The sequence below is a fragment of the Dermacentor andersoni genome, chromosome 2 (genome assembly GCF_023375885.2).
Source record: "Dermacentor andersoni chromosome 2, qqDerAnde1_hic_scaffold, whole genome shotgun sequence".
Lineage (NCBI taxonomy): Eukaryota > Metazoa > Arthropoda > Arachnida > Ixodida > Ixodidae > Dermacentor > Dermacentor andersoni.
In genome coordinates, this window is record NC_092815.1 from 183,439,724 (window position 1) to 183,583,902 (window position 144,179).

A 144,179-nucleotide genomic window follows, 5' to 3' on the forward strand; every position below is an offset into this window, starting at 1 on the left:
CAATGGCGCCACACTCCACTAATTACGAAGCGAGAAATTCTCGCGACACAGCAAAAGTGGTGACCCCTTGCGTCTCCTCTTATCAGCCTCGAGAGGCAAAGAGCGCTGTGAAGGTCACTCCACCACCTGGCGGCAGCTTTTTCTTGCAGGAAAAAAAAATGCGCAGTTCCGCCGGAAAGGCGAAGCACCGATTGTGACAACAAATGAGTAGATAGCTGTACGATTTAAGGATAGTAGTTTTATGGGCCGCATAAACTTGTAAGCAAAGCTTACTAACTAAATTAACAATGATAGAATGCGTAAGCGTGACTCAACGAGGACGTAGAAAGAAACAGACACACGTAGATAGCGCTGTCATTGTGTGTCTGCTTCTTTCTACGTCCTTGTTCAGTCGCGCTTACACATTCTATCATGGATTCAAACCAACTAGCCCATCAGTGTGTTTTAACTAAATTAACCAGCACGATGTCACGCACGCACAGGTAAACATGAACACACATCGCCCCATGATAGCGGAAACTGTCTGTGAAAACGCTGGAGTTAGGAATCGCGGCAGCAGACGCGAATCAATTGACTACGGTGCAAATGTCGCTTCAACGCGTACGAAACGTCGAAAGCACAGTGCATACGAAGCTGCCGGCACTATTCAATATTAAATTATGGAGTTTTACGTGCCACATCCACTTTCTGATTATGAGGCACGCCGTAGTCCACGGAGGACTCCGGAAATTTCGACCACCTGGGGTTCTCTAACGCGCACCTAAGTCTAAGTACACGGGTGTTTTCGCATTTCGCCCCCATCGAAATGCGGCCGCCGTGGCCGGGATTCGATCCCACGACCTCGTGCTGAACAGCCCAACACCATAGCCACTGAGCAACCACGGCGGGTACCGGCACTATGCGTCACTCTGTAACCTCGCAGACCGCTGATGCCCGCGCGGTCGAGATTCGCGTGGCCAACGCCGTAGCGGACGCCGCGGTTGTGTCCACTCTGTACGGGGCGGCGGGAGAGGAGGACATCGAGGCACCGTAGCAGCCGCCGGAGAAGAGCGCCCCTCCTCCCTCGCTTCGCCCCCCTGCCTCGCGCGCCGCAGGAGAGGGCACGCATCCGCGCCGCGTTCCTCGCTCGCGCACGCGAGATTGAACCGCGTTCGCCGGCTCATCCTCACACGCTTTCACCCATACGGAACCTCACGGCGACGCCTACGGCGACGGTGGAAATCCGCCTGGAGTGTCCATACAATTGCTATCGCAATAAAAGGTAAATAAAACACGAGGCGGAACTCGCAACACCTATGAAGTCTTCTCTTTTATTTCACTTCAGAAACTCTCTTCGCACATCACTAACAGAACAAGTAGAGGAGACAAACCAAAAGTGTGGGAAAAAAAAACTAATATCGCGACAGTGAGGCACAGAAAGCTTTGCGCACCCCGATTCAAGTGGCCTCTGGTGGTCAGTATATCATCGAGGTAACTGTAGAAGCACTCTTCGAAAGCGACGTGTGTTGCGCATATAAGTGGTAGCCACTCACTCGGTGGGCGTCATGCGCAGCAGGAACACAGAAGCAAGTTCAAATGCGTGCATTAACGTGCGCTTGAGAAGAAGAAGAACAGAAACAACCAAACAAAACAAGCGATACGTGGATAAACGTCACTCGGTATGCACACATGCGCTTTCTTTGTTTTTATTTACAAAACAAGTAAACGAACCGGGAAAACAACAGGTAAACGACTCTATTAACTAAGTGAGCGTATACAGAACTCGTGTAACAAGGCCCAGCCACACTGCTGATGTAACAAGTACGCTCCCCGCTCGAATCAACCGCTATATATCTTATCTTGAGCGCATCAAGGCTCGAGCTAAGAAGCAGTTGAAATCGAGAAATACTACGAAAGAGTAGAGCGGGATTCTTTTTTGTATGTATATATGAAAATATTTTTGTGATCATACCACTGACGTGTAATTGACAGAAGGAAGAATTGCGGCCAGCAGACTTCTAAATCAGAAACTTTGTTGCGCGCTACACAGGCCACGCATATTTACAGTATATGAACACATTTGTGTGTCGCCTTCGGAAATCGTCGTCGAAGCGTGTATACAATGTGGTCACGTATAACAATGACGGTTTGTGGGCTTTGTAAATGTAAACGTGAACTGCCGAATAAATAGTAATAACTTGTTGCGCGCGCGTCTCGAACGATTGGGAGTGGTGTGTATACAATTAGGCGCCACGCACATTGAGCTTGTCGCGTAGCGCCTACAATTCCAAGCGTGCTGCCAGCTCGCAACAAATGCGGTTTACTGACAGAGACGTCTGAAGCAGCACTGTTATTCTCGTAACATATTTCTTGGCTATGCAGGTTTTTTGTCCTCTACGAACAATAAATAAACGACAATATAGGAAAAACACAAAACGCATTCTGCTATCGTTAACCCTTTCTGGTTCGATTCTTTTTTTGTTTCTGGCGTCACACATGTATATTATGTGTAGAAAGGAAAAAACAAACAAACACATACACACAAACGTAATATTTCCAGTGTAGGTTTTTTTTTTTTTTGTAATATATCGAAACCTCCTCTTGAGAGCTCTGCATACTGTAGGCAGCTGGTAACATTTCAGATTCCTAAAGTCGCGTTACTCAATGTCTGAACTATGGTCGCAAATTATTTGAAGACCATTTGCACTGTGATTTCTCATATTAGTTATCACTTCGACTTTTTTGTCTCGGTGAGACATGTACCTCGAGGCGCGCATTCGCGATTCCTGCAGGAATTAGTGAACCAGAAAGGGTTAACGAAGCTCTGCGTCGGGCTGCGAGACGTTAATCAAGAAACATTTACAGTAACAAAACGAAATCTAAAAACGGACAAACAAGAACTGTGATACGTATAACATGCTACGACTGATAATAATTCACGAATAACATGTCGCTGAAGTTCCGCTATCCACGCTGCTTTATGTTTTGCTTGAGCTGAACATTTTGTTACAAAACGCGCATACCCTTTTGGTTGGTCAATTTTTCTGCTCTCTGTTTTTTGTTCCCGAACGCATGGGGTGGAGAGAACAAGTTCTGATAAAAAATATTAGTGTAACGCAGCATATTCGACGGTCTACATATAGATGTTTTTGGAGATCATTAATCGCATACGATTGAAGAACTCCTAGGATCTGCAAATGCCAGTTCTGGATGTTACACCACCTGGCTGGCTCACGTTGAAGCCATTCGCTGAGTGCTTTATAGCGTCGATCCATTGGTCGAAATGACAATGTGACTTGCCACTTTCCCAGTGTCCTTTCTTCCTTCTGTTGAGTTTGGCTAGAGCCGGGTAATCGAGCGTCGTTTTAGCAGGGGATTACGTTATTTGCTTTAATGTCCACCATTGACAAACGAAACAAAAGGGCCGGACCAGCGCGTGTATGCTGATGAGGTCATAAAGCCCTTCATTTCCCTGCTGAAGCACAACTATACTAACGGTGCCGGTTTCCGATTACATTACGAGTCTGCATGAACTCGCATAAGCATTCTCCGATGCCGAAACCTTTGGTCTAAGCGACTAGAGAGAAAATATAACATGCAGCACGGCGAGCTGTGCACATCACGGCTTGCGACACGCGTGATCTGTACTTTCTTGGCCTCCGCATAACAACCGGTGATGATTACACGTGCACTACACATCGCAAAAGTCCTCAGGCCACCTCGCTCGCGCACTGACTGGCCATAAGTCAGGGCGAATCTGATCTACTTTCTGCTTGCACAAGTCTACAGAGGCACAAACGTCTGTCGCATGCTCCCAACGGCAGTCAGTGCGGTGCCACCATGCAGAGGTATATCCAATCTGGTACACATAGCGAGCGTTTTGACCTATGAGCTTTTGCGGCAGATGGTAGCATCGAGCTCGTCTACGTGATACTCCGTGAGCACGCGATTCGAAACAGTGCCAGTGAGACCACGTTTACCGGGCTCTGTCAAATGCGAGCAATAGTAAAAGTCGTGCCATCGTATCTAACCCTGCGGACACTTCGCCTTTAAATAGCTCCTGGGTAGAGTTGGTAACTGTCTTCCGAAAATTGAGGCGAAGGAGACGAATGGTTCGGTCGGCAGGAGGACTGCTGGTAGAATGAAATCGATAACTTTAGTTTGTATTTGGCTTTGGTGGTTCGATTTCGATTCAGGCGATACCTGGATTAGCTACACGACAAACTATCCTTCTTTATAATGTAATTGTGTTATTAGTCTAACGTTAGACGAAAGTCCTCCTTGACGTTATCCCGACCCCTCTGTCCTCTCTTGGTAACGCGTTTCACAAAGATTTTCGCTGCCTGCCGGCACGGCTTTTGTGACTCTTTTTGTTGCTGTAAAGGCGCTGGCAAGTACCAAAAAATATTAGTATACTTGGGCTCAGGAGGTTCGAGAACTTACGAGTCACACTTTGTTGCCAGTTGCAATATGTGGCAAGCTTACAACACTGCGAGGGCGGCTCCAGCTCCGAGATTCGCAAGGCCTGATTACGGCAGAGACATGTGGTTGTTGCAAGAGGGCGAATTCAGGACTCGGAAGACCCTCTTTATCAATATATACGCGGCACGCTTGCATCAATTCGGGACTGTTAGCAGACATATACTCTCAAGGCATTATAACTTCCTGCGACGATGTGCTGCATTCGGTAAGTAGACAACATTCCTTCTTTGGCAGGGAGTTCCGATGCGCCGTCTTCGCAATGTCCACTGGATGCACGATAAGAGTGCTTCCTTATACGATGTCTAGCAAAGCGTTAAGCGTGGCTGATGCAGTGCACAAAGATTAGCTAATGCAACCGTCGCGGAACGCTCCTGTCGGCCTTGAGATTCGTCAGTCGAAAATTGGGAGCGAGCGGCACATGCACTATAGTATGTCGTCGATTGCCTCATATCCCAAGACTTCCTATCCAGCAGTGGGAACGCTTATAAAGCTTAGAAAGGCCAAAGGCCAAGTTCGCTTCCCACAAACAGTGCATCCGTCATTCGTCGCGTTTTCCAAGGCTCAGACAAATCACCATTTTGAAGAATAGTTGTGCTCGTGGCTTGGACTGGTGCGTACTTTTGGCACTTGAGCGTATATGTATTTACAAAATGCGAATGTTACTGTGACGAGCCTTCGAGCCTTTTCCTGCACATAAAATATAAAGCTGACATCTTCATCAGAGTGCGTCAGACTATTCATTTATATCTCTTTCCTAGCTTACTTTAATAAATGTATTACCCATTTTTAAAGTTCTCCTTATATGTATATATGTATATCTTCACAAGCTTTTATATATTTACCACAACAATAACAATAAATATAGTCGAAACAGATTATTAGTGTCATCCTTTTGTCTACTCTCTTGCAGTTCCCGAAACAAAGGACATATATCAAATATAAGCTTTTCAGAAATAAGTGACCATTTACACGCCCCCAAATATAGCGCGAATTTGCACACAACAAAAGAGAAAGATAGAGGGGAAGAAACGAAGCAAGGGAAACCTAACGGACTTCTCGACAATCTATATGACGGCCAGATATGCTCGGAAGAAATCTGACCCCAACAACTCCTCCACGAGCCGTCACATAAGCTCTATACACAGGTGACGCAACAATAAACGACACGCGTTATCTACAGCTGCTCTGGTACAACTGCGGTTCCAGGCCGCTTGTCAGAGAGTGAGGCGTGAACAAGCGTTCGGTGTCCATCGCTACAACACTTGCGTGGCTGTATAGTTTAACTCAAGACTAATCAGTATACCCTTACACTGACAAAATGTAACCTAACTATCGTTCCACATATGATGCAAATCATAATCCTCGGTTAGCTCTTGTTCTGCTTGCCAGCTTACTCTTCATTCTTGTGAGGTGCCTTGACTCTAAGTGTTTAGCAGGACATATATAGAACAGCACGCACTTCTATCAGAATAAGCAATCACCACTTATAGCACTGAAACCTCGATGCACCACACGCACAACAGTCATCCGTGAACGTCAGATCTTGAAGCACCATGATCAGATGGACTGCGGAGCTGTTCCTATTGACATGCACAGTCACCATGGCACACCCAAAACCTCGAAACTATACGATGCACAATCGTGCCGCGGGTGCCAGGTCTAGATGCATCACAAACAGATCAACTTCGGGGCTGCTCGCCTGGTGTCCGTTCGCACACAAGCAAAAACCATTCAGGTAAAGTGTCGAGAAAAAAAAAGTGCGTCACCGAGCACAAAGAACTGTGTCCCATAGAGGCGGTCGCCGGGCCTTCCTCGACAGGTTAACCAAATCGACACCCCCGCGCGAGCATCACAAGAAGCGTGAGACATCCTCGGCGCCCTGCGCGCACGGCACCGGCGACGGTTGGCGGACTGGCAAAGTATTGCACGACTGTGATTTCGGCTGGTTCCTTTACCGAAGGAAAGTATTCTTTGGCAGCGTATTGTTCTTTGCTCGCATCGAAGCCACAAACAGGACAATCTCGCAGTAGTCAGCCTCCCGATAAGCAAGAGCGTCTTCTTCCGTCGGTTTCGCTTTGAGTCTCGAGACTGCGCGCCTTCCACGTAACGAGTAAATGATTTGGACGGATGTATAAAAAGTGCATCGAACTCCGTAGAATGAGGACGTCCAACAGAACGCATCTACAGAGGACGACCAAGGGAGGCTGGACTTCACGTCCAAAGACAGGCGGTACGACAAGTGCTTTCGCGTGACGTGTCGTCAAATGATTCGCGTTTGGCATTCAAGTTGTCTCCGCAGTGCGCGCACCAGCACGACATTTCTTGCAGCGAGACAATCACAGACAGCGAGTTGATGCATAGTTCCGGTAGCTTCGGAGAACAACAGCTCCCAATGTGGACGCATCGGGGCACGCGTATACGGGAAGAGGCGCACGAGAGTCTGCCTCCAACTGCTGCGCACGTCGGACGCTGGTCTGAGCACGCGGCGGGAGTCTCTCGCCGAAAAAAAAAAAAAGAAAACGCAGCGAGCAGCTCGCGTACACTGCACGCGGACGCCGTTCCACTCCGTCCTTGTCGTTGGAGTCTCAGTAGTGGTAGTCGGTGTCCGACTCTGCGTAGTCGTACTCGTCGTCGTCCAGGCGTCCAGGGCGGCCCGTACGACAGCGCAGCGGGGCCGCCAGCTTCTCCAGGTTTGGAGACAGCTCGTCATCGTCCGGGTCGTAATCACTGTACAGGCTGCGTGCGGGAAGAGAGGAACGAAGTTAGCGCCGAACTTGAGCGACAAGAACAATTTTGGCCGATTGAAAAAAAAAAGGGGGGGGGGGGGGGGGCTGCGACTTAGATAGATAGTGCAATGCACTTGAAACGCAACGGCAAAAGTGTAATTACGCTCACAAGAAAACAGACAAAAATAGTTTTGATTTGGGCTTGTTTTTGTTTCACGCTAAGTGAACAGCAACGGCGAAAGGTGAACGATCACAATAGATACGTACGTAGTACATAGCGTAAAGGATATGTGCGAGTTCTCTGTCTCGTGATCATTTATCCTGTGACATTTCCTCCTAACGCGTTGAAAAATGTAGCACCAGTACGACGCCCCGTTTTGATACCACTTCGCAATACTTAAGGAAAGATAACGCATGGTACACGACGCGCGCGATATGACGTGCGGGAGTGTCTGAAAGATCGCTGCTCCGACTGCTGGAACTGCTCTGAAACGTACTGGGAGCCTCTTGGGTGGCCTTGTTGGCAAGGCTAGCCTGATACGTTTCATCGTCGTAACCGGAAATATAACCCGCGTTTCCTGTTTTGCACGAAAGAGTCAATAGGTATATGCGAGGTGAAATGAAAGCGCGACAAAGCGGTTGCTGGCGGTATTCTTTGCGGTTCTTCGCAGACGTTGCTTCTTTCACTGTTCACATTCAATATGGATTCGCCAACTAGCCCAGTGAGGACACCTTGTCAAGGTACTTACAGTTCGTGATTCTCAAAGTTCCCTTCTTCTGCCACCAGAAGCTCGTACTCGTCGGCGGCGTACCGGTCCCAGTCGGAAATCTCCATTCCGTCTCCGTCGTGGTCCTGCACATAACAACGCCGTGTCTTCACCTGGCCGAGCAAGCATTGTCCACGAACTTTGTAAGTAATGCGCGGATGACGCGAACGCCATGGAAGTGAAGCTGACGTCATTTACCTTGACCGCTCAAGGAGAAGAAGGAAAGGGAGGAGCTTTATTTTTGAATGTGTGGATTACGCCACCAAAAGTCCGCAGTAAACGAAATAATTCACTCCGCAACTCAGCCGACATTGCGATCACGTGTTCCACAAGCTACGCTTGTTCACTAGATGCGTTCTAACCTGCTTATGGCTGTTTTAAAGGGCTGCAAGTTGAACACTGCTACAAACTTTGAGAAAGCCACCCGCCGGATGCCACATTAGATATGTTAAAATTGTGCCCTTCGAGACTTAATTACGAATCCTAGCATTTTACGACACATACTTTGGAGTCTTTACCAGTACCTACGCAAGATCTCACACTAAGTTTCACCCAGATATTTGTTCTTGTCTACTTGTGGCAATCGTTTGAAGGTCACTTCCACGATCCTACTCTACATGCGCGGATGAGCTCTTTAACAGCCCAACTGGAGCTTCGTGTCATGTGTATAGTACCACGTTGTACAAAAGTGGTTGAGCTGGACTGAATTATTCCCGCGTTTTCAGCTGGAAGTGTGCTGCACAGCTGACGTTGTAGTAAAAGGACAGTGGCTACAGCCAGTACGCAAGCAGACTGCTCCGCGACAACCCCAGAGTAAGTCATGCATAAATAAGTTATTGCCTCTATGATGAAGAAAATTTGTGAAGCAGGCTTTCTCCTACAAAAATGTTTAATGCAGAGAAGTCAGTTCTGGCGGACGCTCATGGTTACGTAGCCATTTTTGGTGTTCAAATATTCCAAATTGTGAATACAGATCGAACACACATCGAAGTAAATTTCGTCGCACCTCTTTGAGGACGCGCACCGACGATTTGAACCGCGTTCACCACACTGCAAAGTGTTATTCGGGAGCTTACTCGACATACGTTCTGCCTCTTCGAGGAGCTACGTGCAACCGAGAGCGGTCCGGGGCTGACTATACTACGTCGTATATACGGAGTGATCGTTTTAGAGCGGAACTGTATATGGCCAGGGTACCATAGAATTTTCGTGTCCGCACAGGTTTCCCCCGATGGTCCCCGAGTGGGCCTAACCAGGTGACGTTGAGTTTACTCGCGTCTATAGTGTACCGAATAAAGTTGTTTGACTCATTCACTCACTCCGCGCACAACGACTATCACTATCAATGGCTCACACCCCCGTAAGCAAGCGAAAATGCAATGGCTCATAGCCCCGTAAGACAGAGGCTACAAGCACTCAGCAAAGTGAAGCGAACAGTCCTTACATTCTTTCTAATTACGCGTACGTAACACAGAACAGCATGCCGAAAACTGCCACCATCAATGGCTCATGCCTCCGTAAGTACGTAAAAAAATTGAACCCGTAAGGTTCATGGTTACTAACTTTGCGTGGATTAGTTGCAGTCACACTGCCCCTGTGGTCGTTGTCATTGATTTCAATGTAGATGTGTCGGAAATGAAAAGGGAGTGGTTTACGCGTTTCGCGTTGCAGATATATCACTTGCAGGGCTGCGTCGATCCGACCCAACCGAACACCCCGCGGCGTACGTGCATCGATTTTACGTTATCAAAGAATGTGTTTGCAGTTGCGAGTACGCCCATCAGTGTGTGTGATAGCGACCACAAAGCCATTGTGACCTTCGTTACTTAGTGACAATCAGTGATGCGATGTTTACCTCACTGGTCATAAAGTTTCGCAGGGCGAAATAGCTTTGAATTTTTTAGAGTGTTCCGTATTTTTTAAAAAATCGCCTGTGGCAGGTGGCATAATTCTTGTCCTTGAGCTGGACTATTCAAAGAGGAGGACATTACTATCTCGGAAAATCTAATCACGTATTCAACTAATTCGCAAAGAAATACTAATCATCTTCCATATTAATTACGTTACGGCACGTATTGCGATTTACGACTTGTAGCCGGTGAGCTTGCAAGACGTATCCACTTAAAGTGAATTTCTAGGAGGGCATGAGTATCGCGATATTATTGCCCAAAGTGTGGGACGAAATGCAAGAGCGTTCTAGTTACTTTTGTGCTTCAATTCATAAAACAGTGTTCTGTTAAAAAAGCCAGTGGAAGAACAATACATTTTTACAGCGAGTTTGACGGCACATATCTCCAAACTGGTGTCATTCTTGAAATTCATTCCAAGTGGAGACGCCTTGCAAGCTCACCGGTTACAGTTCGTGAATTGCAATTTGTGCCGTAAAGTAATTGGTTAAGAAGTTAATTCGTGATTTTTTAACTAGCTGAATATGTGTTTTGACTTCTCGCGCAAGTAATGTCCGCTTCTGTGACTAATCGCGTTCAAGGACTAGCATTATGTTATCTGCAACAGGCGACATTCAAAAATTCCGGAAAACTTAAAGATGATCACCCCGTATGGACATACACACATACCCGCTCTTATAACCTCTCCCATCCCCTCTCTACTTCTACCAGGTGACCGGCTTGTTGCACTTCACACACATTTTCCACTTTGCCACTCCTAATCTTAACGCAATAAAAAGTGAAGCCGGCTTTCCCTCACACAACCAGTTACTGCGGAGAAGCCAGCTCCTGCGAACACTCTCAGTTACACATTTGGGGTGCGCGAACATGCGAAATTTGGGGCGCTATAACGTAAAGCTATTATAAATGTTTCTATCCCATATCCCTCCACAATTCATCAAACATTTTTCCGGGTCACCCCCACTTCGCCTGTGTCACGCGACGTCAACAAAACCGCGAGAACTCTTCATCTGCTGTAACGGGTACGCATTCATTATTCTTGATTACACTAAAGAAAAGAAAAAATAATTATTTCCGATAGTGCGCCTTTTTCGCCTTTAGACCTCCGCTACTGGTCAAAAGCTTTTGGGCTGTGCCCACTTCGCCTGTCTGACAAGCCCCGTCACAAAATTGCGAAAACTCACCACGTCAAAGCGACGTGTACACATTTAAGATGCATTATTATGCCGAAAAAAACTTAGCTTTTTTTCGGAATAGCCGAAGACTGCCCCGATGCGAAAGGAATAAAATATGACTGCCCGCCGATCACTCTGGCACTGGCTACTCAGAGCTGCCGGGGAATGGATTTATTTGCGTATAATCAAACATTTTGCGTGACAGTATAACGTTATCGTGCCCTTTCGACACGTATATGACATTGCCCTGCCAACTCTTCTTCCGGATAATCCGTTAATGCGGCATTTTTATCCTTCCGTTGCACGTCGCCGCGATTTTCGACCAGCCACCGCAAGCTAAGCGAGGGGAAGCTGGCCAATCGCAGACACAGGCAACGCCATTTTCATCCGGTTATGTACTTTCACTGCGCTAACTCGGCTAGCGAAACCCTATCCATATTTGCATGTTCCTCGTCTCTTGTCAGCCAATTATATAAGAAGAGCCCGTCGAGGTAGGCAAGGCCATTCGCTTTGAAGGCAAACAAAAGTGACCTCCTCTAAATGAGTAGAGCGTTTGTTTGAGCTGTTCAAACAACGCTGCGGATCCCCGTCCGACGCTTGCGTCTGCAGTTACATAAATTTGACGTGAGGAAATTGGAATAAAAGCGCATTGGAATACGTTTACGTAAGAGGGGCCTTGAAATACAAATCGAGTACACCTACCTCTAAGAAAAAAATAGGTTAGAGGATTCTGTTTGCAATTTCGAATCTGACCGAATATGGACCGCGAATGTGCCTGTCTGCGAACTAGCAAATGCCATGACCTTTCACTTTCTTTTTTTTTACACCAGCTGACTAGTGGAACCGGCTTCCAATTACTAGCATTGCATTTATTGAAGGAAAATGACCAAATGTTTTGCCGTGTTTTTATGTCTATGTGTTCTCGAAGGACAAGAGCTTTCAAATATTTGCATTCTATTCGTTTCATTTTTTTTTTCGCACGCCCCTAGCATGCATGTATACCTCCGAAGCACAGACGAAATAGAGCCGTAGAAGATATGTTCAGTTGCTACAGTAAGAGCAGTGTAGACCAAAAGAAATTATCGTTCGCAAAAAAAAACAAAAAAACAAAAAAAAAACAAGAAAAGTGCTTACCCGCGAGGCGAAGGGGTCACGCTGCTCGTGGTCTAGGTACTTCTCCAGGTTGAAGAAAGTGTCGAAGAAGATGGGCGTCATCTTGCACCGCTTCAGGTCGGCCAGCGACACCTTGCCCTTTTGCTTGGGCTGCACCATGTCCAGCATCTGGGAGCAGCAAGGGCAGACGCATGAGCAAATATATCAGACAAAAAGGAAAGGACTGAAAAAGAAAGAAAAAAGAGAAAGCTCGAAGGTTATTCGGGAAGACACACGTCTACAGTGAAATATATGTAATTAAGAAGTGTGTGGGATTGGGCTTGTGGGTGAAACATGCTTTGAAGTTTGAATAACAGCGCAAGGACAGCAGAGGGGACAGAAGAGAGAACAGAGCGCTAAGTAACCATTGAAAGGGGCCCGTTGTACGAGAAATGTAATTAAGAAGAGTGTAGGATTGGGCATGTTGGTGAAACATGCTTTAAAGTTTGAATAACAGCGCAAGGACAGCAGAGGGGACAGAAGAGAGAACAGAGCGCTAAGTAACCATTGAAAGGGGCCCGTTGTACGAGAAATGTAATTAAGAAGAGTGTAGGATTGGGCATGTTGGTGAAACATGCTTTGAAGTTTGAATAACAGCGCAAGGACAGCAGAGGGGACAGAAGAGAGAACAGAGCGCTAAGTAACCATTGAAAGGGGCCCGTTGTACGAGAAATGTAATTAAGAAGAGTGTAGGATTGGGCATGTTGGTGAAACATGCTTTAAAGTTTGAATAACAGCGCAAGGACAGCAGAGGGCACAGAAAAGAGAACAGAGCGCTAAAACGCTCTGTTCGTAGCGCTCTATTCTCTCTTTTGTCCTCTTTGCTGTCCTTGCGCGGTTATTCAAACTTTAAAGCGAGAAAGGTATACCCGTTCCCATGACGTTTACTATGATCGTTACTGGTACAGAAAGCATTTTCTCAATATTACAGCTCTTGAATAGACAAAAATATAACCTAACTCATACCTTAACAAAAACACTGCTACGAGCGATTTTGTCTCAGAAGAACAAAGGCATTGTTTGCTTTGTCGTTTTCTTTTGTTTCTTCATATTTGTAACGTATCGAGCCGTGCGCTCTACTGTTAGCAACGCTATACACGTCCACAGCGCTCCCGACATGAGATGACTGCAGATTGTTGGGCTGTGGTGTTGCATATTGATCATTGCGCTGAGTGAAAAAATTCTGTTGCTCGTAGGGAAGTTTCACAAAAATTCTCAGTACTTAACGAGCGTCTGTCCTGTTCGTTCGGTCTCTTTTTTCCCGACAATTTCTTCTGCTCAGCACAATGATCAATTTGACACGAGAGCCCTGGGCGTGCCGCGTCAGGGTGCGCTCGAAGGAACGATGACGATTGTTGTTGTGAGATGAGATCATACATACCTTAAAGAGTCTAGGAAATTCAAGACTGCAAGATCAAGTCTGTTGAACACTACCACGGACATACCACGAACAGGCAATGAACAACGTCTCAATTGTTGGCAACAGGGAATGACCAAAACATACCAGACGTTCCCATTGCTTCTAGCACCCCCCGTCTCGTTCCTTGGCATCCCGGTACAGACGGGCGTTTTGGCTATCTGCACCTCTGGCGCTCCGACTTAACTTAAGGAACTCCGCGGTTTTCCTAGCATTCCAGCTCCTTGCGCAACGCGTGACATTTGTGTGTAGACGAGCGATGGCATTGCACTACGCCAAAAGCCTGGCCTTCGAGATTATGGTGTACCGTGCTACCAAAAAGCATTACGTTGCAATCGCTGTGGTCACGCGAAACTGCAGCACGAGCAGAACTTTGTCGCTGTGTTATGAGGTCGGACAGCTGCTATTAAACATACCACTATAGATTATAGTCTTAGATACCACTTCCTGATGCTGTTTAAGCCATGGCGCAACAGTATACTCATTTCCACATTTATTTCTGCTTGGTCCGACTGGTTTCCGTTACTGCGACAGCGCAGTCGTTGGGAAGGAGGGGGAAGGTCCAATGCGGAGACCACGTATCTGGCTACAGTTTTCACAAATTTTCAGTGATAATAACAGTCTATTATGCATGAAGGTGGCGCGCTGGAACAAAACAGAGCATCGCCAGTGCGTAGCGAAAGATAGCGCAGATGATTATCAATGTAAGCGAATAGAACGAACGAACGAACGAAGGAACGAAGGAATGAAATAACGAACGAGCGAGCGAGCGAACGAACGAACGAACGAACGAACGAACGAACGAACGAACGAACGAACGAACGAACGAACGAACGAACGAACGAACGAACGAACGAACGAACGAACGAACGAGTGAGGGAGCGAACTAACAAACGAACAAGCGAATGATTAGACGCACGAGTGAGCGAACGAACAAACGAGCGGCGAGCGAGCGAACGAACATTTCTCTTGCCGAATAAGACCGTCGACCAATCACGAAAACGGGCGAAAGAGGCGAAGAAAGCTATTCGTTTTAATACTGCGGCATGCTGACCCGTGTCGGTATTCGAACTTGGATCCAACATTTTAGCGCTGACCAACAAAAACAGAAGGAAGACGTGGACAGCACGATGCGCGTCGTGCTGTCTACGGCTGCCTTCTGTCCTTGTTCGCCAGCGCTAAAATGTTGTCGTATTGAAAGCTGAGGCATGTATCCGGTAACGGTAAGTCTATAACATCCTCACCTGACAGAGACAGTCGCTGAAAGGCAGGGTCTCGATGCCCAGAGCTTCCATGCGTGTGAGCTGCTCCTCGTAGAAGTACTCCAGCTCGTACATCGACAGGTACCCGTCGCCGTCAATGTCCATGCATCGGAACCAGTACTCTATGCTGCAAGTGTCCCCGCCCAAACAATTAAAAAAATGAACATATTTGCTTCCGCTGCTTTGCAATATACGAACGCCGAGAGCTTCGCGGATGACTCCATGTTAGTACTGGACGCTATGACATATGGCAAAAGAAACGCGTTTTTTTTACCTTCCGGAACGGTTTCAGTGCCGTCATGTTAGTGGGACAAGGCTCTCGCCTTCAGTGGTACCGGCCGTCGTTAAGAACGAACAAGGCGGCGCGTTGTAATGACCCGCTCATTCGCATGCAAGCGGAGGCTGTTCTCACAATTAGCTATCCTTTCTCCTGTGTTGTTTACGGGTTGCTACGAGCGTATATACACGGTGGTTGAAACGTAAGAAAAGATTCTAATTGCTGTCAGCGCAAGCGATCGGATTTCAAAGTGTCACAGAGGCTTTAATCAGAGCAACGAACGCTAGGAACACTCTAGACAAGGTGACCGTACCTCCTCGGATGCCTTTTGTCTTCCTCGGACATGATGAACCAGACGAATTCGCTGTAGCTCATCTTTCCTTCCTTCTGTATAGGACCCCTGGAGAACAAATAAATGAACAAGCCGGCGAAAAGGGTTACACGAAGGCTATCACAATTTACTGCACGGCCACGACGCATCCGTTTATGTGGAACTATAGTAAGGGCACGCCAATATCAGAAACTTTCGAGTAACGAATCGAATAGTCGCTTATTCGTTTGTTCATAATGCTCCACGTGTGCTTTTAATAAGCAACATTTCATAGAGTGCAATGTAATGAGAGGTACTTGCAAAATTTTTGAATACTGGGACGTGAAAATCATTTTATATTAATTGCGAAAACGGATGATCATTAATAAAAAGCTATTGGAAAAGTATTTGATATTCCGTCCGATTCGCTTCGGGCCCTAGTTATTCGATGCGCATTCGATTCGGTCTCAAGAGATTCCTATTCGCACGCCCCCCCCCCCCCCCCCCGAATATAGTAACAGTGTACAAAGGGCCAAGGATAGAGGAACACACAACACGTTTTGCGTCTTTCACCATTATTGTGCACTGTTACTATATCTAGTTTCCTAAAACTTTCGTCCGTCTAGTCCACTTCCGGATCGAGGGCTACAGTTCAGGCGTGCTGTCTGCAGGATGCACTGTTATGGGGCTTGCAAAATCAGCATCTGCCACACAGAACTACTGAAGCATGCGTGCGAGCTATCCTGCTAAAGTCCTGTACAAGCTATCTAAGTCTTTGTATTGAAGGAAGGGCGTGTTAAAAAGAAAAAGAAAAAAAAAACGAAAGAAGAACTGGAAGAACGAAATAAAATAATAATAAACAGATAAATATAAAACTACGCAAGGCAGACAATTGTCATACTTGTTGCTCAACACAGTGTTTATCTGGGCCAGACGGTAAATATTTGGGCGAAGGAACAATGCTTTTGAACGGGAAAAGAGAAGGCGACAGACACGAGTATCTGTCGTTGCCTCTCGTCCGCCTTTTTTTTTTTTTTTTCGGCCAGAAGCTAGTTATTCGTACCGTGTTCATCCAATCTGAGCACAACACGCCCGCCCCGGAAGAATGACGCCAACTAGCCGAACTTCACGTTACCTTACGCAGACATAAAAGCCTCTTTCACGCCCGCGACCGCACCATCTGATAAAGCACGCGGTCAGTGACACATATGTGATGTGTCTCTTATATAGTTCACATTATATCTAGGCTATCGCCTTTTTGAAAATGCCTGGGCGAGGTTATGTAGTTTTCTTGTACCAGCATACTAAGTAATGAGCCCAAATAAGGTCACAAGGCGGACATTAGGAAGTATTCATTTTCTAATGTCAAAAAAATAAAAATAAGGAAGAGTCCGAAGGCAGCTGTCCACGACAAGAAACACTAGATGTTTTTCGGAAAATGACAATGAAGAATTGCAAATCGTCGGCGAGCACATTAAACAGTGAGTAAATTATTAGTGCGAGATCTTAAATATCACTTATAACTCATGTATACGAAACTAATAAGCTCTTACCGCGTGACGGCGCCAGAGAAGATCCTGTCGATCATCCGCATGGAGATAGCTAGAGTGGAAACGGAACGAGAGATGCAAGTTACAGAACAAAACGAACTGAGCGACAATACTTGAGAAGGCCAAGAAGTAAACACAGAGCTGCATTAAAAGAGCGCCGACCCCCTCTGTCGCAGAATTTTCTGCTCGCACCGAGCAGTAAAATCTATAATGTCATTCTTCTGATGATTTACCTGCATATGAGCACAAGGAGCCCAGTTAGCCATATTGATTTTGTGCAATTATAAACCCTTCACTCACGGATTACGGCGCATCGGTGATAAATGTGTCTAAATTACATACACAAAAAAAATTCCAGAGCGCTGCAGACTGCATTGAAAGAAATTCAAGGTGGGAGGATGGTGGGTTGTGCACTTTACAGCGAATTTTCAGAGTAATAAATCTACAATTAGCGCACTGTCGATCCTGCCAGGTCTTTTCCTTGTTTTCATAATTTTTGTGTAATTGAATCATTGGATAAAGGGACGCGCAGACTTTATTTATTAGCTGCAAGCATTACGAGAAAGGAAAGCTTATTCTTTCGCGATTGGTGAAGGAACGCGTCCAGTCGAACATCCGGTCAAACATGGCAGGTGCCCTCAGCAAAGTGGTCGTGTGTAGCAATGCTCAGTCCATTGAAGCGAAATGGGGAAATATTGGGCGTACAGGGGGTTTAATTTATCCGCAGCTTAGTGTCCGTGGTTTCCATCCTCGCCACCACTACAGACTAAAACTGGCAAGAACGGGCCGCGTGCACAAACGTTTACATCGTGAATCAAGAGGCTAACGACGGTTTTATCCGCTGGAACAGGAATTACGAGTAAAGACGCAATAATCTCGGTGACCCGACGACGCACACTATCGATACGCTTTTGGACAGTATGCCTGCATAATTATATATCGCACACGACGGTGTACGGCATGCATGCTTGTGCCGGCAGTGGTGTTTTCTTTTTTTCCGAAGTGCCGCTTCCCATTAAATTTCTTTGCTATACGAAACAGTAATCAACTCTAAACTCCAAGTATTCTTAAGCAATTTGGGATTCTAGCGATTAGTGGATGAACAGGAACGAAAGGTCTACAGTGGACGAACGGGAATACTCGGAACAGTTCGAAAGTAGCTTTCGCGGTGCCTCGATCGCGTCAAAGCCCGCCACGGAATGATGGTTATGGCCTCCGAGATCCACCGCGGCGCGCGGTAAATCTCGGAGGCCATGTCATAGTGCAAGGACTACCGAAAAGCGTCGGAAGATGGCGCTTCGGTCGCGACGTGGCTCGGGTTTTTAACGCATACCGCGACTCGAGGCTATCTTCTAGAAAAGGTGGTCTAAATGAAGACGAAGACAGTTGTAGACGAGGCAGGAAACGAGACAAACGAGCATTTGTCTTGTCCGCGTGTTTCTAACCTTGTCTTCGTCTTCATTTAGCGCTCATTAGTCTATTCTGTGGATACGAACCACCAGCCCAGCAAGGAACGGTTCAACGCCCGAATTAAACCTCGAATGACTAGAACCATCTGCCCATCTATATTGACCAACTGACCGATATAATTGCATTTAAAGCTGCAGTTGAATGTTACTTATACTCTTAGCAACAGCATTATTTTGCTCTTGTTCCCTGTGTACATTGTTCCCCACTCCCTTTTTGAATACCTTCGGGTCTTAGAGGTATTGAAATAAATAAATAAATAAATAAATAAATAAATAAATAAATAAATACTCTCCACAGTACTCCACGTTACTCGGACACGCACCTCCTTCGTTGTGCCTGGACAGATCGTATCGGTCGATGTACAGGTCGTGGTCCTTGTCGAGCTCCCAGAACTTGCAGTAGATGACGTAGAAGTGCTCGTACGAGAAGTACTCAGTGATCTGGTTGATGTCCTCCTCGTCTTCCAGCAGGGACAAAACCTGCGCGTACACGGCCAGAACTTGCGGTCGCTGCTACCATAAGCACAAAAGTGAAGCCGTGTCACGCTGTTCTGAACTGGTCACTGTGCTTCGAGAGCACCCAAACTTGGTTCAAAGCGGCAAGGACGGGGTGAAGCTTCCGTTATGGAGATCATACGACGCGTCACCAGGCCTCTCAACAAATACAAAGAAAGAGAGAGAGAGGAGGAAAAATAACTTATATCAGGTGCAAGAAGCGCGCCAAACACTGGCCGGTCATGTCAAGTTCATCGCGATGGCGCGCTGTATTATATATTAAAGCCTTTCGTACAATGCTAAACGCGCGTCCATGCACACACTCGAACCAACTGGACGTACTTCGCAAGGCAAGCAGACAGCGGAAACTAATGCCGGCAATATTTCGCCCCCTTTCCTCATAGCAACCTGAAGAAAGAAAATGAACAAGCCAACCGCAAACGAACTGAGCAGAACATACGCGACCGGTGCCTGCGGTGAGTTATAACCGTAAGTGGTCGTAACGGCAATCAGAGAGCTTGCTCATGAGACAGGTGCTGACGTTTATGGACGCCTTGCGTCTCTCGCCGTTGGCTCTCATTACTACGCACGCTCCATACGGGCGGAACCCTTCGCCTTGTTTGTCCACGCGTAAGCAGATGCACCGCAAATCACCCGTGTCCCCTGTGGAGCGGTGATTGACTGAAACGAGTACTGCAGGGCGCACGTCGTTCGCCAAAATTGGATGACAAGGGGAGGACAGGTCTCGCTTAGCGTGGCGAGCTCGCCCGGGGAGAGGCTTACATTGAACCCATGATAGGTGAACGAGATTTAGTAATTATTGTTTTTTTTTTACTGCGATATCGTTATACAGATCACAGCTGGCATTTCGACGTTGTGCCCGGAGTCTCCGTGGTAGCTCAGCAGCTATGACGTTGCGCCGCTGAGTACGAGGTCAAGGGTTCGATTGAGGCGGCGGCGGCCGCATTTCGACAGCAGCGGAATCCAGAAAAAAAGAAGAACGAAAGAAAAAAAACGAAAAAATGAAACGTTCATGTACCGTGCGTTCAGTGCACGTCAAAGAACCCCAGATGGTAACAATTAATCTGGGGCCTCCAACTACAGCGTGCCTGATAATCAGATCGTGGTTTTGGCCTGTAGAGACACATAACCTAAATTAATTTTTAACGTGTTGAACGCGGATTCGTAACGCAGGTAAATTCCGGAGGCGCAGCGTAAAATGAAGCGTGAGTAGGCCGGTATTGGCAGTGACAGTGGATCGTGATGTAAAACGACTCACAGATGACCGTGACGTAGGAGAAGAAGACACGCGGATGACGAGAGATTAATATCTCACGATAAGATCTCATAACGCTATCTCATTAGTCATTCAAGTGGAGCATACGAGGACCTGCGAGGTTCTTATACATATTTTTAAAATTATTTTCACGGAAACCGCGAACATAACTGACCGCGATTATTGTATAGTAACGACGACGCATCCACTCTTTCGTCAGGAGATTAAAGGAACGCAGTTCATTTACCTGTAAGAAATTGCTTTTCCTGAGTTCGGGAATGGTGATCCTGCCACTCCACGACCTATTTACACAGTAGAATATCCTAGCGATTACCTGAAAGAGATAAGGTTGACATCAGAAAAAAAGAAAGGATAAAATAAGCGTGCAGTATAAAACATAACGTTGGAAAACCGTGCGCTTTCATGCATTATTTCACGTTGTAAGACAACAGGCCCATCGTAATGTTGCTAAGAGCATACCTCTTAATACAGGCCCCTATGCAGTACTTCCGAAGCTCGCATGATTATGTGCGGTACGCCGCGGGATCTCATACAACCAGTATATAGTGCCATCCGATAGTTCGATAATGGCTCAATTATCAAGAGTAATTATCACTCACTACTACACAGTTATCATTCACCACTACACCACAGAAGTATTGAGCAAGCGAATGGATAATACTTGCTGTGTTTTATTATACGAAAGGAGCCAATTATACGAAAGGAGCAAATTAACAGTGTTGTGAAATTATTCAAGTATATATTTGCGTGAAGCAAATAGTGCGTACATAAAGGGCCGTTTGAAAGAGTCCTTGGTATGCATGTGCGGTTTCAAAAGATTGCAGCAATTGTTAACGTGGCGCTGAATTTCTCTCGGTATATTGCAGTGCTATCAGTAGTGGGGAGGTAGGAGGGGGGAGGGGGTTCACTTCAATATCAATTGGAGGGCATTTGAACATTATCGTGTATACGGAGGTTCTACTGCTTGTAGCCAGTGAGTTGAGGGAATGAAACAGTCACTGAGGTATGCTGCTTTTTCTGTGCATTAAAGCTAATATTTTTCCGTCAGTGCTTACAAATAAATGTATCAAAGGACAACGAACCGGTACTTATCTAGAAGATAGCGACAGAAGTAAGGCATGTTGTAATGCAGCTCAATCCTGGTCACATTGCGATTTCGACTCTCCTTTATTTTCATTTTTTTTTAAATAATCGTTGCCAAGAGACGAATACGAAGGCCAGAGATTGCGATAACGTCATATTGTTGGAACCATGCGCGGTAAGAGCCTGTATACGTGCCTTTACAAAACCATAAACGAGCAGGAGGAGCAACGATCCCGCTCCTTCCTAAACCGATTGAAACGGCGACAAAATTGGGAGCAGAGGAAGCAAACAAGAAGAAAGTGGGGACAGCATATTGCCGCACCGTTCGAAAAGTCATGAGGGGCGTGACACTGAGCAGACTCGTTGAAAGTTAGCTGTTTCTGCGTACAATTTCATCCTTTTGCAGCGCGCCCCGTTGAAGTTTATCGAGCGCTCGAGAGGCCACCGCCTGGTCAAGTAAAAGCATCATCAGTAAAGCAGGTCACTAACCGAACGTTGATTTCACGAGATCTGGACCGGAACAATGCAACGCTTGGATTCCATTTTTTCCTTATGGCGCTTTGTTATTTCAGCGGCACTCCGCTTAATTTATCACAAGGATTGGCTGGTCGGGAGCGATGGATCACAGAAAGCAATAGAATCGAGCGACGAATGAATCGTTACGACTTTACGTTATACCAGTACTGCATTAGCCCCGAAAGTTATCAAAGCGCTTGCTCTTCTTTTTTTTTTTTAAGCACTAGCTTTTCTTAGCTGGTTCCTTAGTTTCTGATCGTCGTCGTCGTCCACATCGCAGACCTTGGTAGCGCGCTAAGAGAGAGAGAAGGCAAGCAGAAGAAAGGCAGGGAGGCCAACCAGACGAGCGTCCGGTTTGCTAAGCACGCCAAGACTGTTCGATGTCCGTGAGAGCAGCATGTGCTTCTATCGGTGCGAACGCAAGCGATGTCGCGGGCGCTTCAACCACTGTGAGAGGAGTTCGGTCACGTGACGCAAAGCTAGGTTCCCGTGCCACACCACCAGATGGTGTTGCTTGCTCTCTGCGCAACACAAATGGCAAAAACCCATATCTCCTTTTCTTCTTTTTGTCAGCGAACCACTTTTCTAACGACGTGTCACTTTGCACTACCGTCTTTGTAAATATATGAATCAGCTTTGGTCACACTGCTGCTGGGTGGTACACTCTATACAAAGACTGTAATCGCGTATATGAGGAAGTGCACTCACCGTATTAATATACCTCGAGTGGAACTCCACGGCTTCCTTGAGAAAGGTGAGTCCCGGATGGGTGTCTATCACATCCTGCAGAGAAACACCAAGCAGAAGCAGATACTGAAACGCCTTACACTGCTTTTCCTTGGAAAAAGCAATTTTCCCTGTGTATAGGCAGTCTGTACAGATACTTATGTAGAACTAAGGACGCCATGGAAAATTTCACTGGGCTGTCGTAATTTGAATGACATTTGTTGCATTTAGCATAAAAGACTGGATTATACCGACTCTGGGGAGCAGAACAGCTTTTACAAAGAAATAGACATAAATTGTCAAGAAAACTGAACCACAAAGTTTACAAATCCGTAATATTGCACCGAAAGCACGTCTCGCAGTATGTAATATCTGTTATCGCATATGAAGCGGGAAAATTTAGTGCATGGATATAGATTAGGTGAAATTCTTCCGATGCTTACAAATGTTTTGCAAAAGCCCTCCTCAGAAACTAATGGTGCATTTCAGAGCGGCGTGTAATACGCCAAATTTTTCTGCTTTAAATTTCTCAGTAGATGCAGGTTACAGGGTTTAGTATTTTTTGATCGTTCAGTTAACGGAATTGCAAACTTTACGCTTGAAACTTTATAAGTTTTCCCATTTTCAACAATTACTGTGGAAAAAGAAATTTATGGCCAAGATAACATAACGTACTCCCCACAGTCGGTATAGATTTTAACTTTTTGTTTTAAACACAACAAACCTCATCGAATCCGATGGTGCGGACGTCGAGCTAAACGATTCCTCAGTTCCTGTGTATTTAGATAGGAGCTCCTGAATGGCAAGAACTTCCTCCTTGAACTCTGATTAAGCATTGCCCGGATGTTGATTCAAGGTTACGTGTCAACAGACTATCGACAAGCGAAGAAAACCACCTAGGGGATGTTGTCATTGTTTACTAAGTCATAAAATCATGATGCCAAATGCTACCGGAGAGCAGGCTGTGCCACCATTAATTATAAATCCACAGTAAAAGGAAAAAAAGGATCAAATAAATTGGAAAGGAAAAAAATATGGCTCGACTCAATCGCGTAAATATACATGATGTATGCCTTAGTAGTCCACGCGAATGACTGCGTGCGCGGTATGGAGCCTCGCGTAATAAAGCGCACCGTCACGTTAGAGAGACACCCACCCACACACGCACCCGTACACGAAGAGTATACGTATGTAAACGATTGGCTCACCCCACTTATATTTACAAAGGTGGATCGCCTCATGAGTATTTATTTATGCGTTTACTTCTTACTTCGTGAACAACTGTTCTGCAGGACGAATATTGGTTGACTGTAACGCCACAGTGATGTCCTCTGGAAGCTGTTTTAGCGCCATACCGTTTCAGAAAAAGAGGAACGTATACAAGTCTTCCGTCAGCAAATCGTGGAGCACGATCATGCGAACGAGCGAATGTGTTCCCGCAGAGCGCGCGTCTTCGCGTCTCAGAGCGTCGCACGCGGATCTCCGAGCTCAGCCTCGCGCGCCGGAGCACGCCTCGCACTTCAAGTGCCTCGTCACCTTAAGACAAAGTGCAGGCGGCGGCAGCCGCCCAGTTGCACATCGCGCGCGACTTCGCTTTTCAATGGACGCCCGCACGTGGCATCGCCCCCCCCCCCCCTCCCCCCTTCCCTCCAGCCCATGGAAGACGCGATTTCTCAAAGTCGGTCGCGCAGCGACAGTCAGCTCACGAGCAAGAACCGCTGAGACTCAAAGGATTTGCGACCCGGCCGGGCGGGTGTGTGGCGTCACTCGCAGCCAGCTGCGCAAACTGCGAGCTCCTAGCCCCCCCCCCCCCCCCCCCCCCCCCAGCCACCCCGCGCACCCCAACTTCCCTCGTTCAAAAATACCTCAACCAGGCCTCCGACGTCGCCGCCTGTTGCTCGGCCGTGCGAGCCGTCTGGAGAACGAGACACCCCGACCTGCAACGCCGCCGCTGCTGCGGCACAGCGAAGAAGCGAGGCACGTCTCAAATATAAAGCTGCGCCTTCGTATAGGATACCTGCGCGAACCTCGAGTTGTCGCGAGACCGAGACAACTAAAACCGCGTTCTATGAACTAGTTGACTAACCATGGCGTGAACAATGGGAGAATAGTAATATCACTTTGCTAGTTTGGGCCCGATGTTGCGCCTATAAAGAAAAAAATAAAGAAGGAGGAGGAGGGGGGCAAACGGCATTTCAGACTTCCGCAAAGACTTTTGAAAAGTGTACTTGATGCTTTGAATTTTCGGACCTCAGCCATTTTGTCGATAAATATTAGTATAATTGCCGGTAAAAATGACGTTGTAGGTAGTAGATACATGCATGTGCAATGTACACGTTTGTGACACTGTGCGCAGTTTCGCTATGGAACGGTGATTTGCGCCAGTTTTTCCCTCTTGTGACATTTTGTGCATCTGTAGCGTATGTTTAGAATTTGTGACACTTTTAGGCTGCATTTCTCTGCGGTGACATTTCCTACTTCAAGGATTCATCGCAATGTCATCTTTTATAATGTCTTTCTTTTAGTTTTGTGATGTTGTGCGACTTGTATGTACTTCAGTGAATAAATACGATACGACATGAATCTGAAATGAAACGTGTACTTCAAAAATGTGAATCGCGCTATACTGCGGTCATAGCAGTTCGTACAGTACGCAATCAGAACCTCCTCATTCACTGTGTCGGTGGTCTAGAAATCACGTCCGCTATTGTGCGCCTGCTTTTTTATTTTTATTTGCATTTTATTTTTATCGCGCTTCATTTTTTGACTAACTGTATATGTAACTCGAACGCAATGTTATTCAGTATACGAATGAACGAGGCGGAACATTATAGTGCATACACCTGCCAGTATGATATATCACACATTTACATCTCTCCATGAATGCACCAAGTAGTTCAAGAAAGAGAGCTATCACCAATTCTCGCTACTTGCATACACACTAGTTTGTTCTAGTAAGATCGCCCTGCTCCTCTGACACGCCGTTGACGTTCGCTCACAAAAATGAGTGACCATATCTGTGATTGTCACTATGTGTGAAAAGTGTGTACGAGGGCCAAACGCATGCGCGACCGCTTATAATCCAAGGTATGTACCAGTTGTTTAGTGACATGTCTCATGACTTAGCGAAATGTACTCGCTATTCGCGTTCGGCAGGCGATGGGATGGAAGTCTAATACACGTGACCGCATGCACATCAGCCGTTTACATCAGAATTCGCGTTTACGCGTCACGACATTCCTATACGCATCGAAAACAGAAGAGAAAAGCTCCGTTGCGCAGAGATTTACCCACTGACTAGCTGAGCAACAACGATCATTGAAGAGCGAATCATTACGCATCACGCAGTGAACTTTCCTCCCGCTTGCTGAAATTTCAAAATAAATGTTAGGCGGCCATACGTCGACGCATCGAAAGTGCGGGGATGCTTCAGTGCCGCAGGTGTGAGCCTTTCTGTCTTGTTTATTTGTCTTTTGGCTGCGAGCAACCAGTTTATCGCATGTTGTATACTTCCGGCAAACGGGGGAAATACAATAGGTTCAATATGCATTACATGGTGTTTCTTTCAAGTAGCGAACAGAATCGCGGCACTAACTAGACGATTGAACAAACAATCATGCTGGGAAGTCATTTAGACGTTGGCAAGATGCGTAACATCGGTATGCACTCTCGCCAACGCAGGCATACTGCTATATATATATAGCACAGTGAAAAACGGAAATTACGTGAAAAGCGAGCCGATTAGCTTATATGTAAGGCAGCGTGGACGAGTGCACACCACAGAGACTTGACGCGGCTAGTCATCGCTCACCTGCATCATGGGAATAAAGTCCTCAGGCACCAGGTAGTTCCTCGTCGCTTTGCTGAGGATCTTGACGAACCACGTCGGCTCGTCGCGTCCAGTGGACACTATCCTGCAGGTAAGATCGCAAACGCGTATTAGCCGCGCGGTATAGTCTTGCTGCCATATGGGACAGAGACTTGAAGTCTGACAAAGAAGCTTGAGAACAAGTTAAGGACCGCGCAAAAAGCGATGGAACGAAGAATGCTACGCGCAGCGTTAAGAGACAGGAAGATAGCGGTGTGGATCAAAGAGTAAATGGGGGTAGCTGATATTCTAATGGACATTAAGAGAAAAAAAAATGGAGCTGGGCAGGTCATGTAATGCGTAGGTTAGATAACCGCTGGACCATTAGGGTGACAGAATGGGTACAAGAGAATGAGTACAAGAATGGGTACAGCAGAAGACTAGGTGGAGTGGTGAAATTAAGAAATTCGCAGGCGTTAGCTGGAATCGGTTGGCACAGAACAGGGGTAGTTGGAGATCGCAGGGAGATGCCTTCGTCCTGCAGTGGACATAACATATGCTGCTGCTGCTGCTGCTGCTGCTGCTGCTGCTGATGATGATGATGATGATGATGATGATGGTGGTGGTGGTGGTGGTGGTGGTGATTATAGTCTTCCGCTGATAAACGTCGCTTCTTGCGGACTACTAAGCTCACACAAAATATCTGGATACGTGATTTCTCTCTGCTAATTATACTTTGTATGATTTAGTCGTATGAACGACTCATTGTACACTTGCTTCGGCATCAGTAGAAGCACTCAACGTCATATAATTTTTTTTATTCGGTTGTCTATTGTTCAGAAAATGTTTCTAGTGTAAAGCGTGGACGTTTTGGGCGTACGATATAGAATGATATGGTAGTTACCTGGCATAAACTCATGTTAGTCAACAAATGGTTGGGGGTAGTCTTTCCAGCTGGTGTCTTAGAGAAAAAAGCAAATATCTTTAGTATGTGATGCCATCGATACAATGGATAATCTTCTACTACCATGTCTGCGGCATGATGCACAAAGACTACATTTAATACGTAAGTTAAAGACATAGGGCCGTAGGCCCTTAGGCCTCAAGGAGATTCGAAGCTAAGGGCCAACATATTTCATTGCAAAGACTAGCTTCAATGGCCCTATAAGATTTCTAGAAGCGAGCGATATTCTAGGGAAATATTTAGTATTTATATTCAATTGTAAGCAAGCTGTGTGGCTTGAATTTTATATTATGTGTGTTTGACTTATTTAGATGAGTTGACTTTAAGTTTCAGGATATTTTAACGTAATTTTCTAATACATGTGGCCTTCATTATTTATATTGGGGGCGAGCTCCACCACTGTAAAAGCTGGCGCCACCGTCGGCGTGACGTGGCATGAGGGATCAAGTGGACACAGCGGCCGCGTCGGCTGCTTCGAAAGCGCCGAAGCGAGCTGAAAACGAAAGTTTAAAGTCCCACCTGCGCCGCGGTTCTGATTAAGTGGTGAGGCTTTACCGCCTTGGGTGCCTGCTTGACAACATTTGAAAGTACCATAATAGGTAGTGGCTGCCTTTGGAGGCGTGCAGCATGTTAGGCTACTGCTCGGTGCCTCAGTGCCGGACGTACGCAACGGAGGCCGGTGTCAGCCTTATTCACACGTAGCCGCAGGACAAGGAGCTGTGTGAAGCTTGGCTGGCGAAACAGCAAGCACAGACGCGAGGAAGAGATCTGCTACGGCACCGGGACTGCGATGTTCGGTGAGTAGCAGAAAACACGTACTGAGACACTCGCCCGCGCCCGCTGCCCGGCTAATGTCATGATGGTTTGATCTATGAACTTGTTGATCCTAGATACTGGCAAGTTCACTGGAACGGAAAGAGAGCGGTGAGACGCACATTAAAAAAATGCATGGCATATGGTCATGTTTGTGCTATGATTTAATGCACTGAATTACGAAAAAGAAACAGAGGGAAATCGCATGCTGGGAAGACCGATAAACATACAGTGCGACGCAACTTGAGAAATAATATTGCAATGTCCAACAATTTAGAAGACAAAAAAAGATCGAATCGTCGCGACGGCACATCACATTCGCCGTAAGCGTCGGAGTCTCTATAACGAAATTATTTTTGAACAGTTCTGATAGCGTCCACGCAACAATGGTTGCTAGTGTACTGTCAAATGCTCATATGCTGCGGCCTAAAGCTCACGGTACAGTACGAAAACGCGCTCACAGAGAAAGCAAAACATTATTCACGGACATGCATGCAGACGCGCAGTCGGCCGCTGCAAACCCATGCGATCGCTGCATTGAGGCTTCATTCTGTTATGCTCCCTTTTGTTATACAGACAGCAACTATAAGAACATATTTCACCTTGTTTACTCTCAGCACTTGCCTACCTTTCACGCAAGAAGCCCTTTCGGGAGACTCCATCGCGGCGACCGCGCGCAGTGGCGTTCACTGTACGTATTCGGTAAAGAGATAGCGTCGGTAAACGATTCTGTGCTTTCAGTTTGCCCAAGATTATTACATCGACAGTCAAAAACTTCCCTAGTTTCGAGAATACCTGTATAAATGTCCAGGAAGGCTGCCGCGTGATGTTTTTATTGAGCGCCGTAAGCGAAACCTATGAGGAACGCACCGCGTGATCCCTAATACCATACTACGCAAGGGAGGCGCTTCCGACAGATGGCGACTCCGTAAGTCCTCGCCCCCAATATATATGTGAGTAGGAGTAGCTGGCGCCAAGAAAAGGCTCCAGCACGTCCTGAACGTAATATATTTAAATATGAATTTACTCCTAAGCCGAAATGTCCAGAACCCAGGGGTCTGCCTTTGAAAGCTTGTAGGCTGGCTGAGAATATTCAGAACTGCGCTCTATCGTCGAGTAAATTGAAGCGACCTCAAAGGTTGACACTCGTAATCAGTCGAACAAAGTTAAGAACCTCAGTTTAGTGCCAACGTTTCGACAGTTTCCTCGTCTAAAATCCACCATATTTGCCCCATTTCACGTTCTTTTTTTTTTTTGTTGTAGCAACTATAGTGCTCCACTCACGAAAATAACCATGCAGCGAGTCAAACTAGTAGAATAACAGTACTCCGGTGCCCCAAAGTGTTCCTTTAAAGAGCGCTCAGGAAAAGCACAGAGTCGGAGAAGACGCAGTGAAGTCACCGGTGCGTAGACGTGCAGCCTATATCGGGAACCGTACGCCCGTGTTTTAAGCCCCGCCCCAATTCCTACACTCCGTGTTGTTTCGTTATTTATTTTTTCCAGGGCAGAGAGCCAGCTATACAGTCTGGCTGTTTTGGTTTACCTTTAGCTCTCTGATAATTTTCTTTATCTTTTTAAAGAAGCCTCCTTAATTTTCTTTTGTTTCTTCTGTTTTCCCTTTTGCTTCTGTAAATAAAGAAAGGAGCAACAGGGTAGGAGAACAAACGCGAAGCCTTTCAGGATCCGCTAGGCTATAGATTCGAAAATAGGACTCGGCGAACTACAGTGTTTACCTTCGATTTCGAAAAAAGCAAGGCCTGCCAACGCGTCGTTGGCCGATGGTTGCGAAAAAAACCTGGTCGTTATTGCCTCAACACTGCTCGTTCCCTCCTCCTTTTGAACCGCTTTCCTGCGCTACGAGGGCGTGGACCTCAAGTCAACGTATACCTACGAGCTTATTTTCCTTTTGAAAAGGAGAAAATGAACGCCTTGCCGCCCACAACTGACTTCAGCGATCTTGCTAGCCGCTATGATCAGTACACTTTACGCCAGTTTAACCCAGAACGTCTCTCTCTCTCTTCATGGTGACAATCTCGGGCACGAAAGCCGCGCTGTCCTTGCGCGACGTATAGCGGACGGGCTAATGCCGTGCGATGCCACGCCGAGAAGACGCTGCGAAACGCTCCATGTGGTTACCGCCGGAGAACAGTATAGATGACGCGCCCTAATGAAACGAGCACACACACGCCACGGGGCATCTAATCGTGCGATCACTCAGCTAAGCTAATTGAAACTAACAGGCGCCGCCTAAATTTGGTTTTCGCCTCTCAAGTTGCGTGCCCCTGTTGCTGACAATGGAAAGATAAAAGGCACCACGCATTTATTTTCAAAGTCCATAACATACCCCCCGAGGACCAATCACGTGTCATATCACGTGTTCGCGCCGTTTCATTCATTCATGCATGTGAACCTCAAGTCCTCTCATTGTGAGCGGGACTAGGAGGGGGCCAGCAAAAGAGCAGTCCCCACTGAGTCCATCCAGGATGCAGCCCTCCTGGGGAACTTTGGAAACCGATCTTCGGCCAAAGCGTTCCAAACATTTATCGCGTGCGAAAGAAAACAAGAATGTTGTCTATTCTAGCGAAATGTTTAAGCTAGAGGTATATTCATGTGATCGATGGACTCGTCGTAGTTGGTCTTCGGACGCAATTTACAGCTTCATCCGTCGTGTGGCTCTATACCTCAGAGAACGATGCTGACGTCACCGTTTTCGTGCTGCGGTCTAGTGACAAGTATACGTCCATTTTACTCGAACACAAAACACAAGCTTTCACGAAGAGGCCGCTGCTTATGTCAGAGGTGCGATAGAAACCGAATGCGGCCTGAAATGAATAAACTCAAAGGGATGGTTAAACCAAATCTCGATCTCGTTCCATAAAATACTTTTTTCCCCTCTTTGCTACACTTGATGAAGTGGAAATAAAGGCACTTCTGTCTGCCGTACTCTGTATTGCAAGAGTAAAATTTGAGAGAGAGGGAGAGAGAGAGAGAGAGCTTCATGAAAACTACCTTTTCCAGAAGTCGATGAAGACGTCGCTGGTGACGTAACCGCGGGACTCTCCTCCGCAGGCTGCGAACAGCGGCATCTTCCAGTAGAGAGGCACCCCGCACGCCTGCGAAACGCCAATCAAATCAGATCACCATCACGGCTCATGTACAGAAGAGGCTACACTAAACACTGAATACGATTACCACAGCGACAGTTGTCGTAGACAGTTGTCCACAGGCTGAAATTAATGCAAGGTGTTGAACACAATCGACATCACTCGCAGGTAGGACAGGAAAGGGTGTCGCAATCCGCATAGGGGTCCAATTCCTAGCAAACCGGACGCGTGTCTGATTGACCACGCTACCTTTCCTTCTTTTTTGCCCTTCTCCTCCTCCTTAATGAGTCATTAGAACATTTTGTATGGACTCTTCATTGTCGTTTTCTTAATTCCAAGGAAAACTTCTTCTGAAGGATCTCTTTCGTAAGATTGGCCTTTTGTTGGTCCTTTTATTTAGTGTTACCGGTCGCGCCTTTCGGCCACGGGAATTCCTCCAATGCCGTTTTGGATTTTCTGACAAGAGAGAGACAGTAAGAATGTCATGTACGTACGATCCAGACAAGAGACACGAAGAACTGTGTGCCAAGATTTCTCCTTGCTCCTATGCTCACTTTTCTTTGTAGTCGTATTTATTTAGTTATTATTGTTATTCAATGCTTATCTGTTTCAGATAGCTCATAATTTCAAAATTTGTATTTGTTGGTTTCGTTTCATGTCGTATTCGTACTTTCATTTTTGTTTATTTGTGACCCGCTTTACTCAACCGCGCGACTCTTGGCCATACACCAACGTGGGTCGCGCCATTTTGCCAGAGATCAAACAAGCGAAAAGAGACCTTGGACTTCTGCACGCCAAAGCGGCACGCAGCAGATCAACCACTGACCACACCCCCAGGATAAGGGCACCGCAAACACCATAGGTGTTGGTACTTCATACATCAAAACCAGTGGCTGCAACCGAAGACGGCTTTGAAAAGCATCGAAAAGAAAAAAGGAGTAACTGATTGCATTTTCATCGGCACACGTAGCGGCTAATTAGGTGTGGACAATAGGTTCTTCAGGGCACGTCTGCATGTCCTGAGGAATTAGCTCTTTAATAGCAGTATACGTGCGATGTAAACTATGCGCGGGGTCTGCAGGAGGATCTATATCTCACCCTGATGATGGTGCTGAAGTTTGTGCTGGTGGCCCGGCCATCCCTGAGGCTGGCGAAGGCTGCCTTGACCTTGACCAGGTGCGCGTCCAGCTGCGCTGGCGTCATTGGTTTGCCCGCGGGGTAGTAGAAACGCGGGATGCAACTCGCCTGCTTGGTCGACGAGCGCACCACCCGCTTCAGCGACGCCGTCTGGGACTCCACGAACGCCTTCTCGTGCTGGCTCTGCTAAGGAACGAGATATAAAGAGGGGAGGGTTATATCGGCGCATGCGTGGGTTTCACTTCGCAGTCAAGAACAAATAACACAAAACAGGAAATTTTCACTCGTTGTGACAAAAAAAAAAAAAATTACAGACGATTACGATATTCCCGAATGCGAAATTTGCGCGCAGCTGCAGTGTATACGTGTTTTCATTTCGCGGTATATCGGCTGGCGTGGACAATCTGTCTTATGCGGCACGTTGCATACGAGCGAAGTGTGGCGCGACTGCCTCGCAAACCGGGAGAACGCGAGAGGCAGCGCGCGGGTGACGCGTGGGCGCGATTCAGAGCAGCCGCCGCAGATAGAGCTCCGCTCATGCAGCGCTTTGTTTTGACGCGCTCGCCCCATGTCTTATCGAAGGCGTCATCGGTGAACAGATGACGGCCGCTACTCTGGTGCTATCTCGGAGCTATCGTCGCCGCAGAAAGCTCCATACACACTAGCGGTAAAGTGCGCGCGGTGCGCCGCTGGCGTTAAAACGCGGCCACACCAACTGGTGGCGAGCCGCTGCGGCAATCACGTGACAGCATGAAAATCTCGCCTCACCTCTGTAGGTGCGAGATGTCGCGTGTTTTTTCCTTAGTCTCCTGGCAGGTCGACGCTGTGTTTACGTTCTCCGTCCTTAACGCGAACCACGTCTTACGAAGATGACGTCGTTGCCACTGATCATAATCATGTTGGTGTGCTCTCTGTTGTTGCAGCGTCGCCATGTTCCAAAGTCAAGGTGAATGAGGTACTAGGTGTCGCCTCCGCGTCCTTGTCTTCAGGGTCCGGTTTGTACAGAATCGGATATGGCGCACTGTCTCCAAAAACCTTTCCATCAGGACGTCTCGGTTTAGGTTCATCATTGTAAAAAACAATCTCAAACTATGACAATCGAAACAAGCGCGAACGAGACCAAATCAAGCAAACCAAACAAGCACGGACGAGCGCTGACGCGAGGAGACGATAGTACGAAACGAGCCGTCCGGCTGAGACCAAATACGAATACGCATCGAGCGGTTGGGAGGGTGCGGATGACACCAGTTTCCCACGCGTACGTCACTGAAAGGCCCGCTCTTATTGGTCTCCGCTGTTCGCGGCTCGCGTCTTTCATCTCCCGCTCTGCGTTCACTCACTCATTTTTCGCTGTCGTCCTCGCTCGCTCGGTTACGCCGAGGCCGATGCCAACGCTCGCCGCAGGAACAGGCTGCGCTCTAAAAGCTTTGTCGTGCACTCTGGGACATATTTCTGGCGTCACGACAGAAGAGGCCGAACGCACTGTCGACTTTTCTGCCCTTCATTTTCTTACGTAACAGAGAAGCTATATGGGCTTGCCCCACGGCGGCATTCGTGTGGCAGTCGGGGCGGCAAATGCGTGGTGGCGTGTTAGGCATCGACGAAGCACAGACGCGTTCGACTACAGCGCAGGACCGGCGCAGCATGCAGAAACACGCGCCGGATATAGCGAATACTATGTAGTTATAGCGTACGCAACGATAGCGTATGCTATACGCTATTGTACAACGTACGCTAAGGAGCGCACGTTTATTACAGTTTTGCGAGATTACAGTTTTACAGATCTGCGAGATCTTCCAATCTCAGAGGCCATATGCCGCCGTCGCGGCCATCTCCAGGCTTCACCAATAGGTGGCGCTGACATCTCAAATGTTTCAAAAAGGGAAACTACAAACAACGGAGGCGAACAAAAAATGACTATTCCATGCCATTCCACTCTGCGAAGATGGGATGAGAGCGAAAGCTGACTACAGTCAAAGCTCTCAAACGAAAAGCAAAGTGATTTCGCTGCTGTTCCATCTTGACAGAGTGGTATGGTTGTCATTTTTTTTTTTTTTTTTGCGTTGCGAGTCTGGCGTCGTTGCTTGTTCGTAGGTGCCCGAGCTCGCGATTGTCGTTTTCGTTCAGCATCGCGGGAACGTTCTTCGTCCGTGGTCGTATCGCGCGGGGGCCGTTTACATTCTCGTTGCTGCTCCCTCTGGCGCTCCTCGTTCGCATGTTGTCATTAGGGTGTAGGAACTATACGTGTCCGCCTCATCGATAACGTAGCTGTTTTTAGCGCCGATACCTCTCCTGTTTAGATACTGTGATAACCTTGACGTGACGCTATTTTGCACGGCGAGCGTTCTAATCTGGTGCACATTTTGACATCTACACCACCGTACTGCACCCGTATGGGTTTGTTAGAAATCATCGCTAAGTCCGTTTCTGTTGCCAGACACCGAAAAAAACTGCGGAAGGTTTCTCATATACAGCTTTCGCTTCGCTACAAAGCAAAGTTCACAATAGGGGTCCAGAAACTTTGGTTCATCGTCGGTTTTTTTTTTTTCCTTTTCCTTTTTTTTCTTTTCTAACCTAGGTATATAGGACATTAGTTAATAAAATAATACAAGCTTGGTGGCGCAACCCATCGCCCCATTCCAAAGGGGATGCTCATAACATCCACCCATTTCCCTCGTTAGGCTTGGACTCGTTCGAAACGAGAAGCGATCTTGAAAACTCCACAAGGTTATCCATAATACTCTGTCGTCGAAGCGGCCTGAGACTAAGCAAAATCCGTTTACACAGTCATTTGCTACGAACGAAGTGATGTTACAAAAGCAACGCCAAATTCAAATTGAAGCGGGCAGCCGGGACCTCCACCTTGTTTTACGTAAACTAGGTAAACCACGCAAAGACGGGGTAGCGCTAAATCTGAGAAATAGCGTGCGTACGATATACGCTATGGGTCGTTTAGCATTCTGCGCATGTGCAGTGATGACCCACTATTTTATAGCGTACGCTAAACTAAAACTGTCTGCTATTTCACAGTGTAGCTCGGATATAGCGAAGCGTTTCAATGGGTCGAGTACAGCGAAGGAATTGCCGGAGGATATTTTGGATGCCTTTGCAAAGTCTTCTGTATATATTTCGGGCAGCGGCAAAGTATCAACCCCTGTGGGACTTCTGAAGTGTATGAGCACTTCGGCCCTTTCACAGTTTCGCTATCTTTAGTGAACGAGTTGCTCAGACTTACGCAAATCTGCGATGGTTTCCTTTTTTCACGTATCGTCTATTTAAGATTTCGAAAATGAACGCATACCAAATTTGCACGGCAGGCTAATAGGTATATGCGCCGCGGTGAAGGTTTTCTCATTAGTTTGGACCACTTGGGGTCAATTAAGGTGCGCCTGAATCCAGGCACAGGGGCGTTTTTTTTTTGTTTTTTTTTTTGTTTTTTCATTTCGCCCCCATCGAAATATGGCAGCCACGGTCTGGATGCGAACTCGCGACCTCGTCCTCGGCTGCGGAACGCCATCTAGGGCACCTGAGTCACCGCAGCGATTAGTCAATCATTCGCAACGGAATTGCTTGTCGCAGTTCCAGGACTTCCTACTGCGCAATCAGACGTGCTGACATCACGCACTATAAAGCTATAGATACGCCGTATATACCGACAGCAATTTCTGTCGTACCTATATATATATATGGTGTCAACCATGTCGTGACGGGGCCAGTTCCGTCGCGACAAGACGTGCAGAGTTGAGTGCGACACGAATTTCTGTCTTGTTTTGGGGACATTGCCAACATCTTTTTCGGCTCGTTAACTGTTCCCGTAAATTGTGTCCTCCTCGCAAGAGAGAAGGCAGCGACGTGCAGACCGTGCACAGCCCCAATGAACTTCATTCATGCGGGTGTGAATTTGTCGAAGCGTTCTTTTTTTTTTTTTCTATTTTTGGAAGTTTTCATTCCCGGGAGTGTACACAAAGCGATTCGCGGCACTTGAAGGTGAAAAGTGAAGATGACGCCAAGGTCCACTGGAACAGCTAGAGAAACTCCCATAATCGCGAAACCACGGAGAATTGCATGTCGGCAGGGCCCGTATTCGGAAGCCTACCAACCAGCACACAATTTCTGCCATAAAAATTAACCAGAAGGAGCGGACTCAAAAGAAAACTTCCGGAACGCTTCCCTGGTCATATAAAATTATGTAGGAGGCGTATGCATCTGCTAGTGCACAAGAAAGGAGTCACAACCAAAGATTGTCCGTGGTATCATAGTAGACGGTCATTTTTTGATGTGCGATAGAGTGACTGGTATATCTATCAATAACCGCGTGCGGAGAATGCAAGCTTGTATAAGTCAACCATTCAGACGTTCGGATTCTTGGAATGCCTCCGGCGCGCACTGAAATGGCCAGCGACTCACTGAGCTGAGGGCGTAAATTCGTTGCGGCCTTTCATATATACGTCGGGATCGGCGCCTCACCAAGCCGGCGCACTGCAGCCGAAACTGGGGACCACATCAACTAATCCCAAGATGTATCACATGCACGTGCCCAACGCTCCAACCTTGCTCCTGAATCTGCGGCCGCGTCATTCTTTTCTTTCACGATCGGTATGCCTAAACCTCCTGTAACAGTAATTCGCAACTGAATAAGGCAGATATGGCCCAAACTCAAGCGTTTCTGGTGCAGAGTCACGTACAGATAATATATGGCTATTCGCCGACAGCGGTGCTACGTTTCGGAGCAAAGGGTGTGCGTCAATTAAGTCTTGTGCAACGCAGGCAAGCTGAAGGCGGCGAAAGCTCCACCGAGAGGTTTACGGGCGCTTCACTCGAACGTCTTCGCGGGCCGCTTGTTCGAGTAACTTCGAGAGTTCGGCGCCTTCGAGTAGCGCCTCTGGTTACTCCTCTATCCCATAACACCAGTTCGGCAAAGCCCGCACCGGAGCGCAGCGACAACGTATCCGACGAGTTTGTAGCCCCCGATAAGAGAAAGTCCGCATAGGAGAACAGTCCACTCAAGAGAAATTCGTGCACCTATAGCGTACGCACGGAGCCACGATTTCCCTTACAAACAAAGGTCTGAACACGAACGGTGCAAACGTTCGCGCCGGCTACATAAGGACCGCGTACCCATCAGCTCTTGGGCAGTCAGCGAACTCGTGCTATAGGACTCTCGTTTACGAGCGCGTCCGGGCTTTGTCGTTTGCGGGGGCGCGCGCAGTTGTGTCGTTGCAACTCTGCAGGCGCCGCCACGGTCGCACTCTGCAGGGGCAGATCGCTCGTGCCAAGGAGTATAAGCGATGACGGACATTGTCTCGAAACTGCTCTGAAAGCTGTTCCCTTCGCTGTGTATGTCGCTCTCGATCATTTCGTAAACAAATCCATCTCGTCCGTAACAATATATAGTTAGGTTGCACTCGGGCGCAGCTGTCGACTTGGGTCAGTCGCAGCGCAAGCTGCGCGTGCTGCTCAACCGACGACCGAACCGGTCGGCACGTGCGGTTCCTTCAGAAACATTGGGAGGAAGGCCGAAAGTCCTTGCGCAATTCACATCTCAAAGAGGTTGCAAAAAAAAAAAAAAAAAAAAAAGAACAGTCGGCATGCACACAATTTCCTATAAGAATCACCAGACGAAAAAAAAAAATATCTGGCGAATCCAGATTGTTTGCAGACTTGCCGGTTTAGCTGCACCATGACCTCCCAAGGGCTGACACCGGGTCAGAAACGCCAGCTGGTTTGTACAAGCCAGCCTGACTGCAAGCGACAAGACACTAGTGAATCTGAAGACGAGTCAACTATCATCGATGACGACAACGTGGCGAACGCTTCAGACCTAGACATGGACGAGGGTGGTTTCCGAATTGTGCGCCATCGTAAAGACAGGGCGGAGGGCATTCCAGTGTTAATCACTGCAACGTCCGAAAGAGATGATTTAAGGCAAGTAAACCCTATTGTCCTGTATTCTCAGCTTGAAACGATTCTCGGTGGCGCACCAGTGAAGAGCCACTTCACAGCACAGGGAGCACTGCTCTTAAATGTAGAGACAGAAGGACAAGCCAACGTCCTTCTAGAGACCAAGAATATCGGTGGCATAGTCATATCTGCCCGTGTCCCACACAGTTATATGAAAAACACGTGCATTGTTAGAGGAGTCCCTAAATGGTACTCGGATGAGGAGCTGCTCACCTACCTGAGACCTCAGGGAGTATTCCATGCAAGAAGAATCATCCGTCGGGTCCAAACTTCATCATCTGAATGGGAGTCAAGGCGCACTAACTCGGTGGTTCTCACATTTGCTCCAAATTCTGAACGCCCGGAGAAGATCAACCTTGGTTTCACCAGACATGAGCTTGTCGACTACGTGGAGACACCACCACGCTGTTTTAAGTGTCAGCGCTTCGGACATATCGCTAAGTACTGTCGTGGGGAACAGAGGTGCAAGCGCTGTGGGGGACCTCATGACTTTAAGACGTGTGCAAGTAAAGACAACTTTGTGTGTGCAAATTGCGGCGGTGACCATCCCGCTAGCTACGGTCGATGCCCGGCGCGGACAGCTGCTCAGCGAAGAAATAAGATGTTTGTTCTCGGTCCAAAGAGTGCAAGCGCACCATCGAACACGAAGAAGACGTCCAGAGCGCCACAACTAACTGGTTTGGAAACAGAGTACGCATCTCATTTCCCGCGTCTCACACCGATAAACGAAGTTATTGAGCCAACGCAAACGGTCACAGCGGCTGAGAAACCTGTTCGAAAAGAGTCCGAAAAGCGCACCTATGCGGCCGCAGTAAACCGACCTCAAGTACCACTTGGCAACAGTCAGCAGGAAAACTGCCAGCATGTGATACGCGCTTTGTTCACGGCACTACGTTCCCACGTCGCGAAGATGCCTGCTAGTTCAACGAAGGATATGCTGGAAGCAGTGCTGGCTCTTGAGTCAGTAATACTCTGCTCTACTTCCACATACACTCAGTAGCATAATGGCAATGTCTCGCCCACTTGGTCCATTCCGTCGTCAAAAAGTGCCCTTAATAATGCAATGGAACTGCGCCGGTATTCTACAGCGTCTTTCTGAACTCAGCCTTTTCCTTCGAGACATACCTATACCAATTCTAGCCCTCTCGGAGGCCGGTCTCCCAAATGGAAGGACGATCCCAGGGTACATCAGACATGGAAATCCGAGTATACCATCATTTGCAAATGGAAGTGCGATGATATACATCAGGCGAGAAATACCTCACGTCACCTTACCAGTGCAAGACCTTTGTTCTACCTTCTTGGAAGTCGCCGCTGTGCAAGTGTGCCTAGGAAAACGAAAACTCAGTGTGGTGTCGGTGTATATAAGTCCGCGCAGGAAGGTCTCCATGGAGGCGTTCATAAAGGACCTTTGCATTCGTTGCCCCTCTCCTATAATAATCTGTGGGGACTTTAACGCACATCATTCGCTTTGGGGAGATAAGACTGCAGATTCCCGAGGCAAGGAACTAGTCACAGCCGCGGAAGCTGCTGACTTGTGTATCGCGAACGATGGCAAACCGACTTTCTTCAGACCACCAGATTCATGGAGTGCCATAGACCTCGTGATCCATTCTATAGACCTTGTCGTATCGTCAACAACGGCCCCAGACAGGATGGGCAGTGACCACTTTCCCATCTTCACCAACATCACCGGATTTCACACTGCTGGGCGACAATTCTGTGCTGTGACCCGCTGGGACACATACAGAGAAGCGTTGGACGAATCCCCTGGTGAGCTGTTCGCAGATATGCTGCGGAGCAAAAGAGTGGCTACCTCAACGTTGAAACTGCCAGATCATTTCCCTACTCCTGATTTGAAACTAAAGAACCTCTGCGCAGCGCGTAGGAGAGCGGAGCGAAAACTAATGAGAAAAACGGGAAATCCATCTGCGAAAACTGAATACAACAGGATAAACGCTGTCATCCGTCGTCACACAAAAAGATTAAGACGAGTTCAATGGGCTGCTTTCTGTGAGAGTTTATCGGCGTTTACTCCCATGACAAGGATATGGGGAGTAATGAATAGCCTATCCGGAAAGATTCGCCTACACAGGCCATTCGAAGCACTTGCTTTAAAGCAAGGAAAAGATTTGCAAACCCTTGCAGAAGATTTTGCAGACGTATACACATCTGGCAGATCAGCAGGAGTATCGAACCCTCTGTTGTCTGAAGCATTCCATACCATGGATACGCCGTTCACCTTTCGTGAGTTGGATTTGGCGCTTAGCAAATTAAGAAGACGCTGTGCTGTGGGTCCCGATTCGATCAGCAATCAGATGCTGACAGATCTGCCATATGAACGAAAACGAGCACTTCTGGACATATTTAATCACGTCTGGAGCACAGGAGAGATCCCAGAAGCGTGGAAGACAGCATGGGTGGTGCCAGTGCTCAAGTCCGGAAAGGATCCTGCAAACCTCACCTCATATCGGCCAGTATCGCTAACATCATGCGTATCAAAGTTGATGGAAGGACTAATATGTACGAGGTTAACATGGTATTTTGAGCAAGGAAATAGACTGCCATCATGTATGACCGGATTTCGTCCACGGTTGAGTGCCCAGGACAGTGTCTTGGATCTACTAAGCCATATCGAGCACCATCGCGTAGACGGCCTTTCCACACTCGCCATCTTTATGGACGTTGCCAAGGCATACGACTGTGTGCTTCATACAGGCATCATCAACGGACTCCGAGCCATGGGCGTCTCGGGAAATGCTCTTCGATTCGTCCATGAATTTCTCAGTGATCGATGTGTAAAGTTAAGCTGGGAAGTATAATGAGTGTCAAGCGACGCATTTCCCTCGGCGTCCCACAAGGAAGTGTCCTATCGCCCTTGCTTTTTAACGTTGCCATGGCCAGCCTTCCAGATGCCCTGAAAGTAGGTCGGACGGCAGTTAAAATGTCCATCTACGCAGATGACATCTGCATTTGGATCTCGGGGTACCAACACAAACGTTTGGCCCGGATAGCCCAGGCCGCAATCTCCACTATCGATCGCCACTTATCGACGCTTGGCCTATCCTTATCAGCAGAAAAATCAGCCTTCATGCTTTTCCCGGGAGTGAGACGCAAGTCAACACGTCTGACGCTGAATATCAGAGGGCATTCAATTCTTCGTGCAACTCATGTTCGATTCCTGGGCGTCACCATCGACAACAAGCTACTATGGCGTGGTGCGGTCGAAAGTGTTGTGGCTGCATCAGTGCAAAGAATCAACGCACTTCGTCGATTGGCAGGTGTACGTTGGGGAAACAATCCTATATCCATGCTTAAACTGAACGCTGCACTGATAACAAGCCGCATTCTCTATCAGCTCCCTCTGATATCACCGTCATCGAGTCAATTCGAGCGCTTGGAGGCAGTGCACAGAAAGGGACTTCGCTTGGCGATGGGAGTTCCAACGGCGGCTTCAAACAAGAAAGTCACTAATGAGGCAGAGTCTCTTCCACTCCGCCTCTTGGCATCTCAGGCCTTGCTGACGCAGCTATTAAGGCTGGGCGAGTCACGCGCAGGCACGGCGCTTCTCCGGCGGCTAAGATCAAGAACTCGCTCACATTTCCATGCGGCGCTGAACACCTTCCGATTTTTAGGATTGGAATGGCCTAAACGAAGTCGCCTTGACCCGCCATGGTCTTTTCCGGACGTTACCTGCAGCCTCAATGTACCCCACCTACCGACGAAACGCACCATTTCAACTGCCGAAGCCAAGTTTATTGTGCTGGACCACTTGAGCACTTTGTTTCAAAGCCATCTACAAGTGTACACAGACGGTTCGGTGTGTGCACAAACAGATAGCTGTGCAGCGGCATTCTGCATACCATCCCTTGATGTGTCATGGTCTGGCCGACTGGATCGCGTAGTTTCCTCTACAGCAGTAGAAAGCGCCGCAATCACCGCGGCTTTGCGGAAACTACGTGCCTTTTCTGCACGAGATGTTGTGGTGCTGACGGATTGCAAGTCAGCATTACAAAGATTGCATCGGGGCCTACCTCTAGAGAAATTTACAAGGCAGTCTCTGGCACTGATTGACGACCTCACGAGCAAAGGATTTAACATAAGGTTTCAGTGGATTCCATCACACGTAGGAATTGATGGAAACGAGGAAGCTGACGCCCTTGCACGCCTAGCACTGACATGTGTCCCAAAAGTGAAAGCTCCAAGAGCTTTTCAAAACCCTAAGGATGCAATCCGCCTTCACTTTATACAGATGCACAAGAATCCACACGAATCCTGTGTGACTCATGGATTTACACGCGAACAAGCGACGCTTTTATACCGCATCAGGACCGACTCCGCATACACCCCAGCTTGGTTATTCAAGACTGGGCTTCGCGCTTCCCCACTCTGTGTTTTCTGTGATGACATTGGTGACATCGAACATTTCATTTGGCTATGCCCACAGTTTGACACAGAAAGAAAAGCGTTGGTCGACAACCTGCAAAAAAGCGGTCTCACTCACAGGACCTTCGAAGACGTTGTTTTCCCTGGAGGGCCCGCGGCATTCAGGAAGAGAGCGCAACGCCTGCTGATAGCCTTCCTGCGAGACACGGGGCTCATCGACACCTGGTGACACACCCCTGATCTCAACTCGAAGGAGGATCAGGCGGAACAATTGCCGGCTATGTATGCCAGGCTAACCCCGCCTGCTTCACCATCACCACCACCACCACCACCACCAGCTGCACCATGGGAATGACGGACGCAACGCGGATTCGCCTGAACTTGGTTCTTCTGGCTTCAAACGACTTTGCAACTTTGCAAAATAGACAATTTTCAACAAAATGTTGCGTTATAAGTGTGAAAAATTTGCAACGATCCAGCGTGTGCGTAGAAACTCACTGCCTTCGCGCGTTTATTGAAACAAAGAAATGATAATGATTGTTTTTAAATGTATAAAAAAGTAAAGCGTAATACACAACGGGACAACATGCGTCCGAAACTACAGGCAAAAGGACTAGACATATCCACGCAGGTACAACCCTAGCATTCCCGTGGCAGCCCTAGTAAGTAATTCAAGCAGGAAACTCCACAGTCGGCAGACATATCCACACCTTTCTGTAACGCCTTCGGGCCTTGAAAGTACGTGAAATAAATAAATAAATAAATAAATAAATAAATAAATAAATAAATAAATAAATAGATATTCCGCGTGTTTGCCAGGTACGGGTTGCATACGCTCCTGTCAATGCACAGTTTTGCGTGCTGCTTTGCAATGTTTTGACAGCCTAACAATTTCAACAGAAAATGTTGCGCTTACCTCAACTTTACTTTCTCCTAATATTTCGCGAGAAATATGGCATTTGCTGTTTCGTGTGGTCCAGTAAATGCAAGAAACAGCATTGCATGCGTGCGTCACCGTCCGAGAAGCCATGCAGCTGCTAGGTTAACAGAGACGCGTGATTTGGTTCTGCTCGCCTGCCAACTAAAAGTCCGGCCGGAAACCAAGCAAACCGACGGCAAAAGCCTTGTCGAATGACGCGGACCAAGAATACAATCTGTTTTAGAAATTTCAGTGAAAAACGAAGCAGTGCGCCAAGAGCTAAAATCTCATTTTAATGTTGGCAGAGTAGATGCGTACTTCACTGCACGCGATGGAAAACAGGTTCTCTTGCGCACCTGTCCGAAGGCATTAAAAGAAAGTATAAGACACCGAAACTACGAGCGATTGTTTGTTTGGATATGGCTCCGCATCGTTACATGTGTTCTCGCCTTAATCCGCGTTAATTTCGATCCATGGATACCGCTATTATGGACGACGCTGCGCGTACAAGTACACACACCAAGATAGCACTTGATAATCACACGAACCTGCAAGAATAATAACGTTTAACTGCTCTTTCAAGACGTTACAGGACGATGATTACTAGACCTGTTCTCCTTGATTGGTTATTATACGCCAAATGCGTACGGAATAAAAAAAGCGCCGAAAGACAAGCGCCCGGATGCTTTCCATGCAGCACAGCCAGCATGCCTTCATGTAGCGGGTTTCCTTTCACACACACACACACACACACACACACACACACACACACACACACACACACACACACACACACACACACACACACACACACACACACACACACACACACATATATATATATATATATATATATATATATATATATATATATATATATATATATATATATATATATATATATATACTGAAGATGTACATAAGCCGAACTTCTCAAATAATTTGTAAACCAATGAAGTGTGTTAAGTAATACGGTCTCACAAAAACACAAAAACGGGCAGAAAGTGAACAAGGTTGCCGCAAAATAAACAATCCTTGTGTGCATATTTTCATACGTCGGTGCTCGCGCATCGAGGATCGCTGAGCGCACATCGGGTCTGCGACAGATGTCAGAAGACTGCAGCCTCAGAGAAGCACATCGTTCAAATTGAGCAATGCCATGAATATCACATCCTTGTTGTTCTCTTTGCGCTATGAGAACTCAAGGAGAGAGCAAACTTTCTTTCCTGTTAGCTTTCGTTCGTTTTGAAGCAATGACTTGCCGTGTCGCATAACAAATCGGTTTGGATGTCTCTACATTAAAACATTTAAGTTAAATCGCCGAAACACACATCATTCCTCGTTTTTTTTTGCTTTTTCTTTTTTTTTTTGTTGCCAAGACGACAAAACGCAACACGGGAAGCGCGACGGGAAGAAGTCATCGTAGCGCGCGATTGCAAATAACAGGAAAAAAATGTTTCTAATCTTTTTACCTTGCGATCTGCGAATTGCGTTTGCTCTCTGGCACGTCATTTTTTCAACAGAATGCCGCTCTTGCCGTCATTAAGGAGCAGCTTGCTGTCCACGTGGATATCAGCGCCGTCGTCATATCATAATGGCTAATGTTTTTTTTTTTTTCTTTCTCCTGAGGCCCGAACTTTGAACGGCGTCGAGCGCATAACGCAGAGCACTTAGTCGAGTGACCTAATCAAAAGAACAGCCTAGCAAGTATCAATCACCGTCATTCGACCAGTTGACATACTCTGTTTGCGCCTCGTCGACCAATGATTTCGACAAGAGATGCGACAGGAAGCGCAAGTCGGGTGACACAGCGCTAATGAGGCACGTCGACTGCGTATTGTACAGTAACCGTGGAACGTATAGCTTGCTCTGAGCACGTTTTCGTATTTCGCAGTTTACAAACAAAGATTTGGAATAATAATAATAATAATAATAATAATTATTATTAATAATAATAATAATATTATTATTATTATTATTATTATTATTATTATTATTATTGTTAAACAAGTTGCTGCCAGCTGGCTGATCAAATGGCAAATATGAGTCGGCTTGGCTTCGTTCTAAAAAAAAAAAAACAATGTCACGCCCTGCAACAGGTTGTTCCTGCTACAATACGAGTCAGCGCGGTGGGAGAGAATGAGCTGCAAATAAGGCACACATAGATGCACGGCAGAGACACTCGATGCACCACAAAGAAAACCGAAAGTTCTCTTTTTTTTTTTCTTTTTCGGCGGGGCGACCGGAAGGGCAGAACGCAAACATACGCGCGCGCGTAAACACACATGCACCGCGGTCCCGTGCTGGCTGGCCTTGAAGGTCCTCGACTATTCTGCGTGCCTCCAGGGAGAACCCAGAATAACACCGGCTTGGGACGATGGGCATGGGTGAGCCGGCGAAAGGGCAAATGTGAAAACGAGACGCCGCCACCCTCGTGCAGAGAAAAAACCGCGTGCGAAATGGAGCGTGCGCAACAATTGTAGCCACGGATATTCCAATACGTAACAACTGCCACACCCCTTCCGCCAAGACACACAGACCACACTTCTCCTATACTATGTTTCTTCCATTCCAATGATTGTGCGTTTCCCGAGGGCTCATACGAGTATCTCTTGCGCACGGTGAAAGCAGATCGCGCGCAAGAGCGGTTGGTTAGAGTTGGCCACGGCCAATCGTATGTGCTTTCACCGCGATAACCTTAATTAGAAAGGCGCCATTTTCACATTTATTATAGACAACGGCCGCTCTTTGCACTAAATACAGGTGATTCACCTGAAATAGCGCCAATGAGAGGACTAATGTAATGCGAAATCCCAGTTTTTAATCAGTCGGCGCAAAAATTACGGGAGCTGATAAATACGTACCATGTGGCTCCACGTGTTTCGTACGCGACGGAGTGCGCTGAAGCTAAGCGTACAATAGACCCACAAACTATAATAGTATGAACTACCTTTCCGCCTAACAGCTATAACCAATACAGCCAAGCCCTCGCGGCATTTGTGGCAAAGAACACCGCGCTTACATATAAAATGTGAAAACGCAGCTTTAGGAGGTTAGAGCGTGTGCAGTGTAGTAGCTAACGGGTTGATACGGTGAAAACATGTGCCGAATCATTAAAAGAAAAGGAACAACGGGAACTAAACACTTCGTGTACCAGACATCCACGTCTTTATACGTATTCATTGAAGTCCGTACGTCGACACACGAAGGTTTTGGTTAGTAAGAACTGCGTAGTTTACACTAGGGAGCATTTACAGCGATCTTGTTCCCAGACACGACTGATATGAGACCAGGGCACTTCTGCTAAAGGTGTTCCCATTTGCGGCATTCAAAATCGTCGGTGTCTTTACCGCTACCATGGCTGGTAGCCATTGATGTAATGCGGGTGCGTTACTTTCCCGCGGTATGACTGGTTGGCGCGCACAGCCAGCTTATACCATATATGGCGCCGCGTTCATATGCAAGCCTTCATACCCAGTTTCTGCGCGTCCTCTCGAGTGACAGGCCAGCACTTGCTGCGTCGGGCCTCTTAAGAATTCATTGTTCCCGATAAACAATGTCGCTCTATGTTTATTTATTTATTTGTTTGTTTGTTTGTTTGTTTGTTTGTTTTCGTTCCCTAACTCTAAGCGCCCAGAGATTGCCGCGTCAACTTTGCCACATTGACGCCTTACCCGGCTCGTTATAGAGCGGTGGCAATGGCGTTACGCTGCTGAGCTCGAGGTGGCGGGTTCGACTCGCGGCCGCATTCCGATGAGGAATGGAATGCAAAAAAAAAAAAAAGGCTCGTGCACGATGCATTGGGTGCGCAATAAAGAACCCCAGGTGGCCAAAATCAATCCGCAGCCCCCCCTCCCCCCATACCAACCACGGCATGCCTCCTAATCAGATCGTCCGCCAAGACCATGCAGCCGAGGTTTCAAACGTTAAAGGGACAATAAAGGCAAATACTAAGTCAAGCTAAAGTGATAGATTAGAGCTCGAGAATCTCTAAGGCATCAATATTATCGTGAACAGAGCCCTAATAATCGAGAAATTGAGGTAAATGCAGGACATGATAAGAGACTCCCCCGGGACATTCAAGTACTTGTCCGATGACGAAAGCACTCCTCAGTTAAATTATGTCACTAGTGCTCAACTACTAGCTCCAAAAAACATCCTTGTGTTGTAGTGTAAGCTGAACTAAAATCTACTTGTTCAGTTCCATTTCATTTCAATAAAAAAAAAAAAAGAACTCATTGAAATTGCCGTTGACAACGACGCGGGCGGTCGAACGGTTTCGTTCGCGATCGATTCTGCGCCGCCCACGCTTTCGAGTTTCAGTACTTTCCTGATCGCATAGTGCTGGGCTGGTTTTGCTGGCTCCCGAAACTCGCACAAACTGGAAGTAGCAGAGAATTCAACTTCCATGTGATGTCGCGACATGCCCGAACGGTCCACGCCACTTGACCAAAAAGCAGCTGCACCGCTCTGTCTTGACTCGGTACCGCCGTCTGTCGGGCGCCGTTTTACTCGTCGACGGCAGGCAGCAAAGGGTGGTGATGGCGTATGCAACGTCACCACTCCCCCCGTTTGGGTTGCGGGAGATTTGAATTTAGAAAAAGGCATCCGGACCCTTCAGATGCAGTTTTCTCGTAAATTAGGTCTTTTCTAGGCACGAAACAAGCGTTGCGAGGTTTCTAGGATGGTACTTAAACAGTCTACGTCGACTTAGTATTTTTTAGTAGTGTCCCTTTAAGCGATTAGGCCATCACTGGCCCATAAACGAGCCTGCGCCCAAAGACAAGAAGCAGAAGTCGCCCACCCGCCACTGCACACGCTAAGGTGGGCGAAGCAAAAATATAAACCACAGTCACGTGCTCCGAAATAAATGAAGTTAGAGCGTGCGCGGTAAAGCATGCACAGCGCTCTCAAAAGCGCTTAAAATCGTGGAGGCCCGGCCCGTAGTGTTCGGCACACATTTGCGCCGGGCTCGAAACAAACGGCGTCCGGTTCCGAAAGGCTTCGGCGTGGGCGTGTGCGTAAACGCTTCCAACTGACTGCGCTCGAGAGCAAGCAGCAAGGACGTGGTCTTGGCCGGCTTTAAAAAAAAAAAGAAAGTGCACTCGCCGGCTGAGGAACGCCCAGCGACGCATACCACGCGCGCATTCGAACGCTACGTGCTGGTTAGAGTTGAAAAAGGAAAAATAAAAGAAACGAAGGAAGAGGACGAAGGTTATAATAATAGACGCTACGCGGCTTTCTCACGAAGCCCAGAAGTTCTTTGGTAAACAATCGGTCTCGTAGCACCGTGGGTCCGAAGGCGAGCCAGCCACAAGACCGCGGCGAAAAAAATAAATAAATATAAATGAATACACGAGGAGAGGCTAAGCGACTATGGAATTCCCGTAAGGTTGAAGTTTGTGCGCTGCGATGCGTACTGGGTATTCATATTCCATACGTAATATATATATATATATATATATATATATATATATATATAATGCCCCCATATTTTACCTCGGTCACCCCGTGCACCCGAATGAACAGCGCGGCTTATCGAGCCTCATCTGGCTGTAAGAGGCAACATCTTGATAAGCGCAATGGGATGATACAGCTTCAGCTAATCTTTAGCGTCCCTTTAATATTGTCGCACTCTCTGTTTACACCGGACCGAATGGATGAAACAATTTTGCCCCGCTCCCTTAGAACTTCGTTTTTGCGGACTCGGGCAGGGCGCGAGCTAGGACTTGCCCACAAGCTAGCTTCCCTGCAAAGGTGGTATGGCAGCGCAATGGCGGCACAGCTGATTCTTATAGGAGCAGATTCGTCCGTATAGTTCGTGTCCTGTAAAGACGTTAAAATGTTAACGGCATCACTGCGTTGACTTTAGGCGCAAATACCATGCGCTGGCGCCGCGCATTGCACTTCCCTTATCCTTGAAGTAGTGACCAATGACGTCACATTGTCTGGTGGAGAAGTGACGTGGGAGGGTGAACTTCACCACTTTGGCGAAAAGTTCGCTCTCCGTGAAAAGGCCAGATTCAGGGTAGCGGGAGACGCGAGGAGTTTAGTTGATCAAACGTATGAAATGCCGGCAGCCAGCGAAGCCCGCAACTCAAGTAAACTTCGGCGAAGCAGAAATTTCGAGCTGAGATAAACCAAAGAAGACGAGCTGAGCCTAATAGGGTTGTTGTTGCTTAGTACAGCACCAAGCGGTTCTGAACTAAGCGGCACCACTTGGTGGCTAATTAAAGAACACTGCCTCGACAAGTGGTGGTCTCCAGTTTGATAACCGCCGTTGTCGTATTTATCTTGAGCTTTCTGCTATTTCACCCTACCCGAAGACAAAGTGATCGTAATTGCATAGTTCTTTTATATAAATAATTTTGTTTACGGTTATATGCGTGTAGTTGTTTTTAAGCGTATGCAAGCATTGCATCGCTGCTATGGTACTTCCAGTACTGCATATTGCAAGTTTGTTTCTCACTTTTAATATTCATGGCTAAATTTAACGCGATAAGTAACGCAAACGGCCCGTTACCGACGCCTAGTAGTAGCCACCAAAGAGAAGTCCATATAAATCGTCGCGCGACAAAGTAAAAGAGTCACGGGCAACCATTAGCAACCAAATGCTTTATTTTCAGGAGTGCAGTATAAAGCCATGCAGAAAAAATACCGACGAGAAAGAAAAAGGAATCAGCTGGCTCCAATTTCATAAGTTTAAAGCCGGATTAACAATGAACAGCGGCGATGTTCCATCTTTCGAGACAGCCTCGATCATCATCCACTGCAGCCGGTCGCAGTGCTGATGTTGCAAAACTCGAAGCTTCGATTCTTGAAGGCTTATGCCGTTCACTGCAGTCGAACCGCAATTGAGCGGTGGCTCACTTTGAACGAAGTGCTCTTCAACGTCAACGGTGCGTCAGCGTCCGTGAACTTGTATGTATATTTCTGACCACGATGTTACAGAACCAGAGTAGTTGTTTTTTTTTTTTTCATTTCTCTCTTTTCTTTAAGATACTCGTATGTTTCCGACATTTACAATTTAATTTGGCGTTTAAGGTGGTTGGCGATCGTGATTATTATTATGATGATCGCGCGGTCCTGTTTTGTTTTATTTATTTATTAGCATGGTAAGGTAGAACCACAGAATCGTCGCGCAAGAAAATTAAAAAAGACAAAGACAGAAGAAAAATTTAAAAAAGAACGCGATGAGCGCACGAACACAAGCGCACAAAGGTTGTCTCGCCTACGGGTCACCTAGCCCCAAAAGCACAGTCCAGTATGGTCACAGGAGTGAAGGAGCCCGCACAACACTCTGCATATATATACACATAAGGGGCAACACCACCGCGAGATGAGCTAGTTGTCTTTGGCGCCATATCGACCTAACCAAGCTGTTGCGGCCAGTCTTTTCCTTCCGTACAACACAACCACTGCGATTCTTATTTCGACAAATCGACGACCAGCAAAGGGAATTCGTTTGTGTGCGACGCGACGAAGGTGCCGGTAGTAGTATGGCGTTGCCGGGCGCTTTGCACTTCCTCGGTGAATCGAAACAGCTTGTGCGCTTTCGAGCCGACCTTTTATTTATCTTTATTTATTTTTTTTTACGACGCGCGCGACGACACGTACAACAGGCCTCAGCTCGGTATGCGCGCGCCATGGAGACGCTCGCGAAAACGCGCTTCCGGAGAGCAAAAAAAAAAAAAGGAGCAGCGGCCATAGCAAGACGCTTTTCAAACATTTCAACGCCTACTTGCTGCTTTTTATTGGCTTTTTTTTCTGCTTCGCAGGCGTCCAGTCCACTTGTGCAGCTGCGCACACATCTTGCGGCGCCAAACACATGCCGCGTGTCGTGGCCTTGCTCCTTCTCGTTTTTCCGAGTATTGCAACAATCCTGTCCAACTGTTACAACTATTTGGCGCTATACATAGAGCGCCCATGCGAACGCTGAGATGGAGCGGATGATTTGCTTTTTGACGCCTAAGAAGCGGGAGCTGTGCACGGCGCCGTTAGTACTCCGTTTCCCAATAGTGCGGCAGTGATGTGTGTGCAATCTAGAATATGTATATACCTCTGGCGACAAGAGCCTTCGCTCGAGAATGTTTCAAACTATACGCTCGAGACTGAGCGGATGCGGCGCGGTATGACGAATACAGACGCAAAAAACGCCGGGACACGTGTATTCGCTCGCACGACAAGGCCCGTAATTAGGAAACGTCAGCCGTAACTCATTGTAATAGGTTATAGCAAACGGAGTCAGGTTATACGTTGTCTTTCTCAATTTTTTTTTTTACAACATTCGTGGCGTTTAAGAGGAGTTGTGAATAAACATTATCATTTAGACTTGCAGGCCGTACACAGGCCATTCAGGGCGAGTGAAAATAAGGAGACGTCAGCAGACTTCAATGATTACAGCGCGGCTCTGAGGTCATTCTACTTCGACAGCAGCTGGCACCCACAGCTGGCACCCACAGCTGACACCCACAGCTGACACCAATACTTTTTTTCTTTCTTGTGACGCACACATTGTCGTACTCGTCTACTACACATTATCGCCTGTTGCTTCCTGAAGACGACGACAGTGATGACTATAACGACGACAGCTGCCGTTGTCGCCGTGACGCGCGGATATACAGACGGACGGTCGGACGCAGCAAAGGCACTCGGTGAGATCGCTCTCAGTGAATCGCTCTCAGTGAGATCTACTCCGCATCCAGGTACACGTAAACACAAAAGAGGTTTCTCATTTCTTCGACGACATATGTATACATTCAATATACCGTCACAGCTTTCGCGCTTCTGTGGAATGCTTAAATAGACACTAAAGAGAAACACTTGACAAGTTTATGCCAATAACGTATTCTTTCTGAACCCTAGGTTCCTCAACTGTATAAAGATGTACAAAGTGAAGGCTCAACTTTCGTTTCTCAGACTTCCAGCCGAAACCACAGCGCCGGTTTGTTAAAGTACACATCACTGATTTCAGTGCATTAGTCCGTACTTGGTTCGTTGTGCAGCAGTAAGAGCTCCCAGAACTTGCCGAGTTCAGGCTTTAACTTCTATGGTATACAATGCGGTTCATCTTGATCGATAAAAAAGTTAACTAGGCCTAAGCCCTAAAGCAGACGCCGTCAAAATCCATGGGGTCACGGTGAGATAGTGCGGGAACTTGAATGCGGCGTCGCGACCCGTCTTTTTTGGTTTGCTCATTGCGTTTTTATAATGATTTTTGTCTTTTTTGTATCATAATAACGTAATTTACTAATACAGCTCAACATATCTTTGTGTTTAGTGTCTCTTTAAGGCCCGGCATTGTAGATTTTTTTTTCTGCAGTTATTTTTATTGCGGGACTTTTCCTCCAATCAATCAATCAATCAATCAATCAATCAATCAATCAATCAATCAATCAATCAATCAATCAATCAATCAATCAATCAATCAATCAATCAATCAATCAATCAATCAATCAATCACAGTTTTATTTAATCAGAAGAAAAACTGGTCATCATCGACATGGCTGCATTTTATAGCGGAGCTATATACCTCTACCATCCAAGGAAATTTTCGTGTCGTAAGCGAAAAATTCCCCATACGTGGGCCGATCCCGAAGATAGTGCAATGCCGGGCCGACCCGCGGCGGAGGTGCAGTTCGCCATTAAGGGGCCCACATACACAGCTTCGCTGGTCACCCTTCTTCGCAGAGTGGAAGGGCACTGATGTTTTTTTTTTTTTGTCTTTTTTGTTATGGGCTACATGCTGTGTTTAAAATGATGAATGTTAATTTTTGTGTCAAGACATTTTATTTTTGCCATGGATCACAAGCTCTTCCCGCACAGTTTACCCACGCATATACACTAGACAGGAAAGGGAAAGCGAGGAGCAGGCTGGCAACTGCCGCAGGAAGGGGCCCAACGCCTGCCTACTCTTCAGAAAGGAGGACACAGAAACATAGAAATGCAAGATAGGGAGAAGGGGAGGAAAGAAGAAAATAAAGAGCAAGATGGCAAATCTTAAAGAATTAAGCAGAACACACAGGAATGAAGCGCATTAGCAGAATTATTTGTGGATCGAGGAAACTTAAGAAGAAGCAGAAAAAAATGATATATCGGTGGGTGACATTTAGAAACACCCTATCACCCTCTCTCTATTTCTCTCTCTTTCACTCTGTATGTTTTAGCGTGTCGCTATGGCACATTTCCTTTCTAGTAACAAAACTACTTTTTTTCCGTTTATCTCAACTGAGAATTGATACTTTTCTAAAACGTATCTATATATACTTTTTTACATATCCAATTTTATCGGCAGCAGTTACTTTGTTCGTTCTAACACGCGCTTGTTATCAAGCTGCAAATAGATTGATAATGAGTGTGTAAGAACGAACAGGGTAACTTGACTGACCTTTTCCCCTTTTCTTCTTGTACTTCGTCGATCTATCGCTGAACACCTGTCAAAAAGGAGACTGTCCTAACTAGTCTGTCAGCGTGCCCGAACAAAGTTTAGAAAGATGCGACATTTTACGGATACGAAAGGGCTCCCAGAGGATGCCCTTAATTTACTTCTGCGCTGCGGCAGACGTCGTTTGCGACGGGAAACGTCTGGCCAGGGGGTCGGTGGTCACCGACGGGCCTAGCTCAGAGTAGATCTCAGATGCCGCGTAGACAATGGTGGGACCGCTATACGAGACTTCTGCGTGACCGCTTCTGAGCAGCATTGAACTGCCATGTTGTTGTTCAAATTCATTAACTTTGACGCAGCTTTTCGCGCCCACTTTTGAGTATTTTAATCTGGCTTTGCAGGGGCAGCAGTACTCGCTCGTATTTAAACGTTATACGAAGACCTGCGCTCTTTCGAGCTTCACTCTCAGGGCAAAACCACTAAGAGGCCTTACAGGCCTGCTGCCATCTATTATTTATATACATGAATGTGTGGCTATGGAGCACCCGAGGCGTACCTCAAACACATTCCTAATGGTACACGTTTAAACGCTAAAGAAAAAAAAACTGTTCTGTACAGCACGCGCAAACGACAGCGACACGTACACCGCGCAATGCGGCACGCCTTCTACAATTCCCAATGGCGCGCAAGTTCTTGCACATAATTCGACGAGTGTGTGACGCATGCAGGTTTCAAACACGCTGCGCCAACAATCAGGGAGAATAATCGACACCTAAGCCCGCTTACAAAGAAGTATATTCGGACCACGACAGTTGTGCGTGCGTGTGTGCGTGTGTGCGCCTGCGTGCGTGCGTGCGTGTGTGTGTGCGTGCGTGCGTGCGTGCGTGTGTGTGTGTGTGTGTGTGTGTGCGTGTGCGTGTGCGTGTGCGTGTGCGTGTGTGTCGCCAACGTGCGCAATATCTGCAAGTGGTTTGCCTAATTATGGAAAATATGCTGTAGATTGCGACAGGCAACTGAAAGGACGCCGCCTTCGTGTGCGAAAAAACCCGAAAACGTACATCTGTCACTCAGCCACGTGTATATAATGGCGATATTTGCTCAAATACCCCAGCGATTTGCACCTGAAATGTAGGATTTTTTTAGCAGTTTTCGCAGACGCTGCAAAGCAAGAACGGCTAATCACGTGGCGCACCTTCCGAGGACAACGACCGCTGTTAATTCGTCATGCCGGAGTCGTGTTATTTGACCCGCAAATCAAATTCTTTCATTGTACGTAGTAGAAAGGCCAGGGAACGAGAAATCGACGCTCTCTGCTCTCCACCACGCTTCTCTTCTAACGTTGAGATTTTCAATGCAGGGATGCTCTGCGCACGGTCTCGTCAGAAATTTCCTTCTTTTTTTCTTTCTTTCTTCTTTTTTTGATGAATACTCCGGGGCAAGAACCTTATGGACGGGGCTACGTCTACGGCGGCGCGCTTTATGTTCTACAATGGTGGCAGAACGTCCCACGAGGGGGGGGGGGGAGGTGTCGAGTGGGAGGGGAGGGGCAGGCGGGGATGCAAGAACGCTCATGCACCCACGTTTAGGTACACGTTAAGGAACCTCGGGTGGTCAAAAATTAATCCGGAGACCTGAACTTCCACAACCCGCACTGCAGTTTTGGCACGTTAAACTCCACATTTACATTTCGCAGGTAAATGACGCTCAGTGTCGTGCGAAGCCTCGCCTAGCACTCAGCATCCACAGTGATCAGATAGCAAAGCGAGGGTAGTTTCGAATCACTTATCGAACCGGAGTTGGAGCACGGGAACTCTCGTTGCTGTGACGGGCAGGCCTGCGGAAATATATTTCAATGGACAGCCTGTTTAATAAATATGATAGTTGGGTAATTTTTTCTTCTAAAGTCTGTTTAGCGGCATAAAGCGGGTGCAGCATTTCAAACGTACGCATAGCGCTCAGTTAAGGGCGTATAGATTGATTAATGATCATCGTCCCAAAGCGACGCTGGGGACGACGCGGTAGTGTGCTCCGGATTATAATTCTGACCACCTGCGGGGTTCTTAAACGTGCACCTAAATTTAAGCACACGAAGGTTTTTTTATTTTTTCGACATTCGACGTCGTCGAAAATGCGGCCGTCGAGGAGGGACATCGAACCCGGGACCTTGTGCTCAACAGCAGAACACCGCAGTCACCGCGGCGGGTACGTAGATGGGCGGAGGTTATCGTGAATGCCGACGCTGTCAGCTAGTGTAGCGTTTTAAACAGATACTTTATCACTCTTAGTTGATTCAATGTTTCTCTTTAGTGTTCCATCAAAGAGAGAGAGAGAGAGTAAACTTTTGTTATTGAGCAAGCGAAGTTTTAATTCTTCGCCCTTGGTGGACAGGGACACTGAATAGAATATCTTATTTGAGCTGTATTAGTAAATCACCCTTCCACGATGCCAAAGAGAGTCTCCCTTGCCGTGAGAAGAAAACGCGAGACCGAAAGACGGGGGTGAACGTCATGTATTTTAGCGACGCGTCTGCTAGGTCATTCCTTTTTTCTTTTCTTTTTTGGTCGGTAAAGACGGACTACGTTGCGTGACCAAAAGAGCCAAAGACAGAACTCAGCGCGTTTCAAGAACATTGACCGAGCCACTGGAGTTTCGGCGAACAAATTCGAGAAATTAAAATGTGGCTTTCATTTTCTCTCGCGATTAACTACCTGTTACTGCGAAAGTTACGAAGATAGAGTTTTGAAAGAATACTTTGTCAGTCTCAGTGTTTCCTCTTTGGTGTAGCATTAAAAAAAAAAAACTGCGCACACAACAGAGCGAGCGAATGCGGACGACACAAGCGCGCTGTCAAGCGCAGGAGGGCGGTTTACTTCGAGACAAAGGAAGTGCATTGCGTCTTTTTCACCGACGCCTTTTCACGCAGCGTTGTGCGTTCTCACTTTCGATTATCACCTGTCTCGACACACCTGCTGCATGTGCGGTGTTCTACGCATTTCAGTTTCTTGGAATAAACAGCCGCAATCCGCGTCTGCCTCGTGCGGCCGTAATCTGTGCCGTTCTCGTGTCGTCTGCGCAGTTTTCACGACGTCGACGCCGGTGAAGATGGGTGACTGGTACACGTGGACTGCGTAACGAAAAATAAAATGCGCGCAGTAAACTAGCCGTCGATTCGAGTGAGGTTTAGACATGCTTCGTGTTCGTAAAGAAAAAAAGAAGATCAGTGATATATCGCCAGAGCGACCGAATAAAGAAGAAACACTTTTTTGCTATTTCTAGCCTATAGCCACTCAAACTCGTCGCCGCAGTAATCTGTCCACGATAAAAGGCGAATAAAACCCCACGCGCCCTACCAGGACCCATGCAGAAGGTTCGCGGTAGCCAACGGTAGGCAGCTATCTGTGCTGAGGCCTGGAGCAAGTCCATACGCAAGTTAGTGGTATTTTATAATCAAAGCGAGAATTCGCGACTGTGACGCAGGTTACGCTACTGGCTTTTGATACCGCCTTCATCGCTGCACGGAAATGGCTGCGGAACTCAGATGAACAATTCCTATAAATTATTCATAGTTTGCAGATCGCCGCGGCCGCATCTTGACGGGGAGGATGAAACAGTCAGGTACATACTTAGATCGAGTTCATTTGTTGTTGCTTATTAGCTGGAGGGAAACGGCATTAAAGTGCACGTCAATGAACCTCAGTTAGTCCAAATTATATTCGCAGCACTGCCTTACCGCGTATGTTATAACTTACGTGTTGCTTTCTAGCATTACAACGTATCATAAAGAAACATTTTTTTTTTAAATGTGTTGGTATTGTAGAGTTTATAGGTGGCCAAAAGCACCTTCATTTAATTTTTGTTTTTGTTATAAACTTTCTGCCTTATTTGTTGTTGTTTTACAGTACTTCATGTTTTTCTATTGATCCGTCTGTATTGCATGTATACTTGTATTCGTTGAACGTATTTGTATCCGCTACTGCTATAGGGCCTCCTGATGGCCTGCAGTATTCTTTAAATGAAAAATAAATATTAAAGTCTTGATATACATGATTTCATGCGATCACGTGGCATAATTGGAAATCGTGTTTATGGGGATTTATATATGAAGGTCATTATTTTTGACAGGGTACCAGTTATGTAGTCAGATACCGCGTTATGTAGACTACCAGTGAACTGCATGGAAGCAGTGCGGTCTGTAAACTTTCCAAGGACGGCCCACGAAAAAGCCCGAATGTTTTCATAATGGAGCGTCTTGGAGGACGTTTCGCTCCGTCAGCGTTCGCTGCGCAGCGACCCGCCTTGCAAAGGCCAACGCTTGTCGTTTCCAAGTGTTCACCGGGCGCGCAGCTGTTCGATGTTCAATGCGGTGAACACAAACAACGCGTACGCAGATAGAGGCCGAATTCTTTCGACTGCCGATCCACCTCCCCTCCACCCCCTCCCTATACCGTAACTTCCGAGTGCTCCTGCTGATGGAGACAGTGACTTCCCTCTCTCCGATGCGGTTGTTTTTCGCTTTTGTTACACGATACGCTATTGTGGTCGCAAGTGAACGCTGCTTTGGTAGGCGCGTGTATATTCCGGCGCCAAAAGTTTGATAAGGACACACATTGTTACCCGTCACCTGCTGCGGACCGGCGGGAAGAGCCAATCGTAGGGCGTATAAGCAATGTACATATACCCTCCTCGGCGCCCGGCATGAGCGATAACTCCTTTCTTCTGTCACAACAGAGCTTCACTTTCGGCTGAAATGTAAACAGCTTGCGAAGAAACTAAAGCTGACCACTGCGCTGAACTTGCTGCGCTGACAGCTGTTGCGCTTGGACAAGAAGTGCAAAACCGGATATTTCGAAACATCGCAGGATATCTTTCTTTTCATTTTGCAAGAGCAGACCTCCCGACACGCGCTGCCTCCTTAAACAATGGCTTTTACGATGGAATCATCTTGAAGAAGGAATATATACATTGAGGTGAAGAGGGGGGGGGGGGGGGGTTCAGCTAGTGGGAATGTGTTATAGTTGGTGGCATTGCACTTGGAAGATTGACGCAGTTCCCATGATTGTGGGCGCCTGCTCTGCCCTTTGAGTGCTCGGACACGGATTCCCCAAGATAATTATCGAACAGAAGGAATTATATTACGACTGTGTTGGTAATTTTTTTTTCCTCTTCTTTTTTTATCCCCTAGAACGATGTCACAAGATGTCACGCAGTGCCACACTTTGGTCAAAACCGCCCGCAAACGATAGGCGCCGCAGGCGACTCCGTTACACCGGTGCAGTACTATTGTTAGCTTAAATTACATATCACACAATGCGGAGAGCCAATAACCAGTGGAGGTATTTTTAAAGTAACATAAGGCGTGCCATGGATGCCATGCAAGGGAAGAGACACGCAGTCAAGCATGGCACAGGATTCGGTGGGGTGGTGCGAGATAGGAAAAAAAAAATTAGACATAGGGTAGAATCAGCTGACGCAATGGTAGGGGTATGTATGATCGGAAATCGTTGAAACTACCTCGGACTTAGATCATTTCAATATTTCAACACAAACTGCCCCAGAAGGCTATAGGCGGCTGATTTATCGTGCTGTCTTCGAATCGCACATGAAATACTGCCACTTGGTCTGGGAAACAACCACGTGCACAAATATTAAAAAATGTTTAACATTGCGAGAACGCGCATTAAGAGCTATTGCCAATGTACCTTCTTCGAAACTTCCTCCTTACCTTTATACTGAAGTCTACGAGCAATGAAATTAACTCGCATTTACCCTATGCGTATTGTCTGTCTGTACAAGTCGCACAATCGGCGTGGAAATACATTTTCTATTAATTCGAAACAGCTTACACAGTAATCCAGTCCACTACGCAACTCGACACCGTGAATTCGCATATGCCCCCTCCCCCCCCCCCCCCCCGGCCGCGCACTAATTATGGGATGCACGCATTGAAATATACCCTTCATTCAACTTTAAATATTCATACTTCAAACAATTTTTCTGCTAGAGCAAAGCTCTGGGACCTCCCTCTGTATGTATATGCATAATCAAAAGTAAAACAAGAAAACAGCCTATTTTGCGAAGCGTCCCGGACTTTTCTGACCGTGGCTGCTGGGCCGGCTGCGTGCTGCTGCTGCTGTCTGGCCGAATAACTCAGACTTAAAAAAAAAAACAATTGATTTCCGTGCCCGATGCTGGGATCGAAACTCGGCTCTCAGCACAGCATCCCGATACTCTAACAACAACAACAACAACAACAACAACAACAACAACAACAACAACAACAACAACAACAACAACAACAACAACAACAACAACAACAACAACAACAACAACAACAACAAATTAGGCCACAATCGCACGTGCACTTCTCTCGTGTCAACGCCAACTGTAGCTTTTTTGCGATCGTCGTCGAATGTCGACGACGACGACAATGACGACAACGATGATGATGACGATGATGACGTTTCCGTACTGTAACACATAGAGGCCCGCGGTAGATTTGAAATGAATACAAAAAAAGAAAACGAGTTGTCACGTTGCGTAGCATGGGTGCTGTCAGGATTGGGGGCTCAATCCCATCGCTCGTGATCCTTCGTCAAGATTGGAGTCCGGCATGAATTCGAAGGTAGCTGGCCCATGCCGTCGTCCAACTTATCCACGCTGAGGACGTTGGTGAAGGGAAGAACTGCTTCTCATCGAGAACGAGGAATATGGGTTTATTTACAGTATTTAAATCAGTCTAACATGACTGCTTGAGAAAAAGAGTGTCAGCTAGTCCGACATGACTGCACGAGAGAAGTGTGTCGAGCATCCGCACAACAGCCGTTTTTAAACACTCGGTCCGCCGGCGATACAAGGTGATGCGAACGTTCGTTTACTCATTGTAAATTCGCCGCCGCTCCGCAGAACAGTTTACGCACACAAAGGCACGCACATTCCGATGTCCGGAGCCGACGTCAGACGGGAGCCGTTCCGAGTACCTCGGAGCCATTCTGAGTAGCTCGTTGTCCTGCGTCCTCTTCGGCGCGTGGGAAGCAACAAAAAAACGGCTTTCCCGCGGCAGCTCGCTCACGCGTAGCAAATCAGGTCCGCGCTGGGGAGCTCGGGCACAATAGTTCGCCCGCCGAACTCGTTCCGTCACAACGGCGCTGAGGCTGGAGGATGGCGGCGGTGTCAACACAAAGCCCGCTTCATCGAACGCATCCTAGCTGAAGCGACGGAGAGTGGGGGATGCGTGTCTTGTTCCCCGGTCGTAACCGGGTGGCAATCTTGCATTGCAGCTCGCCATTCTTAACAGTGCGCGAGAGGACATGCGATAGCGCGCGCCAGTTTACGCCAAGGAGGCAGGAATGAGAATGGGAAAATTTATAGCATTTCATTAACCGCTTAACAAAAGCTTCGCTTCGCATGGATTCCAAAATGCGCGTTTGTTCTGCATATTATTTTTAAACTCTTAGTTTTAAGATAACCGTAAGAAAATGCTTTTGTAGCGCCTTTCCGCAGTACCAAAAGTCAATGTGTGATTTCATGGTCATTCTTACATTTCAGTCAGTTCTGATTGTCGTGTTAGCTGAAGGCACGCTTTGTGACATACGTGGAGTCTGCACGTAATCTGTCTGTATACCACTTCCTTATGTACTTTTTTGAGAGATGAGAGCTTTCGTCAAGCCACGATACAGTGAGCTTTGTTGCCCCCACCTCCTCAGCCACGTGGTGTATGGAACGTGTCTAGAACAAATAAAGACTCAGAGACTCGAAGGCCTTTGTCCTCGCGCAGTGAACGTGAAACATGACGACGATGTTATACGATGATGACGTTCGATGACAAGAACACCTAAGTAAACAATTGAACAATTGTAGCTTCTTCGGTGAGACACGTCAGCAGCAGCAGCAGCACTCTGTGTTGGTGAACTTATTGCGGCGGGGTCCTTCCTTTTTTGTTGGCTGCAGCGTAGGCACGCTCACAAGAGAGAGATAACAGAAGTCCCTGAAATGTCACGCTATATGACACATTATACGTCATTATGCGTAAGAGCGTATACCCTCAGTTTGCTTATGGACAAAGGAGATATATATATTTTTTTTAATGTTACACGTGTAAACCATATCGCATAGACAAAGGTGTAATTGCTGAGGCGGTTCGCAGTGACCGGCATGCTGACTTCAGCACGCGGATTCAAGATGACGCTCATTACAGAGCACTTCATTTATTTCATTTATTATACCCTCAAGGCCTGTCAATTAAAGCTTTACAGAAGGGATTGGCTTACAAGTAAATTCAAACAGTAAGTATTACAAGAGAAAAATATACAACATAAAAATACAATTTGACAAATAATTCAGTAGGAATACAATGAGCAAATTACAAAAGCTATTACAAAGAAAAGGACAAGATATAGATATTCTAGCAAGTAATGTTGGTTAAGGCAACACGAAACAAAAGACTATCGCTGATGGATACAATGTTTGCGGGAAGGTGGTTCCACTCTAGTGATGTTCGAGGTACGAGTGACTGGGAAAATGTATTTGTGCTGCAAGAAGGGACGTGAACCTTGTAAGAATGATCGATGCGACGAGCTAGATACGTAGTGTAGATTATGGATGAATACATCACGCAGTGTTGTGTGGTGAAAAATTTTGTGAAATAACGATAAACGGAAAACTCTACGTCGAGCTGCTAGAGATGGGTGAGAAAGGCTAGTTTTATTGGCTGTTACGCTGGCAGTTCTGTTATAATTCGAAAGAAAAAAACGAGCAGCGTTATTCTGAACTAATTCTAATGCGTTAATTGAGTTTAGGTTATTAGAGTCCCAGACTGATGTAGCCTATTCTAATTTCGGGCGTATTAGTGTTTTATAAAGCAATAATTTCAAAGGGTGTGGAGCCTTAAAAAAGTTTCGCCTAAAGTAACCAAGAGCGCGGTCAGCATTGTTCACTATATTAGTAATGTGGGTTGCCCAGTTAAGGTCGTGTGTGATATAAATTTCTAAGTACTTGTACGAAGTTACCTGTTCTAAAGGAAGGTAATTTAAATAGTATATCTGAGAGACGTTAGGTGCCCTAGATACATGCATAGCTTTACACTTGTTAACATTTAATTCCATTAGCCATAAACTGCACCAGTTAGATATTGCATCAAGGTCCGATTGAAGACGGTTAGTATCACAATCCATAGTTATTTCTCTAAAGATAACCCAATCATCCGCGAAGAGATGAACGTTAGAAGTTAATTGTGAAGGAAGGTCGTTAATGCATATTAAGAACAACAAAGGACCGAGAACCGATACTTGGGGCACTCCGGAAGCAACGGAGCACACCGGTGAATTGCAGCCGTTAGCAGTAAGTATTGTGAGCGATGAACAAGAAAACATTCGATCCATTTTAAAAGATTAGCGTCAATATTCAAATGGGTTAGTTTGTGGACTAGAAGTTTGTGACAGACTTTATCGAATGCTTTTGAGAAGTCTAAAAATATGCAGTCGGCGCATGATGAACGATCAAGAATTCGATGTAACTTTGAGTGAAGGACACGAATTGAGTCTTGGATGAGTATGATTTCCTAAAGCCATGTTGTGTAGGTGAAAAAAAAAGTGTTATCTTCAAGAAAGTCGACGAGGTTTGTGAATACGATGTGTTCTAGCAGTTTGCAGGACATGCTGGTAAGTGAGATGGGGCGATAGTTGGTTGCTATGCTTTTGTTACCAGATTTACTTACTGGACTTCCTGCGCGATACAAGTTTACATTCAGTGCTAGCAGTTTATTCGTTTCCCCTGTTCTTTAAAGCAGGCCCCATCTCAAAATATTAAAAAGAAAAAAAGTTTTTTTTTTGTTCTGATTTATACAATTACCTGTGACTGTTGTAACTCTGTTTTCTTGCTTCTTTTGTGACTATATATAACGTGAATCTGGAAAAAGAAAAAGAAATTTTTTTCGTAAGTCAGCGTTCGTCCGGTTGTTTTCTTTGTCTGTCGTCGTTAAAACGAAATTTGTGGTGGTTAAACCTTCAAAAACTGCACAGTGTAGGTTACGAGACACGCAACAGTGGGGGTCACCAGTGGGACTCCGGGTCAATTTCGACCAGCTGCGGTTCGCTAACGTACCCCCAAAAGCACGGTACGCGAGCTTTTTCGCATACAGCCCCCCTCGGGATCGAACCCAGGACTTCGCCCAATGAACCACCATAGCGGATCCTTTGTATTTTGCTAGTTTTTTTTTTTTCTCTTTTTTATTGCTTTCTTGTTCCTTTATTCCGCGCAGTTATGCTAGAGTGGGCCCGACCAAAAAGTGGCAATTTTTCCACTTGACAGAAATTCGGGCCCCCTGCAAACGGCATACAGTAGGTAGACAAGTTACAGAGTCAAGCAGAATACACGTTCAAAGAAAATGAAAAAAAAAATGAATGTCGTATGCACGTTATTTACAGTTACGAAGTTCTCAGCCCTGAAACTCACTAATAGATAAAGTTATCACAAATCTGTGCACTGCGCCTTAGGAGGACAAGCGAAGAAAACAGGCGAGTATACGCCGCTCTCACATATAGCACTATTACGTGAGTAGGGCTTTTGCGAGACCCTCGCGAGCGTTGTATACATTTTACGCAGGCTGTAAGCGCAGAACCGCGACGTCTCTCTTTCGCGCAGAGTTACGAATTTGCCAAGCTTGCGATTCAATTTGTTTCTCGAAGCTTACCAATTTTCGGCAACTTCCGTAAATGGTTTGAGACCCAAAATCAGGGGCGCTATAAAGTAAAGCTATTCCAAACTTTTCTATTCCAATTCTGCTATCAGCCCTCGATGATTGGTCAAAAACTTTTTTCGAGCACCCCCACTTCACCTGTCTGTCACGCGACGTCACGAAAACCGCGATACCTCCCCATCTGATATGATGTGTACACACTGATTATGCATGATCTGATAGAAAAAAGAAAAACAGTTATTTCTGATTCGACCCCTTTTCGCCATAGCCCTCGGCTATTGGTAAAAAGTTTTCGGGCTGCACCCACTTCACCTGCCTGTCAGGCGACGTCACAAAACCGCAAGAACTCACCGCGTCAAGGTGACGTGTACGCGATAAAGATGCATTACTATGCCGAACAAAACTGAATTTTCTTCGGAATAGCCACAGGCTGCCCCGTTCCGAAAGGAATAGAAGATGGCTGCCGCCGATCGCTCAGACGCTGGCTACTCGCGCCTGCCGGAGAGCATGGGTGTAGTTGCGTATAATAAAGCTTCTTGCGTGGCCATGTAACGTTTTCGAGCACTTTCGGCAAGTTTACCCCCTCATTCTGCCAACTCCTCTTTGCTGAGGGTCCGTTTTAGCGTCATTCTTGAGCTTCCGTTGCATGCCGCCGCGATTTTCGACCAGCCACCGCAAGCTAAGTAAGGGAAAGCCGACCAATCGTAGACGCCGGCACCACCCTCTTCATCCGGTTATCGACTTTCAGTGCAGTAGCTCGGCCCCATCGAATCCCTCTCCACTTGAGCGTTCTCCTCGCCTCTTGTCAGCCAATTAGATACGACAAGCCGCTCAGTGTAGGCAATGTCATTCGTTTTTCAAGCAAACAAAAGTGACCTCCTATGAACAAGGAGAGCGTTTGATTGGTCTGTTCAGACAACCCTGCGGGTGACCGCCCGGTGCTTGCGTTGGTGGTTACGCAAATTTGACGTCAGGAGATTGGAATAGAAACATATTGGAATAGTTTTACGTTATAGGGCCCCAATATTCCGCTTCTATAGTTGCTAGATATACAAATTTATCGCTCAAGTACGACAAACTTAATTCAAATCAGTCCAGCGCGGTAGCCTCAGGTGAGCATTTCTGCGTACCACATACGCTTAAATAAATCGGAGTTGACTTCCTAGCCAGAGCTTTGTTTATTTATTTATTTTTTTTGGCTGGGTGTCGTTCAGCTTGCGTTAAGTTTCAAAATTTCTCACAAAACGCTTCCGCGTCGAACCGCGTGTCGACGGCGAATCAAGGTTCCTCGCCGAGGTCACGTTGGGGGTAGGTGCGTGCGAACGGCGCTGTCCTATCGTGAGCGGGAGCGCCCACTGAACGACACACGGCGTTTGAATCAACACACACCGCTGACGTCAGCCATCGGCAGCTGCAGCATTACACTCACCACTTATGAAATATAAAAAAGAAACCACAAGAACTAAAAATCACGTTTTTGTACAGGTCGTTCATTCCACACAAAAGCCCTGGGATAAGATGCGGTGAGGTAGGATGCAGAGATGAAAAAATATATGTACGATAAAAGACAATGAGAACGTCAAACATTTACGCGAGCATATTAGGGGCGGGGCCTCGTATACGTAGAACCGGAGGGCGCCTGGCATAATCGTACACCGCGCGTGTGTCAGCGTGCAATCATCATAATATGCGCGCTATTCCCGTTCTAGACCGATTGCGCGGCAAATACACCCCCTCAATCCCTGGCTTGTGCCGCCTCCAGCCGAATACCTCGTATTTCTCCGCGAAGACGGAATAAACAGCAACAAAAGTAAAACTGCCAGAAGTAGCTGTCAAAGAAAGTAGCGGGGGGGAAAAACAAATTCCGTGACAGAGGGCGCACCCGCCAGCCCGCGCGCCGGCTGCTTGCATCCGGCAGCTACCGCGAAATTCTTGCGTGTCAGCTGCGTCCCGCAAGGAGCAGCGAAAGTGCGCGTCTCCACAAAGGCCCATCAAGAGCGAACGGTATACGCAACGAGCACGAAAGAAACGGGAAAAGACAGACCACGCGGGCGCAAAGAGGTGTTCTCGTGTCGCGCATACTGCATGCAGCTGTGTGCCGAGAAAAAAAAAACGATGCGTCATTGCTCGTTCTTTTTTTTCTCCCCCTTCAGTATCCACTTTATTTATTCTTTAACTAGACAGCCACACACAGTCACGTTGGCTGTCCCCGTGGTTCCGTATAACGAAACAAAAACACCCGAGGCGTTGTGAAAGAACGCAAAGGGATAGCCGGTCGGTCGGCGGCCGAATCCCGGACGATATTCGCGACTCTTGATCGGTCGCCGACGTGGAAACTGTAACTAGCGCTTTCGCGATTGGCCTAATGCTTCCAAAGCCGTCGGCATGCAACTTGTCTGCGTCTAGTAACATTCCGTTTCTTCTATTCCTACTGGTTCCTCGCTTCCTATTTTTACGCGCAAGCGTAACTGGCCAGGTCTTCAAATCGGCTGTGTCTGTCTGAAGCCGCGACGCAAGCGAACGAGGAAGGCGCATGGAAGTGAAGAGAATCGCGCACCGGAGAAAATACGAAGGAGCGTGCTCAGCGCACGGCAAAGCAACGTAACGTGGAGGAAAGTTTAGGTGACGTTGTGCGAAGCGGGAAAGGAGAAACGAGGCGAAGCGTCGCGGAGGTGAAAGGTAGGCGGAGGCGCGCTGGGTTTGCCTCCTCTGGCAATCGCTACAGGTTTTATTTGAGATACGGACGTGCCGGCTTTATAACGTCGTCCTCATGCGCCGTACGCTGTGTGCGCGCGTGAAAGCGTGCGACGGTGAGCCCACAATGGCGGCCCAATCTCGCGTGCGCAAGAGGAGGAAGCGCACCGTATTCCGTCGCGTGCATGGAACCGGGGGAGGGGAGGGAGTGGGGGGGGGGGGGCTGTACCTCGGCCACTGTGGGTCGCGCGGGCTTTATATAGAAAGCAAACTGCTTTGGGGGCCCAGTCTAGGGGCCGTCGGCTCGTATCTTTGCGTGCGCTGTGTTCTCAACGCTCAGTTTTCGTTGAAGCGATAGACAGCACGAAGGTCACTTCGCTCGCTGCTGCTGCCGCTATTCCTCACGTCAGCGTTCTCACAGCGAGTGTGCGTGGTCATCGAGTGTAAGTGTTCATGTTTGCCTGTGCGCGCTGGAACCAGGCTAGGTAATTTAGATAGTAAGCGAATGTTTACAAAAGGGTGTTTACTCCAAATCCGTTCTACTCCTACTCCGTTCTACTTTTAGAGCACGTGACACAGTCCTCATGCACGCGAGCGCAATGCATACAAGAAGAAGAGTTCAATGGAAGACGGATACTTGAAGTGGTCAACAGTGGACGAACAACGGAAGTCTTAGTCGGGAAGCAATGTCTCGACGATGGAGCTCGTCTTGGTCAGAGCAAGTGCGAGCACACGCAAGCAAATGCAAACAAGCGCAAGCAAGTGCAAGCAAGCTGAATGGCACATATCAGGGAGCGCGTCCGCAGTTTGCATTGCATTGCAGTGAACAGGTTCGAAGCTTCCACTGCGGCATTCCACTGCACTGGAAGCGCAAGAACACAACACATGCAGAGCATCTCCCACACGATCGCCCACTCGTTTCTGGGTCTGTTGCTAACCGCACTTTTCCTTGTTCCAGCACGACTAAAGTTGACATCAGCGGTTTCTTGTGTTCTCCAAGCTGAGTCGCGGTTGGGGCTAAACTTGAACCGCCGGACCATGTCCTTAGAGAGAAAGTTGGTTTTTGTTCGTTACATCGTAAAGGTGAGACGCTATAGCATCATTTTCTCGGCATGCTCTGTTCTCGCATTAAAACACTGTGCTGGAAGTTGACAAAATCTGTAAAGTCTAACACCAAAATCACTTGTACTACCGCGTTGCCGCGGGCAAAAATTGCGACGTTTGCTGTCGTAACCTGCAACTTAAGTGCCTCAGGCAGCAGCAGTCCGTGCTTTCGCCATGCGCGCTTTTTTGCACATACAACTGCCTCCTACTAGATGCTGCAGTCATCATCAGCCTTCTGCATATGCGGAACGCGCCCCCGTACTGTGTTACACTGCATTAGATTATTTAAATGCGTGTTGATAAGATGTCGTGATGGTGCAATCGGTTCATCGTTGCTCCTAAAGACGAGCTGGCACGGGACCAATCAAAGCAGAAGAGCGTGCTTACTTATTTATTTCTAATTTATTTATTTAAAGCCACTCTTGCAGCTGCCAAAATTACGCCTTCGTCGCTTGCATATAGAAACACAAAAAAGGCGAGTACTTGCAGTATGCAATCTATCGCATGCACAACGAAGGGAAAGGGCACAGTAGGCTTTTCCTCACAAGGATACTTATTGTGGAGAAGCCAGCTCTGGCGGACGTATTTGGAGAGTCGCCCACGCATGCAGGTACTTTCGAACACACAGATGCCATCATGCCTACGCTGTCGCTGGTATAACTAGTACTGAACGTTGCCAGATGGCAGTACAGTCGCATTACTTCCTTATTAACTGCCCAGGAATTGTACGCTCTAGCTGCTATGACGAATAACTTGAATTGCAATTTAAAGCGATGAGCTGCGCAAGCGCCGGGTCGTGTTCGAAGCTAGCCTATCTCGACGAGATTCGAGTATGGTCTGCTGTAGTTAGGGGCCGCCTTTCAGGACAAGCGGTTCCCGAAAGCAATAAGACACCTGCTACCACCCTGAGCTAACGTTTAGTATGTTCATGAGTGGCGGTCCCTGGGCTTGCTAGTATGTAATAATTTCACTATTACAGAGTGAAAAACAGCGGCCGAATAGGCAGAGGGGAAGGCACACAACACTTTGCTTGTCGTCCTACGTCCCTGTTCGATCCGTGTTGTCAACACTGTACAGCGGATTATGCACTAGCGTTTTTTTCGCAGGGAGTAAGAGGGCGACCGAAGCTTTCGTCCTGTTATAATTTCACACCGTTCTGCTAGATTTTGTGCACGGCAGCGACAAATGAAATATGGCACATCGTCTAAAGTGAAAATTGTGTTAGCTCTTGAGTGCATGCCAAAAAAAAAAAAAATATTGTGTCCTATAATAGCGAGGCTGCCAGCAAAACACGACAAGCGGTCCGCTGCTTCCACAGTGATGTTTCGATGAGCAATATGACCTGCCACGGTGGCTAGTGGACATGGCATTCTGCTGCTGAACATGAGATCCCGGAATCGAATTCGCGGTGGTCGCATTCCTGTGGGAGCGCAACGCAAAGAAATCACGTAGACTCCGCATTCCCTAGTCCACGAATGCGCCAAGAAGTTCCGACTCCACTCACCCCTTCGCGTGACCTGACCATGCGTGGTCATACGACAGACCGAAAGTTTGCAGAAGCAATGCGAGATTGGTCTTCGGCTAAATCTCACTCTGCGTCACTTGCCACTTTGGGCCTCTGCAAGTGGACGAATTCATTCGCAAAGCGGCCATTCGGATTAATTGAGTGCCTGTGTCAAAGGCTTAAAGACCACTTTGCTGGTGGTTACCAGAGCGTGTGTGCGGTCTGGGTGGATTTTCGGAAGTCCGATGGTACGTCTGTGACTTTAAAAGTAAAACAAAAGCCCTATCTTCCTGCAGTGACATATCGTCACGGTGCTGTGTAGTGTTCGCATATCCCATATCGTCAGGGTGTAGTGTCCAAACAGTTGGACCAACATATATTTTGCCGTGGGATAAGGGCAAGTGATAATGCTTTCCTGCATGCTTTCATGCACAGTGCTGACTTTCTATAGTCGTGGTGAGCGCTTTCAGTTTTCAACACCTCCGCGACGCTGTCCATTCCAATATCAGTGAGACGAATCTGGCGTTAGACACGGCTCGTGTGCCATCCATACTTTTGCTGCTAGCTGTGGGCACTTCGGTAATGCAACGTGACATATTTCGCGGTTCTACTTCCGCACCCCGGGAAAGAGGTTTGTGTTGTGTTCTTGTATCATAGTTACGACATTTTCACGCACCTGGTGGTATACTATCTCTAAGCCGCACAGCGCGCGACGCCGTGAAGCAGTGGGTAAATAAAAATGATCCCTCTTCACACGAAATGCCACTTTTGGCGTGCGCTAGGGCGTTTATGCATAACGCCTTTCCTAGTCAACTGTAGCAACTTCATCGCCTTGCGTGTCACATACCACGAACTCCAAGAAACATTTACATCAAACAGCAGGGTATATGTGAAGGCTCTACAAAATTAACGACTCCGCTGGTTCGTTCGCTAATTTACCCGCTGTGGTACGGCATATCAAATTGCGCTAGTGGTGTATGGTGCCTTGGCTTCAAAATGACCTAAAGTACATCACGTCTTTTTTGGATGTGAAAATATTTCACGACTCGTTTTGGCTCCTCCGCTTCCATATAAGTAAAACAAAATACCTACAGTATCCACCTTCCCGCTTAATATGTGAAACAGAGTAATAAGAGGAAAAGGTCTTCTAGCAAATTCGCGCTCTGACCTGCGAATGCTCCAATCATGTGCGCGGCGGTCCGTGTACTCTGAACACATGTGAGCGAGCATCTACCGCATCATAATGGTCCTTCAAACGGAAGCATTCGGATTTGTTTAATGCCTAAAAGTCTACTTCTGGCACCAGTGGTTTAATCGGTCAACTGCATTCACCACCATGGCCACAAGTGGCGTTGGCTAACGCTCTCAAGGATACCTCCTTTGTTGCACATATGCACGTTTGCCCTCCGCCTTATCGCGCCTTACTCTCTCCGTCCTCCAGCAGGCCAAGGAGTTGCAGGGGCTGCTGACAAACTGCGGTGCCTAGTATTATAATTGTATTAGTATCATTGTATTGTACAGTATTAATATTGCTGTATTTGTACCACGCGAGGAAGCCTCACCGAAAACAATCAGGGCCACACGGCTTCGAGCTCTGTGTAAGCGCTAAGGTCGTGACAAAGTTGGGTAATAACACGGACACGTACCACATAAAAAAAAAAAAGACTCGGGAAGGTTAAAAGAACAAATCAAATGAGGTGTACAAGGCTCCCGTGTGGTACCCGAAATGTCATTTGATCCCAACCGTGTCACAATCATCCCCGAGCAGACTAGATTTTGTCAGAAGCCCAGATTTCATGCAACAAGGTAGTGAGAAAGCAAAATTCTACAATTACGGCATTGGCAAGACATCTCGTTTCAAACGAGCCAGTGATTATGGGATGTAACGCACTACTTTGTATGGTTCTTCCTATCACTCTGAAGGAAAAAAAATACGGCATTTCACCTAGGGAACACAATTTCCTTGAAGTCACGGCTACCGGACATTGACTTATTCGTAAGTGCCAAATAACATTCATTCTTAGTAGCCAACTTGTTACGCTGATAAGCACATAACCTCGTGCTCTCATTATTATTATTATTATTATTATTATTATTATTATTATTATTATTATTATTATTATTATTTCCTTTTAACTGGTGTGTTATAACTGCGTTCACTGGTGAACCGTTCACGAAAAAAAGCAACGCCTCATTTGCGGTCGTCACACGCAGTATACGCGAAGGCACCGGAGTGACCGTGCTGTATCTGAAAACAACAGGGTTGCGTGACCACTTCTAAATGCGTTGTGAACACTCTCGTATCGGTCTGCGGGCGCGCGCTCACTGTTCTGCTTCCTTCCTGACGCTTCCATGAGCCCACTGCCCCTCACTCAGAGCAGGGTAGCAAACGCGGTGACTCCCCTGTTAATAGCCCACGCCATTTTTATCTATCTATCTATCTATCTATCTATCTATCTATCTATCTATCTATCTATCTATCTATCTATCTATCTATCTATCTATCTATCTATCTATCTATCTATCTATCTATCTATCTATCTATCTATCTATCTATCTATCTATCTATCTATCTATCTATCTATCTATCTATCTATCTATCTATCTATCTATCTATCTATCTATCTATCTATCCAGAAACTTTCTTGCCCTACATTCTTACTGCTTACACCGTTGCACGAGGCATAGCGTTAACTGAGGATCGTGTGCAGAGCTTGGAGTCGCCTCGCTCCACGACCATCGTGTATACGTACTGCGCATTCCAAGAGCCTGCGAAACCGCAAGCGTCCCTTCCGCTTGCGTCCAGCGACCTCTCCATCGGCAGCAACATTCTCTTCGTCCTCGGCCGCCGCGATGTCCAGCGACGTCCCCATCCGACGTTTAGTACTGATCGCGCTTCGGAGGGCCGAGTATAGAAGCTAAGGAGGCTCCGCACAGCCCTCTCCCACTAGCGCGCTGTTGGTCCAGTTGATCGCACCACAGAAGACGCTGGACAAGAAAGGGTTCAGGCAGCCACGGAGTAGCACATCATCGTGAACTTGAATTCGACCTGGACGCGAATACGCAGTGAATGGGACATATTTCGTCGATGATTCCTTCTGCAGAGATTCTGCTAGAGACGCGCCGGCGTTGGCCCAGCGCTGTTAGTCCTTCCGGCCCGGACCAGTCGTTTCGCCGCTTTCGCGCCTCTTTGCGATGAACACGAAGTCACGTCGCCACGTGTCCATCCAGCCAGGGTCACTCCGAAACGAGAGAGAAAGGACACGCGAGACTTTCTTTTAGACTGCCTTGAGGGAACTCTAGTTGCAGAAACAACGCACGGAGGCTCGCGGGAGCGCACTTCCTCGCAAGTTGTCAAGCACCACCTTCGTGCGGGACTCCACGAAGAAAAAGGGTTGGCCGAGCCAAACCGAATGCCTCAGACTGCCTACGCCGGTGCAGCAACAGCAGCTGAGAAATCCGAGTCTTGAACGTGCACGCTATAGTGGCGCTGTCTCCCAAGAGGACACGGCGCGTCTGTCACGCGTGGGATTGTCGTCGTACGCAGCACTTGACAATGCACGCATCCGTTACGTCGCGTAGCCGCCGACAGTGCTCGTGTCGCTCCCGCGGCTTTGGCCAGCTGCTCGGCCCGCAGGTCGGAGCTGCTCTGCAGGGCGTCGCTGTCGCGTGTCCGCGCAGCCGCTGGTTTCTCCGCGCGCTGACGCTAGTACGTGACGCGCTGCCTGTGACGTCACGAGGCCGCAGCTTGGCGGGTTCGCGCACGCGCCTCGTCACAGAAGGAAGGAGACAGTGGCACGGCAAGCGACAGTCGGTGTTTTCCCGGGGGTTCCTTGTCTTTCCTGTCACTCGTACCCGTGCGCGTTGACATCCGCCCTTCAGTCGCACAATCGGTACCAGTTTTGCGTAAGCGCGCTAACGGGTGCGTCGTGGGGATGCGCGGCAGATCCGCCTCGCGATCTCGAATTTATGGAAGACCGGAAAGAAGAGGTGCATATCGGAACCGTCGCCCATAGCTTCCTACAAAAATTGCGAGAGTGAACTCTGGCGATATGTTGTCTACGGGAGATACAAGCGTGACGGTTCAGCCAGTATGGGGATTGCTGTACAGTGCGCGGAAAAATAGCAATAAAATTCCTCTTTGCGGCTTCAAACGACTTTGCGCTTTTGCAATATTTTCATACCGAACAAGGTCATCATCATCATCAGCCTAGTTACGCCCACTGCAGGGTAAAGGCCTCTCCCATACTTCTCCAGCTACCCCGGTCATGTACTAATTGTGGCCATGTTGTCCCTGCAAACGTCTTAATGTCATCCGCCCACCTAACTTTCTGCCGCCCCCTACTACGCTTCCCTTCCCTTGGAATCCAGTCCGTAACCCTTAATGACCATCGGTTATCTTCCCTCCTCATTACATGTCCGGCCCATGCCCATTTCTTTTTCTTGATTTCAACTAAGATGTCATTTACCCGCGTTTGTTCCCTCACTCAATCTGCTCTTTTCTTATCCCTTAACGTTACACCTATCATTCTTCTTTCCATAGCTCGTTGCGTCGTCCTCAATTTCAGCAGAACCCTTTTCGTAAGCCTACAGGTTTCTGCCCCGTACGTGAGTACTGGTAAGACACAGCTGTTATACACTTTCCTCTTGAGGGATAGCGGCAACCTGCTGTTCATGATTTGAGAATGCCTGCCAAACACACCCCAGCCCATTCTTATTCTTCTGGTTATTTCAGTCTCATGATCCGGGTCCGTGGTCACTACCTGCCCTAAGTAGATGTATTCCCTTACCACTTCCAGTGCCTCGCTACCTATCGTAAACTGCTGTTCTCTTCCGAGACAGTTAAACATTACTTTAGTTTTCTGTAGATTAATTTTCAGACCCACCCTTCTGCTTTGCCTCTCCAGGTCAGTGAGCATGCATTGCAATTGGTCTCCTGAGTTACTAAGCAAGGCAGTATCATCAGCGAAATGCAAGTTGCTAAGGTATTCTCCATCAACTTTTATCCCCAATTCTTCCCACTCCAGGTCTCTGAATACCTCCTGTAAACATGCTGTGAATAGCATTAGAGATATCGTATCTCCCTGTCTGACGCCTTTCTTTAATGGGATTTTGTTGCTTTCTTTGTGGAGGATTACGGTGGCTGTGGAACCGCTATAGATATCTTCCAGTATCTTTACATATGGCTCATCTACACCCTGATTCCGTAGTGCCTTCATGACTGCTGAGGTTTCGACTGAATCAAATGCTTTCTCGTAATCAATGAAGGCTATATATATAAGGGTTGGTTATATTCCGCACATTTCTCTATCACCTGATTGATAGTGTGAATATGGTCTATTGTTGAGTAGCCTTTACGGAATCCTGCCTGGTCCTTTGGTTGAAAGAAGTCTAAGGTATTCCTGATTCTATTTGCGATTACCTTAGTAAATACTTTGTAGGCAACGGACAGTAAGCTGATCGGACTATAATTTTTCAAGTCTTTGGCGTCCCCTTTCTTATGGATTAGGATTATGTTAGCGTTCTTCCAAGATTCCGGTACGTTTGAGGTCATGAGGCATTGTGTATATAGGGCGGCCAATCTTTCTAGGACAGTGTTCCCGGCATCCTTCAACAAATCTGCTGTTACCTGATCCTCCCCAGCTGCCTTCCCCCTTTGCATAGCTCCCAAGGCGTTCTTTACCTCTTCCGGTATTACTTGTGGGATTTCAAGTTCCTCTAGCCTATTCTCTCTCACCTTATCGTCATGGGTGTTACTGGTACTGTATAAATCTCTATAAAACTCTTCAGCCACTTGAACTATCTCATCCATATTAGTAACGATATTGCCGGCTTTGTCTCTTAACGCACACATCTGATTCTTGCCTATTCCTAGTTTCTTCCTCACTGCTTTTAGGTTTCCTCCATTCCTGAGAGCCTGTTCAACTCTATCCATATTATAGGTCCTTATGTCCGCTGTCTTACGCTTGTTGATTAACTTAGAAAGTTCTGACAGCTCTATTCTAGCTGTAGGGTTAGAGGCTTTCATACATTGGCGTTTTTTGATCAGATCTTTCGTCTCCTGCGATAGCTTACTGGTTTCCTGTTTAACGGCGTTACCACCGACTTCTATTGCGCACTCCCTAATGATGCCCATAAGATTGTCGTTCATTGCTTCAACACTATGGTCCTCTTCCTGGGTTAAAGCCGAATACCTGTTCTGTAGCTTGATACGGAATTCCTCTAGTTTCCCTCTTACCGCTAACTCATTGATTGGCTTCTTATGTACCAGTTTCTTCCGTTCCCTCCTCAAGTCAAGGCTAATTCGAGTTCTTACCATCCTATGGTCACTGCAGCGCACCTTGCCGAGCACGTCTACATCTTGTATGATGCCAGGGTTTGCGCAGAGTATGAAGTCGATTTCATTTCTAGTCTCACCATTCGGGCTCCTCCACGTCCACTTTCGGCTAACCCGCTTGCGGAAAAAGGTATTCATTATCCGCATATTATTCTGTTCTGCAAACTCTACTAATAACTCTCCTCTGCTATTCCTAGAGCCTATGCCATATTACCCCACTGACTTGTCTCTGGCCTGCTTCTTGCCTACCCTGGCATTGAAATCGCCCATAAGTATACTGTATTTTGTTTTGACTTTACCCATCGCCGATTCCACGTCTTCATAGAAGCTTTCGACTTCCTGGTCATCATGACTAGATGTAGGAGCGTAGACCTGTACAACCTTCATTTTGTACCTCTTATTAAGTTTCACAACAAGACATGCCACCCACTCGTTAATGCTATAGAATTCCTGTATGTTACCAGCTATGTTCTTATTAATCAGGAATCCGACTCGTAGTTCTCGTCTCTCTGCTAAGCCCCGGTAGCACAGGATGTGCCCGCTTTTTAGCACTGTATATGCTTCTTTTGTCCTCCTAACTTCACTGAGCCCTATTATATCCCATTTACTGCCCTCTAATTCCTCCAATAGGACTGCTAGACTCGCCTCACTAGATAACGTTCTAGCGTTAAACGTTGCCAGGTTCATATTCCAATGGCGGTATTTCCCTCTAAATGCAACGATTCGCAAATATTATGCATTAACGCACAGTCTTATTGGATATAAGCGCTTAGAAAAATGAGACTGCTTGGAAATTTAGGCCAATAAAAGCAGATAAAGCGTAATAAACAAAGCAGCTAGAACGTCTGAAGCCACAAGTGCGAAGATGAGACAAATTCATGCACTAACTATCATTCCCATCGTTCAGCTGTTAGCTTAACGATGGCAGCACCAAGTTCTTCCTGGTAATTTTAGCATGAAACTCTATGGCTAGACTGGCTGACCTGCGGCGCGCTCGGATTCGGAGTATGAGCGACCAACGTTTTCCGCCTTTATTCGCGTAAATGTCACCCTTGACAACAGCGGCTGTTCCGCGAGTCGAAAAAGAAAATGACGCTGACGAATTGTCTAACAGCAGCATCGTTATATTTACGGGGACGCGCTGTGAAGTTGCCTCGAGCACCCTGCTCTTTGAAGATCAAAAGACCAGCTGTTGTGATCATTAAAACGGCAAATAATTAAACAAGTATAGACTAGCGCAGTCCAAGTCAGACGCCGGTGCTGTTCATTCAGTGACTTCCTTTCAGAACACGTGAAGCGAACATGCGATTACAGGATTTGACCAGCCGCTAAATGTCACCATGAATTGCTCTGATGCGAACTTGAAGAGGCAGAAGACGTGGATTCGGTTTATATTGCATCGTATTGCAAAGAAAGAAAGAAAGAAAAAAGGAGAGAGAGAGGAACCAAACGATCAAACTGCATTAAACGTTATGGGTGTGAAGCGCCTCGTGACTGCCTATATACGTGCCAGTCCCGCGTTGTGCTTTCAGCTAACACTTTCATGCGTAAGTTGCGTTTGCTACCGTGCGCGCGAACTTTCACTTCTTTTGCCTTTTCTTTCTTTTTTTTTTTCAATCCCTCACTTTCTTTCCTCCGTGCAATGACCCACCGGACGTCGCTCTGGTTAAGCATCCGAATTTTTATGGTGTCCGCTGATCACAGACACCCGCTGGAACCGGCCGGCGCATCGCCGGCCGCGGGATTTGCCACCCGGTACGCGTTCCCGCCCGGACCACAAACCTTTCGCGCCAAAACAGCATGAGTGCATGCACCCATCGCCGAGCGCCACGCCCTCCCATCGACTACAAGGACAACCATCGACAACTTTCGAGCGGGCATTTAGAATCGATAACTGTCGATAACTGACACTGTTGTACCGCGCTCTATAGCTGACAGGAAGCCTTCGCTGCACGCACACTGTATTCTATGCTTCCACCGTTGGGCTGCAAATCCAAATTACCTGAATTTGTAAATCTGTATAGACCTCTGCACGTACCGTGTTTGCATAGGGTGTTTCGCTGGCAGCAGCACTGCAAAGCAAGCGTGCATGTACTGGTGTGGCTGTACCCTGCTATGCTCAGTGTCATATTTTGCGTGGCTGGGCGGCTATGTCCTGTGCTGTTTTGCGTAGCGCACCTGTTACTCTGTGCCGAGGAAATTGCGATGGATCCCGGCCCCGACAAAGTAGACCAGCTTGTATCCGTTGTCAGAGATATGGCCGCAGCTATATACAGATGGATGTCACGGACATAAAGAAGCATCTTTCCAAAATAGAAGCAACCGCTGACACTGAAGAGTTTGTTCAGACGCTTAAGGACACTAAGAAAACGCCGAAAAGTAAAGAAGAAAGGTGAAGGCAGCTGGAGCAGTCCAGCTTAGTAGTTAACAATCTCAAGAACAGATTGCGTCAACAATAGCCTCATTTTTGAAAGGAATTCCTGAGTAATCTTCAAGCACGCATGTGTGAGGGCATGGAAGGCTTTGTAACAGGGTTCGTATACAAGAATTTTAAGAATTCCAACGGGAGAAAATGAACGTGACCATAGGGCAGGGAAGCAAAACCAGGACCCACTCGGGTCATCGTCGTAAAGTTCCTCAATTTCAAAGATGAAAAGCAACCCCATACTGAAAAATTTGTTGAAACTAAGGGAACTCATATCGTCTCACGTATGGATCAGTGTGAGCTTCATGCTCAGGATTCAGCTTAGGAAGATACATATTTCCGGGACGACGACGAAGAAGAAGAGCTCGTCCATACGTATACGCGGATGACATTGCTTTCTTCGCATTAGACAGTGATATTCACTCTCTATATTATCGACTACAAAACTACCTCAACGCCATAGAAACCTGGTTAAACAAAATTCGCCTTTCACTTAACGTTAGAAAATGCTCGATATTGGTTTTCCCTCTTAACAATACCGTTAATATATCGATATCCTATCGCCTCGAGACTATACCTCAAGTGGAGTCGGTGAAATACTTAGGTGTAGTATATGACGGTTCCCTCAGCTGGCTCGGCCATATTGACCATATAGTTAAAGAAGGAGTGCGAGCAGTTGGTATGCTACGTAAGCTGTGCAACAGTCGGTCCGGAATGCGGAGAGATCCACTTTTAATTATATACAAAATGTATGTGCGGCCCATTTTAGAATTTGGATGTGTTTTATTTTCTGGTGCTCCAGCTTATAAATCACGTCCCCTTGTTCTACTTGAGCGGGAAGCCCTACGACTGTGTTGCGGATTACCGAAATATGTTACCAATAACATATTACACCAAGAAGTCAGGTTGCCCTCAATATTGTGTAGATTTCGGTTACTGACGGTGCAAACAGTCTTAAAATTGTATGAATCCCCTATTACAAGATTGAAATACATATTCATTTCCCAGCCTGCACTTTTCTTCGGAGTACACTGGCATCGTTTTCATACACCACAGGTGGTCTTCGTACAAACATTGATAAATCCCTTAAATGTACGTCTCTGGGAAGTACCGCCTATTTGTGATGTGCGAGAGAACCTACAAATTATATATGATGACATCTACCCAAATAATGCTAAGCATCTCTCTTATAATATATTAAACGGCTTATTACAGGACCATTTATTGAGTTTATCTATAAGTACGGTCATTGCGACAGACGCCTCACAGTGTGAAGAAAAATCTGAAATTGGCGATTTCTCTCCCGCTCTAGACTGGTCATTTGCAATCAGGATTCCGGACTTCTATTCCGTATTTTTGGCTAAATTTCTAGCTGTAGTCCTAGCCTTACGCAAACTAAATTTGTCAATATCGGCGGTAGTAATAATAACAGATTCTTTATCCTTATGTTCCTCGCTCACAGCAAATGGTGTCACTGACCTTTTACGTACATTTCATTTTCTAGTGCCTGCCCACATAAATTTAATTAGATTGCTTTGGGTGCCTGGACATAAAGGATTAGTCATGAACGAAATGGCTGACAGTCTCGCGAGAGCCGCCCTCAGTGGCCCTGTATTACCATTACTTCCTACAATAGCTTACCTGACGACTACTAGATTCAGGAGATATACAATTACTCAAGACTTTTTGAACCCAGCTGTAGCTAATTTTTCAGAATATCGACACCTCCTATTCCCTTGGCCCAAAAATTCCTTTCACACCAGAAAAACTGAAGTCATCTTTACCCGATTACGTTGTCGAATACCAAAATTAAACTTGTATCGTCACAGGGCTGGTCTGGTGCCCTCCCCGCTGTGCCCAGTCTGTGGAGAAGATGAAACAATAGATCATTTTTTCATATTCTGCCGCCGTTTCACTTCTTTAAGAAAAAATCTAGAATCAAGATTTACACAGCTTGGTTTGAGCTTTTCAATTACAAATATCATTTCTCTAGGAGCCTCCTCTCTTGGAAAGTGCCACAGGGATATTTGCTCAACCGTGGAGGATTTTATAAGTGCTACAAAGAGATTGTCTTGAATTCTTAAACATTTTATTTTTGTTCATTTCCTCCAGTTAGCTTTACCAATTTTAGTTTTTAATAAAGATAGCCTAATTTCACCCAAATCCTGGCCAATCCCCCACAGTGGGTGTGCGCCATCGCATAAGAAATACCATACCATACCATACCATACCATACCATACCATACCCTAATCACAGATCGGCTCCGTGATTGCTAGCCAATTACGCAGTGCTAATTACTTCGAACCAAAGTTTTGCTTGCACCAATGTGTCCGTGAAGGCGAGCGGCTTCGACCGATACCAGCTGACCCCAGAGGTGCGTTTTTCTTTGCCACATTTCGTGACTACTTCTACTGCCGCCATGCGAAGGATTGCTAGGCTTAGGGCCCGTACATGGTCGCTCCGCCCGTCCGTTCCGCCCTCGTCCGGCCGCGTGCGGAAGCCCGAAAGGCGGAAGGTGTCGCAAAATTCGATGCACGCTCAATCCGCACGAGCGGATCCCACGCGCACTCCTATTGGGCGACGCGGCCTGTTGACAGCTGGCAACCGTTCGGCGGAGCAAAGGTGTTCAAGGTTGGCAACGACCTTTGACAGCAGACGGCACTGGCATATTTTTGCAGATCTGATTTCAAGTTTCCGCGTTCCGGTGAAAATGCGACTCTAGGCTGCCACATTCTGTTCTGCAGCCGTATGTGTTGCATTGGCACTGTCATCCTTCTTCGAAACATTGCACAGTCATCTTATCTGCGCCACCTTTTACAGATGTATTGCAATCGCATCACGTCGCAGCACGCGACGTATTCTCGGATGATTACTTTCAGTGCGCGCTGCCTTGGCTGGTTGAACAAAACCTCTCTAATTATCCAACGTGCTGCGTTCTGCGTCACGCGAAACTGATAGTGTCGCCGGAAGCGCGGTTTCTGTAGTGCTAGTGACAGCTTGCAAGAATACGGAACACCCACATCTGTCGCGGAATGCATTTGCGTAGGTCGCCAAGACGCACCTTTTTATCACTGAGCACGCGTGTGAGGCTCCGAGTACAGCTTGCTGATACGCTCGCTCGTGCTTTTTTTTTTTTCACTCTGCCAATTTTAAGAGAGTGCTTAAAGCAGTTGGATTCATGGAATGCCTTTTCCTTAAATTATTTGCTCAGCGATGACTGAAGTTCTCACCGTGTGCAAAAAAAAAAGTTATGAATAAGTGGTTAACTTTATGCAGCAAGGAATTGAAGGTTAAGCAGTGAATGTACAATTCATTATGACTGGCTTAAAGCAATATGTATGTATAGCGGTGACCTTATGCAAATATATGCATACTCATGAGATATGTTTCCAAGGGGAGTACTTATTTGAAAGCATATAATTTACATTGCTGATAAGAAAACTTATTTTGGGTGAAATCAAACAATTGCATTCTTTCTTGCCAGCCTGGCTAGCCAATATGTTGCCACCTTACTACTTAACATACCTAATTTAACATTTCAACAATGTGCAAACATTACCAAAGCGCACAAAATTAAGCAGTACGTTGACAGGCATGCTCCCTCTCTCACCCATGGCACCAAACAAGGATGTTCGACTTGAGATTGTTTGATACTGTCGGCATCATACATGCGTGTTCTATTTTGATTGCTCTACATATCAAAAATAAGCTCTAATCAGGTTATACGAGTTAGTTGGGCATGAGCTGCATGTTGTTTATGTATTTATGTGGTAACAACCTTGCTAGCTCATGCACAGCCATATTTTAGGAAAATAAAAAATGCATAGCATAACATAAACAGCTGGCCAGTGCCTGTATTTATTTGAAAGCAAACCGACATTATCAAGTGTAGCTTAGCAGTGAGTTCAGTGACCTCTTGTGGTGTGAAAAGGTTGATGTAGTTAGTAGTTTTGTGTTTGTCTTTCTTACTTAGTTGCTGTTTTAACATGCACATGACAATGAAATGAAGGTGCGTAGGGCAGAAGACAGGGCCACACAAAAAGTGAGGAAACATTCATTGTCATTTTTTTATTTCCATAACAAACCAGCGAATAGTTCCTTAGGTTCAGTTTTGTGAATAATGCACAAGGTGTTATGCGTAAAACTGAAAGATTGTAGTGCTCTATTACCTATTCACTATTTGGGTAGCCAAATGAACGATACTCCCATTAGCACTGTGAGAGCACAGAAATTTGCAGTCAAGAGGCCGTAGTGGCTCAGCCTCTGGGCCAAATGTAAAATTGTTCCAAAAGAAAACATGCATACTGGTGAATTGGGTATGCATTCACATCTACTATTCAAATCCACACATCACAAGTAATCTTTCATTCCTTGGCACATTTCTCACCATTGTACAGACTTTGTTTCAGCGCTCTGTGTGTGCAGTAATATAACTTGGCAAATCAAAGCTGCGGTTATTCAGTACACTGAAAGCAACTTTGCATGTGGGTTAGATAATATAATGCTCCTACATATGGGTCAGCTTAGTATTATCAGCCGCTTTGTTTACTAGTTCACTGTTACGCCTGAACTATACGGTGCCACTGGACAATGCTGTATCCCTGCAGGCACGCTAGAACAGCTTGAATATGCACAAACAACCCTTTACATCGCACTTAAATTAAGGTGGTGTAGATTTGCTGTCACAATGTGCTTGTAAGCATAACTGCCGAGCATTCAAAAAAGTGTTTGAAATGTAAGGGTGGATGCTCAGGTTTGCAGGTGTGACGTTTTACATTTATAGTGCAAGGACACACCGATGAACAGGAAGGATACCACACAAATCCTCGTGTTGTGACCTCGCAGTCACAATGCAAGTAGTTTTCAGTGGTTTTTAGCTATAAACATGTGAAGCAATCTGTAAATTCAAAACTGTATTAAGTAAACTGAGACACCATGAAAAGCAACATAACACTAAGGTGTACACATTTTTTGTTCACATCAGCTCTTTGTGGTGCAGGTCAAATATGTATACAAGCTATTTGTAGGAAGTAGGAAACCTATCCAATATAAACAAGAAACTTGCAGGCAAGGTAATCACAACAAACCAGCTGAGACAGTGGTACTATTCTACTTGTTTTCGTTTGTGATAGCACAAGTGTTCCCACTTGTGCTGCTGGATGGTTGTGACTGATATGCTCGCGAAGGTTTGGGTCATTCACATTTCAAGGGATGAGTAACTGTTACATACGTAAATCATCTTCCTCTGCCTATATCAATGACTTAACTATATGTGGCAGGCTTTGCTGTGTGATTATTGGTGTAGCTGAAGTGATGTATCACACATAGTTTCCGTGCACTACCCAATTGGCGAAAAGCATGCAGGAATTGGCCTTTGAGCTATTGGTTCAGTGGTGGCTTTCCACTAAACTGACTGTTGAAGAGGCAGATTTCACTTCATCAAAAAGCCCATGTGAAAAATAGCCTAGAACTCATGACGCCAAATACTGTCACCATCTGTGACAGAAGAACAACACGTTACAGAACAATGAGCAGTGGAATTAATCTCACTAGTATACAAAGAATTGCAGCTGCATTCAGTATTTCACTGCTGGTATACTAAACACAAACCTTTATATGAGTTGTTTGGATGGCATAATCAACAAGATCCCTCTAATGAGCTGTGGCAAAAGCTAACTAAAAAGCTGCTACCCCAGGTACTGCATTGGCCTAAAATATGGATTCTCGCATGCAGTGAATACAGTTCTTAAATAGGTTTACATACAGGTATGAAATGTTGTAACTGCACCATGTGATAAAATTTCAATACGATCAGCTGACTACCACTTAGAACATCTTTAATGGGTATAGTTGGTGCAACGTGCCTTGATATTAGAAGCTGTGCTGTTTTATTCACACACACATGCACATAAATGCAAGGTACATATACATTTGGGTTCACATGTTACTGTGTGCATCAAATGAACAGCACCACTTATACTACAAGCCATAAAGATAAATAATTTTTTTGTACCAGTCTAATTCATATTAGCTACGCAGTGATTTCTTTTCCCACATGCAGCAACTCCGTGCATAAGTTAAGCCATGGCTGTCATGCCCAGAAAATCATAAAATAAAGAAGTGACCATGTGTACGGGCCTAAAATTGATGGTTTGGCAATATCTTGTCTGGCTGGGTAGTAAATTTATGTCAAAAAAGAACAGTTCAGCACACTGACAAAGCAGTGTGGCTAACATAATATAGGGAGCAGACACTCTGCCTGCAGAGTAACTTGAAAATTTTGCCAGCAGTTCGTGTTCATTGGCTGGCTTCGGTCACATAACTAATGCTTACATAACTGTGAAAATTCGTGTTCAGGATAAACTCATAGCAGCCAATAGGCACGTTTTATATTGTGATAGCAGCTGACTTCTCAGGGACAATGCACTGTGGCCATGAACATGCTAAAGAATGACAAGAGGCGAGGTGCCCCTTTCTATAGTCTGGCAGCGCAGCTGAAAACGGTTCAGTTAATGTGTGGAACCGTGGCCTATTCAAAATAAAGATCAGTCAGATAGCCACTTATAACGTCCAACATCCCACACCCATGAATGATAGGTAGCAGTAAACTTACTGGCAGATGAAAGTGCACAAGAAAAACATTTAATGGACATACTTTACAGGCCCAAGTCAGTTTAATGCACATTATTTGCTAATGACTGTTGGCAGAATGAACACGAGGAAAGAAAATAAAGCACTTATCAGGCATATAATGCTGGTACTTGTGCTATTGTTTGCTTTAAACTGAAGGCTCGTGACAAAACAGGCAACACAAACCAGATAATCAAATAGGGGGGATAAACAAAGTAATCACAAACTTTCGCTTACCCAATTCTGCCTGCATTAGTAACGTGACCATGGCTGGCCAGTGAGGAAGAAAGAACTCTGGGTAATATTTCTTTCACGCAGTTCTGCTGGCTGCTAGCAGAATATTATATAACACCATACCTGTGACACTTACTAGTTACAACTCGTCCTACGTGTTCATTTTTACATTCATAGTGCTTTTTGTCAGCAAATGTAAAATTTTTAGTTAATAAGAAGGTAGTATCCAGTTCTTACCTATAACATATTCATCTACCATGCCACTTGTGTCTTCACAAACAGACTCTGTGCTTAGTCACTAGTCAAAAACAAGCAGCACAGATTTTTGCCTATGTAAGCCGCTTGCATCACAAAATATAAAGCAATTTACTTCATGAAATCTAGAAATTCTTGATCTTCACACTAGTGTCCACATTATGAAAATCAAGGCTGCCAGAAATTTGCATTCATGACATTAGTGCTCCCAGACGCGTCCACATTTCACGACAGCGCTGAACGTCTTGACGTATGCAATTATAATGTTGTTCCCTAATTTCCCCCACCGATAGAAGCATCTTTAACCGTGCAGTAACAACTTTTGAAACAAACGATAGATGTACGAAGCAGAAAAGGCCGGTGTGATAGGGCTTCTCTATCGGGCTATACTACATAAGAAAACGCAATCGGCAACACTTATGCTCAGCTCACTTCTGAGCACACGAACATCGCGTAGTACGACCACTTCTACACCCAGTAACGCTGCAACACATCGCACATATATATCACGATTCGTAGCTCGCAAACGCACATCATAACAGCAAGAGCACAGCTCGAACGTCGCAGTCACCACGGCGCATCGCAGCCGGCAAAACGGCTCATACGCAGTATAGCACACGCAGAATGGCAGCGATAACTAGGCGATAAAAACTTATCGCTACTGATCATATCGTTACTTCTGGTAAGTTGCGAAGGGCTGGCGTTCACCACTCCGCGGCAACGATCCGCATACACAGAGCAGAAACCAAACGTGTACGCTGGGTGCGCCAATCGGACGCTACTTATTTCGCCACGCCTTGAACGTGTGTGCTGCTCAGAATGCACGTGTATGTGATAGAGTTCTCGTCTGCGACGCACACGCGAAGCATGGCACAAGAAATCACGAAGTCGACAGCTTCAAATATTTCTTCCGACGCTCTCGTAAACACAACACACACTTCCTGCGCTCCGTCTGTTTCTGTTGGCGATCGCACGCACTGATGAGGTCTGGAAGGGTACACCGGCTTGCTTCTTCCGATGACTATCTCCGTGGGTGCCACATATCTCTAGTAAAAATCACAAAAAGGAGAAAAAAATAGACTGTTTCTGACGCGGCTGTAGCCTAGGCCTTGCGTCCCCGCTTCGCTTCGCTTCGAGCACGCGCCATGTTTGCTGTGACGACAGCCGAACCATCCGCCTCGGACCAGCCAATGAGAGACGAGCAGGCGTGCGTACGGGAAAGTTGCGTCCGCTCCTCGCTCACCAGTAGAGAGCCATCCGCATGCGACCGGACGAGGGCGGAACGGACGTGCGGAGCGACCATGTACGGGCCCTTAGGCGTGTTCCGCGGACGCTAGGCCCAACATCGTCGCACCGAGAGCGGCCTGCCGTACATCCCGGCGGCTGCCGCTCGTCAGCTCCGAGATAGAGGCGCCCTCTCAAACAACAATGATCGTGGACAATCACATGTGCGTTCAAGTTCAAGGAAAAGAGATATCACCCGAGGAATACCACAGCGACGCCGGATGGACGCTCGCGGGGGAACGCATGTCGAGGCTGCGCCAGCGGACCCCCGCCAGCGGCAAGCCCGACGGACCCGGCGGGAGTCAAACAAGCACGAGGTCGAAATTCTACAAGAACGTCAGAGCCTCGGTCATCAAGGCAGAACGCATGCCAGCCATGCCACTGGAAGAAAGCAAGATAGTTATCAGACCTGGATATCGTCAAGACCGACACCACCACTGTCGCTGCGGCCATACTCGCTGCGGCCAAGATCACGAGCGAGGAAAGCGCCGCGGACACCATCTGCCCCAACACGCAACAGAACATAATGGTCGTCAGTACACCGAACGAAGACAACGCGGCAAGGTACGCTAAAATCCAGGAAATATCTATTCAAGGCAAACCCTACGAGGTCAGAGCATATCGCACGGCACCTCACGACACCGTAAAGGGCGTCATCAGGGGCATCCCCATCGACGCGAGCGCCGACGAGCTAGACAGAAACATCGTCAACGAGAGGAACCCGCTAGCAGTGGGCGCAAAAAGGATTGGAAGCACGACCACTGCGATCGTGGTGTACCAGGGACCCAAGGTACCGAACTTCGTCCGATACGGAGTCACCCTGATACCATGCCGCCTCTACAAGAAGCAGATCGACGTTTGCCAGCAGTGCGGCCGAGTGGGACACTGCAAGGACGTGTGCCCGACCCCCACAATCAAGACGTGCCTGGCCTGCGGACTCGCGAACCCTATAGAACACCATCGCTGTAGCCCAAAATATAAGTTGTGCGGGGCGAACACCCGACCGGAGACCGAACGTGCAAGGCGAAATACAAGATCCCCTACGTAGTGCGCAAGCGACAATGGGAGCGCCGGCCGGCCGAACGCCAGCTGCTGTCAGAGAGCGATTTCCCGCCACTCGACAAGCCGCCAGATGCGCGAAAGTCAAGGACCCCATCGGACAACCGCGCGCCTAAATCCAGAGACGGCAGCTGCTGCAAGAGAAGCCTCAGCAGGAAAACGTCACCGTCACGTGAGCGAGTGAGCTGGGTCGACGCAGCGAAAGGAAACAATATAAGGAACGCGCAGAAAATCACCGAAGCCACGAAGAAAGAAGATATCAACAAGGTGCGGGAGGCAAATGAGATCCTAAGACAAGAAAACGCGGTGTTGCGAGCAACCATCAACAACCTCACGAGAGAGATCGCCGAGATCCGTCAGTTGCTGCTATGCAACAACGAGCCTCTACAGAGACCCACGCCAAGCACAAGCAAGACCGAGGAAACGACAACGAACATCCAGGAGAAGGCCACAGAGGAACCGGCACCGAAGAAGCGAGCCGTCGAGGCCACGCGCACGCAAACAGAAAACGATCGCGTCGACAGCCTCGAAGCGAAATTCGAAGCGACATTCACCAAACTCTAACATCGCAGCAGTGACAGCATTGAAACAAACAATGGAGACCTACCAAGCCGAGAACACGAACAGATTTGCCTACATCGAAAGGACCCTACAGCCGATGGTAAGCCACCCGACGTTTGCACCCCCTCTTCGCGCAACATCCACCCAACCAGGGAGCCCCGTACACGCCAACGCAATCATGGCCGCCAACGCAACACCACCAGCAGCAGCAGCAGCAGCAGCAGCAGCAGCAGCAGGTGTAACCGCGTGGCAGTGGAACTGTCGCGGCTTCGGAAGGAAGAAGACAGTCATCCAACAACACATCGTACATGTCGCGCGCAAGCCGGACGTTATACTACTACAAGAAACACTAACCGACGCACCGTCCCTCCCTGGCTACAGAGTGCACAAGGGACCGCCCGACGGGAGAGGCCTGTACACCCTGGTCAGGAAGGGACTCACGTTCGTCGAACACGAGCTGCAAAGCAATATCAAGATCGAGCACACACTCACCGAAATCATCCCGGGCAAGAAGAAAAAAAGAAGCATATTTTTGCTCAACGTCTACAGCAACCCATCGCAGAGAAAACAGGAGGAAGGAAGGAAAGAAAAAGTGTAGAAGGAAAGGCAGGGAGGTTAACCAGTTTAGCTTAACCGGTTCTCCATCTTTCATCTCCCCCATCCCTCTCCCACGTGTAAAGAAAACAGAGATTCAAGACATTACTGCACAGAGCCAGCACTGCAGCGGGCCGCAACACGCTGATCGCGTGCAGAGACTTCAACGCGATGAACTCTGCCTGGGGCTACAACAAGTACACAGCAAAGGGCCGCGACCTGTACCAAGACGCCACGGAACTCGACTTCACCCTCATCACGGACCCGACGCATCCGACGAGAATCGGTAATCCGGGGCGCGATCACCTGGAGAAACACGGGGACCGACCTAGACAGCGACCACACCATCGTGGAAATCGGCATACCGGAACACAACGACACCAGCATCCAAACACACAGTTGGATAGACTGGGATGCCTTTCGAGACGCCAGAAGCCAGAAGAGCGACGGTGACGACGAGATCGAAGACATCGACTCGTGGACGGCCGAAATCGCCAAGAGCGTACGCAACGCTACCAAAGAAATTGAAACGGGCGCGGAGATCGACAATGTAGACAGCCGGCTTGCGCATCTCATCGAAGCCAAACAGTTGATACTCAATCGCTGGAAGAAACAGCGGCTTAGCCGCAGACTCAGAAAGAAGGTGGCGGAGCTGAACCGAGCGATCGAGGATCACTGCCGCGTTCTCTGCATGCAACAGTGGAACGCGATCTGCAACGCGGCATACGGGCAGATGCACAGTGGGAAGACGTGGAACCTGCTGCGGCACCTGCTCGACGAAACCAAGACCAAGTCGCACCAAAGGGACAGTCTCGCCAGGCTCATACATCGGGCGGTCTCAGCACACGGCGTCGACGAAGTCACCCAGCGCATTAACGACAAATACCTGCCGACTACACCCACCGAACAACACGCGCCGTACAGCGGCCTGCCTAACGCGAAGCTCGATCGTGACATCGACGTCGAGGAGGTACGCGCGGCCCTGCCCGACCTCAACAGCCGGTCGGCAGCCGGCCCGGACCTCATCACGAACAAGGCACTCAAGAACGTCGGCGACGGCTCGATTGAAAACCTCGCAAAATACTTCAACAAGTGCTGGAGAGCGGGCGCACCGCCAAAGCTGTGGAAGCCAGCCAAGACCATACTGATCCCCAAGCGGGGGAAGCCGCTAGACATGGATAACCTCCGGCCCATCTCGCTCACGTCCTGCGTGGGCAAGGTGCTGGAACACGTCCTGCTCAACAGGTGGCTAGACTACCTAGAACGAGAAGGGCTGTACCCGGCCACTTTGATCGGCTTCAGACAGCACCTCAGCGCGCAGGACGCGATGCTGCAGCTCAAATACCAAATCATTGATGATGGCGGCAGCGCCCGCGACAACAAAGCAATCCTAACTCGACTTGCAGAGCGCCTTCGATAAGGTGAAACACTCGGCGATTCTGTCCCAAGTCTCCAAGCTCAACATGGGCGAAATATCCTACAACTACATCAAGGACTTTCTCACGGACATGACCGTCGAGCTACGAGCAGGCGACCTGCAGACGCAAGAGAAGAAGCTCGGGAGCACCGGCACACCGCAGGGATCGGTCATTTCGCCGATGCTGTTCAACCTGGTAATGATCGGAGTGACCGAAAAGCTCGGGGACATCGAAGACGTCAGTCACACCATCTACGCGAACGATATCACGCTGTGGGTGACCGGTGGCAGCGACGCCCACATTGAGGGCGCGCTGCAAGCCGCCGTCGACGCAATAGAAGACCAGCTGGAAGGCACCGGACTGAGATGTTCGCCGAGCAAATCGGAGCTTCTCATACCCCCACCGACCAAAAACAGCAGAGGCAAGACCAGACAACGCGAAAACGAAAAAATCAGAATCGTAACCAAATCCGGCAACGTGATCCCCTAGGTCGGCAAAATCAGGATCCTAGGCATGGTCATTGAAAAGCACAGAAGAAACGGCGAAGTCATCACCCGTCTCAAGGCAAAAGCAGCCAACGCGATTCGACTCCTCAAACGAGTCACTTCTCGGAAGGCTGGCATGAGAGAGGAGAGCTTAATTAGGCTCGTCCAATCCTTAGTTATCAGCCACGTCGCGTACGTTGCAGCCTACCATAGATGGCTGCAACACGAACGTAACAAAATCAACGTGCTCATCAGAAGAGCGTACAAGACGGCGCTGGGCCTGTTCGAGTCCACAAGCACGACCCGCTTGTAACAACTCGGGATACACAATACGCTCGAAGAAATAGCCGAAGCACAACGGACCTCTCAACTGGAGCGGCTGTCCATGACCAAAGCCGGGATGAAGATACTGGACGATCTGGGAATTAGACGCTCGAACGAGGTGGAGATGAAGCTCCCCGTCCCCGAAGAGGTCCGACGCCAGACCAGAATCGACCCCATACCGAAGAACATGAATCCTGAGTTCAACAAGGGAAGAAGAGCGGCGAGGGCCAAGGCTCTCATCGACCAGCATGCCAACGACGAACACGCGCGGTACGTGGACGCGGCCGAATACCAACGGAACGCCTTCGCAGCGGTCGTCATAGAGGCGTCAACCGGCGCCACGAGGACCGCAGCGAGCGTGAGAAGCGCCGGAGCGGAACAAGCGGAAGAAGTAGCCATCGCCCTGGCCATCGCCGACGCAGACTGCCACACGGTGCTGAGTGACTCAAGACAGGCGGTGCGAAACCTCGCCAAAAGCCAAATCTACGGGGAGGCTGAGCGCGTACTGCGAGCAGTCAAACTGCAAGAACGAAAAGTACGACTCAAGTGGTTCCCGGCGCACGCGGGCGACGCGTCGGAACGCAATGAGAACCACAATGAGACGGCACACGCAGCGGCGCGAGCGCTAACCAACCGCGCCCCGGCGACAGACCGTCCGACGTGGTTCGGAACCAAGGACCGCATGACGTATTACAATGAAATCACGAAGGCCAACCGCCTGGCTCGCAGGACTCTCCCACGCCCGCACCCGAGGCTGAGTCGAGCGGAGGCGGTAGTACTGAGACAGCTCCAGACCGGATCGCTACCGAGCCCGAGACTGATGAATCGCATGTACCCCGAGACATATCCGACCGATAAGTGCAGAGTCTGCCGGAGGGAGACCGCAGACTACACGCACATCTTGTGGGACTGCGTTAAAGATCCAGAAGAAGCAAAATCAAGAACGCTCCCACCGCGGCTCGAGGCAGCCGCGAAGAGCTACGACCGAGACGAACAGCTCTGAGCCGTCCAGCAGGTCCTCGAGGCGCTCGAAAGGCACGGACCCAGCGAGCCGGCAACGGCGAGCGGAGGCCCGTGTCGAGTAACGGCGACTTCGTAGATGACGTATAGGCCCTCGTCGGGGCGCGCGAGCGCCCAAACTGCAGGCATAAATAAAGTTGGCTCCAATCCAATCCAATCACATATTTCCCTCGTGCTGAACGAAAGCCCTGCGAAAAATTCAATATTCTGTTTTACAAGTCTGTGCTGAACAACACGATTTACATTTTGACCATACTGCTAACGAAGTAACTTTCTTTCCGAAGCGAGCTGCTCCCACTCACTAAAACCCTACACGACGGAAACACGAGTGCCGGGATGCATTTCAGTCAATTCTTGCGCCAAACTTCTGTAGTCTGTCCCATAATCAAGGTGATCTGTGTTTTGCTATGTTGAACAATGTACGGTACATATTGCTTTAGGCGCGGTTTCCTAGAAAAAGTTACTTGAGAGAACTCTGGCGCGGCGCTCGTTCAGCACCACGTGAATGACGCTTATTGCGTGGATTATGTCTGACATTCATGCTTGTGGCTTAAGTCGGTCTTGTGCCTTTGTTTACTAAAGCTTACCTGCCTTTATTGGCTTAAAGTTAGAAGCAATCTACGCTTTTCTCAAAGCAGAAGACGATAAGAATCTGCTTGCAAGCACACTCACTGCAAATTGAAGCGCTCGTGACACAATATTGGGTTGAAAGCGATGAAACTGCGAAGTCACAAAGCCGTTTTGCTAATTATTATTATATTGTATTTAGTAATGTTGTCGCCTTTAATTGGCGCCGGCGACTCCTTTTCACATAGGCATTTAAAAAAAAGAACGAATAAATCATAACAAAAATAGTGAAATCATGAGATAGATAGAGAGAAAGGCAAAGGAAAGACAGGGAGGTTAACCAGAGATTATCTCCGGTTGGCTACCCTGTACTGGGGGAGGGGAAAGGGGATGCAATAGGTGAGAAAAATCATAACAACACTAATCCCGGTAGCATAAGTCCACTAATGTCACACTATAACTGAAACACAACTCCAAATCATAAAAAATACAAAGTGCAGTCACGTAACTAGACTAATGCCACTTGCTTTTTTAGTACATGGAATCATCATGTAAGCCGAACGCACTTAGGAGCAAGAGCCCCTGTCAGGCCAATTGGCCTTTAGCTCTTGCTTCCTCTTTCTGTAGTGAAGAAAGGAAATAAACTTCAAACTTCAAACTAAAACAAAAGTCGTTTGAAGCCAGAGGAACGGATTTTAGGCCAGATTCGTGTACTAGTCATCATGGAACCGCCACGCTTGCAGCTCCCGTATGGGCACTAGCACCAGAGTTCACCTCGAGTAATTTTGTAGGAAAATCCGTGGGTCTTATTTACAGACACCAAAGCTAGCTGCTATAGGAGAATAATATGGGGGGGGAAATGTATGCTTTCGCAAACATTTGTAAGGAACTTATCATGCGACGTGGCGCACGTGAAGGAGAATGGTGCGACTGACAATTGTGTCTGTGTGTGAAGTGATTTTAGAAAAGGAGACGGAAGAGATGAGTGCAGCGCCGTAACTGTCTCTCACAGGAGGACACCTCAACAGCACTGCACGGGGAAGAGGGAATGGGGAGAAAAAGATGAAGGAGGACAATTATTCGCGCCTCCCATTCTTGCATCTGTAGACTAACGGGAAGTGGCGCGCACGTGCTCTCGCTTGGCAAATTGCTGCTATGCGACGTGCCAGTGATCTCGGAGCGCATATATAGTTGGCGTTGTCAGGAGAGAAGCACGCATGCGTCTGGTGGTCCAGTGAGTAAAGCCCACGGGGCAGAGCTCCGGGCTCTTGCGTTGGGCGACCCTCATTCAATCCCATTATCGGACGCGTTATCATTTTTTGTGCGAAGCATTACTGGCTGCCTCCCCGAGTGTTTAGCGTCGTCGGTGGCCGGGATAGCCTCCATGCCGCAGCCGCTTGTGTTGCGAGCTGGTTTTTAGCTGTGACGCCATGTCTTCTCTCGTGTATACAACAGATATGGGATATTTAGCGTAGCATTGTCAGTGTCCCTGTCCATCTAAGCGTAGCGCGTTCCACGCCATATGGCTGGGTCGGTTTCCCGTCACGATGGCTGAACACAAGTTGTCGCTCAGTAAAAGATAAATAAGGAAAGAAAAAGAAAGAAAGAAAAAGAAAAAAAGAAGCGTTCGCAGATGTATTAACCCGAGCAACTTGTACTTCACAGACAGCGAAGCTGTATAAGCGGTTCCTCGAACCCTTCGTCAGAAGTACTGAGGGCCTTTTCTGCCCGAAATCTACGCAAGACTTCGTAAATGCTTCACTGTGTCCGGTGCGATTCCTTCGCTATTCCCGAGCGTTCTTCACATGACTCGCTCTACCCGTGTTTAGTGTTTTTATATTCGCTGCTATGCCAGACGCGCATGTTCCTGCACGCTGCTCCGGCTCTGCTGACATCGGCGCCTGCAGCTGCGCGTTCCGACGGCCTGGAACGACCGCGCTTAATGGCTGGGCGAGCCCCCGCATGCTACTCGAAAGTTCCTCCACTCAACGCTCCATCTCGACTCAAGAAAGCACATAGCAGCGCCCCTTCTCGATAGTAGTGGTCACTGTGTTTAGTGATCATCCACGGCGATTCTTGACAAGTGTAGCATCTTCATCTGACGAGAGGCAACGCTGCGTTCAAATCGTTGGTAGACTGCCTTGACGTCCTCCTCGCCCTTGTAGGGAGCGGCCGGCGAGGAGGAGGACATCGAGGCTCCCTAATCGGAGGTGGGGTGGAAAAGCTTCGATACGAGGTGTCGCTCGAGAATGGGGATCAGTGGCAGCTCGTCGCTGACGCGCCCGAGTCCTGCTGCGCGTACTCATCAATGCTCTGGTCACGTGACCGGTACGATGCTCCGAAGCAGGCTGCGTTGTGCCGTTGGCTGCTGTTTGATTGACGTATGATGGCGATCACGCCGCCATCGGCTTTCACTGCGGCCTTCATCGCCGCCGCACGAGAACCGTTCTGGAACCGTTAACAGTTTCTCGCAAAATTATGCGCCTGATGGTGGGTTTCGAACCCGGGCTCCCCAACGCTGAGCTTTGATGCTTTACCTAAGAATATAAGCTTTTTTAAAGCGGAGCGCTGTCTTAGCGAATCCTTCCGGACTTTGTTCACCATCGCTGCTGGGTTCTCCTTTCACGACGAATAGCTCACACGCAGAAAATGTGAGAATTGCGTGTTCGAAGGTGGGGGTGGAAGTCGAACAACCTCGGACTTCAAACACAACAGCCCGTTGCTCTAACCATCATGCCACAATACCACGAATAATTTTTCTCGTGCCAATAATACTAATGTAGCTCTTCGAGACGATAGGCGTATGCGCCACGTATCTTCTTCGCCGCAGACCACCGTCATACGGTCTTAATATTGTTCCAAATGCCCTACTAAGTTAGCGGAACGCGTATGCAGAAAATGTTGCTCTTAGTACAAGTGGAACTTGCGTGAAACTCTTGGTCCGGTAGAGCTTCTTGAAACTGCTATACTATCTCGTTCCACGTAGGTTCGTTAACTAAGTCGAACATATTTGCGAAAAAAAATTTTCTACCAATGTGGAACGAGGTTAAGAGGGACCTAGGGATGCAAAATTTCCAGAAAGTTTGAACGGGAGGACAAGAACTGAATTATGTTTCTTCCTTTCTTTTCCTGGAAATTTTGAGAAGTATTGAAAATCCAGTAAAAATAGCTTGGTATTCCAGAAATAAAAGAATAAGTATCCTTAAACACATGCGACAATTACGCAGTGATTTTCAAGACAACGATGTGCGCGACCTGTTGTCTTTTACGAAAGATTAGTCATCTTAAAACTCAGAGAAAGGTTACTCGGTATCTCAAGTCCCTCTTGCTGGACGCACTCGCATTAGAATCGATCGCAGCTGCTTCCATATTCAAATTTGATTGTACGTAGACGAGTTTTCGAACACGTTTACTTGTGAGCCTGTTGCGAAGCTCATGACAATTTCGAAACACCGCTTTCATTCACAGCTGGCAGACGGCGAATTTATTTGCAGCAGCCGTGAAGCTATGGCTGTCAGCGGCTAATTAGTGCAAAGACCGTGTCCCCAGTGTGACGGTTCCACGTGTTTCGCAGAGTTCCAGAAGCTAGTCCTGGACCAAAACCTAGAGGGCGCGTCCTGTATTTCGCTACTTTTGACGTTTTCAAAATGAAACCGGTATTGTTCGACGGGAAGGAACGCTACTGCGCCGACTGTGACTACGCATTTCTCTTACGAATGCCAACTCACTTCTGATTGGAATGGCGGACAATGCCAATTGCAGGACATGTGGTGCAGAAGAAACAATCGAACATCTCCTGTGTGACTGCACAACATACGAAGATCACAGGAGTGTCCTTCGGAGTGTTCGGAGTGTTCACACTTTGTACGAGTACGCACACAATCAAGTGTTCATATATATATATATATATATATATATATATATATATATATATAGCGTCTCTCTTTCTCTCTCTCTCTCTCACACACGCACACACACACACACACACACGCACACACACATTATTGTGAAAGCTTTGTGAAACACCGTGAACGCCGACGCGACGGCTCCGACTCATCCTTCCCCGCTAAAGAAAAAGAAGGAGAAAAAGGCGAGGGAGGAGCGAGAGAAGACAGTATCCTCCCCCCTCCCCCCCCCCAAAAAAAAGACGGTTTACAAAAAATAACTGACCGAACATTGACAATTCGGCTCTGTTACGTTTCGCCTACAACGCGCGGTAATGCCGGCGCGGATGCAACGGACGCCGGGGCTTTGTTCAAAGCGCCGGACATTTTGGCCCGTTCGACGCCGCCGCAACGCCTACCCGCCAAGCGTGTCCAGGCGTGTTTCAGTGCCACGTGTCTTCGTGTGTGCGTGTGTGTGTGTGTGCCCACGCTTGTCAAAGCGCGGCAGCCGGGGAGCGGAGCTCCCCAAGTGAGGGTTGGCGATGCGTCACTACACTCGGTTCAGCAGGTCTCTCGGCTCGACCGTGCGCGCCGTCGTGGGCTCATGCTCCGCCGTCCCGTGACCTTCATCCCGTGACCTTCATCCCGTTACCTTCCCTTTTGGACCGCGACGCCGAGAGTATAAGAGCAGCTGCCCCCGGACGCCAGGAGAGGCTCCGATTTGTACTGTTGAGTTACGTCTCTCCACTTCGGTCGACCTGACCGGCCGCTCTTTTGCTATGTTAGAATAAACAAGTTGTTCTGTTACCAGTCTTCTCTTGCTTTGCCGGGACCTTCGGATGCTTCCAGTGCCCCAGGCCGCCAGGCCAACGCTACCCTTGGGGCTTGCGACCCATTGGCAATAACGGGCGTCAGCACCGAGACTCCAACAACTCGTGCCAGCGGTGCGATTACTACAGCTCGCTCTAAATCGGCTCGTGTAACACAATATGTGTCTCTGAGTCATGGCCCACACATTACCTAGGGGAGGGGGTCGCAAAGGAGGTTCCGCATTTGTGAGCGCTTGTACTTGAAATGCGAGCGCAAATCATAAAAAAAATAGCGTCCTTTTTCTCGGTACAAAGAAATGTGTTCGTTCAAAACTGCCACCTCTATACAAACGAAGCGTGAAATACGCGCTTTGGGTGCATAAACCAGGAGACTGTCACGACTCTGTCTTGGGATTTTATAGCGGTTCATCAGTTGCAGCGGAGTACGGAAACTGCCGTCACAACGCTACTGCGGGCTGAAGCAAAGTATATATATATATATATATATATATATATATATATATATATATATATATATATATATATATATATATATATATATATATATATATAGTGTTTCTTTTTTCTTTTGCCGCTCACCATGATCCGTAGAAAGAATCCTTGCGCAGTACAAAGTGTTCAGCTCGTAATGAAATAATAGGAAGCACACTGGCGGTCTTTCAAGCGCGGAAAAAAAAGAAAAAAAGAACAGCGCCGCTTATCCTGAACATCACATCGTTATGACACCGTCCATGAGCACTACCTTTCCACAAAGTGTGCTAAATGAGAGAGAGAGAGAGAGAGAGAAAAGATGGATACTCGTAAATTTGTAAGCGGCTTCTATTGTTGCGTGAGCGGTGACAGTTATGTACGGCGATGTCTAATTTCAGCCACACCACGTGTGGAACGAAAATAAATGGCGAAAAAGTATTCTTCAATTGCTATCAAAACTCGCGCGACATTGGCTACTGCAATGATATAGATTTTCTTATTTATTTATTATTTATTATCTTTTTTTTTTCATAATGAGCGAAGCACAGACACACCAAGCCGGTATCACCCGCCGCGGTAGCTTACTGGCTATGGCGTTGCGCTGCTCAGCTCGAGGTCGCGGGTTCGATCCTGGTCGCGGGGTGCTCATTTGAATGGGGGCGAAATACAAGAGCGTTTAAGCACTTGCCCTCCGCGGTGGCTGCTAAGCACGAGGTCGCGGGATCAAAGCCCGGCCGCGGCGGCCGGATTTCGATGGCGGCGAAATGCAAAAAACAGCCGTGTACCGTGCACATGGGGGCACGCTATAGATTCCCTGGTGGTCAAAATTAATCTCGAGTCCCCCACTACTGCGTGCCTCACCATCAAATCGTGGTTTTGGCAAGTAAAATTCCAGGATTCATTCATTCGTGCACTTAGACTTAGGTGCACGTTAAAGAAACCTCCGCTAGTCAAAAGTAATACGAAGAGCTGCTATTGCGACCCTCATAATCACACAGTTTTGGCACGTAAAACCCCGAATTTCATTTTGACCATGTGGGCATTGGCGACTATACCGACGAGCTTGTCGTGGCTTCGTCGTTGTTTTGCCCCCCGTGATTCGCAACACAGTCTCCGAAACCACTTGAGCATGAAAACTGGTGTTCGAAAAATTTGAAAGTGACGCCCGTTGCACTACAGACGCGTTTCGCTTCAGGGCTATACTTACGCGCCATTGATGACGTAATGGTGAAAATTCGATATTGAAAACCGGCGAAGCTCTTGCGCAGGTTAACGCACCAATTAACGAACCCATGACACTATGTCCACACATTCTTCGCCTCTTTATCAAGAGATCAGTTTAGTTGCATGCATACTGTGAGCGCACGTTGAAACGCGTGATTGTGGAGGATCGACGCGTGCGCTTCTTTAAGGCGTAAGCCTTAAGTGGCTCATAACCCTGATAGCCTTGAAAAAAGAACGCGTCGTCCGATCTAACGGTAGAAAAACTATCATCATCAGCATTGGCTCATACCCCCATAAGCAAGCAAGAAATGCAATGGCTCATACCTCTCATAATGCAGAGGCTACAAGCGCTCATCAAAGTGAAGCGAACATTGGATACATTCATCGAAATCACCCATACAACACACAGACCATCATGCGTTTCAATCCCCTGCTAAGAGTATGCAACGTAAGGTTGAAGAGAAACGTCTTTGGGGAGAGTCTGGCCCCGCTATACGAGAGCGCGAAGTATATAGCACCTAAGCGTCGAAAACGAGCCGTAGAAGCCGAACGGCGAAAGCAGCAACGCGACGATGCGAGACGGCGCATTACCAAGTGGGCAGCAAGCTATATGAGCGTTACTGCATTCAATCATCACCGGAATGTGCTACCGCGACCCGGAATGCGGCACCCACTTGCGGTGCCCGCCGCATGGTGGGGGCCGCAAATGATCTTCGAGCAATCTCATGGAACGAAAATTCGAACAGAAAACATCTCAGGATGGTCATCGATGTTAATGCGATTAGCATATCGAAGCAATGTAGCGATCATACACGGTGTATATGGTCACCGCCGAAACGCGCCATGTTTGAGGCGCGTACTGCAGCCGGGCTCCCCTCTCGCGCTTCCCTATGGAGACGCTGCGCCATCTAGCGGCAGCGCCGCGAAGTCCGCGGGTGGCGCGTGTCTGAATGTGTATTCAGCCGATATCAGCCGATTCAGCCGATATATCTGCCGATATGTGACGCGGGTTCGATAATTCCCATATATATATATATATATATATATATATATATATATATATATATATATGTGTGTGTGTGTGTGTGTGTGTGTGTGTGTGTGTGTGTGTGTGTGTGTGTGTGTGTGTGTGTGAACGAGAAGAAAGAGGGTTAACCGAGGGCCCCAATTCTCATTAAACGTATCTTAAGAAGCCAACAAACCATTTATTGACCAATTGCCTTCACCCAAAAAGATCACGTAATCGTGACGCTTGCGGCAGAAAGGATGTTCCACATCCACAACCAAGGTTTGTGAGTGGTGGCGCTGGCTAACACTACCAAGGTTAGTTCTAGTACATAAGTACCCAAGAAAGTAGAAGGGGAAACCGCACCGCGGTAGCTCATTGGTCCGAGCATCGCACGCATAATGTGAAGACCCAACCTGCGGCAAGTTGTTTTTTCATCCACTTTCAATTCGATTAATTTATCGTTTCTTTACTTACCGATACCGAAAATCTCAGCCGAGGCTTGGCTTGCGCGCCGCAGCGCGCCGGTCGTGCCCCCTGCGGGGCGGAACTGCGCGAGCAGCCTTCGCCGCGCCGCAGACGCACAAGTGCGTTGGCCCGCACCGTCGTCTGGCGGCGGCGAATGTTTCTAAAAGCGCGTCAGTCCCGCGGGTGGCGCTGTGCCAATCAACGACGCCCCGCTAAAGAACTCTCGACGCTCCGACGGCCTCGCCGGCAGCGAGACAGCGTGCACGTTGCTTACCCTCCGTCGCGCAAACGACGCGACAGGCGGCCTTTCTTTTAAGCACGCGCCACTATTATGCGGGATATTTTACCGGAGAAGCGCGGTTTGCATCGAAGTCTCCAGCAGACTTCCGTTTCAGGGAAACTCGGTCGTACCGAGGCTTGCTCAGGAGAGCTTTTTTTTTTTTGTCGTTCGGGGTTCGCCATTTTTATCAGATCCCCATACCGCGCGGCGTCGACCATTGCCCGACGTGACGGCAACCAGCGTGCTCGCTTCAGGCCGAACGGGAAGCCGTTTCTAGCCCGTTTTCCACAAGGCATTACCTCACCGGAGGCATGGACCATGCCACCCCCTCAGTTCGACGCCCGACGAACTATATATCAATTCTTTATGGAAGTTTGTGCGCGAGGCCCGCTTGGCCGGCAGGTTATGAGCGTGTGGTGCTTTGTTGTTGTTGTTTTCTTTTGTTTTTATTTTGCTCTTTGTGTTTCTTTGTTTTGTGATCCCCACAATTGACCCGCACCCGTGAATAGGCCACTAAGCCATCCTTTTCATTAAACATCATTTTCTCTCTCTCTAGCCCGTTTGCACCCTCACGCGAAGTGAACGGTATTGATAGACTACCGCCTCCCTTCGCCTCACCTCGGCAGCGTTATCTCGTGGCCTTTGTGAGGTTCGTTTTCGACATCAAGGGAAGAGAGAGAATAATAGAACAGAGGAAAGGCAGTGGGGTTAACCAGACGCACATCCGGTTTGCTATCCTGCACTGGGGGAAGGGGGCATAGGGAAGGAGGCCTATATAGGTATACGTGTCGTAACACTCAGGCGGCTTACCATCGTCACTGTCTTGAACTGGTGCGGCTTCGATGCAGGCAGCATGCCCTCTGCGTTCGTGGAAGCTCGCGCCTTGAAACGATTGAAACTTACACTGACATATACAGAATGCATGGACACGTCAAAAGGCGTGATTTCAATATAGATATCACGGTGCGAAATAGACAAGGCACGCGCCCCACGTTCGACGCGTCTCGGTACTATAACAATGCATAACGCTTAACGACGCAGACATTGAAAGCATGAAAAATTTTGATACCCGCTCGACTCTTCTTTTCGCTCGTGCCTCGAGACGTTTAAACCTTAATTTACGTTAAAGAACGCACCAACGTATAGGCGGACCGTCTTGTCATTGCCTTAGATCCTCATTGCTTCAGGCAGCACACTTCAACATACCATGTTATATCTTTGCTAGGGCATAAGCGCCCGGATGCGTCAACTCGCTTTTATACCTGTTTAAAGACTCGTTAACGCATATCTTGTTGTCCATGCTGCATAAATGCGTTCTTTAGTCACGTTCAATTAACGACTCGTCACCATACTCTACTTGGTTGGTAATAACTTTAGTGAACTGCACTGCAGGTTTTTGGCGACCCGGGCTCGGGTCTCCCACGACGGGTCGTCGAGTACTTGTCTCAGCGGCGCCTCGCGTGACTGCTGAACGGCACAGGGTTGGTCGCCGAGGTCGGAACTGCGCAGAGCGGCGGTCCACCTCAGCGATAGGGTCTCGGAGTTTAACTCATTATTGCGTTGGGCGTTACATTCCCATAGCACGTGTTTGAGTGCAGCTTTGTCCTGTTTGCGTATCTTACATGTGTCTTCTTCGTGTACTTCAGGAAATATCCTCCTTGGCCTAAAAAAAATTATTTTCTTTCCTTCTGGACGTGCTCTCACGAAGTGTACTTTTTTTTTGTTCTCCATGGCTAATACACATTTCAATGCCAACCAAATTTTGTAACTACTTTCACTGTTGATACGGTCACTCAGGACTGCATATTCTGCGGTAACCTATTCTCTTTCATACATTAAATTCATATCTTTTTTTTTTTTCGTTACACAGGATTAAACAGAAATTGCCTGTGGCTGGTAGCGCAAGCCTATAATCCTTGAGGTGGATTACTCGAAGAGGCGGAAACTTCTTGCAAGAGATATCGCAACGCATGACAGGCTAATTAACAAAAAGGCAACTAATTAGACTTATAACTAATTAAATTAATATTGAAGTAAGTATACAGACCATATTCCTGACTGCCACTATGTACGACGTTTCGTACATACGGTAGCTTCCTCGCAAGTGGTTTGTGCCGGACGATAGAGCGGCGCGTTAGCCGGACAAAAACAGAACGTTCACCTTGGCATGCGAGCGTCAAACTGCACGCGCGCCAAATTGTGGTTTGTCTAAATTAGAGGGGCAACAGACACAAGGCTACAACGGTAGTTTGCAGTTGGTTGATGCTTGAAGACGTCCCCACAGGACGAACAACAAACAGGAAGAATCAGAAACACGGAACATGTATGTACATGCGTCTCTGTGATTCATTCTGCCCGTTTTACGTTTGGGAGGGTTGGCTTGTTTGCGAGAAGACAACGTATGTACAACAAGTAACGCGAAATTTATCGTACGAACACTGCAGGTGCCATTAACTTTGTTTCCAAGGTATTTTCGCAGCAAGAAAGCTACGTGTTGTTTATGCGGATGTCTTCGCAGTCTATAGAATCACAATATACGTGTGCGAACGTTCAGTTGTTTTAGCGCGTTAGTGCAGCAACTTCGTTCTTTATTTGCTACTCGCGTGCCAAATCATGCAGGTTTAATGGCGCCCTACACAAATGCGAAGCCCAACAAGACGGGTTGTAAAATTTAGCACCCCACAAAAACATAACACCTGGAAATGAACATAGTACCAATGCGAACACAGGGTGATGAAGCCGTGACAAAAAAAGTTTTTAGAGGACACCAACATTTTGGGAAAATATTAGGTATCAGATGATCCGAATACGCTAAATGAGTAACACAAACATTGTTCGTGGTTCATAATTGGTTTATGTGGTGATCGCAATATGTATAGTTCTGTTCTGTACTTGCAGTGCATTACCTGTGTTGTGTGTTTTGGCTGTTCAAAACATCTGACTTGATATAAGCGTACGTGGACTGAACTAATGCACAGAACTTTGCGACTCATGTACTGTTGGACTGTATATTTTTTATTCATCCAGTGTTCTACTGAGTGCCATATTTAGTGTCGCTATTCTCCCTTTTTACGCAAATTTGGTTCCTTTGCCAAGTGACAAGGAGTAGCCGGGGCCACCATAAAGGCGCCAACCTCTCCTAATATTCATTTCAATAAAAAAAATGACAAAAGGAGATCAAATTTGAACGAAAGCAAATTCGCTTACAAAATCTTCAGAAGCAAGAAATCTCCAAAACTAATTCAAGGACGACTAAGTTCGCGTCTCTTACTTTAGGGGAAACAGCTCAGAACCGATTGACGCTTACTGACAGCAGGGACAAAATTCAGTAACCGAGAAGTTTATTATTCCTTTACGCTGCTAAAATAATGCGAACATGCTGTACGCGTGGTTCATAGAGAGATGCACCAGCTCTCGTTGTCGTGCTGTTAGATCTCTGGCGAAACAGACACACGTCCTCGCGAAACGAGGCTCACACACGCACGTGCGTCATCAAAAATGTCATGGATGAACAGGGATCGTCATCACAGCTCGCCTAGAGAGAGAAAAAAAAAAGAGCGAGGAAAAAAGAAGTAAAAAGGAAAAGGATTTGTGTGAAGGCGTCACTAGAGCTAGCTGACGCGCTTCTGTACGCGTCTTAAAAGTTGTAGGCAAACGTGCCGATCAGCGCGCGGATCAATGACGTTCCAGTGCCGTCGTGGCAGGCAGACAATAGCGCAATCTGTCAACGGTGTCGCCGGGCTTGAAACACGAAACGGTTACGGTCAAACTTCTACTGTCACAGTACCTCGTGGCTGCAGCTGTTCTTCCAAATTATTGACGCCGTCATCGACCTGACAAAAGAATTCGAAAAAAAAGAAGAAAAAAGATGCACTCGAGCTGTCTTTTCACCCTGTAATGCACAACGTATCGTTTTCGCTGCAATGGCTTTGATACCTCAAAAATTGCGATTTAAGCGGAAAACTTAGGGACGTACCCTACAGCAGCGTTTTTTATACGTCGTAAAACATTTTTCAGCAGTAGATAGTTCAGCAAACCGATTACTAATTTATTAGTTACTATACTAATCAAAGTACGTCAATTGCACAACAAATTTCGTTCAATGTCCATGTTCCGTCGTCTACGCGATACCGTCAATTCTCCTTAAGTCAACGGGCAAACCGGGAGGCGTTCCAGCAAACGCTTCAGCGAGCCTTGGTAAACTATTCAATCCCGCAACGCCCCCACATTTGGCAGCGCACTGCCGGATATTCGCAGTTCGAGAACATGCAATCGTCACACCGGCACCGAGACCCAGCTTCGCCAGCGGCACTCTTAAAATGTAACGAAGAAAGATGCCTGAGGAAATTGATGGCGAATTGGCATTGCTGAAACTGTAATAGCTTGTATGCAAGTATGTATTATATTGGTCTGTATCGGGTTTCATGTCTTTTTTTTTTTCATTTTATACCTTTTGCATGGCGACGAACACGCGCCATGCAGTATGATGTAACCTGCAAACAGGAGCGGCTGCTCTCTCTCTCTCTCTCTCTCTCTCTCTCTATATATATATATATATATATATATATATATATATATATATATATGCAAGAACAAAGCCGTCAGCTGGAAGTCAGGTCCTTATTGCTGTCGTTCTTGAGTCTCTCCGCATTGAAGTTATTTGCGCTGCTATAAATAATTAACGATTACTAACTTGCCCAGTTTACTATTTTAACTTAACGAGGAAAAAAAACGAAAATGTAAAGTGAACGCAGTCAGAAAGTGGTAAGGGAAAAAGAGAGGGAGCCCAGGAATTCGATGCCAACAACTGCAAATTGAGTGCACAAGGCGCCCGTTTTCCGCGTTTTCGTCGGCTAATTCCAAGAAAGGGCTATTGCAAGAAAAAATATATTCCGATATGCTACTTCAGAAGCGGAGGAATGCAACTGGCAACCTGGGGTGCGATCGGAGATGGTTGTTCGGCGCGTTCGTTCGGTTACCGGCGCGCGCGATTGGCCTACTCCGCGCCGACGTCGCCAGCCGCGGGGCGCCGCCCCGTTTTTGGTGACGTCAAAATGACGACACGCTCCTGTCAATCATCCGCCCACCGAGCATTTCGTCCGAACGCGACGGGAGTTGAGAAGTTTGGAGCGATCATACGGCTTCGCATGGCGCGTCTGGTGGATTGGATTGGATCCAACAGGCGGCCTTTTCGGCTTTCTTTCGGCTGCGGAATAGCACGTTTGAATCCAATCCATAGTTTAATTCGAGAAAATGGCGCTTCCGTTGGGAACTTTTGTTGTTGCGCTGGCGTTTCTAGAGGAAGGAGGAGAGCGGGTGGCGGTGCGAAACGCGTTTGAAGAAATGGCAGAAAGTGAATTCCGGCGTCGTTTTTGTTTCTCGAAACAAATAATTCGTTGGTTGTACAGATAAATCGACAACATCATTGGTGCCAGCGAGCCACTGGAATGTTGTCGCTGCCCCTTGAAAAGTGCGCCACTCCTCCCGTCGTTTTCTTTTTCTTTTTTCTTCTCGCTGTGCGCGACACCACCTAGGGACGACGCAAAGAACCGAATAGTTATAAATTGCAGTAGTGACACGTACTACTATTTGAAAACGTGTTTGGGCTTGAGAAGATAAAATACGTTTTTTTAGGTAACGATTTCATTCATTTGGAAGACGAGAAACATTTCGTTTTGTAGTATACTGTCTGCAAGCAGACGACAAACGACGGAAGTAAACTTCCGGGGAGGTCACCGCTTCCTGATTGGCTGCTCTCTCCGCCCCGCTGTCACAAATTTTGCATACTGCAACTTTGTGACGTTGCAGCAACTGAACAGAACGCGTATCGAACAAAATATCTCCGATCGCGCCCCAGGGGTGCTATATATTCCGAACAATTTCGAATGCTGCCATGTTGGCGTTTTGAGCCAATCAGAGAGGCTGTAGGCTGCCCCGCGTGGCTCAATCCGACAAGATTGCGAAACTGACAATACTTTGACGGCGTCCGCAATAGTATAAAGTTCCGTACAAATATTCCTACGTGGAACTCTGACATGATATCGATAGCACGACCGACATGCATAGCAAGGATGGGTATATAAGAATATAGTACATGGATTTGTGTAATCTTCGTGCTTTTGGCTCCAGATAATTTTGTAGCGTTACTGATAACACGCATCATTTTTTTTTCGAAATTCCAAATCAATCATATTTTTCTAACCACACGAAGGATGCACATATAAATTTACGCGCATAATCAGAATCATTGCTATTTGTTCGATTTATAACGCGATATTCTGTTGAATATGCTCAGTCTGCAAGGTTGCAAAAGTCGTTCGAAGCCAGGGTGACGAAGTGTAAGCAAGTTCGCCTACTGGTCCATCATTTTCACCATTTCACTCTTAAAAAGTAGGCCCGACACGTGACCCTGCTCTCGGCGGAATCAGTCCGGTGTGCTTGGTTCCCGGTAGGTTTTAATCGACGCGCACTTGTTCGGGTGCTTGGCCAACCACTCTGCGCACGTTTTCTCCCGACAGGCTCGTTGAACTTCGGTCGTTTATTGCAACGTATACATTTATCGCACTCTTTGCGACGTGCGAGCGCGGCAACCACACGTTGCCGTCGCACACGCTATCGTTTCGCAACAGCGTGCGCTGAGCTCGGCTAGCCAACGCCTCATAGGCAGCAGCCCTTTGCACTCTGATGTATGACGCCACGCTACTTGAACCGAACTTTCCATTGTGAAGCCCGGTGTCACGTGAGCGGTGACGTCAGAATCACCGCGGCTCACTCAGCAGCGTCCCCATTAGATGCTATGGCAGTTGGGCAAGCTAGCATGACGTCGTGAATCGAAGTGCACAGGCATTGTGCTATCCAGGGAGCGTTGGACTAGCACGCGGCGCAGGGAGACAGTAAACCTGCCGCGACCTGGTCACGTGTATAGGGCCGACTTTTCCTGGCTTCAATATTGCTACGCAACGCTCCTCACTAGTTTTTTTTTTTTTTCCCTCCGTGATCCTCTCCATGCTGGTTGAACCGCAATACAGTGAACTCTCACTTGAGTGAACTTCAAGGGACCGAAGGAAATAGTTCACTTAACTGAAAGTTCACTAAACTGAATATTCACTAGACCAACATCAGACATGGCATACAGAGTCAAAAGTTTGAAGTGCAATTCATGGAGCAAAAGACATGGCATCCATAGTGTTAGAAATGTGTGAAATGGGATTTGTACATATCAACAAGTACAAGGTTCATAACAGTTATAATGCTGCCTTTCTCACTTAGAAAAAAAATCTGCAATCTTCTTCTGCACTTGTACTTTTAAAGCACAGGAAGTAACAAAACTGTCCAAAGAGTAAATGTTTATGTACACTTCTTCTGGCACAGCTTGCTGTTGAAACAAAAAGTCTCAAATTTCCAATGTACCCTACAACCTCAGCTAGGGTTATAGGGCTTGAAACTGGCTCGGCAGTTGCCTCTTCTTCGTCTCTTCTTCGCCTCTTCTTCGAAAGAAAGAGACGGCGACCATGCCACGACTAGCCGGTCGGAAAAAAAACACACACCACGGGGTTTGTGGTGTGACAGATCGCCGATTTGCTCTGGCGGTGTTGTACGAGCCAGCGATGTTACTTTATTCATGGCCTCCGAGATTACATGCTTGCTCGTTTTGTGCGGGCAATCTCGGAGGCCATGCCTCGTTGCCGTTCGTTTTATACGCCACCGCTTTGCCTCAGGGGCGCTGTAGCGCCAGCGATGCTACATTGCCACTGGGGCGGCGGTTTGATGAGGGCGGGCATCGGTTCTGATCGTAAAAATAAGCCTTGGTCCTCTGAGCGAGTTCGTTAAACTGAAATATTGACTGTTCCGAAATTCGTTTAAGTGAAATATTTTTGCATAGGATCTATAAGAAAACTGCCGGGGATATTTAAAAAGTTCGTTATTCTGAAATATTCGATAAACCGACGTTCGTACAACTGAGAATTTACTGTATTTGCAGCTCTCGTAAACGCTATAGCGCCAGAGTCCCTGCAACGAAGCTCCCTGTTTTTAATGCGAATAGCATTCTTGACGTTGTCTGGCCAGCTTTTTTTTATTTGGCTATCTAGCTTGCCCACAAGTAATGTGGTCCGATCCAGAAGGTAGAGAAGTCTTATAAATGTGGCCCGACCACGTAGGTACACGTGCCACTGGTTATTTGTGCCAGGGTATGCTCCGCGCTGTTCGACGGAACTCTTTGACGCCAACTTGGCTCACTGTGCATGTGGCACTGTGTATCCGCGGAGGTCGCGGCGGCGCCAGAACGCGCAGCGTGTCCAGAGGCAAGCGCGATAGGGGAGCCTGGCTGCAGTAAACGACTCATTACGCATGACGCGCTTCGGTTGTTCACATATACTTGGGTATAGTCACCGTAGACCAGTTCTACCCGAGTTTTTCCTAAGAAACTCTATAGCTAGAATTGCACCCCAGGAATCGAACGGTCGCGGTTAGCAGCAACTTGTGAAAAAAAGCCATCACATTCGCGGTAGTATATACTATTTTCTCGCCCGGTGCCGAGACGATTCGGCTCACCTCCCACGGCGAAGTTCTTGGCGCACGCGCCGGAGTCATGCACGCATGCGATGGACGGAGGAGAGCAGCCGAGAGGGAAAGCTATGCCCCTTGGCGCCGGCCCCAAAGTTGCGATGCCACCGCTGGCGAGGAGCGACGCGGTAAAGCGTACATACGTACTTTTTCCATACAGCGCGGACGATTAGCGAAGGCACTCCCTCCGTCGGCGCCACTCGAGCTGCCCATCTCGCCCGCGTTATAAACGGCGTGTCGAGCTCTCCTCGTTTACCGCGTTCCTTCCTCGAGGTATAACACCGCTCGGGGAACCGAATGCCTGCGCCACTTGCATAACACGACGCCTTGGCGCTGCTGACTCGCCCGCATTTCAGAAAAACGCACACAGTGGCCCCGACGTTGGTTGGTTGGATTGCCTCTATAATATGGCTCCTAGCCACTGCGGATGACTGGCTAGCAATGACATATATGCGATCGAAAACGTAATTTTTGTGAAGATCCGTTGTCGTTGTTACCCGCCGCGGTGGATCAGTGGGCGTAAGCCTATAGCGCTACTGAGCACGAGGTCTCGGGTTCGTATACCATGGCCGCGGCGGCCGCATTTCAGTTGGAGGCAGAATGAAAAGACGCTCGTGCACCGAGCTTTGGGCACGCGTCAAATTGCCCAAGGTGGTCAAGATTAACCCCGAACTCTGCACTATATACGGCGTCCCTCGTACATACGGGTAAGCAGCTCCGGGACATTTATAAACCGCACAATTTTGTTGTTGGGTGTGGTGGTGTTGTTGTTAAAGGACAAGAAGGCTTAGAAAAGGGCAGGTAAGGCTGTCATGCGTCAAGATGTCATGCGTCACGCATGTACAAATAGAGGCTCAGGGCGCAGCTGTTGGAGTTCGTCCAAGGTTCGGTATACACACCTCGCGGCGGCCTCCGCATTTACGCATTGGGCCACGGATGAGTCGCTGAAAAGTTGCTGCGTGCACACGCGCAAACTACGTCGCTCACTAGAAAAAAAAAAAAGAACAAGAACAAGCGCGTTTACGCGACACATGCTTCGGTGTTTCGGTTGTGTTGAGAATGTGTTGAGGACGTGCATCGCGGTTCTTTGGCCGTTGTCGTGTGTCTGTTGCGACGCAAGTGCGTTGTGCTCGGTTTAATTGCCAACATACAAGGCGACGTTCACGGTAGGATCGTGGTGTGAGTCGATACAGAAATCTGCATTTTTCCCATAAAATCATTAGGAAAACTTTTCTTTTTCGTTTTGCTACTCTGTTCCTGCTCAAGTTTCGCAGCCAAATCACATATTATGGTCCGAAATCCAAATCGTTCAGTGTAGCACATGGTGCTGTTACTAGACACCCCCCCCCCCCCCCCCCCCACACACACACACACATACACGCACACGCAGAAATCATAAGGTGACCCGCCGTGGTGGTGAAGTTACCATGGCGTTGCACTGCTAAGTGCGAGGTCGCGGGATCGAATTCCGGCAGCGGCGGCTGCATTCCGATGGGGGCCTGTGTATCGCCTGTGTACCGTCCACTGGGTGCACGATTAAGAACTCCAGATGGTCGAAATTATCCGGAGTCCCCCCACTACGGCATGTCTCATAATGAGATCGCGGTTTTGGCACGTAGAAGTGTAGAATATTTTCTTTTTCTGAGAGCATAAAATGTCATGGCATATTGAGTACAGCTCGACACTAATGCCTCCTTGTGTGTCTCCTCTATCAATTTTTAGTTTTTCTGCCTTCGACTCTTCTTTTATGTTCTTTATTAGCGATTTGGTGATGCCACTTTTGTTCTTGCGTGCTAATTCCCTGCTTTTGTTGAATATTCGCTGCTTTGTTGAAGTCATACTCTTCTATGATACTATGACATTCTTCTATCCGTTTCTTTATAACGTCGTGTTATGCACGTTGATATACGCGTGTTTATAAACATGCATGTTTGCTACTCTATTTTTTTTTTCCTTGATTCAACTTTGCTGCCTTATTTCTGTCTGCTCATATCTTTTCTTGTCCATTAACAGGGGATCCCCTCGGACAGTGACTTTGATATCTCCATTTGTTAACAATAACGCGTGTGTATACTACAGTTGTTCCTGAAAACGTACATCAACGAACCTAAAGCTAAAGCATTGCAAAACGGCTTACGCACATAAACAGCGCCACAAGACATTGCCAAACATCGTAATCGAGCCCCAAAAATCACCTCGGATCGACCCTGTAGCATGCTGTGTCCGAGATTGGCACATGTACCTCGGAGCGGTGTCCGCGCTTGCTGAAGCTGCAAGTGCCGGTCTCGAGAAGTTGCGTTCATGGGGTGTTAGGTGTGTGAGAGAGCAACAGAACTAAAAAGAAAAGAAAAAGAACAGTGCGCTCGCTCGGCCTGCTCCTCCAACTTCACCACGTCGCAACGTGAAATGGGTCGCTGCATGGGAGCGAATTTGCAGCGTTGCATGGCGTTGCATGGCGTTGCATATACTTCCATAGTGTTGTATATAACTGTGGAGCGTCGTACGTAATCATAGCGTCTACTGGCTCCGCCAACAAGGTCTCAACGACAAGTTCGACGAGTTTCTGTATCAGTGCGGTTTTCTAGTGGTCTTCTTTGCATCACAAGGCCGTGAACTCAATAATAAGCCGGGCACCTATTTGTAACACATATGTGACTTCTTATTTGAAATAGTGAATTATTTATGAGCATCCAATACCGTAATCGATATTTTTTTTTAATTAAGAAGGTTGGCTAGAAGTGACCTAAATATGCAAGCTACATGTCGTATACGTTTTCAGCAATAACGTTTGAGCCGTATTTCCAGGCAGTTGTATAAATTTACGAGATTTAAGAACGCATTCAAGATTCGTCACCAAAGGGGTTATGGTACTTCTTTACCCTTAAGAGGCCTCATATGAATGCTCACACTAAGCATCAAAAATACAAGCAGTGCTTTTTAGGACCACATATTTTCAACCATTAGGACCTTTTTAGTTTTTCGACTGACACATACATTATTTTGCGACCGGTTTAAAAAGTTTCCGCAAGTGTAATGGGCCACAGATTTCGTTAAGCCGTTGCCGACGAAACATACACTAGTTTCTGCGCAGAAGTAGACTGATCATGTAAGACGTGCAGATTTAGGAACGTGGCTTAAAAAGCAATCTGGAAGAGTGTACTTCATAATGAGTGTCAGTGGAATTTCCCGCTCCCACAATAGGGTTAATCATGTAACACAATATGAACGGAATTACGAACGACAAGTCCTGTCTGCATGGTCCGTCTCACGTCACACTGCGGCTTAGTCAAAGCGGTATTCCGTCAGGGAGGGGGTCCAGGGTCTTGGTCCGGTTCTCGAGTGCTATTTATTCGTAAAGCCTCACAAATCCGTAATCTCAGACTTTTTATATAAGGTGAGTAAGTTGCTATGCTTCAGTGTATACGTGTGCTACACGTATAAGTGTGCTTCAGCGTATACGTGGCAAAGTAGTAAACAATTAATACATATGTACCTTATCCATTTCTGCCCGTTGGGCTGCCTGCAGGTTCCGCTGCAAACCCTATAGCTCATATCGCATGGTTTTCCTCCGGCGCTTTTTTAAAAGCACGATGCTCTCCATCCCTTGCATGCTCGACGGCGCCGCCGTCGCTACGCGTCGCCTGCGCTGCGACGTCGGGGACGAAAGCAGCAGCGGGCAGATTGGCATCTCCCTCCGCGGTCGTGTGCCCCGCTCAACAGCCATCGTCCGCTTTCGGCGGCTGCAGCAGCAGCGGCGAGGTGGTTGACTCCCGCCGGAGCGGAACGGCGAAATAGGAAGAGGGACGCGGCGTCTTCCGCTTCCGGCGACTAACGCCTCGCCGCTGCTCCCGACCGTTCTCGGCTTGGCCCGTGCACGCGGCCCGCGAAGCACGGGGTCAGGCTGCGCACGCCGACGCCAAGGGCAGTTGCGACGGCACCCCTTCAAAGTGGAGCGCGCTGTGCCACGCCCGTCCCCCGTTGCCCTCGCCCCGCCGCCTTCCTCAACTTCTATATACCCTTCGCCTTCTCCTAACGACTTTCAGCGCGAACGCGAAACTAAAAAAAGACGCCGCGCGCTTTTGCCTCGTTAGGCGGAACCTGAAGTACGTACGTACGGAACGACGCAGTTTAAAGGGCGCAAGGACTCCCTGAACTTAAGCTTGCTTGCTCGCCTGCTTCACTCGCAAATGGCTGTGTACACGGCGGGTGTGCCAGCGATGCTGCCTATGCACTATGGTTGAACCTCCGAACTTCCGGCTTACGTATGGGTTCTGTGTGCGCACACGCGAGACGATCACGTTACCACGCTTCGCGAAGCACTCCAAAAGTGGAGGGTACACACGCTCGTAGGCGACGTGAAGCTGGCACGTGCGTTCCCCGATCGGGGACAATTGCTTTTGAGTTGACTGTGAGCTACGTCAAACCTAGTTTGAAAGAAAGAAAGAAAGAAAGAAAGAAAGAGTGAAAAGAATGTCCTGGTTCTTATGAACGTGGGATGGTTTTGTGTTGGCGCCTTGGCAATTTGTGCTTCAGCCCGTTGAGGTAACGGCCATCATACTTGGTTCTGCCAACCACAGAAAGGTACGTTTAAACAAAGGCCTCTACATGTACTTCCATTCCCCACCACCCCCAACTTTTTTCTACTTCTCATCTATACTTTATTGAGCGCAGCAATCTAAAGTTCTTAACGACAGGGCAATTGTCCCGAAAGGCCCGTTTGTCAACGGTTTGGAGCCAACGAACGAGCAACTGCATTCCAATGAGGACGTGAAATCGTACAAAAGCAAAGCCAATTTGCATTCGCAGCTCGCCATGACTCGACAGAAACACCGTTCCACCAAGTACCAAGCATGCGCACACTATCACACACGAAAACAACGAGCCCCTTCCCGTAACCAGCTCATGTAGTTCTCAAGCAGTACAAAAAATACGAAACAAACGTCTGTGTACACTATAGTTCGTCGAAGAAGCCATTCGTATTGGTCTCTATTCAAACGGCGACCCGAAAGTCAACAACACCCTTACGGTAAGGCTCGCGTCCTGCGCAACGGAGCCTTCAACAGAACGTTCTTTCTTTTTCTTTTTTTTCGTTCATAACGAGGCCCACTCGTCAACAATGCCGGTTGACGTCTTTACATCACAACGGTTTTCCATTACACTTCCTTCGGAGCTATTTTAGGTTAGACAGAGAGGAGGGGTGTGTGTGGGGGGGGGGGGGGGGGGAGGAGTTCAATTTAAAACAATTTTCCACGTTTCTTCCTTCTCCTCAAAGTCACCGCGCACAGCCTGCAGTCCGTATGAACGCTAATGAAACGACGCTGCCGCTGCTAGATAAGCGAACGAGCACCATGGGAGAGAGAGAAGGGAGGTGGGGGTGTAAGATAGTGAGAGGCAAGCAGTTCGGTGGTGGTTTCGTGTCGGAACGGCGCGCTGTCAAATGACACGGCCGCTTGCGTGCAGCGAGCGCCCGCACGTAGTCGTTGACGAGGCGCCCCACGGGGTCAAACGGAATTGAGACGGCGTCGTTCGTACCGTGCCGCACGGGCCCTTCCCCCTCTCTCTCCTACACATACACACACACACACACACTCTCTCTCTCTCTCTTTCCAATAAGGAAGTCGTATAGGAGCTATACGCGAACAACGGGAAACAAGAGAGGGTTGAAAATGAGTGTCGCAGCGACGCAGGTTGGCGTTTGTTTAGGCACGCGGGCCGTATATGTAAATACTACGGCGCGACCGAATGTGTGCACGCCGAGAATAAGGAAAACGGGCGTGGACAGAGTTTACAGGAGCTGTGTTGGTGGGATGCCTTTGAGAAAAACTGCTTGACAGTGCCTTTTTTTGAATCGAGATGCCTCGGAAGATAACCGGTTTTCGACGTCCTCGCATGCAGCGTTAACAGCCCAACATGGGCGCGGTAAAGTGGAGTGGTCTCTTTAGCGCAGCATAATTGGGTCGACGCGAAAATGTTATGTAAACGAGGAACAGAAGAAGCGGTAGATCAGGCACGCGCTTGATTTTTCTGCTTGAGCCGCCGTGGTTGCTCAGTGGGGCTGCTGCGCAGGAGGTCGTGGAATCGAATCCCGGCCACGGCGGCCGCATTTCGATGGGGGCGAAATGCGAAAACACCCGTGGTACTTGGATTTAGATGCCCGTTAAAGAACCCCAGGTGGTCAAAATTTCAGGAGTCCTCCACTACGGCGTGCCTCATAATCAGAAAGTGGTTTTGGCACGTAAAACCCCATAATTTATTAATAACTTTTTTGCTTGTTTTCCTCGGGCACATCTATGCTTCACGCACGCTCTCAATTACGCGTTTTGTTGCTTCGGTTTCGCTCCGGTTACATTCCGAAAAGAATCAAAATATAAGAAATGCTTATATTCCCGTGAGCTTTAAAGGAGTGCAGGTATTGCGATTAGAGTTTAAAAAGAAAAGAAAGAAAACGCAAAACTGAGCATACGACGACAAAAGACCCTTCCTCGCACTGCTAACTGTAGTCATGATTTGTTAACTAACCCAAGAATGCGTAACTTTAGGCTCTGGTAACTGATACATCGCCTAGGACTGTATAGGCTGTTGGGCTAGTTGGCACTCATATCAATCATTGTGCCGAGCGGAAAAAAATTGTCAAGAAAACAGAGGCCAGGCGCACAGGAAATACGCTCACAAGCAACCGAAGATTCACCGAAAACCTTCCTATATGGACTACAGAAGTATGCATGCGCTGGTAAGCGCGTACATTGACCTCCACTGATACGGCATAAGAGCTTGCTCATTCATCTGGCACGTCAGACCTCGTCCACCGTGACCTCGTCCCTGAGTCCTCGACAGAGATTACGCGCAATTCCACAAGTATAGCCTTCCCCATTCAGAAGAGCGACGGCACCGAAGTGACCAACGCCGCACTTCAGGCTTTAGCGAAAAGCGGGAGTATAAGCGAAAAGTTATGCGGTAATTGACATGTGAACGCACGAGCGTTTTCAATATTGTCCCTATATATGTTGAAGAGAGACTGCGGAGGCCGCGGGTGTCTGACCCGCAACCTTCGTGCGCATGCGCTACAACTTCGCGTGTTTTTCGAGACGTGGAGCCGTCGTCGTCTCTGCGCTGAACCTGCTGGGAGTGGTCGGTCGCGTCGGGAACTATAAGAGAGGAAGCGGCGTTGGGTTTCGCCCAGTGAACTGAAGCCGGATAGCCTGTGCGGCAAGCTGTGACGGGCAAGGCGGAATCGCACGCGAGCGCGCACGTTTCCTACACGTGTGCGATCCGCTGGGAGCATTAGTTGGTTCGCTGACATCGTTCGTGCCAATACTTCGTTAACAAAACTACACCCGTCCGCGTCTCCCGACGACCTGGGCCTCTATCTTGTCCGCGTTCGAAAAGTTGACGTTCGGCCGCGATATCGGCGCGGCCTGGACGATCGCGTGAGGCGAAACCGAACGTCAGCTTTTCGAACGCATACGAGATAGCGGCTCTAGCTGCCCCGCGTTTTCAGCACTGTTACATATATCGCTCACCCTGATAAGCAGCGAAGTGAGTGGTTCTATAATCTGGCGTAACCAAGTTCGCTTATTCTTTTTTTTTTACAGGTAGAATCGCACGTATGCAGCACGGTCGTATGTCAACACATGCGGTGTCGATATTTAACAAAAGAAAGAAAGAAAAAGCTTCTTAGACTAAAACTTTCCCAAAGAATACATACCGGCCAATCGTGATATCGGGCATATTATTACCCAAAGCAGCTGGCCAATGACAAACAGCATTTATGAACAAAAATATTGGTGAATTCGATCCCAGAAGCGCGCAAAGCGCATTAATGATGCCGCGTGCATTGGACCAGCACATTATTTCGCAACAGCACGAAATATATGCAGTTTTGGAGACGCCGAGGCGATGGAATCCCATTACATTAATCATACGTTATGAAATGGCGTTTGATAAAGCCACGGTTCATGTTGCGGATTATAGACCTGATACAATCAAATGATGCTTTCTTTTTGATGTTGTAGATTGTAGATGTGCATTGCTAAGGGATTTGCCTATTTTTTCTCTTTTGTCTTTTTTCTTAGCACTTATAACTCTGTCCAGGAGCAGAGGTGTCATATGTGCTTCTTCTTGTACCCCCCCACCCCCCCCCCCCCATTGTAATGCCTTGGCGCCTGCGGGTTCTCTAATAAATAAATAAATAAATGGATAAATAAATACTCATACTATGCGGCGAACTCGGTAAACGCGATGATCACACACCAAAACCATAGGAAGAGGCCAGGGACATTTCGAATTCTATCGCAGTCACTCCACCAATAACCTGCGCCTGCATATTTTCGAAACCTGCCTCGCGCATGCTGCAAGATTTGGAGTCGGGCTTGTAGGACGATCGGAGGAACTTGGGGCGACAGGACTAGGCGAGCAGGATTTATTTACATGTTATTTGCAGTTGAACATGGGAGAGATTTACACAGTCTAGCGTGACTCCCAAATGGAGCCCGCAAGACGAACATACAGCACACAGCTTACAAGCACATTGACGAGCACAGAGCTCACGAGCACACAGCACGACGACGAGCACCCTTTTGCCAGGGAGGCTCGCCCTGCCGCAGAGAGACCATGACGACCCGGAAAATTAACCAACAATGCACGTGGCGCCAAACGTGGCCAGCCCTGCTGTCGTCACCGATCCTCCAAACGCGGCGCATGGTCGGTTAGCGTTGTCGTCCTCGCTCGTTCTCTGAAGGGCGCCGCCACCGCGGGTCGGTCGAAGCACGTGCAGCGGGCTGAAATAGCTGGCACGTTGGCACCCCGGCCGGCCATTCCTAACAATGCCCAGTGGGATCTTGAGTGTTGTGTTTAGAGTCAGCAATGCTCCCGGGAGCACGCCCGAACGGAGCACGCCTGAACGGATGACTCCAGCCTGCAGCTTCGAAATGTGCATCAGAAGACGGCGAGGTTGTCCTTTACTCCGTTCCACGCCTGGGACCTGAGCGAGTCGAGACACGGGCCACGACAGCTGGTTGGCAGACGCGTCAGAAACCAACAGAACGCCCTTGGGACGGACGGAAACAGCGACGCCCGCGAGCACCGTTCGTCCCCGTGACTCTCGAAGAGGCTCGAGTCGGCTTCGCGACAGCAGAACCGGAGACACGCTCGCCCCTCTCTTGCACCCCAATTTGTTTTTCTCGTTGCTCTCGGACCAGGAGTCGCGCGAGAAATAAAATAAGCCGAGGTGGCGGTAAAGGAAAGACTGTCTCAGCAAAATAAACGAGCTTCCGCGGCCGCCGTAGCTGCGTGCCCAGGGCGCTGTGTGTGTGTGTGTGTGTACGTATACTATAACGGTGCCTGCGGCGGCAGCTGCGCTGTCAATGACAAGACGCGGCGGCGTTGGCGGCGCACGAGAAGTGACGACAGCTCTCGCGCGCGAGCGAGCCTCTGCCTGCGAAAGCCGAGGCCGTTGCCTGGGGCGCGTAGCCATGGGTCCCGCGCGGACGCGTGGCTCTCTCGAGGCTTGGGAGAAATAGCGCTGCTCCGAAGGGAGGAGGTGCTACCGCCGCGGCCTTCTATATATAGGGGTCCAGAAGACGGCGACAGGGCGCAAGTTTCGAAGGCCCTCAGCATATGCGACGAGGGAGGGGGTGGGAGGGACCGAGAAGAGAGCAACTACACATGGTGGCCCCGGATGGAGGTTGTGAAAGAGCGACGATAATGAGGTGGTACATGCACGCGTCACCGTTTTTTCAGCGAAGATATGACCGAGGAATTCGGCTTCAACGCGGACGGCGAGAATTAGGACGCAGAAAACCACGAAAATAAAATTTTCGGTGGGAAAAGAGTGTTCGGCAACACCGAATGTGGTAGGAGCATTAGGACGGCGTAATGATGATCTACGTTTTTCTTTTCTTTCCTTTCCTTCTACGTTTCTTCGTCCATGCTTTCATCGTTTTTCTCAGTGTCCCATTCCCAGCGCGTGGTTCAGAGAAGGGCCAAAGCGTTGCAATCCCACGTGACACGATACAGAAGACCAGAGCCGACGCGACAGACTGCGCGTGGCTGCTCCTTCCTTCTCCTTGTCATTCCGCCTGCGTCCAGCCACAGCGAACCCAAATCCAGCCAGCACAACTCCAGCCAACATTGTCACGCAACGCGGCACGCGAGCGTGTGAACTTCTCCAGCAGCATCGGTCCTGAAAAGCGGGATATGGATACTCGTAAGGGCCTCCGTCTTACATTAGTCGACCTAGACGCTACGTCGGCATGTACGCAGCTCGGCGATGTCACGGGAGCCTGGAGTGTTCGAGCGGTCATGACACACGAGCAGACGGCGCGGAGACCACAGTTGCTCAAGGCATTCAAGAAAAGGAGAGAGAGAGGGAGGGAGACCACAGCGACATGTGCCAAGCGCTCCTATGCCCCACCGTTCTCTTTTATCCACCGGGTCTCTTCATCCTCGCCGGCCTTGCACAAGGGTGCGGCGGCTGTTCAACGGGAAAAGGAAGGACCCTCTCGACAAAGAACGCACAGCAAGGGGCACGCGTGCGGCGCACAAGCGCAAGGACACCGACGGACGCGCGCGCGCGCGATGTCAGGCGTCTCCGCCCGCGCCGCCGTGAAAAAAAAGAAAAAAAGAAAGGAAGAAAGAGCAGCCGCCGCGCTCCTTCGTCCGCGAAACAAGGCCCAATTCACGGCTGCTTCCTACGCACACGTGAGAATGCGCGGGGGTGGCCCCCCCTCCCGCTGCTTCCAGGAACAATTACGCGGTCCCACACCGGTTCCCGCGGCGGCGGCGACGACGGCGGAGGCGGAGGGGCCTGGATTTTCGCCGCATGTGTTACGAAATGTCAGCCCATCGAGCTGTTCACCGTGCCTTCTCCCCGATCTTCAACCTTCTATCTATACACGGTCACGCTGCTGTTGTCCATCGGTGCAGTCAGTTATGGCACATTTGACTGGCCGTTTAAAAGCGCTCTGTACGAAAGTCTTGGAAGAACGCTTTTGTTAAAGCTGTAGCATGCGATAATTGAGCTCCGTTGTGATCAATGATGCCCACCTATGGTAATATTAACGCTTAGTTACACTCATACAACGACCTCCAAAACGATGCCGCGGAGCGCTCTGAAATGACCAGTCGAGTATACCAACTGTAGTACGTACCGGTGTCACACGGGCACTTTCGATTACAATCAAGCCCGATCGAGTTCGATTGCCATCGGAAGTACCCCGTGCGAGCGGAAAACTTGTGTCTAACGAATTACACGTAATTAATTCATCAGCCTATTTTATGTCCACCGCAGGACGAAGGCCTCTCCCCGCGATCTCCAATTACCCCTGTCCCGCGCCAACAGACCCCAACCAGCACCCGCAAATTTCCTAATTTCGTCGCACCACCAGTCTTCTGTCGTCCACTACTGCGCTTCCCTTCTCTTGGTACCCATTCTGTCACCCTAATGGTCCAACGGTTGTCTACTCTACGCATTACATGTTGTTTGTAATCAATTGCACCTTTTTGGTTGTATTGTAATTTAACGATTACTTTTGTTTACTGGATAACGCTCACTGTAATTAAATTACATGTAACCAGTTTCAAGCACCAGTTTGCACAAGTAACCAGTTTACGCATATTCAAGCACGTGTATTTGGCTGGAATACAGTAAAATACCTACGGTCTGGAATTCACGTCGTCCAAATGAATGAAAACATCACTTATACCTGGGCAACCTCCTTCCCACAGTCAGCGTCCTGTAGCAATGCCTCGATCACCTGAACGTGGCCGGCTTGCAGATTTGCGCGCATCTTTTGGAAGCATTTTTAAGCAGCCTTCATAGGCAGTAAGAGCTGCTGCTCAATTTTTCGCTCAGTGCAGTCTATCGTTTCTGTGACAGACATAAATATATGGCCGCGAAACCCATATACTTACATACATATGCTCTGAAATGCCCAGTCTATAGCCACTCTTTTATCTGTCAGATACGTCACTCATATACGCCTAATTTTACTATTGTAACGCACGAACATCATTTTTAATGGCTTTTACATTCCGCCCATATCGCAACGCAACCACCGCTACCGTTCATAGCATGCGAAATCGTGACAGAACGACATGCATGTATATGCAACTGATCTGCAAGTGATCAGCAAATGATCAAGTGCCTAGCTCCTGCGTCTACGGAGGTCATTAATCACCTTCAGCGGCTGCGCACCCTGATACTCAAGGTATTAGGCACAAGATGCTCAGGGGGGCCAAACTAAAAGTTAATTTTCCAGAGGACTAAACCCGTTGGATAGCAGACAAAAATGCGCCAACACGTTGCTATTGTACTAACCTCACATATAGCTGCGTGCGTTCATTTGATGACATTTCGTTCATTTTTTAGTACATGAGCAGAGCGGCAAATCCACCGAATAAAACCAACAGCAGGAGAACGACATGGTCACTGAGCCAGCGGGCGGCGGTAGATCAGTGGCTTGCATTTCAGTCGAAGACCTCAAGGAAACGACATGTTTCCACAGGTGGACCGATCATTTAAAACGAAGGCGTCTCGGTCTCTTCAAAAAAATCTTTTCGCTTTTGTTTTGATCCTCCTTCCATCCCTTGAATGAAAACTGAACGAATGGACAAATGAATGAATTTGTTGGAAGAGGTGACACTGCAGGCTCCTTCTTCTTGATTTACAGAGGCGGTGCCTGAGACTGAATGACGTCCGATCGAACGCATTGCGCAGGGTTATATATAGTTGCCGTGATGGACGGGCTAACCACTCAGTCGACGTACGTGCTTCGTGATTTTTCATATTTTGATTTAGTGGCCTTAGACAACAAAAGAACAGGCCGTACACAGAGAACGAATGCAGTTCCTAAGAGATTTATAACGCCGACACATACGCACATAATACAAAGAATGAAGTGAAGTGACATCCATCAGACTTCTTCTTTCCCCTTCTCTTTTCGTTCGTTTCTCTTAACCACCTGATTCATGGCCAATCTACCGCAGCAGGTACTCGCTAAAATCACTCAGGAGAACAACAACACCGACGCAGTGACATCAAAATAGTTTGACGGCTAGTGCAAGGCAGGAGGGGAGGGGTCAACTGTCACTTGGCCACCATGTAAAGTGTTGGTTTGCGGATCTTTTTCGTGCACCTGTCCACCACAATTTCGACATAATATCAAAGTTTACCTTTTCTTTCTTATTTGCACGAGAGTGCATGTATAACATCCTCGTGGAGTTTCTGCGAGCGCCAGCGAACAAAGCCGCTGTAGTAAACAAGAAACTTGGCAGTTCCACAGGCGGCCATGTACACGGAGAATAAGGTGCCATGACCCTGAACTGCACAGAGATGCCGAGAGAGCTTTTATGCCGCTGCTAAGTGCTGGACTATGTAGCGGCCTCTAAATGCAGGGCTAAGATTCGTGCACGCTTCCACGTTATACTTCCCTGTGTGTAGGGTATCAAACTGGGCACATATCTGGTTAATCTCTTTGCCTCCCTTCTCTCTCTCTCTCTCTGTCTGCTGCACGGAATCTTTGAGCTGCTAAGCATCGCTGCTCGCTTTAAAGTCGTACCGCACCAGTCGGCAAATAACCCCCACGTACTCTCTCTCTCTCTCTCTCTCTCTCTCTATATATATATATATATATATATATATATATATATATATATATATATATATATATATATATATATATATATATATATATATATATATATATATCTATATATATATATATATATATGTATGTATATAGCGACGTAAGCGGCGCCGACTACCGCTTTTCTCTGACATGGTAACCTGCGCGACATATCGCTTCAAGTGGACGACATAGGTATTTGTTAAAATTTAGACGCTCGTGACGTGCCACCGAAGGTATAGGTATATATATATATATATATATATATATATATATGTAGTTGGCGCCGCTTACGTCGCCTTAAGCACAGCTAACGATAATAATTAAATAGCGCCATGACCCATATACAACGGCTGGCGTCCACATGGGGCGCGCGAACGTCTGCAAGATCCGTTCTTATGAGCAATGAGGAGCAGAGTATGGTCGCGAAAGCCGAAGCTCGGCAGTAAATTACAGTCATTCTTGCTGCCAAGGTCTAATTAGTATAACAGACAGGCCTGTGGACTGGCTAATAGCGCTATTCTCTCTCTCTCTTTGAAGTCTAGTTTCGTGTTGAAAAAAACCACGATCAGCCTTAAACTCAAAATCTAAAGTGCTCTGCACATACAGTCATCATCGAAAATAAAACGCTACCAACATTGCAGTCTCGCCACACTATATACGCGCATTCCACAGCTATATATTCGTTAAATATGCGCTGCGCCAACCACCGGCGGCCGTTATGACAAGAGTTTCTTCTTGTGCAAGCCGTACGGATGCAACGCGTGTACGCGCAACATCTACCAACGCTTCCGGCGGCTAGATCTACATATCACGCGCGCACAGCTAGCACGTCTCGCGTTGTCAGCCATGAACAAAACTGCATTCACTCAAGACGCTGCGCAGGCCAAAGGTCGTTTGCGAACAAATGGAAAAGAATGATGTTCAGTACGTTTGCGGCCATGATCACGACCGAACAAAGACGAGACGGTGGAAGAATAAGAAGGTAACGCACGCAATTCCTTCGCGATCATTATCGTCACACATCACAATTATTAAAATTAATTGTGGGGTTCAACGTACGTGCCGAAGCCGGACCGTGGTTTATTATACTTAAGGGGGGCGGCGTATGTGGAGCGCCGCAGACAAACTTTAGCCGCCACCGAAACACGGTACGCACGACCGTTTCTGCAGTCCACCGCCAAGTGAACGCATCAGCCGAGGCCGGGAGTCGCACCCGCGACGTCGTGAATAGCAACGCAACACTGAAGCCACCGCGGCGGGGATATCTGATAATGGTTAACAGATTGCGTTTCGCCTCGCGCTATTCCCAGAAGTTACACAAATAGTGTAACTGCTGGCGGACCACATCATCATCGTCGTCGTCGTCGTCGTCATCGTCGTCGTCATCATCATCATCATCATCATAATCATCATCCCCAACACCACCACCACCACCACCACCACCACCACCACCACCACCACCACCACCACCACCACAACCATCGTGCCCAACTTTGAAGGAAGTACCGAGAAAGGGGCGCTCTATAGCTACGACACAGCGTGTCGTGCTGGCATGCGGGGACGCTATTATTAAGCGCTTATATAAGCGTGTTGCGGCATCACTCCTGCAGTTTTACTCTGCTGTGAGACGACAGCACAGTATAAGCGTGCGAACTGTAAAAATTACCATGTGCGCACGCTGAAGCCACGTCCGCTGTAGCAGTCACGCCGGAATGAAACGCGAAGACCATATGTGAGTGAACTAGAAGGCGAATTTTTCTTTCCACCTTGACCGCTATGCATGACACCGCGGGGTGGTTAATTCACGGAGGCGCGTGTAATCTTTTGGGCCAAAACGCACTTGGCGCCCACTTATGCCGAGTAAAACATCTCACTTTAAAGTATAGTCTGGTGTTCTTTATTTATTCACGTTCACAGTACGAGCTTGCTTAACACAGCAGGTCTGTCCTTGGCATCCCACGTATAGCGTCAATACGGAACTTTACTTATACCGGATATCCACTGTACTAGTACGTGGGACAAGGCCAAATTTATCTTGGGCTAACTTAACGTTGGACATGCAACGAGCTATATAGCAACACGTACGCGCGCGTCATCGGTCGATTGTCAGAAATTGTGTATGTGCACGCACGTGTCTCTGCTTACGTGTATGTGTGTCTGTGGGTTGTCGTTGGCGATGTAGCCGCAATACCCTCCTGAGAACTTAGAGACATCATCGCTGTTGAAGTCAGTTTTTCTCACCTATGTGGTGGTATAACGTTCGAACATGATTTCTCGTTCGAACAAAACTTTTGTTTAAAGACTGCCGTCACAGGCTGCAAGCAACGTCCCCATATACGTAAACAAAGAAACCGCTTGCTTGTGTCTTTTGTGAAACACAGATTTTTCTTTGTTTAAACACAGAAATGAAGATGTGACAGCGTATGGTAGGTTGACACGTTGACGCTGCGACCTGCACGTATTTTCGTATCGTCTCGCTGTATTCGAAACTCGCTTCACGGGTGCTTCTCGTTTTCTGTGACGACGATACAACCGACTAAATCGAATTTCTGCCCACTTTCTCGAAAGCCGATGGCGAGAACGCGATGAGAGCCCTATCCATACAGTTCCTCAGGCATATGAGCTCGTGTCCCGGATGATTATGCAAAGCATTGCAAAGGATTATGGAAATGATTACGCAATTAATTATGCAAAGGATTGAAGGCAATGGTCGATACAATTTACAAAGGATCTCAAACAGATATAAGTAAGATCCCTTCTTAGAACGGTGAACGGTGACATTTGCGTTAACGCCCGAAGCTTGTATACCAAGACTCACATATTGGGAGTGTTGTTTTCTGACTGTGAACAACCGTCGCGTTGGAACGTCGATCGTCAATTTGCGTGCGTGGTTCTGTCTGCGCGCTATAGCCTGCAAGTCTAAATTGACACGCATACTTCTTTTTCTGTATCCGGTGACCGCACTTCATCAGCTAACAAATATTAAATGTTGTCACTCAACGCAAGACGCGCCTTTCTGAATCGGAAGTTTTTCCAATGTTATCGATGATTCCATCCCGTTCTCTTTGCGGTCGCCAAGCCTCCTGTGATTGAATTCTGTGCGCGGCGGAAATACTTGTGTGCATTCTAGAACGTGCGGAAACACCACCGATTACGCTGGAAGGTTCGTTGGAACCTTGAATAAATAGCCGACGCGCCCGATCCGCAGATCAGATTTTCGACGATCGCCGACTTTGGTCGCCGCAATCTTTGTGCTCGAGCGTTACTTGTTTTGCCGGCTTTTTAAGTTCCGCGCGGAATGCCATTTCCCCACAAATGGAGTCGGCGCATTTTTGTGTCAATGAAATTCGCGTAAAGAATGCGCGGCTGACGCGCGTCGCGTTCACAGGAGTATAACATAAACGGAAAGTGGTGAGAAAAAATTAATTAAAATTAAATTATGGGGTTTTACGTGCCAGAACCACTTTCTGATTATGAGGCACGCCGTAGTGGAGGACTCCGGAAATTTCGACCACCTGGGGTTCTTTAACGTGCACCTAAATTTAAGTACACGGGAGTTTTCGCGTTTCGCCCCCATAGAAATGCGGCCGCCGTGGCCGGGATTCGATCCCGCGACCTCGTGCTCAGCAGCCTAACACCATAGCCACTGAGCAACCACGGCGGGTGACAAAAAATTAATGTATATATAAGCCAGCAAGGCATTTTCTCTTCTTTATTTTTTTTTTTCCGGCCTTATATGTTGCTTTTGAACACTCAATACTCCTCCTCCTCCTCTTCTTCCTCGTCCTCCTACTCGATCTCAATATATCAACGCAAGCCGCGGCGTATTGACGCGTAATGACGTCTCCTGCTGACGATTAACATCATTAAGTTATATACGGAACTTGCTTCAGGAGTTTTTTGTTCGTGGGAGCTTTTTTGCCATTGACCTGCCGCCTCCGCTATCAATATGGCTAACATCACGATTTGGCATCGTTAAAAGACAGGCAGCGCCGGAACAGCAGGAAATTTCGAATTTTTTGGTGCGTTTTACAGTCTCCACAGACGTACGTGACTCCAAAAGGTGAACTCCAAACACAATTTCGTTGACAAGAGCGAGGTATATACCGACTGGTTGATGTGCAGTGTATTTGGAAACGCTCATCCATTTCAGAAGCTCAGCTGTTCCGCTCACAGACTACGGACAATTAAATAGGCGCGAGAAGCTAATCAGGCCATTTATGCAGCTTCTTCACAAAGGAAGGCTGCAGACAGGCATTTATTTATTCACAATAGGCCCGTATGACAAATAATATATGCTGTATATACATAACATACCGCTTGCCGTATGGCAAAACGTAAGTCTAAAGAGATTACTGTAAAAAAAAAAAACAGCAACAGAAGAGAACACGCTCATGGCGACATGCTGGCGCCGCCGGAAAGCACCGAGGCGTTTATTTCTGTCATCGTTTTTTTTTTCTTTTTTTTTTTCAGACACACTTGACTTATTATAAACGATTTTGAACAAGTGTAACAATAAGCCTCTTAAGAAATTATTTTAGTTGGTGCTTGTGACTAACCATCAGGTGTTATCTTGACGTGTATACGATTGTATAATGCAGGACGAGTGGTGCGACTACATACATTGTGTTTCAATAAGCAATCCCTCATGTAATACCCCATCTGTGGGGCCTTTGAGGTATAATAAATAAATAAATAAATAAATAAATAAATAAATAAATAAATAAATAAATAAATAAATAAAAAACATCGATCCGTTAGCGCTTTCGGTGCAACAGATTTTTAAAGTTCTTTTTCTTTCTTTTTTTCCACGGGCGTGTGCGTCGTATACGCTAAAAGGTGATCTCCTGTTAGAAACCGAGCGGACATAGATAACAACTCGTGGCATCAGAACAGTGCAACACAATTAGCGGTAACGATATAAACACAGAAAAAGTGGTAATATGGTGCACCACGAGAATATAAACCCGATGAATATCGAAATAATTTGAAAAAAAAAAAACAGCAATACATAGTAGCGCAATTATTAGTCTAGTGATCACAGACCTTTCAAGTGTATATATAAACAAAAAGACTATATGAAATCCTTCTTAACTATACAAGAAATTGCAAGCATTCTACCAGACTTTCCAAAGTCACGCGGATTGCTAGATTGCAATAGACAACGTGAAATTTAACGAGCCCACGCAGGCTAGGCGAGTGTTTATCGCCCGCTCGGTTCAAAAGCGGATGCCATTAGCCCTCGTCATTACGATCATCATCTCTGCAGCGTATGCGAAGGGTTTCGCGGATTCGGCCCCTGTTTGTCGGTGCATACAAGCAATACTACCGGGCCAACGCAACCACGGTGTAGGGGATGAGCGGCTGTTGCTTCGCGTTACGACGGCCGTTCCAAAGGCGTAGGAGTAGCGGCGCCCGCTACGCTGTCGCGGAGGGGGGCGCGCCACGGCTACGCGGCATGCGTCGCCCGCGACCGGAGACTGACTAGACTCGGCGCCGCGCCGGTGATGCAGTCAGTGTACACAAGTGTACGAGGCATCCACGCAGGTTTAGCGCAGCTATACGCACTGCCGGCTCTCGATCGTCTCGCTGGTGACCCCCCGCCCGCATTCGCGTGGGAACTGGAAGACAACTCGAGCGGACGAAGTTCGACGAGACCTGCTTTGAACGGAAGGTCTCTTTTAGTCAGCTATTTCATAACGGCAAAGACACGGAAAAGCACTTGCGCCTTGTAATCGACGCGTCTCAGTTTCGTACCGCCCTACACCGGGCGATTTTCTTTCAACGGCAACGGACTCGCGTTAAACTTTGTATATATGTGGCAGATAGCGCAATACTGCACAATTTGGGATACCTGCATGAAGATTCGATCGTACATTAATTAGTTTCGCAACAAATCGCAGTCTCCATGGTGTTGTCTAATCAAAAAACGTTCGCTAATCGACTAGCGAACGACTAGCGAAATGACAAGCGAACATTCGCTTGTGACATTTGCTTATACGTCCCAATTCCGCAATTGAAGCCGAAGAGCAAGGAAGTCGCACCCATTTAGAGGAAATTGTGTGATCAGCCTCTGCAGTTTCGGGAAATGCGACCTCAAATTCTGCGGCGAAATTCCACTAACGTTCGTGTTAACACTGATCAACAACGTAGTAAAAATGTAGCGACCATAAGTAAATACGTGCTTGTTCACTGGCACATCATGCAATGCAATTCACTAAAAGATTTGAGGGCGTATTTCTAGACGCTTGTACTAGGCACAGGATTTGCGTGAACTGTATGTCTTGCTCGGCTTCAATTCCGCAGTTGGGACGTGTGTTCTAATGTGAGTAAATTAAAAGATAATTATTTAAACTTCGTTAATCAGCTGGCATCACACTGCAATTTTTTGTCGTGACACTTATGTCCATAGGGGAGGGAGCTTTAACATGAGTGTAGTTCCACAAAAAAAAAAAAAGACGCACACCTGGTAGATTTTCACGCCCCGAAACGTTGGTGCTGTTAATCTCAGCGGCTGAAATGTGGCCGCCGCCGGTTTAAGCGGTCAAGCGAAAGCCACGGGATGCGCAATTCAGCGCTGGCTGGATTGTATACAGCCTGGCCTACGCGAACATCAGCGCGATCCGCTATGAAGGTGCTGCTGCGATACTTGAAAGACACGGGAATTTCTGACAAATTGTGACTGTACACTGTGTGACGTAGGACTGTACGGTGACACTGCGTAAGAGTAGGAACGCCTTTGCGGACTGCGTGACAGTGCCCACAGAAATAGTTTGTGTGTACGTGCGTGTGTGTGTGCTTAGGGTTTTTTTCTTTCTTTTTTTAATCCTTCTTTCTTTCTCACCTATTGCATCCCCTTGCCCCTCCCCCAGTAACGTGTAGCCAACTGGAGATAATCTCTAGTTAACCTCCCTGTCTTTCCTTTGCCTTTCTCTCTCTCTCTCTCTCTGGGCGTAGCTAGGCGTCGAATGTACGCCCTTACAAGGCATCTAAAATATGGCGCCAGCTTACACGCTCTCGTACAGTTGATTTATTCGTAGGGTTCAACGTGCCAATGCAACCCTGGGGCTTCGAGAAAGGCTCCGGTTTAACTTGTACGACCCCCGGAGTCGAACCCTCAACATAGTGTATACTCAACAGCCGAATGTTCCACAACAAGCAAGCGCCAGCGGCAGATGTAAAAAAAAAAAGTGTAAGAGCCAGCAATTTCATCGCCACAGAGCGTGCCATATTTTGCACGCAACTGTCCCTGCGGTCACCGGAATTCGACGGCAGCGGTAGCTTTAATCTTGCTGCCATCGGAGGCAGGCCATTGTAGCTATGTGACCTATACTGCCCACGAGCACGCTCCGGCGACGAGAGTGATATGTCCTTCACACTTCTGCGACAGGGTGCTCATTTCGTGAGGTCACAGGAGATATACAGACCGATTGTTAAACTGCAACGGCACGCGGGACCGAAGTTACCGGCGACAGCTGCCGCGACGAGCATAGCATGTAAGCGCTTCGATAATCTCTGTGCCACTTTCAGTTCCCACACAGCGCGAGGCGGAGCGCAATCTGTCGGTCATTATTCGATTCCCGTTGCGGTGTCTCTGCAGCGGCTGTGACGTTGGCCGCACAGAACGAGGTCGGGGGTTCGACTCTCGACCGCGGCGACAGCATTTCGATGAAAGCGAAATGCAAGTATGTATATGCATATACGTACTTAGAATCGGGTGCGCATTAAAGATCTCCGGGCGTACAAGAAAATTAAATACGGAGTCCTCGGTAACGTCCTCCTTCGTAACTGACTGTGCAGGTTCGGGACGCTAAGCACCATAACTTAATTTTTTAATGATCATATCGAAAGGTACTCTAACATTGGCTTATCGAGTGCATGCGCTCGCCATTTGCGGGTATTCATCCGGAGAAACTCGCCATTGGCGAAGGTTACAACGCGTCTCGAAGGGTACGCGATAAAACAAAAGAAAAGAAAGAAAAAAGAAAACGCGTGGACACAACGCGTTGGCATAGAGCACGAGCCGGCGTTATTGCGCGCCGAATGACTTCGGCAGCGTCGAGTACGCAACGACGGCCGCGGGACCCCAGAGTGAAAAAGCCGGCGTCGTCGTCGCGGGGGCGTGCTCGGCGGTGCACAGGCGATTACGCCGGCGTTGGCCGCGCGCGCTGCGCCCTCGCGACGGGCCAAGGTTGAGCGCTGGCGGGAGGGTCCCGCTCATCTTGCGGCTCGGCCGGCTTCCGCCGCTTCGAGCAAGTGGGTCGCCGCCGAAAAGGAGCGTGCGCGATATGAGAGAACGACGACGCGGCGCCACCGAGCCGCTGAAGCTGCTGCCGCGCCGCAGTTGGGAGCGGGTTGAAGAGAATGCATCATGTAACCGCACTGAAAAACAAGGGACAAGTTTTTCAGTGCGGTTACATGATGCATTCCATTAACGACCACCAACTAGCCCGCTTATCCCGGTTGAAGAGAAATCCGCTGGAACACCATACACTACACACGCCGGAAGCGCTGCTACTGTAGGTCCTAGAGCGCTCCCTTGAGAGCCTAAGACAGCTCAGGGTTATAACCGCTTTGCAAGATGGTTCTTACTACCGACTGATACGTGATGAACGTGAAAAAAAATTCATTTTTTTTTTTGTTACAGAGGCGAGTTGGGCCTTAGACGAAAAATTTAAAGAAATCTTTTTTTTTTTTTCTTTGAGGTCTTGTGCTGAAAACTAGTACGTGTATGTAATTTCATGCGCTTATTTCGAATATGCGGTTCATTTTTGCTTATCCCTTTTGGTTCTCATCTTATGCGAGCTTCCTTTACTTAATTTCATGCAGAGATTTGCAAAGTGCCAGTTCCTCGTATTTCACCCAGCAGAATATAAATGGCTTGCCTGTGGGCCGCCCAGCAGCGGGCAGACAGCGCGCCTCGAATCCGCGGCCCTCGATGTCGCTGCATGCTGACAGCCCGCTGATGGGTGATGACGTAAGCAGAACATTGCCTCGAGGGGCGCAGCTTTTCGCTCGGTGCAGCCTCCCAGTTTCCGGTTTCGCGCAGTCTGATAAACCATGTTCGTCGTGCCACAGTTCCGCGGGTAATCGCATTTTTCCACATCCAAAAGTTGATATCGCTTGCACGGAGAGCTCGCTTCAATATCCCGATCATGATGAGCCCGCTGAAACTAAAAGTTTAGACGTTAATTAGTTTGTTAATTAGCGACTGTTGTGCTTGTTTCACAGTTTGCTATGATCACCGCCATCTACACGCTGAGCTCATCTCTGCATGCACTTACCTTTCATCGCGGGTTGATCACGTTATTAAAGTTGAGTGCAGGTCCTCTTGCCCAAACACATTTCTACACTCTTTCATACCGAACACCTCAAGTGACTGGAACCACCTTGCCGACAACCTTGTTTCTATCACGGATCATGTTTGTCTCAGACAATGTTTATTTGCATTTTTTCATTGTAGCTAACTGTCTCATATAGCGAGTCATTGTGTTTGTATCACGCGGTTTTTGTTTTATCGTTGTTATTTCTTGCTGTGCTCTGCCTTAATGGTCTCTGCATTACCGTTTCTTTTCGTATAACGTTGTATAACTTACCGGTCCTTTGTAACCCATTCCCCTCTACAATGCATTTGCGTTTGAGTGCATATTAAATGAATGAATAAATAAAAATAAATTACCAAGTATCGCCCGTCATCACGTGGTCGCCACCCCTGCATGGCGGCATGTCTGCGAAGGAACCGTCCTTTCATTTCGAAATGGCTATTTTTAAGCATTACTTAAGCTCTTCGCAGAAACACTCGGTCTATACGTCTCCTCTGCTCCTTGAGATCACGCTGATCTTTCTTGGTCCCGTTAGACGTGCTTACGCCGCGATTAACACTGACATGTTTATTATCCCCGCACGTTAAAATGAGACGCCTCACGCGGAGCAATCACCGGCACGCCATTGCAAGGCTGGATCCGCCCGTGTAGCCAGCCAGCGTCATCCCCTCCCTCCACCGCCTCCTTAAAGTTGCGACAGTCTTTCGCAGCCCTCTGCTGAAACACTCGTATTTCTTCGCGCTGGTCCTACATATTACTGCTTGCACTGCTGCTTGCATTACGGCACTGAAGCCAGGGGCACATTTACGGGATGGTCAAGGGTGGGGGCCGTGAGATCTCTTGTTACGTCTTGCTTTGCTTACCGTCTGTGCACTAATGTTCTGACATTTAACAGCCAGATTGCTCTGAAAGGCTAGGACAACTTGATCTCTGAACTAAACTAGGTTACCGTACAATCTGAGGCCACCGAGTGCCATTGCAATAGTGAAAGTTGTCATGAATATGCTTGCTAGCATATGGCATTGAAATGTGTGTTAACCGTGAAAGCAGAGTGCTTTTCGAGAGTATGGCTCAGAAGAGAATAAGACATTTATTTAGGCGAAGAAGAGTGTAGCAATGAGCCGTTCATTGAACAAGGCTCGAGAACGCAATTACACAGCACGGACAAGAAGCTACGACATAGTCATTGAGCAACTGCTAACAGCACCTCCCGACGAACCCACGTCACTGACGCACAGAGTAAGGCTTATAGCCAGCTCAACTTATCATACATGCTCCATCACGTAGGGTAAGTTGAGGCGTCGTAAAATATTTATAAAAAGAGACCTGACGCGTCCGAGCGTTGACACACGAGCAAGGGAAGCATGTACGTTGGCGTATCGTAACGTCAATCCAAACCGGTGACACGTTCGTGCGTTTGTGAACGTGAATGACGGCTTCAATCGTCTCAAGATCCGAGATCCAGCGAGCTAATGAAGGAAGGCCGGAAGGGTCAAAATTCTTCATGAATCTAATGTGCTGCATTATAGCACTGAGACACGTAGCGCTCCGTATGTGTGTCCTTCTGTCGCTGTTTATTTCTCACTATTATATATATATATTAAAGTTCAGAGTTCTGACACGTTCGCGTACGTCAGTGAATGTTTCAATCGTTTCAAGGCGCGAGCTGCCACGAACTGGCAGCGCGTCGTGCCTTAAGATTCAAGACAGCGGCATTTGCTATGACGTATAGTTTCTGTGAAGCAGGAGTCTGCCGTAGACCTCGAAAAAAACGTCGCCTCTACATTAAAGAAATTATGAGGCTAAACGTTCCGAAGCGACACGTGGCCCATGATGAGCGACGCCGCGTAGTGGGAGAGACTGAATTAACTTCAACGTCCACCTTAACAAACGTACATGAGTGTTTCCTTTTTTTTCTCTCTTTTTTTTTGCATTACACTCCCGTTAGAATGCAGCCGTGCGTGACCAGGAGTCGAACCCGCGACCTCGAGTTCAGCAGCAGAACATCACAGCCAATAAGCCGCTAGGGCGAGTGTGAGGGTCACACTAACTGGGCACGTTTTTGTGCGTAGTACGCATAACTTATACTATATCGTATAAAATGCTGAATCTTGTAGGGTATACGGAGTACACATTTCTGTTGTAAATAAATTTTGTACGTTGTGAAAGTTTCACTTTTCTTCCAACGCCGTTGGAGAACCTTGAAGCCAAAGATATCGTCGAATACACTGCAGTATATTTTAAAAATAGGTGTTGTTAGTATCGTGAGTTCCTTGTGATACATTTGGCCGGAGCACAAGTTCACAATAATAAAGTATTTGCAACTGTTACTAACAGCTGCAAGAAACTGTATTTAGAGTTCTAAATGCTATTTGCAACTGTCAACCCCAGGTGATCAAAAATATTCCGGTGTCCCCGACTATACAGCGTGCCTCATAATCAGATCGTGGTTATGGCACATAAAATCCCAGAATTACTCTTCTTTTTCGAATGTTTCTAGTAGTATTCACATTTCCCGAGTATTCTAAACCCATTGCGCCTCTTAGCATTGGGCTGTCCTAAACGGGGTGTTTCGTTACAATGCGTTGAAAATTCCTTAAAATATAGGAAAGGTTAGGTAACGAATCAAAGGTTAGACGAGTAAGTTCGCACTTGTTTTCGCTTTTCGGCACAACAGAACGTAGGAACCGACATGAAAATTAAAAGAAAATGTTGTGAAAATAAGACGACATGGGTGCAAATATTAAAGGAAAAAAAATTCACGAACAGAATCAAGCATCGCGTTCTCCGTAAACATGAAGGAATTCAGGCGCTGGTTATCTTATACGTGTATATTAGCGAAGAAACCTATCCCCTCAGCTTCTTAGCTATCAGCGCAAAGACAAAACACATAGGCGGCGACAACACAAGCGCATCGTGTTGTCGCCGCCTATGCGTTTTGTCTTTATTTGCACTGAGAGCTAAGATGTAAAACTCCCACGAGCTCGATCCACAGCATGTGCCATATCCTTCCGTCTGACTTGAGCCAGAGTTCTTTTTTTTTTCTCATCCCATTTATATATCTTCTCGCTCTCAGCGCGAGTAAACACGCGTCAGTCTGTGAGCCAAACAGGAGACAAAGAAGTGCGCTGTTGTGGATAAAGTGACGATCCTCACACAAGCGTGGCTTCAAGTCAAGCGGAAATCGGAGGGGGCGGGAGGGAAGCAGTAGAGCACGCGAGGAGCGTCAAGAGATCGATTCCGCAAAGCTTTGCGGGCGTTTCGACGCTCACGGCTCATGAACAGCAAATGCACGCGACTCCATCGCAAAGTTCTTGGTTGGGGCCAAAAGCGTCGCAGATCCAGTGCGTACGTCTTGTAGCGTATATCTAATTATGGTTGCACGGATAAACAATGAATCTTTGCTGATAACTATTTCAAATACTTTTTTCCACATCCCAAATACAAAAGGGTGCATGCATACATGTGCAAGAAGGTCTGCATACTGACGTATCATACATACATACATACATACATACATACATACATACATACATACATACATGCATGCATGCATACATACATACATACATACATACATACATACATACATACATACATACATACATACATACATACATACATACATACATACATACATACATACATACATACATACATACATTGTATGAAAAGCGCACGACAGACCACCTTGAAGAAAAGCGGGCACTTGAAGCCATGCGCCCAGGTAGGTAGTAAGGAAAATTAAAAAAAATAAGCTCGATCAAAGCATTTTCTGTTCGAATACATGAGGGCAGTCGTTTTCCTTATAGAGCACGGAATGGTCTGCTCCGTGACGTCTTTACTGTTGTGAGGGAACAGCTCATGCCACTACCTCCAAAAACGCAATGTTTTCGTTCTTTTTTTCCCCTTTTCTTGCGCACTCTATACGTACTACATCGCCGCGCACGCTAACGCACGCGACTGTTCCGAATGGTTTGGCGAATTCCTAGTTTCACTCTCCGCTGGACATGTGGGGCGTCACGCAGGCTTCAGTGAAGTGCATCCCGAGGGGTTCGGAGAAGGAAGCAGCAATGGGCAACCCGTTGGCGCCGGCCACACACGCCGTTCGCCTGTTTTCAGATAACTCCTTACGGGACAAATAACCCTGCAAAGCAGGTTAATGGCGGCCGCGGATGCGGGTCCCATTACTCCCGTGCAGGCGGCGTTCTCTAGTCTATTTTAGGCCGGACGCACGGCATCGGTTTGCACGGCCGTTGACCTCGCCTTCTCTTGATAAAGACGCCGTCATCACTCACTCCCTTTGGCTCCAGACAGTGGTTTAACATCGAGAAGCCAATTTTATTTATTAATACACGCAGATCCAACGGACATGTTGAATTCTATGCGAAGTGAGGCTTTCGTCGAGCGGGTAATTAAATGCTCTAAAAAAATGCGATTCGCACAGCTGTCGTAACTGTCACCCATACGCAGCGCGCAGTCTCACGCAGTGTTTGTTTATGTTCATACACCACACAGGTAAAAAATTTGAGTGTCACGTGATGTTGATATTTATGCGCTACACCGTCCACGAACGGTTCAGGAGAATTGACACCGTGAGACGTCGACGCAGTGACGTCAGCACGATGAAGGCGATGTTTGTCAAAGGAATATTAGTGAGAAGACGTGTGCAAGGGCAGAGATATAAGCACGACGCGACAGAAATTGCTCGAGGCTGACCAATATCATTCGCCCGTTCCGTTCTTGCGTGTACTGTGACCAAAACGAAACTTGCGGGATTGCACGTCCTCTCGCGGGCTCTAGCAAGTGCTACGCCACGTGACACAAGCTATTATTCGCAAGAAAACAGCAGACACGGTCAGAAAGCGACATGAGGGTTCGAAAAGAGAGCTTCACTTTACTACTGCACATTGGATCGTGGCTGGGATTCCATGGAGAAGCTCGAACGAATGACGCGCAGGCGTTGCATACGCGCTGCTGACCACGAGACCGGTTCTGTGCCAATGAATTTTTTTTTTTCACATTGGTAGTTCCATTAGTACTAATACAGTTCAGAGTTTGAGTGATGAGGTAAGAAATCGCGCCTACGGAGATTTTAGTTGTACTGCGGCTGATGCCGCCGTTACGGGGCTGCGCTTAGCACTTTCATGCGCGAAGACGTTCATTTAAACGGCAAGCGTACGCACTCACAGCGTCCGAGTGATAATTTGGCTCCTTGCGTATATAAGGCCGTAAATACCCAGCGTTTGTCGTTGTAGAAGGTATCCGTATTAGTGCAGCTGCATATATTCGATGACTATAAGAACAATTCCGAAAGTTTGGAAAGAATGAATCTCCTATAGGGCAATGTAAGAGGTTCAGGTTTGCCCATCACATAGGCGAGACATAATTCTTCAATTCTACTCGAAATACTTTATACATATACACTGCTAAAGCTGCTAGCTTATAATTCTGAGAGATAAATGCGGACATACGTGTCACCCGATGTATCCCTGGATATATAGAAACTTCAAGGCGTTGTGTACGCCAGAAGAGACTGCGCGTTTCACATGCTCAGTTCGGACACCGGCATACGTCATCCAAATGTGTACATTTTGTATTCTTGCGAGTTATTTTTTTTCTTCTGTGCGGGCCAACCACGCTGTTGCCTGTTGTGGTCCCATGACGAAGCACTCCCTGCACTCGTGCTTTCGCTACGCCTCGTGGGCGCACTACAGAACTTGCACATATGCCCAATTGAATTGAAAATTGAAATGGCTAAACAAGACGGAGGAGCCGGAATTGCGGCGATGTGTACCGAAGCAAGACAAAATTACCATTACAAATGCCTGAAGCTGAGGACAAAATGACGCATTCGCACTAGAACAGCGGCATGGCGCTTACACGCAGAGTCAGAGATATGATAACGCGCTCTTACAAAAATGCATTTTGCTTGTATCCACAAACTGTATACCTGGACAGCTTATAAACATATCACGCACTGTAAACCGGTACCTAAGGTGATGAGCCCGCAGATTGCGCACGTAAGATGTATAAACTCATGGGAATACACCGCTAACCGTGTGCAGTCTGTCTTGCGTATATGGACTAAAGAAAAAGAAAATGCGCAAAAACGCAATGTAGCCAAGGCTATTCCTCGGTAGTGTCTAAACTGTGTTGCTGTGCATTTGAAAGGACTGAAAATCGCAGCATCTCCCAGGCCTCGCGAGGGAAGCTGCCAACAACCGGTAGAACACATTCGCGACACAACATCGACTTTTGAGACTAAAGCTACAACACTGCGTCACAGCATCACCGAATCACGATTTCCAGAAAGTTGGAAACGAGTACAAACGTTCGATTATATATAAGTCGCAGCGCCCACTTCCGTACGAAGCCGCTTTTTCATTTTATTTTATTATTATTTCTTTTTCATTCTTTCTTCTTTTTCATTCGTATACGAGTAAAGGCGCGTGCCAACGTTCGGACAGCGCTTTCTACAACGAGCGCGTGCGCCGCGGCGTAATGGACATTGTGTACACAAGCACGCAGTCAAAAGGTTTGCCCGACCGCGCCTTCGCGTGTATATCCTTTCACGTTCGCCCGACCCGCGCGACCCACGGCGGAGGAACGACTCTTCCTTAAATGTTTCTCCTCCCATTACATCATCCTTTCTTTCTTTCTTTTTCTCTGCGGCCGACTTGCGGAGATGCACAATGGCACGCATCATCATCGACTCGGCATTGTGCACACAAACGGAGACATACGCGCGCGCGGGCTCGCGGAAAGTCGGCCCTTCCGCCGAGCGAGAAAAAACAAAAAGAAAACGAAAAAACAAAAACAATAAAGAACGGGGACGCCCATAAAAGAAACCGCAACGTAGTTCCGACCGCAGTCTCGGAGGCGATTAGGCGGCATTCGCGGCGTGTAATGCGGCCGTGCGTTCACGGTGCATATATCGCACACTTTCCCAACAGTGTGCGTCTGTGTGCGAGTCCAAGGTACGCGCATATATGCGCAGAACGCACGTCGCCAAGCCTTCAGCGCAATCTCGCTTGCCTTCCACGCGGGGAATACGCTGATAGCCCCGGCTGTGCGATCCATTATTATACCCACGTCGGCGGTACTGACGACAGCCCCCTAACTTACCCCTCGCCCCGCCCCCCTTTCTGTGAGTGCGCGTGTATTTTCTTTCTTTCGTCCTCAAGACTCGCGGGTTCCATTTTCTCGTAAGCGGGTGGCCAATGCGACGTCTATTGAGATGGCGGAGTTGATTGGGACGGCGTGCGCACACGTACGCCGCATACGTGATGAACGACGCAGACGAAATGCGCCCGCGTGTCGTGTATGTGACGCGCCGACAGATATCGGAGAGGATAAATGCGTCCATAAATATAGGTCGTTATGCGGTTCGCACGCATTCCGTATATATGCCTCCGCTCTTTTCTTTCCTCGTTCACAGCTTTGGGGCCGGCTTTCGACGCGTACAGGTTGTGTGTCACGCGTATTCAGAGATAATTAGAGACAGTTTTATCATTATTAATATATTTTTTTTTTCTGTACGGCCAGCGAAAATGCCTAGTATTAATGATCTTGCGCACGGAACGCCGCCACCTTGCAGGAGCAACGTCCTCGGCGTTGTGGAGCAGCAGGCCGCCGATTTTATCCTCGCAGCGGTCCCGTCGGTCTCCGCCCGCATGCGGCGTCTTTCTCTTCGGATTCGTCGGTGCCACTTCGTTGTAAAGAGCACGGCCAGTGTGATACACATGTTTTGCATCCGACTTCTGAGCAAAGATCGCAGCAAATTTTTTTGGCAAAGGTGCGATTTGGGTATACCCATATTTATCGTATCGGCGTTTACACGAACGCGAGAACAGGCGCCTCGCATTGCATTTATGGTGCGTATACAGCATTCACGCAACCGGGGCTAATGCGCTGGGAAGGTGAATCGCATTGATGCGACCGTAGAGAGGGTAGTTTTAAGTCGTCTCGCGGCGTTGTATGCGAACGCTGGCGTATCGCATTGAGTGAGAGAGTCGGAGGCTGCCGTGTGCTCTCCTCCGCTGAACGGCGGAATGCAAATCGCCGGTAAACGGTTCCAGCTTGCATATCGGACGAAGGGCGACGATGCGCCAAATGTGAGCACTGCCGTATACTACAATTACCGCGATTCGCTAAAGAATACCGCACCCTACTGTCGCATTTGTGTAAACGCGGCTCGTGTTTCGACCGCACGAGACATCCCACAGTGTGGCGATAATCTTCCCCTAAATGGACACTGAAAAGCTACAGTGAGTCAGTCTCGCGACTGGCAAAGTAATTTTTCCGAAATTCGATTCTCACTCGTCTGACGAAAAGCGCTGATTATTAGTGTAAAAAACGTCGCAGTTTTGTCCGAAAGGCGAAGCATTGATTGCGATAGCGAAATATCAGACAGCTATGACGAAGTAAGCATTATAGATTTATTGGCCGTGTAAAATTGCAAGCAATCGTTTACTAACTAAGTTACCGGGCATGGTGTCACGCGCGCAGGCAAACATGAACACACCTCGCTCGATGACCGTGGACACTCGCTGTCAAAACACTTGCGTGAGGAAGAGGGCGGCAGGAGCAGCGAGCGAATTGCTCTTCTTGCTGCCTCTCGCTTCAACGCAAACTAAACGGGGAGAACACAACGCACACGAAGCCACCAGCCCTTGGTGCGCCTAAACACTGTACCCACAGCATATCTCTTTCATGATAGGGTCCGCGCGGCGTAGCCCCTGCTGCCTTGCGCGCGATGGAAGACGGCGTGCTTCCTCCCCGCCTGCCTCCCTTGCGCGCGCGCTATCTATCCGCCACGCTTCCATGCTCACTCTCGCACCTTTTCACTCGCAATCCGCAGCTTACGACGCGCGGCCGCGATGCTGTCGCACTTGGACTTTATACGGAAAATCACGACGACGGCAGAAATTCACCTGAAAGTGTCCATATAATTGCCATCGCAATAAAAACGCAGAGCCCAACATGTCTTTCTTGAATTACGACGGCACCGCAATGTAGGGGCGTCAGTGCGACGACACGCATTCCAAATTATTTTCGATTGCTTGGGAAATTTTAGGAGGGCAAGAATTGCGGAGTTAGCTATAGCTCGAGTGTGCGGTTTCATTAGGGGCTATAGTGATACCCTGGCCTATCGAAATTCGCGAGTGCTCAGCAAACGCTGTTAATATTCGTGACGTCACGGATTCTCACTCATTGCGGGAGCTTCAAGGCGGCGGCACGCAAAGGTTTTTAAAAGAACATAAATAGTTAGTTACTCACACTTTTCAGGTGTGATTTATTTACACAATGTGATTTCTCAATGTGTTTTTCTGCCGATGATAAACATTACATATGAATTATCTTATGGCGAGATTAACACATTTTTCAAATTTGTCTTTTGTATCTGACGCGATATAATTTTTCTGATAATATGATTCCTCTTTCTTTTTTTTTTGTATTCATGCGCAATCCTGCCGAAATTGTGATCATTATTCCGTACAGTCATGTATATCGCTACGTGAGATATCCTATACGCCTAGTAACGTGTCACATGGTAGGGGTACGGACGCTGGCGCACTCAGGCGTTCATTTGCCTTTTTCGCTGCTCTCCGAGGCAGACACCATGCATAAATGCTTTTGTCTGCATAAACTTAAACTGAGAACTATTTTTTTTTTCGTTTCTGGTTCAATAAACCTCCTTTCGCGGTAAGATTCCCCTTTCGGTATCTCAGAAGTGCGCAGTCTATCGTACCAGTCCAGCTAAATGGATGCATCAAAAAATGCGATAGCATTACAGGCAAACTTCACACACTTTATAGGTACAACGTTCCTCTGACGAAAAATATCAACCGATCCCGAAGGCAGGGCAGTCTAACAGAGTGTATCAAAGCGCTAACTGCCCCTCAGGAAGACTGTGAGAAAGTGACACGTGACATGCGTGCCAGACGTTTCAAAGAGTGACTTTGACACGAAAGAAGCGTGCCTGCGATCATGACCTAATGATTAGGGCATTGAACTGCTGTGGTGGAGAAGGGAGGTTCAATCCCTGAAGAATCGATCATTCGTTTATTTATAACATCACAGGCGGCTTCACCTACTTTGGAGGTACTCGTATCTTGCAGAAAACTCCTGCTGTCAAGAGCTCACGATCATCACGTTCTAAGTATGCTACCACGTACTTAAGTATTAGCAGTGCTAATTTCTGGGCCTAGTGATTTTTTTTATCGCATGCCCGTCTTGAATTTAGGCACTAAGAAATAATCCGAGAGCACCAGTCAATATAAACAATGAAATGTACGCGCGCCTTCGATGTGAAGCAGGAGAGGAGACTACATCAGAGAAAATGAAGAAAGACTGGCTTGAAGTGTAGACTGGTTCAATGGAGCAAATGCGCAATGGCTTCTAACGCAAGTCGATCGATACGAAGTGGAATAACAGTGGTCCAACGAGGAACGCTGCTGGAGCCAAAGTTTCGACAAGGGCGCCTGTCTTCGTCATGCCAAGGGGAGAAATCCCCTCGTCAAAAATGTTATCTACCGCCGACGTTCCTTGTTCGAATACTGTTGTTCTCTTCAGGCTTACGCAAAGCTGCGACACAGCTTTGCGTTCGAGCAGCCCACTCTCGTTAGCTGAGCGGAACACCGGACATACAAATTAAGGTACACCATAGTGCGCAGACTCCACCCTTCACTGCAACTTCAGACCTTCGGCCGGACTGCACCGACCCGATGCGTCTCTTCTGTGTTGGTTGTGGTTGGGAGTCTGCCTTCACGAAAGCTTATTCATCACTCATTGGAATGGCTGACAGTCCTGCATGTGATGTCTGCACCTGCGAGCAGAGCACTGACCCTGTACTGTGCCACTGTCCTCAGTTGGAAGCACAATCTATGACCAACGCATTCAGAAAACTATACTCCGTTCCACACATAGCAGTCAACGCCGTGGAAGCTAGAGAGACTTCTTGCAGTTGCTTCGTTCGCAATTGAATATAGTTCAATGTTTTTTGACCGCAATTGTGCGTAAATATTTTTATATAGGCTCAGTATTGAATGAAACACGTTCTAATCCTTGGAAACAAACACACTGGTATATATATGGCTGCTAATGCGTTGTTTTAGGTCATTTTTATTTTTGTTGTTCTTTTCAAGTTCTTTTTTTTTTTTTTGGCAGCCCGTCACAAGGAGCCCCACGTGCATGCTCGCGCGAGCGAGCGCTGTTGGCGCGCAGCGAAGCATCGATAGAACGC

General features: G+C 47.7%; 1 protein-coding gene across 4 annotated transcripts; it reads right to left on the reverse strand.

The window, feature by feature from the left end:
- Positions 1 to 1,284: 1,284 nt before the first annotated feature.
- LOC126540344 (serine/threonine-protein phosphatase 2A regulatory subunit B'' subunit beta-like) lies at positions 1,285 to 73,720 on the reverse strand. Of its 4 annotated transcripts, none has more exons than XM_055075983.2 (14): positions 72,815 to 73,720; positions 63,913 to 63,969; positions 32,378 to 32,599; positions 31,185 to 31,288; positions 26,402 to 26,504; positions 22,573 to 22,647; positions 20,492 to 20,578; positions 18,797 to 18,953; positions 17,008 to 17,056; positions 15,458 to 15,544; positions 14,850 to 14,994; positions 12,171 to 12,317; positions 7,937 to 8,040; positions 1,285 to 7,197 (listed from the first exon to the last, which is right to left on the reverse strand). In XM_055075983.2, exons 1-14 carry the CDS (start codon positions 72,932 to 72,934, stop codon positions 7,047 to 7,049), a joined length of 1,608 nt encoding a protein of 535 aa, XP_054931958.1. In that variant the 5' UTR covers positions 72,935 to 73,720; the 3' UTR covers positions 1,285 to 7,046. The 4 variants fall into 4 exon arrangements, with proteins under 4 accessions (XP_054931958.1, XP_054931957.1, XP_054931960.1 ...); XM_055075982.2 differs by having other exon boundaries at positions 32,378 to 32,602; XM_055075985.2 differs by lacking the exon at positions 63,913 to 63,969.
- Between the last annotated feature and the right edge of the window lie 70,459 nt (positions 73,721 to 144,179).

Bases quoted from the DNA above. Each gene is read 5' to 3' on its own strand.
- LOC126540344 (XM_055075982.2), bottom strand. From the start codon at position 72,934: ATGGGGACGTCGCTGGACATCGCGGCGGCCGAGGACGAAGAGAATGTT. The intron at 20,579-22,572 runs GTGAGTGCACTT...TATCTCTTTCAG, and splicing joins ACTCGAGGTATATTAATACG to GTAATCGCTAGGATATTCTA. The intron at 12,318-14,849 runs GTGAGGATGTTA...TGCTGCTCCCAG, and splicing joins TCAGCGACTGTCTCTGTCAG to ATGCTGGACATGGTGCAGCC.